Source organism: Argopecten irradians, chromosome 12 (genome assembly GCF_041381155.1).
Source record: "Argopecten irradians isolate NY chromosome 12, Ai_NY, whole genome shotgun sequence".
Classification (NCBI taxonomy): domain Eukaryota; kingdom Metazoa; phylum Mollusca; class Bivalvia; order Pectinida; family Pectinidae; genus Argopecten; species Argopecten irradians.
The window spans coordinates 32,699,778-32,822,997 of record NC_091145.1 but is presented as its reverse complement, the minus strand read 5'-3'; the positions used below and the strand labels follow the sequence as shown (position 1 = coordinate 32,822,997).

The window sequence follows — 123,220 nt, the reverse complement described above, 5'->3', positions numbered from 1 at the left end:
AGAAGTCATTTTGAATCAATGACATTATCAACTACCATCCCTTTGATTACATCATGTTACGAAATAGAGACGCCGTGGACTTTGAAGTTTCACTCTAGGCAAGTGGTAATATCCGTTATCAAAAATTAATAAATTTCTTCTAAAGCCTTTATATGAGATGATTGTATGGATGTGAGAGTGAACATCTTGAGTGGAAAAAAATATTATGTGAAAATAATATAATTCCACATGGTAGTGCAATTTTCAGTTTGTTTCGTAGCTGAATTTCGCATATGGAGATATTTTAACAACATTTCAATCCCGATATGAATTTAGGGACAATAGTCGACTTGTCATATTGACTCCATATACCCTGGACTCCATACTTAAACACAAAACCAGCTACCTGTGAAACAGATAACAGATAAGCATTTTCACTAGGCTAACTTAGCTATGTTAACAGTATACGATCAATAGTTCAACTGGCACACATCCAGACGTATTTTTGAGATATACACTATAATGTTCGGTAACGGAACATTCATGGCTATATAAAACAGTTGTTTACATCACGATGGGTAGACGGTGTTTCCTAATGGGATTTACAGTTTGTACATTGTATGTACTGTTCATTTGTATATCATACTCACCTGACAGGTACGTATTGAGTTCAGTATTCAAAAAATATAACAAATAATGATAAAATTGAAATAGGATATTTCTCTTTTTGTGAATATTTCTCTTAGTGGCTTTTTCATACGTTTTTATAATGTTACAAATGAAGAGAATAATGTTCCATTAAACCCTACTTAAAAGACTGCATAATTCAGTCGAGATGGATATAATTGCCCGCTTCATTAGAGGGTCACAGACCATAGTGTCACCCAGAAGTTGGCCTAGGGCGACCATGATATTCCGATGGGCGACACTAGGCACTGTCATCCTGTAATGCAGGTAGTATTTATTTAATTACACCAAGAGTTGTAAAAACAAAACTAGTTTTCAAGTATTTGCATTATATTGAATCATGTTACTAACAATAATCATTCTTAAGTATATCCTTGCTGTCACATGCATTTGTTAAAATCTTAAAGTTGTCGTAATTCTTACTGAATTATGCATGGCTTCTTCCCGTCGTCTGTTTTCAGCCTAACAACGACACGTACATGTAGGCGTATGTAACCGCCTCACTTTGAAGCACATTAGAATTAGTAGATAAACACTAAGTATTTAATCAGTGTAGTCACCATGTACCCTGTACTTCATGGAAGGAGGGTAAGGAGTGCATAGGAAACACAATTAGTATGCATTGCATTGGATGACGGCACTTAAAGGGCCACTACCTTTCCGGAGCAAAATTTATAGGTTTCTTAAAAACATTAATAAAAAAAGAAAATATATATCGATGGCTTAAGATGAGGTTACAACACCAAACATATGCAAGATTTCCTGTCTAATGTACGATAACAGTGGAAATTCATTTCGCTGTTTTGCCGTCTGGCGCAGTGATAGTCAACTACCGCGCGGCATTTAGGACGACGGCGGGAAACATAAAACGACCCGCGTTATGAAAATTAACATTTTATTTATTCTAATTAAACAGTTCTGAAGGTGGTGATAAGTGTGCTAGTAAACGTATAGTTAATAACTTCTGCGACTCTACAAAATTATTGATCTCGTTTCACATTTCTATTTTAAAAATTAAAAGCCGTTTCGGAAAGGTAGTGGCCCTTTAATATTGTCTTTTGTTTCAGTATTTTATAAATTCTGTAGAGGTGTCTTCGTCCATCAACGTTTCATTGTTTTGGGACATATTGAATATTCTATTTTTACATTTCTTTATTCAAAAATTTCGATTTCAGTTGACTCTTTAAAAACATATTAAAATAATGTTATGGAAAGAATATCTTTGGAAACATGAGACGGTACATAAGAATACATTTACCAAGCTGTATCTGTACACGCAAGGTAGAATTTGAGGACCACATCCTGTTCCGTTACATTATATACTATTATATTCTTCATTATATATAATGCACTGCCTTGAATAAATGGAATAAAACACAATAAGATAGAAAGAAAGAGTTAGGTATTTCAAGAAATGAAGGACTGTATATGGTGTGTCCCTATTAATTATATTAATTAGTATATTAACACTGTTCGATTTGACATATTTAGTACATTCCTAATTTAATCATTAAGATTGTTCTCTAATTTTGAAGTTTCAGTTGCCATGGTTACCACTCGAAATACGTATAGTTTGACCATGCTTTGCTACGTTTTTGTTTAAGAAAGCATAGAACACATCCTTGAACAAACTTTCTTTCTCCTAAAAATGTATTGGAAGTGTATACATTTTCTCAATAAATATTTAAAAAGTTTGTTCAAGAATGCACTCTTAAGTTTCGCAGACAAAAAATTGAAAACAAAATGACCAAAATTGTCCAAATTTCCACAAACGTCTGTGGTTCATTCATCTAAGTCTATATATTATTACCGCACGTTTCGATGTATTCGCTTAATAAGTGAACACATGCATTCTTTTTTGTATCAAAAGAGTTTCCTTTCCGTTAATGAATTAAGAAAATCATAATAGTTGGAGAATTTATGTCTGACCGAAATGGGTTCTGCTTTAAGAGAGTTTTGTCAAAAATATCTTAACTTATTTTCGTCATATTGCTTCTGTATTAGCCGGTGAATCAAAACAGACTGATCCGAAATAAAGCCTTGGCGCTATGACCTATATGGAATAAGTCCTGATTGCACATGCATCATATATACTCGCTTAAAGATGCTCCACCGCTGACAAATGGTATTTTTTCACTATCAAAAACAGGAGCAGACGATTTTGTATTTTCTTCAGTTAAAAAAGTTACTTACTTTACACCATTACCACCATTGAAAAGTTTGAGCTTCTAATTTTACTTCAAATTAAAAATATGAAAAATAATTAAATGCATCCCGAAAAAATTCCGTGGCACTATATCTTATATAGAATGAAGTAATGATTTCGCATGCACCAAAGCAAAATAAATTATTTTATGTTATTTTTTTGTGTTAATTTGGCATATATATACATGATTAAACACCAATTATTGTTCAAATGATGAATAGCATTTATGCTCTGTCGGCGGTGGAGCATCTTTAAGTACCTCAAAAGTAAAAGGGCAAAATGAGTAAGTAGTAGGTTAGTACCTATTATGCAATAACTATGGTCATTGCTCAACCAACCAAGGAAAATACAAACACTTGTGTTTGCAGAGAATGAGTTCAGAAATACAAGGATCCATCTTTAATTAAAGTGTCAATAAATCTCTTTAAGATGCTCCATCGCCGACAGAGCATAAATGCTATTCATCATTTGAACAATAATTGGTGTTTAATCATGTATATATATGCCAAATTAACACAAAAAAATAACATAAAATAATTTATTTTGCTTTGGTGCTTGCGCAATCATTACTTCATTCTATATAAGATATAGTGCCACGGAATTTTTAATTGAAGTAAAATTAAAGCTCAAATGCATTTAATTATTTTTCATTAATTTTTAATTGAAGTAAAATTACAAGCTCAAACTTTTCAATGTTGGGAATGGTGTAAAGTAAGTAACTTTTTTAACTGAAGAAAATACAAAATCGTCTGCTCCTGTAAATATTCTCTAAATATTTACTACATCCTTTATACAATTGGTATGATTGTTGTGTATCGTTGTAGCTGTGGTAGCTATGGTAATCGTCCTTAAGTGCACGGAACATAAACAATTTAGCAATATTGACATTTTATATTCATTTTCTAAATAAATATTAAGATTGATTTAGATTATGTTATTGTTTCATAGTCGAACACAAGATTTCTATATTAAAAACGTCCAAAAAAAACCCAAACCCCACATTATCCTAATTTGTGTATATTTTTGTTCTATATGGGAACTGAAGCTTTAAGATTAGGAAATTACCATTTTATTTGAATCGATGATGTACTAAAGATTCATTTAAAAAAAGGTTTTAAAAAGGATGGATTCAGGGACCAAAAATGAAAATATGTTAAGGATTATGTTTGTAATAATATTTTTAAAAGCCAACTATCAAAATCAAGGCGGGAAAGAAATGTTTTATAACATCTACTAATATGACATTTAATATCGCACCTATGTTGAATTATTGCTGTTGTGGTTTTTTTGTTAGAATCGGTTGGTTGATTTCCATTCTCATTACGTAGGAATACCTTGTCAACCTTGGTTGCATAGCGAACAGCTGAATAATTCATAACGGTAGTCAGGGGAAAACTAGCTAGTGCAGAGAATAGATGATAGATATTACAAAAACAATTGGTGCATGTAGTTTTTTGATAACGAAAAGAAGGGTATGAATTGCAATATAATGTACAACGTTACAATGTGAATAACTACAATTACCAATAAAATACATGCAATTAAACCGACTAATTGAATTAAATTAATGAATTAAAGTACCGTACATGTCATAGATAGTGTACACTGCAACTGTTAGATGTGACGTAGGTGGGCGACAATTTCGGCATGCTATCTTTTCTTTAGTAATATACATGTATTGAAAACTATCAGGGTTCATGGGTAGAGCTGTGAAAATCATTCAAATTGACAAGCATGCATGTACGATGCCTAATAAACATTAGTTACAACACAGGATTTATGCACTGTAAAAGTCTTTTTTATGTCTTATGATGTGTAACGAAGCTGCGGCGCGCTTCGTTGCTACATGTATATTTTCCGGAAATTATATTAACCGAGACTTTGGCGAGACTTTGCTGGGTACGAGACCTAGAGACTGCGCAGAGACTTTCAGTTTTCTAGCGGGCCTTGAGAGGTGAGGGTCGTTTTTGAATCCTATGTAATTTTTATATATTTATCGCCAATCCTTTCCCTAATTTGCTGTTATCATATTATATGGAAAAGCATTATCATTACTAAGTGTGTATTATTCGCTGTCAGTCGATATTTTTGCTATATTTTTGAGTTTGAAAGCCTCCTGTATTGAGTTTCGGGGTTAACCGTTAAGGAGATATTTTGTGAATCTTCGCTGGAGAACGGTGTTTGTGAAATATTTAATTGGAGGTTAAACTATCGATAATCGGCTCGGTGTGTAGCGCCACGTGCTCGGTGTTTAATTGATGGGTAGGAGTTAATTATGATAGCGGAAATATGAGAATATTAGTAGCAAAACTGTCCATTACACACTACTTCCCACTGAGCCACGTTGTTATTGACTTTACATATGTTAAACGTTAATAACGAAACTAGTGTAGGCGTTTCACATTGGTACTGGTGAGAGTAAATCGAGGCTTTACAAGCCCGTGTAAACACTTTAACTGCAGAGATAGGGGCTCATGGGGGAAGTCGTGCAACTGGACATGGGGGAAGGATGGGCGGCAGTGTCACTGGGGAGGCCATTCTTTCAGGGGGACCCCATGGAAATTTGATGTGCTTCCTCGAGGGCGAGCCCTGAGTTAGTTAAACCAATTGTTACACCGGAATCGTACAATGGCCAGGGTAGCTATCGCGACTGGTTCACGCATTTGATACTTGTAGGAGTATTAATTCGCTGGACGGAACAGCAAACATGTCAGTTTCTAGCTGTGAAATTAAAGAGGTCTCCATATGAGGGGTAGGATTATGATACCGTCACGACAGCCCTTAAGGAGAGATTTGACCCAGATAGGGACACGGGAGTTTTTTGGGCACAGTTACGGGGTCGAACACGAAAGAAGGGTGAATCGCTTGCTGATTTGGCCGGCCATAGCCAACGGTAAACATGTAGGGCTTATCCTGATGTCGATTCCTCGGCAAGGGGCACGATAGAAATACATTTCATTGATGTGTTAGACAATAAGGAAATTCAAAAACAATTAAGGCGGAATAAGCCAAGCACACTTGGGGAAGCTGTACGAATGGCTCTGGACGAAGAGAGCTTTGACAAATTAGAGGGCCTGGTCAAAACAGCAAATAACCCTGTGGGTAGCCTAACCGAAAATAATCCGGCGCCTGAATCAGAATCTGAGTTATGTAAGTTAGAGAAAAGGATAGCAGAATTAAAGCAGTTGCTCCGTAAACATTGAATGGTTAAGACGTAAGGAAATTCTCCTGCCCCCGTTCCCCATCCATATCCGGTTCACGGCCAAATTTCTGGGGGTCCCCAGTTTCAGATGTAGTGGGTGGGGACATGTTCAGAGAGATTGTCCTTTAAACTAACCAAGGCTAGGATGATGGCCCCATCTTGGCCAAAGGACGCGGAGGCCCATCAAGTGGTTATGTTCATAACTGCAAGGTTTGGGGGACTTGATTCAAATATTACTGGTCCGCTAGGCGATGTACGGTTTTTAGTCGAAACCGGCTTAGATACTACAACCATAGATATACAAACCTTTGAGCGATTGTTTGACGGTAATGTGCCGGATTTAGAGCCCGTAGGCCGTGCTTTCCTCACTGCGAACGGTGATACGTATATAACGTAGGCCGTGCTTTCCTAGCTGCGAACGGTGATAGACTAAATATAGCAGGCTGTTGTACTTTATTAATTACTAAAGGTGAGGAGGCGTACCCTCACCCTGTTCTTATAGGTGAGACCTCTGAAGAGGGGTTTGCTAGGTGTGGACATCCTGTCAAAATACAGGGCAAATATTAATGCCTTTGATAGAACTGTAACTTTCGGTGTTTTACAGAAGGTTACTACCCTGGGGTCACTGAGGGTATTGTAGAGCCCAGGTCTCTCTGTGTAACTGATACTGAGTATCCAGAGTTTGTTCTAGCTAAGACTTTAGTACAATGTGATTCTCATAAAAAGCTCCCTATTCGGATAATGAATCCTGGGGATGAAGCTGTGGTCATTCAGAGGGGTTCTCTGGTCATAGGGTTGTTACACCCGATAGCCTTTAGTGTGACTGGCGTGGATAAGGGGGATAACTCTGATCAAGATCCGTTATTGGAAACGTTGATGAGGATAAGCGGGAAACTATAGCCAGATTTCTTAGGGAAAACAGAGAGGTTTTCATGAAGGCCAGTAAAAAGTTAGGTCGTTGTGATAGATATCTTCATGACGTAGATACCGGTGATGCACTTCCTATTAAACAAAGAGGATAAAGGCTTCCGATACATAAGCGCGAGGAGGTTGATAGGCAGGTTCGTCATGTGATATCAGAGGGGATCATAGAGCTGTCGGATAGCCCCTGGGCTTCGCCCATAGTGTTAGTTCAACGTGATGGGTCCATGCGATTTTGCATTGATTACCGAAAATTGAACTTGGTAACTCGGAAGGACGCGTACTCTCTGCCGCGCATAGACGATAGTTTTGACGCATTGAACGGGTCATCGTATTTCACAACACTAGATTTAGCCTCAGGCTATTGGCAATTAGGGTTGGCGGAGCAGACGAAAGAGAAAACCGCGTTTACTACGGGCTGTAATGTGGGCTTTTTTCATTTTAATGTATTTCCCATTTGGCCTCTGTAACGCCCCCGCATCCTTTGAGCGCTTGATAGAGAGGTATGTTTGGTTTACCTGGATGATATCATTGTGTACTCCAGTACTTTTGAGCATCATTTAGATAGGTTACAGCAGGTATTGGAATGTTTACATAAGGCAGGTTTACGCTTAAAGCCGCAGAAATGTAGACTATTTAGGACTGAGGTATTGACGGATCGCCAGCTGTCAATCAAACCGCACGTGACTTTGTATTTTGTATTGTGTATGCTACGATGTTTGCTCCGACATTGAAAAGAAACACGTGCGTTTGTGAGCACGAGACATGGCTATATTACGCCTGGCGATCGGTCAATTGTACCTCGGGTTCCTGGTTTGTGCCGGGGCGTAAAGTCTGACCCCGAGAAGGTCAATAAAGTGAGAAATTGGCCAGTCCCTTCCAATGTGACCGAGGTGAGGAGTTTCTTAGGCCTCTGTTCGTACTACAGAAAGTTTGTGAAAGGTTTCTGTGACATACATGTAGCTGTCCCATTATTTGACCTTACTAAGAAACATGCAAAGTTTAGTTAGGGTGCGGAGTGTCAGGAGTCATTTGATAGGTTAAAACAGACCTTGTGTGAGGCTGCTATCCTAGCTTATCCCGATTTTGATAAACCATTCCTTCTAGATAATGATGCTAGTAAACACATGCAATAGAACACTAGTAGCAATACTTCGCTCCTACGTCAGTCTAGATCAGTCAGATTGGGACTTAAGGTTGCCTATGGTAGCCATGGCTTATCGTTCCAGTGTCCAGGAAACGACTGGGTATACCCCTATCCGACTTATGCTAGATGGGGAGGTTAATATCCCTCTAACTCTAATGGCTGAGCCCCCTCCACATAGTCCAATGGCCCCCCATGAGTTTGTTGAGAGGTTAAGGTGAGATAGTAATAGAGCTTTTGAGACTGTTCAGATCCATGTTCGTCAGCAACAGTATAAACAGAAAATCTATTACGATAGGAAGGTACATGGCGAGGCTTTGAGAGAGGGGGATCAGGTGTGGTTACATACGAATAGGGGAAAAAGGGGGTTAAGTCCCAAACTCATAAGTGGCTGGAGGGGTCCTTTCCTCATTAAGAGATAGCTGTCCGATCTCAATTATGTCATTGTAAAGCCTGGTAGCAGGAACCAACAGGTGGTACACTTTAGCCGTTTAAAACCCTATTATGAAAGGAATGGGGGGACCCAGAGCCCCTATAGAGTTATCCTCACGCAGTTTTAGGGAGCGGTATTGGGATAGATGTCGGTGCTAGTAATGACGAGTGCATAGAACCCTTAGGGGACTGCAGTCTCCCTTAGGATGATGAGAGGGGGGGGTCTGAAGAACTGTCCCAGGGTACAAAGGATGAGTGGAATTCAGAAGCTGGTAACCCCTTGGAGCTAGAAATAGAGGGGTATTATGGGGACCTACCAACCCCATTACCAGGGCAGCGCCGTAGGCGACCTCCTGATTGGATGAGGTCAGGTGCTTATGATCTTACTTAGCATTGAAAAATACAACTTTCTGTAATTGGGATATTGGGAGAGTTATTATTGTTTAATAGTATTGATATTACAGATTCATGGGACTAACATTTGTGTTGTTCAACTTGTTTTTTCATTTCTGCTGTATACTGGTGCCCCTGACCGTGAGGGAGGAACCAAGGAAGAAGACCCAGGCCCCTGTGTCATTGCTGGTGCACAACGTCAAAGCGGTTTGGGGAAACACATGTGGCCCTGCCTTGACCCAGACGCCCTTATTGATATTCCAGAAGTACAAAGTGTGATATAAAGTGCCCGGATGAACTTTGATGTGACAAGTATCGGGACATTGGGGTGTTGCTTTTGGCCATTGTAACAATAACCCCGTTCTTGATTCCAGGGAATTTTACTGTTAAAGAAGGAGAACATTGTAGTTTGGGCCCGATCGGTCAGGGTAATTACCCAAACCGCGCAGCACAGGGGTCTGGAGGACACCGTGTCGACCCATGAATATCCCTTCCCCCAGGGAGCATCAGAACTTTAATGGATAATTTTTCATTATTTCAATTATGTAAGGTGGTGTCTAACTTTGCACAGTGGAAAGTGTAACGCGTGCAAATGTATATGTTAGGGGTAATTGATGTCCATTTCACAATAACAATTATTATTGTCTCACCATTGTAATACTCGACAACATTTTTCTAATATACATTTATTGTAAAAGTAAAGCAAGGGTGCCTGTTACAATTTTTTAGCACCCATTTCTGCGCTGAAATGCTCCAGTCTGCTCCGAGGTCACTTGGTCTTGTACATACGTCAGGTGGTAGTACAATATATATACGAGACGTCTGTAGTTGATTGCTAGGGCTGTAAAACAAGTATACAAAGAAAAAAATACAAAAGAAAAAGAATGAAAATCAACCATGCCCTAAGCTATATTATCACTACTAAACAGATGTGATCGATGTACTCGTGGAGAAAATAAGTGATATTACATGTGAGCCGAGTATTGAACTTTGCTAGCCACCATCTACTGCCTTTACCAAGGGCGCATAACTCATGTGACTCTCTGAGCTGTCTGGGGGTTTCATAGCTTGTCTCTGACAAAACTACATTTGATACAGCAGAGATTGGTTTATAGTGGATGTGGTGGTACAGAATAAAGATGTTGTAATGATTAGTTATCTGAAAAACATCGGAGAAATCAAAGATAAGGAAATATTGCTTGTGTAATTGATTGCAAATGGAAGTTCGTGAATTTGCACAGGATCTCTTGATGAAATATAATGCTTTTGTTGTTTTAACCTTTGATGCATTAGCATTGTGGTTAATTAGCATAAATATTAATATAACATCTTAGGGATAATTAATCAGTGATACATGTACATGCTCCATACTTGTGATGTGATACAATTGTGTACTGGCATTTGGATGATTGATTGTTATTTTTTTATTTCTAATTCCACATCAGTATATTTGTTATATAGGGAGTTTGGTTTTGGTGCTTTGTTAAGCTGGGCGCCACTTATAGCTATATGAGGATACACATGGATTGATACATCTTTATTCATCGAAGATTGGAAGATGGTTATGCTACGTTTGTTCTATACTACATGTTTGTACATGAGCAGAGGTCACCTGTAGCCTAGTAGTAGTCGCCATCTTTCGTAATACATTTTTTGTATATCTACAGTAGAGACTGTTCTTTATTCGAAAAAAAACTTTAACTTTTCAATATGAATCCAACTATTTAGGAGAGTATAAATACAATCACCTCGATAACAGACCCTAGAGTGATTAACGAAGTGGTCACCCAACTAATGAACAATGACCTTCTCAAGGACACCCTAATGGCGAAACTTGGTATCACTGATCTTATGAACCAAATCGCATCATTAGAAAGTAGACTCGACGATCGTGAGCAATATTCTAGACGTGATTGTCTCAAGTTTATAGGAATTCCCGAATGTAATGGAGAGAATACGGATTCACTTATCATCGGGGCATGTAATGAACAGTTAGGTGTCATGATGACTAAAAACTATATTAGCCGCTCCCACAGGGTTGGTCCAAAATCTGATAAATATCCAAGGGATATTATTGTTCGTTTTCTGTCATTAACGAAGCCTTTACAAAGCAAAGAGCTGAGGTATTTTCAAAGGCAAAATTCCTAAAACAGTCGGGTCACATATCTGGTTCTTGGACTAATGATGGGAGGATAGTTATAAGACACCCAAGTGGGGACAAAGCTCAGATAACCAGGTTCAGTGAACTCGCATCATATCCCGACCCCCCTATCAAACCCCAGCGTCGTGATTTCAAAGTTCGTACATTGGAAGCCCACAAAGGTACCCCTGGACAACGCCGATCCAAGCCACGGCCTCCTGATAAGTCATCAGCAACACTCCTGACGTCCAACTCATTCAGTGTATTATCTGATGCATGAAGTCTACGATAAATCCTAACTCTTTCTGCTGATGACTACTCTAAAGTAACGTGACATATAATGTTCACTGTAGATTACTTAGTAGAACCTATATAGTAAAACATAAACACGACTATGCTTGTATTCTTTTGGTACCTAATCTACATTTAAATGTGCAGTGTATCACCCCTTGTACAAATTGTCTTCTTTATTGAGTATATATTGTTGATATAAATCACAAGTAAATTTGTTTACTACTGTATATCAAAACCAATATCTCCGTTAGCGTTTTTAATTAATATTGATTTAGAAATGTATTAGCTTGTATTAGAACTTGGATACATCTATGTATCTTTAATAATCTACATATATTGGACACAGGGACCAATTATTATTGTTTACTCGACAACATATAACTATTTATTATTAATATAAATCATCATTGAAATCGGTGATTTCTAATGTATAACCAAAAACCTTATTTTGTAATCACTGGGTAATATCCGTCCTGAGATCAGAAAATGGATTTGTACTCACCCTTCATCGTACGAGAAATTCAGATTCCAAATCTTAGTGTTTTACTAAAGGTCATAAATATACATGTAGATATAAGTTACGTCTAAAACGAGTTTCACAAAAAGTCGTAACTTTATAACGTTCAGTGCTATATATACACACATGTACTTTGAAGTACAGGTGAAATTAAAAGTAACCTACTTCACAATGATTTGAATACCATGCATGTTTTCGTCCTTAGAGAACCAAGACTTTTCTGATGAGCAATCGATATTTAAAGACTTAACTCGGTCACATATTTGAATTTAACGCAAAGAACGTGGGAGGTTTGTGTTGTTGTTGAAAACAACTGAACCTTTTTCATCAAATTACTAAATCCGCAAGTCATTACTTCAAACAATATACACTTTGATATACAAATAGTAGATTGAAAGTCCGTGGTACAGAACGCGAATTTCTCCTGGATGCATTTTACATGAATCAACTCAGGTTTGGTCAACGTCAAAATCATTTCGCCATAAAGAAATATTTGTTTGGTATGTAAATCCTGTCTTTTTATTTTCTCTGTTTCAGCTTTAAAATTTAAATACAATACCCGAGGGTAACACTTTTAGTACACATCGTAGTGATTAATTCTTTGCCATGCAACGCTCGAAAGTAAAATATATGTACTATACAATAACATATTTACATGTTTTTGACGTAACGGCGTGCTAATCACCTATATAGCTAAGCCTAGATATAATGGATGGCAATCACTAATAAAATGGGCAAAGCTATGTGATATTTTTCGTTTTTTAATACTATGTTAAAGGCCCACTATCTTTCCGAAATAAAAAATAAGATTTCTTTTAAAACAATACTAACATAAGAAAATATATATCGATGGCCTTAATTTGAGGTTACAACATCAAATAAAAGCAAGATTTCCTGCGTAATCTATGTTACTTAGCAGTGCAGATTCATTTCGCTGTTTTGCTGTCTGACGCAGTTATATTAAACTATAACGCGCAGTGATATTAGGACGGCGCGGGAAACATAATAAGACACGCCTTATGAAATATATCAAATTATATTAAAAACAATATTAATTTTAATCAAATTATTTTGAAGGTGATAATAAACATGGTATTAACGGTTAGCTAATAACTATTGCGACTCTACAGTACAAACTTATAACAATTTAGTTTTACATTCCCATTTTATTCCCAAATTAAATGCCGTTTCAGAAAGATAAAACGAGAACACATTCAGTTTGTGGTGTATAACTTTCCACATCAACGCGTCGAGTCAAGACAAGAGATCGGGTTTCGATGACCAATACAGTAAACACATGGTATGGTAAACCCCAATTCTGGACCGCGTGGCTTTAGATTGGATTCAGTATGGTGTATTAAGAAGGGCTGGCCCTTTTTAAATTTGGAGGGAAAATAGGAATGTTCAACTAAAAACAATACTACATATCAGGTACGTGTATCCAATGGTAAAATTGCTAAATAGCTGCAATTTAATCCTCTTTACAAAGATTACTTTTTATATTGTTCCACTTCCTCCTGGTAAAATATAGCAAAATCATCAAATCCACGAAATCATTTTATTTATTTCAAAGACTTTGGCTAGTTTTCAAAAACATCATTTACTAATCACCTTTTAATCTTGATCGTGTGTTGTTATATATTGAAATAAATTACTAAGCAGTCAATATTACACACCATAATCATCCCGTATAGTACTCCAGTAAAATAGTTATTAAATCAAAATGTATTTCTCAAATTTAATACACTGTAGAAAATAGTTTATTGTATGTATTATTCAACAAGACTTTCTCTAAAACCAATTGACGTAAGTGGTGTGTTGTATGACTCAATAGATTCTTTGTTTCGAAGGTAACCGAACAAGGATACCAGGTATCACAAATGTGGCAGTGATCATGAACAACTGATAAGAATAGATTGGTAAGTGTATCATTTAAAAGTATTATATTTAAAGCCACACTATACGAATCTATAAATAACAAGTCAAGTTAGATTCGACTCCGATATTGTTAGTATTTGTAGATGTAGTTGAAATTAAGTTATAAGAGATATATCTAATTTAAAAATGATTTCTTTATAACTTTGGTACAACAATTGTTGAAAATCGATACTTGTAAACATGCCTTCATGTTAAATTGGATACCATGGATGTTACGATTATTGCCAAACGGAAAGTTCATGACCCGTCTTCGGAAGAGAGTTCGGACAGACGTTACATATAGTTACGGTAGTCTTATGACGTTATCGGCAACGACGTTATAATGTCGGCTAACTTCGACTTGTTTGATCAATGGGACCCACCTAGCGATGTTCAATATTTGATTTTTATTAAAAGTTTCCGAATCATTATCGCTCATCCTGACTTCGATTTAGTCCTGTATTTGCATGATTTGCAACAGCATTTTTTTCAACATTCTTCGAAATCATGAAAAAATAAGACAGACACGGATATTGGGACTTAAAAAAACTCTTCCTAAAATAAAAAAAATTCCTAACAAAAATATCTTTAAACTTTATGTTATTGATCCAATTTTCTCAACAGAATTTAAATACTAGATTGTATTAATGTTGTGTTATTGTTAACAGGCCTACAATAATGATGTAATACAGATGTAATGATATCTCGATCACCTCATACATGTATATAACATCACAAATAAACAGACATGTAACGTTATAATTAGTGGCAGTTCACGTTAACGACTAGCGGGGGGAAAACGCTATAATCTGATATACACATAACATTAAATCAATGACTAAGGATAAGTTTATGATATCCATGGATACATTATAAAGGACCCCCAGACCGGCGAAACCTTCGAGTGGCCGTACATTAATTAAGCGGCAATAATAATACCTCTGAGATTAGGGGGTCATAAACCTAAACACTGTCATAGACAGACACAGCTCGTTCAGTCGGCGACTGGGCACCGCCTTCATGTCCCACAAGAAAGCATTGCCAAACACGTACACGTATAAATCTACATGCTTTCGTTGAAAGCTACGTTGTCGTGTTTGCCATAAGAAATACCTAATCTAGATGAGTTGTTTTTCTTCCAAATATCAAGATAGCTATTATTTTATTAAAATGTCACATGCAAAGACACAATTTAATATACAATAAAAAAAAATAAAAAAACTTGTAACAGCGGTTATCGATGATATGCCAACATATTAACAATCATAAATATTATAAGATTGATCAATTATCGCTGGTGTTATTTTCTTTATTTAGCCCATGTTTACATCAGCGACAGTATGAACAGGCCGGGGTATACATAATCTATACATTAAAATGCAATATCAAGTGATAGCAAAAACAAATTGAAGAAATAAAAACGTATTTATATGTTAAAAAACCTCATCTACAATGTACGTCCTTGCTTTCATCAATAGTTGAAATACCTTTTAAATTTTTAATTTTCAAAGATAGATGGATTTCATATCGTTAGTTTTTGATGATATTCTAATAAATCGACTTTAATATTTAAAGTCAGATGAGCAGCGAACCTTTACATAAAGAAATGAAAACTTTTGTAAAATGCCAGCATATTATCATCTCAAAAATTGTATAAAAAATGAAAGAATAGAAAAAGAGAAAAACAGAAATAGAATTATTATGTAAAAGCCACATGAAGATATTCCAGACTGTACAGGTAAATATAGAGAATGAATTGACGACGATGTCCAGTATTTATAAACTGCCCCCAATATGACACATGCGCCATCTTGTAAAATTTAACAAATGTCCGTGACCTGTACAATATCTGAGGCCACCTTTAATGAAAATACGTCGAACTCTTCATTGTTAGCAAAACCAAAGACCTATTGTAACCAAGATTTAAAGAAAACAATCTCTAAATCAGATTGTAATTCTGTCTGGCAGAAAGAAAGATGACACTTTCTATCAGTTACTGGTATCTTTATTGGGAGCGTTTGTCATATTTGAAGAAGCTTTGGGTGCGTAGTGACAGTATCTAAGGGGCGGAGCTTATCGGCAGCTATCTGATTTACATTTATGTATTAAATCGTTATCAGGGACTGGTCCAGCGTGTAGTCCCCTAGACTGACCAACAGTTTCTTGATAGAATATTGAAAACAACACTGAAATTTGGCTTCTCTACTACATGTCTGATTCTAGAGACTGGTCAAATCCGGATTGAGTTTGTAATTTGATACACCAGGATCAGTAGGAGAATTAGTCTCGTCATTAGATCCCTCATTAACACTGGCTAGCCATATTGTTTTCTGATGGTATGGTGTAATAACCACTCACTAACGTTACTGACCACATTTTAGGAGTAAACTTATAGGTCACAACTAATCTATCTTATATCATAGTCGAGTCAAGTTAGTGAACATTAGCCTAACTTATAAATAATTGCGATAAAAGATGTGTTTTATGTGGTTATGGTTGAGGGGGGTGTCTGATTATGTCAAAGTCCACTCCGGTGTGCCCCAGGGATCGGTCCTCGGACCTAGTTTATTTCTTTACTACATAAACGACATCCCTGTCGGCCTAAACTCCACCATCCGTCTGTTTTGCAGACGATACTATTGCCTACTTAGTTGTCAAGTCTGACAGTGATGCTGAAACTTTACAGCAAGACTTGGACAAACTCTCGCTTTGGGAAAAAACATGGAAGATGTCCTCCCACCCAAGCAAGTGTAACGTTTTGTCTGTACACAGAGCGAAAACTCCAATCAAACGTAATTACATTCTTCATGGACACACATTAGAACACGTAGATCAAGCCAGGTACCTGGGCATAACAATACGATCAAACCTTAAATTGGACTCACACATAAAAAAACATCACTACAAAAGCCAATTCCACACTGGGCTTCTTACGAAGAAACATCAAAATAGGTTCAGCATCAGTTAAGTCCCAGGCATACAAATCACTAGTCCGTCCATCCCTAGAATGTGCCTGTACAGTATGGGACCCTTACACCAAGGAAAACACAGAAAAAAATGAAATAGTACAACGTAGGGCTGCACCAAGGACGTATATATCTCACTTATAAATCCTTGGCTGCACGTTATGTATTAAACAAGAACATCTACACACATAGAACATCTAGTGTAACTGATATACTGAAAGATCTTAAATGGCGTCCTCTTGCTGAAAGACGCAGAGAGTCCAGGCTCATCATGATGTACAAAATAGTTAAAAAAAAAACCTCATTCCAGCAAACAGGCAATCCAGGCAAGCTCACCAACAATTATTCCAACTTGCACACCGTAAAACCCAGGTCAGAAAACAATCATTCTTCCCTAGGACAATATCTGAATGGAATAAGATCCCAGCACATATCATATCGTCCTGCTCTACTCCTGAACAATTCAAGTCTGCTCTCCTGTCAGTATATACCCAATATTAAAATAAACATATCATTATCTACTGACTGTACCGGAATCAACTCAAATCCCATATCTACATTGTATCTCTCTCATGACATTATCTTCAATTTGTTGAAGTTGGTCATTACCAATTAGAAGAAGTATGTAACTTTTATATATAACCTAATAGTTACCTTTTCTATGTTTGGTTGTTATTTAATTATATCCACCCAAGGAAAGAATTTATATATGCTTTGCCTATTATTCGATTCTTTTGAAATACCGTTGTACACACTGTATGTGTGTTCAATGAACCATCACGTATGTGGTGTATAGAATCTCAATCAATGACCACGCCGTTTTCCACTAGCATGCGTGATATGTAGTATGGTGTTAAGACCACTCAACCTATACTATACGCCATAAGACTTATGTGTTTATCTGAGACAAGAAAAGCTGGATATATCTGAAATTGGTCCGGCTGTATTTATCGGAGACAAAAAGGGCTATCTTTATCTGAGACAGGTCGGACTGTATTTATGTGAGACAAGGGAGCCGTATTTATTTGTGATAGGTCGGACTGTATTCATCTGAGACAAAGGAGGAGACAGGTCTGACTGTATTACAGTTGTTTACATTAAGATGAGTAGACGGTGTTTCCTAATGGGATTTACTGTTTGTACATTGTATGTACTGTTTATTTGTATATCACTTGCACCTGACAGGTACGTATCAAATTTGATATTAAAACGACGTAAATTATAATGTTAATACTGAAATACGATTTTTTGTCCCCTTTCGTGAATATTTCTCTGAATGCAAAACGCTATAAATGTACTTAAAACATTGTATCGTGGGTAAACTCTCTGTATTACATTGTACCGTGGGTAAACACTGTGTATTACATTGTATCGTGGGTAAACACTGTATTACATTGTATCGTAGGTAAACACTATGGATTTCATAGTATGTCATCAGTGTATACTCACGAATGGGCGGAGCTTAAGAGGGAGGAAGCCTTTGCTGAATTGTCCTTTGTATCAGTGTTTTATACAGTTTTAGAAGTTTTTTCCGTCCATCAATGTTCCATTGGATTCGAGTTTTCAGAGCAACAGTTAATCAAGATTCTATATTTACATTTTTTATCATTAGAATTAATCGAAATTCCGATTCGCATTAACTCGTTGCATACATACTAAAGTTGTATGGTATGTGACTTGTTGTATTTTGCTCATAGAAAAAGTATTTAGTGTGTTCTACATAATTTACTCTGCCTCATTAAGTTAATTGTTAATTGAATTGTTGGGGTGTTATTTATAAGTAGCTTTTTGTGCCTAAACGAAAGTCTACTTAATGTTTAATTGCATCTAGCACGTGCATGCTACAATAAAATAGAAATATAAACTACTTGTAAACCACCTTAATCTGATTGTGTACAGCCAGTATAGCAATGGTTCATTTACAATAGAAATGGATTGTTAGTTCACAGACACAGATTGTATTAGCAATGTTGGGGGATTCCGTTATTACGCTCTGTTGGTGCCAAAGTCCCACACGTGAGTAAACATCTCTTTGTATAACCTTTGAGCCATGGTTCGCTTGTCAACTGATAGTAGGGGATTTAAACATTAATAGTAATGATACAATGAAAGCTCTGTCCTTCAATTTGAACCATTCTATTAGACATTTTTCATTCGGGGTCTTCCCCGAACACCAACTCTGGGTAGGGTGGGGTGTTTTCTTGGGATTAAGGTGTGTTGATAGGGAGTTATAGTCTATCTCAGAATTGTTCTCAGTGCAAGATCACAGGTAAATCTCAGGTAACCCAACTGGTGTGTTCTCCATTTGCCCACTTTTTAGAGAACAAAGAAAAGTGTTGGTACAGGAGAACAATGGAAAACCAATTATAGTCAGTTCCATATTAATTTTTACCTGTGCTTACCTGTGTTCGTTTACCTGAGTTACCTATAGTTTTTCAAAAGCGGGGAAATAGAGAGATACCAATATACATGCATGTATACAGTACAGTACTATATAATACTTTGTGTATTTTTACAGACAAATATAAATAATATTTTAGAAAAAAGTTTTTTTTAACAAACTTTTACAATTTCAAAAATAATTAAAAACAAATATGTGATATTTAGTAATACACATATTCCACTATCATTATTATAAAGACTTTGTCAAGACAATAATGCTTGTAATATATATACCATGTTGGCATGTGCACTTATGTAGCTACAGATCGATATAGAGAATGTATCACAGGATACTGATTAACTCTATAGGATGATACATGTAACAATATACATGTAGATACAATGTATATTGAACTTGTATCTAATTAATTATACCATATACAGTTGTATACCATATATATCAAACTGTACTGATGTCCCGAAATTCCAATTCTACAGTGACAGTCTATATATATATTTGTATATATATTTGGTATGTTAGACAATGAGAAAATCAAGATATTTTTCATCAAGAGTGATATTTTTTGTAAAATTCCAGATGGTCGCTAAAATATCACACCTGATATAATTACTAAATATAATAAATTAAATATACGTTTTAGTCAATATGTAATATTTGGATTCATTGAGATATCTTTTATTTTAAATGTTACACTGTAATAGCGAAAGTGTAACCCGAAAAACTTGCATTTGCATTTGAATTTGCATGATTTGACAAGCAATTTGGTCGTGTATATATACATGTGTATTGTGTAATGCGCATCCCTCTTATCACACCATAAAAACCTAAGTATTTCTACAGAATATAGACTTCTGCAGATTGAAAATTGTTTGAGGGAATGTGAATGTTATTGAGATAATTGTTTAGCTAGTGATAGTTCGAACACCGATTTTTTTTTGTAATAGATCATATTTCGGATAGTTCGAACATGTCAAATTATGAACGTAAAAGTACGATTTTTGTCGGCAAATTGGCTCAACCGCATTCCTAAAAATGACGATATATTGCAGTATAAATATTTCAGTAGAATTGTCACAAAGGTGATTTCTAATTAAAAGAGGCGTAAACATAAACTGTATGAATACATAATTATTACCATATTTTTTTGTAAATATGTTGAATGTGGATTTTTCTGATAGATGCCACTAATTTTACACGTGTATGTACGTACCTCAATAAATGTAGCTGATATCCAAGAAGGTCTATTTGTTATTGAACTACAACTAGCAAGTATAGTTATCATTAATGTGTTTATATGTACATGTATTTCAATGTAATTGTATGTACACATATATATATATATGTTTGTCAAAAAGAGAGAAAGGAATTTTGAAGTTAGGACCAAATATTATTTTATTCGTTTGATGTGTTAATTATTAATTTATATATTATTATTATTATTACAAGCTAACCGATATTTACATAATATATAATTCATTTTCGCAATTTTCAGCCATGTGGACATGACGTATATAGCAATTATTTTACATGATGAATAATTTGCGTGCCCCTGTGCTTGGGCTGAGGTGACAAATATTACATTTCACGGTCCCGGAATAGCAGTTGGGATGGGTTGTTTTTATCTTGTACACACGTTCCTTCCACATATTCATAATTCTAAATATAATTGTCGAAGACAGATATATCTGGATCAAATTATCGATGAAAAGTTACATAAAACATATGTATAAGACCACGATTGAGTGCATTGTGGGTAGCGATAGGCCTAGGACGTCTCCTTGCAGTCGGTACATGGAATTTTCAAATGATTTATTTTAATGTCCAGGAGACAGGAGTCATCTCGTCTTTCCGTGTCGACACCAAAATAAAACTAACAGGCCTATTCAAGGATACGTCCTTGGTCTACTGTAAGATACTGACCGTGTATATATTCGATGTAAATCCTCAGATATATAATTATTTATTTTGTAGTAATAGCTACATGTACATGTAGCACTCGCCAGATTTTGTGAATAGTTTGAATAGGCACGTTTGCATGATATATTAAAAAAAAATTGCTGCCGGTGGTGAGAATCGAAAGATCAGAAGATCTGCACGTTTACACTAAGCCAGATTTCTACTTTTTTATATACAGTGATTTTATTTATAAGAAGCGGATAACATTGTTATTTTAATCACCTATCTTTAATAGCAAATAATTGATGATGTATGATTTAGTAATTGCTAATACTAGGAAAAAAAATGTAAATGTAATGTGCATGTAGCTGTTGTTTCTACATGAAGAAAAATGAAAAAAAAAAATGATAATAACACATTGATCACAAATCACAAAGTTTTTTGTTGGTCTTTAATATACCCGGTATACGAAAATTTTTTGTTTTTTTGTTGAAATGCTCGAACGTCGGTGAAGAACCCTCTGAGAGGAATGAGTTAGATTTCGCCGAGACGAAGCACAGGCTCGTGTTACGTTGCTACGGAGAAAACGACAGTTTTTATTTTATACCATGGAATTGTACAATACTACAATACTATCTTTTATAGATTATATCTTTCGATCAGGCCTACTACGTATGCATCGTAAATTTCTACTAAGTTGCATGAAAAATCACGATAGCTGCAGGTACCGGTAGGCCTATACAATGCACAGTCGATGTCGGGAACAGATCCGATTTGATGCATTCAACTCAAATATAAAAAAATGAATGCTATTGCCGAAACTTTTTGGACTAAAGATAGTTGATGTGAATGTTGAAGTCTTCAAAGATCGCTTCTTTTTTAATGAATAAGAAAAAAAACCACCCAAAAATCACGGTAGCTGCTTGCAACCCAGTACCGCGGTTTCATCGGTTTTCGACGGCGAAAGACCAAAATGGATTTTTTACACACAATGTTAAACATATTCAATTCAAATCATTAATTATATGTTTCAGAAACATGTTAAGTACGTAGCCTAGGCCTATTGTTTCTTTTTGGTCAAAGTGACGTTTAAATAATGAAATGTTTCAAGATAAAGTAACACTATTATTTTAAACTATGTTATGATGTATATGTGTGCAAACTGCCACCATAATACCACAAATGAATGCTTATTCCTTCAAAACGTCAGCTTGCAAGGTCGAATCACCCGGATGGACTAAAAAGTGACGGCATTGGAATGTTCGGGATCAAATCGTCAAATTTAGAAATGGTAATCAGAATAAAGAAATTATACATTTATTTACTCACATCGCAATATTTTCCTATCGAAATTGTTACAGGAAATTCTTATTACCTGGTATCGAGTTATATGCCTGATTAATCTCGATATTAGTGCTGAAAATATCTGGTTTATTGATATTGTTCCGCTACTTTTGTGGAGTTTGAATTCGCAAATTCGAAGGGCGTCAGAACGCTTGTTTTCAACCGGAATCAACACCGTAGTGATAAAGACCTTCCAAGAGAATTTTTGCATCGGGGGAACAGGGCCATAAAAAGTTGATTTTCTCAAAAAGTCAGAAAAATAAAATACATTAATTTTGCTGGAACACTAAAAAAATCATTCTGATTTTGGAACAGTTGGAATTATGAAGATACCTCTAACAGTATTTTTATTATTATTAGTATTGTGTTCCAGCTAGGTCGGGTTAGCAGGGCGCGGCGCCCTGCCCTTAATTCCCAGCGCCCTGCCCTTTTTCCTAACGCCCTGCCCCTTTTCCCATCGCCCCGTCCCTTTTCCCATCGCCCTGTCCCTTTTTCGATTTCCCCATACTGTCCCGGTATCGTCGGCTCAAATTCGGGACTTAGCAAGTCTAGCTAACACAACTTCCTGCTTCCTGTTTGCTCGCGCACATCATTGATGTCTTCAACTTCCGACTCACAATAAACAAATTTACAATGTTTTTATCTCGCCAAGAACTCGACAAATCGGCAAAGAAATGTCACGATCTTTTGGGGATGTTCAGGTATGTAGTTATATGCAATTTTCGTCATGTATTTTGATACATTTTTGCCTCATTTGCTTCAAAATCGGCGTAGCATTTTCGCGTGTCGGCTTTTCTTTGATGTGCAAAAAGTAAATAAATTCACAAAATAAGAAGCTTTATCGACCAAGAAGCGAGATTTTAAAGTGACAATTATTATTCTATGCCACCGATAACACTTTGGAATTGATATTTTGCGTAATTTATTTTGTAATTATACATTTTCTGGTAGTGCGAGCTGTGAGGCATGGCTTCGTTAAATCCAGGCACAAATCATCAAAATACACGGAGTTATTTCAGTCATCGAATTCCTCATTTAATCCTATACATTTATTCAAACTTAATTTTGAACAAAAAGTATTACTATAAGCCGTATTTTTCGTTCACTGCGTATAAAATACTTATTTATTTCATGACCAGTAGGCCTATCTTAAACGTTAATTCGCGTCAGAGACATGCAATTTCAAATAATTAACATTGAGAATAAAACTTGAATAATGGTCCAATTGTTTAATATTTTTGTTTTCTTTTTAATTTGTAGAGTTTTGTCTACTCCATAGATGACAAATCTGATGCTGAGGACTAGTACTCCTGATGTCCAGCGCTAGCTTCACTTATGATTTATGAACACCTCACAACCAGCCTTATTTTATTGTTCGTCAGTGATTTAGTATATGTGTGACACATTTCCTTACACATACTTTTATCAAAGAACTCTTTTGAAGTCAATTACAATTGTTGTCAACTACTTAATTTGGACATGCAACTTTGTTACAATATATATATATATATAATTTTTAATTTTAATTCATTAACTTCTTGATATCATGGATGAAAGTGTGTTTGTTTAATATTGATAACTTGTAATGTCTGAGAGATGTGTAGGTATGTCTACTGAGTGCATGGTGAGATTACAGGGAGCTGTATATGCGGATACATTGTTTTCAAAATTTACTTGTTGTTAAATAAATTTAATTTAATTGAAAGAATTTTGTTTCTTCTCTTTTCATTCTGTAAATCCATTCAAGCTCATGGATAGAACTAAATTCTGAAACAAAATGGTAAACACATGATCACTTAAAGACAAATTGTGGCATTTTATAATACTTATTTGGTTAATGTTACTTGATGCGAGACTGAATGGACTTTGTAAATGTATGGAAGATGTTTCTTGAAGTAAGACTTAAGGAATCAGCAGAGAGTACAGAGACAAATACAGAACTGAAATAAAGCAGATATTGTGGCATCCTGTACATGTTAATCCAAATAAAAATTAAACGAATCATTATCAAAACAGTCAACATTTTCTTTCTATGTCTCAGACATTTTGGAGAATTCACAAAACACTCCCAAAGTCTTCTTGATGCCATAATATAGGTAATGATATTATAATCATTGATGATTATGATGCAATGATATACATATTGTACAGTTGTTTCTGATATTAGCTGTACTATGTCGTATATAAAATGCCCTAAAAATTTTATGTCGCGAAAAAAAATGCCCTTTTTTCGCCCAGCGCCCTGCCCTTTTCAAATCCTAGCTGGAACACTGATATGTATTATGTAAGTTAATTACATATAGTTTATTAGTATACAAAAACAAGAACATAACTGACTTCACAAAAAGGGTATCAAATTAAAAGATTTTTCCATGTGATATTATTTCCATACATGTTATACTTAAATGATACCCATATGGAATAAGTACAGTTCGTATCAGAGGTAAATCCAGAGTAACTTCCCTGAAATAGACTATAATCCTTGTCACAACATTCTGCTAATTATCAGATTATAAAAAGTGGGCAAATGGAGATACAGCCCATCAACTCACCTGGAAGGTGATCAGCAAATTAGTAACCGTTAATTATTGTCAAGATGCTGCAGAATGGTAGTATATAAAACAGAGGCATACTTCAGAAAAAAAATATACTTGCCATGATATTTGATTTGAACGTTAAATCATCAACTTGACTTGTATTTGTAAGCTTTATTGTCTGAGTCTTAAGCTATTCATTTTTGTGCTATTTCTCAGCGTTATAAGTGTAAATATTTAATAGAAATACTACTCTAGATCATTTACTTCTGGTAGATCGTTTATATAGATTAAAAATAACATATGTCCGAGTACCCTCCCCTGAGAGATTCCGCTAGTAACAATTGTCCAGTTGAGTGTTCACCGTCAAGTACAACCCTTTGTTTTCTGTCATATACAAAGTCTTTTTCCGTAATTGAAGATTACCAGTGATTCCATATATAGCTTTCCAATTTCTTAAGTAGCCTTTTGTGAGGGACGGAGTCGAAAGCTTTTTGAAAGTCTAAATTCAAGACAACAGTCCAGTTGTCTATGACATCTATAAGTTGTGTGACACATGAGTGCATTTCCTAAATCCATGTTGGTGTTTGATAAAAAGACGATTTGCTTCCATATGATTGACGAGTTGATTCCTTATGATTTTCTTCATGACTTTACAGGTTACTGATGTCAGGCTATTAGGGTGATAGTTTTGGTTTTTTGTTGTTGTCCTTTTTATGGATGGCTGTAACATTGGCTTTATTCTATTTTTCTGATAGTTGATGTAGCTCAATTGATTTTTGGAATAGATGTGTTCCGGGCCTTCTGTACTAGATGTTTTTAGCTGTAGCAGCAGGTGTTTTTTTTTATTTCGGTCTCCTCTATAATTATAGTCGTCAAATTTTCTGGTACATGTATATGCCTTGCTGCAATTTCAGGAATGTGGTTGCATGGTGTCCTCTATTGTAAAACCACTTGTGAGAAATTCATTTAGTTGATCAGCTTTATTATTATTGTCTGTTATTATGTTACCTTGATCATCAAGTTTTCTATTGTGTCTTCGGTTTTGGTCTTTGTTGTACATATCACCAAAATGATCTAGGATCTGTTTTGATGTTTTCTGCTAGTTACTTTTCATATTCGACCTTAGATTTTCTAACCGCTGTATTTGATATTTTCTTTGCTTCGTGGTATTGTCTTCTGTTCCGATCTTCTGTCTGTTGTGGATATATTTTTTCCAGCGTTCCTTTTCCTGTTTGATTGCAATACGGACACTTTTGGTCATCCATGAAGTTCGAAATTTTTGATGAGATATTTACACACCGGTACGTTTTCTTTTATATCTTTATTGATTATGTCGGTAAATTTTCCCCAAACTTCATCCACAGAGTTACTACTATTAGTGTCCCTTATTATTTGTTCTATGTTTGATCTGATATGATGGTAGTGTCCTTTGTTGTAGTTGTATCTTGCGGCTTTCACTATTGATTCTCCATACAGTTTCAGGTCGAAGGATATGTTGGCATGGCCGCTGTTGCGAAGAGGTGCTTTGATTTCCAGGTTATTGACCATGTTGATTCCGTTGATAAAGAGTAAATCTAGTATCGCTGGTTCTTCATTTTCACGTATTCTCGTTGGCTTTAAGATGTGCTGATTAAGAAAGTTATCTTTTACAATATCAAGGAATTTGAATGATGGATGGTTTTCGTTGCTATTTGTAGCTTCCTTAGAAAAGATGATGTTTTTGATATTGGATCTCCAACACTCAAAATATGTGTATAATTGTGATTTCTGAAGTGTTCTACAGTGAACATCTTCTCTATATCTGAGATTGAGTTGGCACATTGGGACTTCTGTAGATATATTGCAAAATTAGCCAGTCTGTCTTGTAGAGTTGAATTTCCACAGCTGTATACTCAAACCTATAGGCGGGGATGTTATATTCTAGTAGTTGTAGGTTACAATAAATTCTGTATTTTGGTAGCATTTCAGATATGGCAATGATGTTGTAGTTTCATATTTCTGTAAGTGTTTTCAGTTCTCCTTTCTCGTTAAGTAGGCTGTCTACTTTTAAAGTTTTTTTCAAAAAAAGTCTCTTGTTTAAAAGACACCGTATTTAAAATTTGTTTAAAATTGATAAAATCTTCCTCAATATACCGGGTTTGTCAGGTTTATGGAATCTTCTTCAGAGTAAGTAGCGCTTACTTGTAGTAACCCAGATTTGGGAACAGGCCACCCCCTATTCCCGTTTTGCGTCTTTCTTTCCTGTCTATCTATAATAGTAACATTGTTAAAATCATCACTATAGATTCTTGTTGGTTCATCGCTGTTACTGTACTCTGACGTCCGGATGGGATTGATATCGGCGCTTGCAGATATGGTTGTTGATGGTTGTGAAGCAGCTGTGGTTGGTTTGTTTTCCTTAATTTGATAGCTTTCCGTTGTTAAGGTGTTAAATTCTTCACCAAGATAGGGGTTTTCACATGCCTAGGGGCTTGTTTTGGATTGTTTCGTGCATTGCCCAGAATGTTTTTCTTTGTTGTTTGCTATCCATAACGATTTTAGAGGCCTTGGCTTTTTTTTTTACTTTCGATCTTCTAGCCGTATTGCATTTTTAACAGGCAAACCGTTGACTCAAATAGCAGCACAGAGCACTTTAAACAATACGACATCATCTCCCACTTTTCTTCACTGGTGATACGTGTGGATTCACTCATGTTGAATACGATGATGTTTGACGCCCTACTCTTTTGGTCTTCTGTTTCTCTAACTTCTGCTCTTACCGTTTCAGCCATGTTTTTTGTTTACTGACAGATATTCCTTTTTACAGGTATTTATATTTTTCGGTGAACGAGTTGATGATTTGTAAATAACTTTTATTTTTCTTCCTTCGGTGATTTTTAAACTCAGGATTTCTTGAAAAACGGAATGGAATTTGATAACAAGAAAAAGTCACACCAAGCGGAACTGGAAGTAGCAATAAAGTCATGTAGCATTCCGAAAACCACAGTTATGTCAAATCAGACCAATTATGTTTTAGAAGCATACGTTGCCACTGATATCAGAAATAAATAGATGGGTATTAAAAATGCTTAAAATAAATGGTAATAAGAAATTGTCAAGTAACTGCTTTGAAGAGATATAGAAGCGTCTTTGAAAGGTACTTCATTAAAACAGGTATATACTTTTGTAGCCATCAGCCATACATGCGAGGATATCTCGACTGAATATAATCGCAGAATATGTAACAAAAGAAACAAACTAAAATCGACAAAAATAGCTATTACATTTATTTGACGCATTTTACTTTCCTACCAACTAGGGAATAGGTAAGAAATATCAGTGTCAACGAAAATATAAATAATTGAACTCTGTTAAACACATCAAAGCTATGCGGTTGAACTTTTCTCTTCATCGTTTCCTACATTTGCAGGTTAGGATTTTTTATTACTGCAATATGATTAATCATTGTTATTGCTTTGTGTCTTTCAGCCGTTTCAAGTTCTTGGAGGTTAATGTTACCAAAGGTATGAGAAGAACATCCGATGAAGTAAACGTTCGATTGGATAGAGAGGAAGGCACCTTTGTTTTTAAATCAGTCCCGTTTTCATATGAGAGGTATTTCACTATCAAGGATGTTAATGATACTAAAACCATAGCTACTGCTGCTTATTCAAAAATATCTGTGGCCCTGAATCGATCAAGTTACCCACTAGGAAAGTTTATTCGTGTAAGAATCGAACTGTATGACGGGCACGGTAAGCACCTTTCTATAGGAGGGGATATTCTCAGGATCTGGATGACAGGTGTATCCCAGAATGCAAACGTGAATGGTTACGTCACAGATCACGGTAACGGGTCATACACAGGTCACGTGATGGCATTATGGACTGGTAAAAGTATTATCAAAACAACGATTGCAAATACTAAACAACAAATTGCAATTGTGCAGGGTTACATTGAGAAAAATGGACAGGTGTACGCCATGCTTGGAGGATTCGGAAAACAAGATAAGAAAGTAGAGAAGAACGACATGCAGTGTAAAGCCGGATGTGTATGGATTGACAGATATGTGTAACTTAACTAAGGCAAACTATGACAATGAGTTGTACTGTGGGAGACCCACCAACCCTAATCTCACCTGTACAGACTGGATAACAATGCACGATGTGGTAACGAAGTTGATCGATAAAAACCAAGTCAAATTTGTCAGGTAAATAAACCATATATATAATATATGTTACAAATTACAGAAAGCAATTTATTTTTTGATATGTATTGAAGAACGCCAAGTCACGTGTTTCAAATCCAATGTAGAAATAATCATCGTTTTTGTAAAACAATAATTTCTGGACGGTGGCTAATTTTATTCGAAAACTCAGAAAATTAATGGCTGCATTTACACAAGCAATATATCGGGTAACCTGATAAAATCTTGACATAAAATTGACCTGATATTTATGAAAACTTAAGACAACTCTTCATACGAATTCGGGTAAAAATCTTCATTTCAGTTATTTTCAGAACAATTTCATATGACATCTTAGTTCTTTTCAGGTAAATGTGACCTGGAAATTTGTAGTTACAGATTTCTTGTATCTGAATAACTTACAAAGATAAAATTTCTTTCATCTTCTAATCTGTACATAGTTTAAAGTTATTTTACAAATGCGTTTCTACGAAAGCATTCTACCAAGATATCGATACCTAACCGACGCTAAGAGCTATTCAAGTGCCTGGGCCTACGTTGCTTTAATTGATTCTGAATTTCTGAAAAGAAACACTGTGCTATATATGATTGAAAATCTGTCCTTATGCAGGTCATTCCTTCACAAGCGGCTTCGGAATATCGTCGTAAACATCAGTGGAGGTTAGTATTTACAGATAACCTTTCTATATACGTTCCAAGGGAAAATGGTCTCTATAACCAGGTGTTTTTATGCACAAGTCAGATGGTGTTATAAATGACCATTTGGAACCATAACAAAGTGGTCTTATTTACCAGGAGGTGGCCGTTACGAAATGTTTTACTGTACACTATAGACATGTATAATGTCATTCGTTTGTATGGAATGTAGTTCAAACAGGCCTGTATGTTAGTCCAACATTTATGTCATAGTTCAAACACGGAACATTGATTATTAATACTATGAAAACCCTTTAGTGTGATTGTCCATGGTCTGCCAAAACATTAGCGTCATTATTCAAAAGACCCATTGATTGTTTGACTAATTACCGTATAAACGACAAACACATCAATTGGTCGGATGCATGACCTTCATCATTATATTAATGCACGTCCTGTGATGGCGTTAGGTGAAATGAAAACAAAACAAAAACACACACAGCAGAAATATAAATGAATAAAAGTTTGTAGCGTTTCTCCAAAATGTGATAGCACTTAAGGCTATGACGAGACGCTATTGTATATCGTAAGTCCGTGATGGAAGGTGACTACGGCAGGGAAAACTAGAAAACATCACTTTAAAATTCACATAATTTATTCACATAAACATCCACGTAATATAGTTCACAATAAATCCACTAGGAACACATACACTGGTACACTGTTTCACTTAAGTTCACTGCTAGGTGATATCCATAATTGCGAAGTATTCAGTACATCCCAAATGCAAGTATCATTCCCATAGTCACAAACACACTAAGAATGATAGAGTAATCCGTATATATCACATCACTGATACATGTAGGAAATATCCGTACAGTACATCCCAAGTATAAATCCAATAGTCACAAACACACTAAGTGTAGTAAAGTAATCCGAATTAAAATAACTGATCCTGAGATGCGTGGAGTAAGTCCCAAAATTTCATGTAATCTCCCTTTTCTTCACGTGCACCCCCTTTTATACCACTTTCATACTATGATCTAATTGGCTAAAACCTCGCTCCTTCCATATTCATTCTCACGTTCATTGGCTGAATCTTAATATGATTACGTATTTCTACCTACTTCCATCCCCCCTCCCAACCTAACTCTAATTGGCTGGCCGGAGTGACCACTACCTAAATTTAGCTCTCTGTTACTATTAATACGAACACCTTACGCAACCTGTCCATCAAACTGGACCCTAATACACAGCCCTAGTCGTAAACAACTCCTTATATGGAAAACGGAATGCGGTGCCCTAGCTCCCTACGTATACGTAACGACCCCAGATGGGCACGTGCGCGTGGCCACCTGGCCCCTAACTGTCCTATGTATGTATATATACACTATACAGACTGCATATATATAAACTAAAACTATGAACTAAATAGTATAAAACTCTTATTTTAACAATACAAATAAACTTTAACTTTAACAACTAATAAAAACTAAGCGTGACATAAATTTCCACGCTACACTACCCCCCAACTTTTCAAGTTTTGTCCCCGACAAAAGTTAAGGTACTATAACTGAATTACAGTTAAACAATGGTATAAAATAATGAAATCAGATACTGCAAACATGAAAATTTACGCGAAGAGTAATCTTCGCCAACTGCACAAAGGATATATATCGCGCGCTATATCCGGTGTACATAAATATTAGAAACCAATTCCGCGCGCAATATCCGGTGTACATTCTGTGATACTATATAGACGTCCACGCGTATTCGTTGAGAAAATACCAGCTTCGCGACAATTTAACACGTTTTCCGCGCAATGAAACGTGCGCGAATATATCCACGTTCACAGTCACTGAACTATTTATATTTATGATGAAAGAAACATGTCATACAGTCAACTCTGATTCACATAATTATTTCAACAATAATGATCAACATGAAATAGAAGATCAACATAATAAATCCAACAAGAGAAAATGTCACATTTGGAATGAAGTAATCCACTCATGGGAATGAACACATATACTTCACTTAAAATTTAAAAGTCAATCGTTCACGAAAGTAACCTTTTACGGATATCGTACCGATAATCCGGACACACTTCAAGTCTCTGCTCACAGATAATCCATATGTCACATTGTACACTTGAAATAAGTGTTGACATATATTGTTCACTACACAAATTATAAATCCACGTAGAATCACTTTTAAAATACAGTTGGGAGCAAACTAAACTTGGTATCTAGTGCACTTTGTAGTGCACATGTAGTGAACAACGTAGTGTACTAGACTAAACATTGTAGTGCACTAGAGTGCACTATGATGTGAACTCCAGTTCACTACAGTGTTAACTCTAGTGCACTACAATGTTAACTCTAGTGCACTACAATGTTAACTCTAGTGCACTTGGTACGTAGTGCACTTCAGTTTTACAGTACGAGTGCTTGATACACACATGTTCCAGTATAACCTTACAAATACAAGTATATTCAAATTTGTGGTATAACTTATATTCATTTTGAAATAAATAAATGAATGAATTTTCCGGATACCATATGGAACCTTATACAATTACTAACATTGAATTGTAATATGCCATATTACAATTCAATGTTAGTAATTGTATAAGGTATTATGGAGGATGAAATTACAGTAATCCCAACAGTGTGCATGGACAATTAAAATTGTCAATTAAATAACTTGTATTTTTAGATACAGTGTTCATGAAGCTACATTTGTTCTAGCTAGATTATAGGTTTTACCAGAAATTTATACAATATATTATCTAAATATCTGATTTTACACGTTCATTCACGTAATCACATCCTTTTCTTGGACTAGTATGTATGATGGTCGTATGTATAACTGAGCCAGCATGTTAGTTAAATTTCAGGTAAAACAATTCATGTCCAGAGGGCAGAATAAGTGTCAGAGTGGCGAAATACACATACAATATACATATAGCTAGGTAGATTTGGGGTGGGGCTGGGGTATACACATGTACATGTAGTATAAATTTAACTATACAGTATATAATTAATAAACCCCTCTCCATCTCCTCAAAAAATATAAATAAAATAAAAACAAGATAAAAAACAATGTGAATACATTATCTTCATTTGGGGAAAAAACAGTATTATAACAATTTATAATTCTCAATTGAAAGAATAGGCGTATTTTGATAAAAAGTAGCTGTAAGTTTATTATTAGTATTATTATTATATGAAACAAAACCACATGGGGTCAAGTAGACAGTTAAGACTTTACTAAACTAATCAGGTACAGAGGCTGTCACAGCATGCTATATATATATATATCTATTGAATTGAATGCTATAATGGACCCCCTGGGGTTAAAGAAAATAGGTATACCTTACCTGTGACGCCTGACTGATCATCTCAGGTAAGGTGTCACCTCAAGTGGTGGGATGGGGAAATAGGGAGAAAAGGGCCCTAGGCCTAGTGACCATAACGACAGACCTGTGTGCCAAGAGTTTACAGTATACAAGTCATTTATGTATGCGGGTACAGTGTATACCTGTATCCCCATGTACAATGTACAGTACATGTATATCAGTGTATGTGACAGACTTTTGTACCAATTACACATCAATTAAATATGATAACAATTAAATAATTAATATGTTCATGTATGTAGTTATAGAAATCCTTGATATGTATATGATAAAAATATTGTATTTTATGTGTATGTGTAAACACTGAAAGACAACATGAATTAAATGCGACACTCCACATTATTTTAATGTACATGCAAGTCGATGATCATCACTTTTAGTTAATAATCTTTTCATAAATGTACACAACTTTTGCTGCTTAATTTTGATATAGATTTCATATGTTTATACATAAATATACGGTATATAGAAATAAATCAAAATTTAATATATCAATCAAAATATATTTCAAATATTATGGTGTAATATTACATGTGTAGAAATATATGTTTAAACAGAAGTAAGGATTTGATTTAAATAATTAGACTCATCAACGTGGTCCGTTTATCATATGGAATGATTTCGCAAATTTGATTGACTGATCGTCCCAATTGCACAGCTGTTAATTATAAATAACCATATAAATTTCTTGCTAGAATTAATTAACAGAGTCAGAGACATATAAAATCTATATTTGTATGTCTCTGACAGAGTTATTTGGATACAAAGGAAGCTAATAATAAGAACTTTTTAAGAAATTTCAACTTAATTTTTTTCAGTTAAATTGTTGACTCTTGACAAAATGCAAAGTTCTGTAACTTTTCAAAAATCAAAACTCATAGGGCACCTGTTCACCTGTATTTTCAGGAATCAAATTTTTGTGTTAAATTGAACTGGCTTCATAAGTAATTACAGGATTAGGCGAGGGGCAGTCATGCTCATGACAAGACAGGTGACCCCACCCCAGTTATACATTAAAAGATATACAAATGAGTTATAATCGTATAATTGCCCCAGGAATTTATTATCCTTTCTTAAGTGCCAGGCCTGGAGCCTGGCCAGTACAGGTAAAATTCACCAAGCGACTTATGAGGGTATAATAAAAGTGTAATAGCCAAAACTGCTAAATGTAAAAAATCTGACATTCTAAATGTGAAATAAAATTATATATAGCTGTTAATTTCTAGAATGACAAAAACAAAGATATATGATTCAAATAAATAAATAATAAAATCGAATAAAAAAATTCAATAAATACATGAAATAAATTAAAATAAATATAGCTATTTATATCTAGAATACCTAATATTTGATCTGAGTAATAAATGTAGCTATTAGTAAATTTAATATAACAAGTATAAAATATTTTATCCTAATAAAGAAATAAATTCATTTATTTTCTGAAAAAAAATATCTAAAGAAAAGATGCATGTGGTCAAGCCATATTGCAGCTTACGGTATAGTCTTTACTTTAATATTAAAACTCATATTAGGCTAAATTACTCAGATGAAACCCATATATAATAATGCACACCAATAAAAGTAACCATTTTATTTAATAAATTAATTATTTACATATATATACTCACTTAGTTATGCTACTTTTTAAATACAGAGTACATTTGGTAATTCATCTGAAATAATTAAAAGATATTTAAAACCATTCAATGAAATATATACATGAACAATTTGTACATGTACAACTTATGCAATAAGTAGGAGTATCAGGCTCATTTATCTTGTGCACTACGATGTGAACTCTAGTGCACTACAGTGTTAACTCTAGTGCACTACAGTGTTAACTCTAGTGCACTATGTTGTTAACTCTAGTGCACTACAATGTGAACTCTAGTGCACTACGATGTTAACTCCAGTGCACTAGCTAGTGAACCGGAGTTAACTTTATTTGTGCACTCCAGTGCACTTCACTACCAAGTTTAGCTTGCTCCCAACTGTAAGTGTCACGTAAGTATCATCCACGTTAAAGGAATGTCACATTTTTAATAATCCACAGAATTGTTCATCACTTGGATATCTTAGTGTCACTTATATATATCCACGTAAAATGAATATCTCACATAATAATCCACCGGATTAGTTAAGTTCATCACTGATATCTTAGTGTCACATATATAAATCCACGTACAGTAATGTGTCACATATTTATTCACAAAATTGTTCATCACTGATATCTAAGTGTCACATATATAAATCCACATAAAGTAATGTGTCACATATTAATTCACAGAATTGTTCATCACTGATATCTAAGTGTCACATGTAACTTTGCGCGAAAGTCTATTATTTCAAAATTTCAAAGTTCTTCAGAGTCATCTGGAACGGCCACCACACATTAGGTCATCATCAGCAAAACAGGTAATTTCAAAATGTTCATCGTAGCCCAGCCTTGTTCCGGTACTGCGACAGGCATGGTACAAGTACGTGTACACACACAACGTACAGGTACTTCTTCCGGTTCGTCCATTTTATTTCAACAAAAATTGGGTTTCTAAGGTTAGCGCTCTGGATGGATCACCACCACAACATTATCTTTGGAATCAGCCCATGTTCATGTGTCTCCTGGGTACTGGTTGTAACAGGTTCCAGGTCACTCTTGGGACATCACAGCTCATACAGCATGTAGTTTCTTGCCTCGGTGTTCAGCATAAATCCCCCGTGTGGACGTCTGGATTTCCAAAAGTTGAAGTTAACCATTTCTTCACATCACCAAAAGTTTCTGTTGTCTACCACCAAACTTTACATTGCTTGGTATGACTATGTAGACACTTCGCTATTAATGCGAAGTTTTCACCAACTTCCTGACATATGGTTCTGGATCGGTTTCTGATGATTACATCTTCAGCGTTGCCTCTGTTCTTGAAGAATCAGTCCGGACGCCATCCTGGACACCACATGTCACAGGAACGTCACTTGTCTGCAGAACAAGTGACACTTTTTTTATAGGCCTTCAACTTCAAATCGGCACCGTCAGGTATCTTCATGCATGACTGCCATCAATACAAGTTGTCCATCTTCTGACTGAAATTCCTCTCGTACACAATAACACAGTCCAGATAAAACACTGCAATGTTCCACTGTAATCCACTCAGCGTTTTCTCAATAATTCTGGAGAAAGTGATCCGGGCGTTGACTAAACAAAACACCATCACTATAACATTGGTACAATCCACCTAGTGGAATAACGAAGGCGATCTTCCATCTATCGTCTTCACTGAAAGGCATTTGATGATAATCCATTTGTAGATCCACAGATAAACACAACACAACTTTAATATCGCACACAAGTTGACGTCTTTACGAATAATATACACAAAATGGGGTTTCCTCACAACGACGTTTTTAAGTCGACAACACTGTCCGGCAACCGTCCCAATTAAAATACAATATACTCTCCGATTCCCTCTATCAATCATTGTGGTTTATTGCATGGCTATAATCCCTCGTCCAATACTTCACACTTGTCGAGGTATTCTCTCCATAGTGCTTCCTTAAACAGCACGTGATCCATTGGCTTGATAGACTGTCTTAATAACAATAGTTCCCGAATGATAAATTTTGATAAAATCACTATCACAAACAACGTGTTTACATCGACTGTCTCACACAAGGAAAGGTCAGGCTCCAATACAGGACGATCCTCATAGCACCGCTATAGAGATCTTTGGATATAAAAGTACGTCTCCGGTGTCAACTTTCCAGTCCACCATATTGCGCACTTCCGTAGCTAAATCACACATTATTACATCACACATTACTCTGGTTTCGAGTAAGTCGTACTCTTCTTCCTGTTTGCAGTTTCCCGCGGAAGAAATGATTTCACAAAACTCTGTGTCTGTATCCCTCTTAGTAGCACATATTGCTGGGTAATGTCTTAACTCCGTTCCTCGCCTGTATTAGTCCTCCATTCCCGCGCGGCCGACGCGCACGCATGGCCTTCTGCTCCAGCAGGGACACACTTGACGGAATTTCGTGTACATATTATATCGCTTCATCTTGGCTGTTTGACGACATTAATTCACTATCGTCCACTAATACCTGGGACATATTTGTCACTATGTCTACTATCACGGGATTCTGAATCGAATTCACTATCACAGAAAACGTGATACACAACCAGAACACTTGAGTTCCAAACACTTTAAACTCTTTTATGAAGCACGGGATAATATGGTTTGGGTATCTATGGTACATTATACCCACAGAACTTGCCAAATACAGCAACACAATAATCCATCTTAGAATGAATCCCTCATATTGATGTTCCGACTTGCGTTGATTCGCTGTCCGTGAACTCGACGCACAAATATCACAATTTACTGTAGTCCCTAGTCCAACACTCGGAGTAGAGGTCACTGATGATATTTCAACATCCGAATCACGGAATGTCCGAGGTGAATAATAAAGCACATCAGCACTCATCACTTCACTCTGGTCGAAATTATAATTGAAATTCCGACGCACAGGCGGAAGAAAAGTGAGCCCTCGCTGAAATGGTCTCCTCGATGTTTCCGAAATATCCATTATCACAAAAAGTCACAGATATAAAATCCAAAAAGTTCAGTAAAGTAACATTTCCACTGCCGTAATCATGGTAACTTCCATCCCACCGCTGCCACCATTTGTGGCGTTTCTCCAAAATATGATAGCACTTAGGCTATATGACGATCGTGAGACGCTATTGTATATCGTAAGTCCGTGATGGAAGGTGACTACGGCAGGGAAAACTAGAAAACGTCACTTTAAAATTCACATAATTTATTCACATAAACATCCACGTAATATAGTTCACAATAAATCCACTAGGAACACACACACTGGTACACTGTTTCACTTAAGTTCACTGTTAGGTGATATCCATAATTGCGAAGTATTCAGTACATCCCAAATGCAAGTATCATTCCCATAGTCACAAACACACTAAGAATGATAGAGTAATCCGTATATATCACATCACTGATACATGTAGGAAATATCCGTACAGTACATCCCAAGTATAAATCCCATAGTCACAAACACACTAAGTGTAGTAAAGTAATCCGAATTAAAATAACTGATCCTGAGATGCGTGGAGTAAGTCCCAAAATTTCATGTAATCTCCCTTTTCTTTGATTGGGTACGTGCACGTGCACCCCCTTTTATACCACTTTCATACTATGATCTAATTGGCTAAAACCTCGCTCCTTCCATATCCATTCTCACGTTCATTGGCTGAATCTTAATATGATTACGTATTTCTACCTACTTCCATCCCCCCTCCCAACCTAACTCTAATTGGCTGGCCGGAGTGACCACTACCTAAATTTAGCTCTCTGTTACTATTAATACGAACACCTTACGCAACCTGTCCATCAAACTGGACCCTAATACACTGCCCTAGTCGTAAACAACTCCTTATATGGAAAACGGAATGCGGTGCCCTAGCTCCCTACGTATACGTAACGACCCCAGATGGGCACGTGCGCGTGGCCACCTGGCCCCTAACTGTCCTATGTATGTATATATATACTATACAGACTGCATATATATAAACTAAAACTATGAACTAAATAGTATAAAACTCTTATTTTAACAATACAAATAAACTTTAACTTTAACAACTAATAAAAATTAAGCGTGACATAAATTTCCACGCTACACTTACTCACAATATAGGAACTTAAAGCTTGACCTGGATTGTTGTACCATGCAGACTGAGCAGCCAAAATTGTACAAAACCAACGGCCGGCCATGACAGCTGTGCTCTCATCATCTTAGATGATAGATTTTAGCATCATGAACCTATACTTTTAAAAATGATAAAAAAGTGCCCATCATTATATATTATAAAGGGTTTATTTTAACGCATTTCATTTTAGCGCAAATGCGGAAAACGCAAATCTTAATATATATTACCGATGGCCTAATTTCGAAAATACAAAATTCAACGCTGTTCGCAAATATTGCCAGAATATATCTACCGCTTACATGAGTAATTTTACAGTAGTATTGGGAAGTTTTGTTATGCTAATACAGTGTGTGACTGTAATCTTGATGCCCATTTATGATCATGCGTCGTTTTGATTACGCATCTCCGTTTACTGCGCAGTTTCTGATTCAGTTGCAGAAGGTTACAACACGTTACATGATTGTATTCATTAAAGACGAACATGTGATTTTTCTACCTGATGTAGTTTATCAAGACCAACAGGAACAAAACATCACGCAGAACCGAGAATGACTTGTAAGATAATTCAAATTTGTATTGTAATGGTGACTTTGTTTGAATTAGCTTAACATTCTATTAACGGTGTTACCTCCCTTGTTTGCAGTGTGTCACGTGTTTTGCTTACTTGTGTGTTTTAGAGACTACGGTATAAGTATTTCGTATCCCCATAAATATTTAACAATAACATTGTCCTTTCCCACATTATTTCCAACAAAAATATCTTAAACATTAAACCTTTTTAGAAAAGTCATAATCATTTTAATACTGTAAACCATGTGTGTAATAATGCTTACGACGAAATGATTTCTCTGATCCCCAGGAAGTTCACGAGTTTTTTGGCATTATTTTATCAAGGATTTTTTATATACATGTAATATATATGTAATTGGTTTGAGTCTAAAGTTTCAAGGTCAAGGTTTCTCTCTCTCTCGCTTATTTTCCCAATTGTAAACGAACACTTTTCTATCCGACCCTGCCATTATACCACTGAGACCTCTAGCAATAGGAAACATGAATAGAGCATAGATTATATATGAGAAGATAGCAGAGCGCAGTAAGCTGTGACCAGTCGGAACGAAAACAATGGACAAGTTTACAGATATTTAGATTCATCAACCTGCATTTGTCAAACATTTATGAAGCAAAATAAAGGAATATGTATGGTTTTGGCCCTTTTTGGCCCCACAATCGATCGATATTTTAAACGAAGAATTGAACAAATAAAACTATTGCATTTCGTACATACCTGAGTTAATTGTAATAAACGTTTTCTAATTTCGCAGCTTTAATTTGTCATGGTAACCATCCCAAATATGCATAAATTCAGTGCATTTTAATTTTGTAGTTTTTTCCCTCTTTCTTGAAAATTTCTTCCAAGAAACAATTATTCGGAATATGCAGGTACCTTAGACACGTCTTTAGGAGAAATATAAAGTTTGTTCAAGGATGCCCTCTATGGTTTCTAGATAAAAAAAAACCCTCGGCAGCACAAAATGGTTAAAATTGACTAAATTACCATATTTTCATGTATTTGCATATTTAGGATAGTTACCATAGCAACTACAGCTGTAATGATACAGAACTATCATACTTATTATATCATACTATTATACAGCTGTAATGATACAGAACTATCATACTTATTATATCATACTATTATACAGCTGTAATGATACAGAACTATCATACCTATTATATCATACTATTATACAGCTGTAATGATACAGAACTATCATACCTATTATATCATACTATTATACAGCTGTAATGATACAGAACTATAATACTTATTATATCATACTATTATACAGCTGTAATGATACAGAACTATCATACCTATTATATCATACTATTATACAGCTGTAATGATACAGAACTATCATACCTATTATATCATACTATTATACAGCTGTAATGATACAGAACTATCATACCTATTATATCATACTATTATACAGCTGTAATGATACAGAACTATAATACCCATTATATCATACTATTATATAGCTGTAATGATACAGAACTATCATACCTATTATATCATACTATTATACAGCTGTAATGATACAGAACTATCATACCTATTATATCATACTATTATACAGCTTAATGATACAGAACTAATACCCATTATATCATACTATTATATAGCTGTATGATACAGAACGTCATACCTATTATATCATACTATTATACAGCTGTAATGATACAGAACTATCATACCTATTATATCATACTATTATACAGCTGTAATGATACAGAACTATCATACTTATTATATCATACTATTATACAGCTGTAATGATACAGAACTATAATACCTATTATATCATACTATTATACAGCTGTAATGATACAGAACTATCATACTTATTATATCATACTATTATACAGCTGTAATGATACAGAACTATCATACTTATTATATCATACTATTATATAGCTGTAATGATACAGAACTATCATACCTATTATATCATACTATCATACACATATTGTACTCGATATTTGATTTTCAACAATTTAATTACTAAATAACAGGTTTGAAAATTTAATGGATTTGAGGGCCAAAAAGCGCCCAAAACCATATAGTTCTTTATCTTTTTATTTTATATGCTTTCAGATAACGACGTTGTCCCAGTTCCCGACAAACCATGCCATAAAAGGTCAAGTGCCGAAACCTGGAATGAGGAATCACCTACAGGGTTTTACTATCATACAAAATGGCGGCGTTGTGCTTGTAATAATTCAATAACACTTTCTCGGAAAACATTCGTGGACTTCCTCCAAAATCACCACCTTCTGTTTTTAGGCGACTCAAATATACTGTCATGGTATTGGAGAATTCAACGAAACATGATCAATGCGAAGGTCACTACAGATGGAAAATATTTGAAAATGGCTGAACAAAGGGATCTTAATATCACAATGAAGTGGGCCTCTCACGAAATTCCATATTATAGTGCAGAAGGCAAATACCTTCGAAAGGATATAAAATGCAATGCTTGGCATTTAGATCAAATTCCGCAGGGTAAAAATAGTGTTGTCGTTATTCACTACACATACCATGTGATCAGAATCATGCCTAAAGTATTTCGTGCGCATGTGCGAAGTCTAAAACACGGGTTAAAAAGGTTATTTGAGCGCAACTCAAAAGCAAAAGTGTTTATAAAAGGACCACATTCTTCAAATACTTCAAGTTTGATATTCTTGGCAGTCGATTACAACAGAAAAGTTATAGAACAAATCTTATATGAGGAACTGCGAGAGCTACACAATAAGGTTGTGTATTTGGATGGATGGGATTTAACGACAGGCATGGAAAATGTTGATCTTCATCCAAAAGAGAACACAGTAAACGATATGGTTGATGATTTCATGGGACATTTGTGTGGAAGATAGTACATATTTACAAAATGTTGTGATTTTAACACCCACGTGGGTTGACTGAGAATTCTGGAAATAGAATGCATAGTAATTAGAAGACCAAGATCATCAATGATATTCCGGGGGTTACTATCACTGTCCTTATATGCAGCCCCATGATCAATACTCCAGTGATTACTTTCGCTATAGTTATGTCCATCCACATCTTCGATACTCCAGTGGTTACTATCACTATCGTCATATCCACCATTGGACTATCTTAAAGTATAAATGGAGGCAACAAAAGACGCCTGTAATGTGATCCTCCGATGTACATAAACAATCGAATAGCAATACACTGTGATTGACTGTGGCGTCGAAGTTAGACGTTGCTCTCTTTATACTCTTCAAAGGAAGCTATTGCATGCCTGTGATTTGTCAGTTTTTCTCTCCTAAACTGCCTCCAGTGTTACTATAAGATATCCCAGGGGTTTATATTACGTCAGTGATATTAACCTCTGGAGTATGTTGAGGATGAACCAAGAGTTAAATAATAAAGGATAACACCGATTACTAAAAGCCTAATGCGAGGTATAATACCAATGGCATCAATGTATATGGTGGTACAGATGGCATTGTACCACAGCATGTTAAAAGAGCAAGTGGCTTGCTATTTGATTAATCGACATTGACATGAAGTGCGTTATGATTAAGGTCCTAAATGACCATTGTTAAGATTAAGATTACAATGTTGTTACAGAATTACATAATATCCGTGAACTCTTTGCGTTAAAGTACGGCACATCATTTTCAGTAATGTCCAGGTTATATGACTATATTATGTTTGGTCTGTTTTGAGGATTAGCAATTGTATAGACATTATTCATTATCATATATCATATATAGGCGATCCGTCATTTACTAACGTGTAATGATTTAATTGTGGTAGGGTAATTAATTAAGTTACTAACTAGTTTATGTAATTAGTATTAGTGTTTTTATGTATAGTTATAAGTTAAGCTGTACCCCTGAACTACATGTATGTGTTGTCCCAGTACTGTCTTTGTGCCACTGTCTTGATTACCTTTATACCTGTATATCACCTGTAATGAGATAGTGCATGGATGGATGAGCACATTCTTTGATAATAGGTGTGGGTAGGTACCAGTCAGGTGACTTACCTGGCTGGTCAGCTGATTGTTTTTTATTGATTTTATTGGTTTATAGATATAATAATGTGTGTTTTTATTCCAAAATTCTATCTTTGGAGAACTTTCCTTTGTCTGTGGGCAGTTTACAGGGAGAGTTTAATGAGAGCAGGTGTGTTTTGGTCTCTCAGAGATTTTGTGGAATTAGGATTTATCTATTCTTCTACTTCTGTGAGTCTTCTTTTTCTATTTCTTGCTAATATTGTATATCCTGTGTAATGTTCATAAAGTAAATTATTTATATTTATTTGCCTTATTTTGGTAAAATTATCAGAATGTATTAAACTATTTTTGAATAAGTTAAATTGACTTGAAAGTGTAAAAGCATACATTTGTAAGTATGTATTTGAATTTAAGAGTAATTGTCTATTTATATAGACAATTTGATATAAAGTAATATGTATATATTGATATCTTTTATAACCGTCAAAGAGATGGATATTTTATTAGTTTAGACCTTTTTGTGATATTATGTATTTTATTCATGAAAAGGACCCCGAGTCGAAAGATATAAACAATGTAACAAAGATTGAAGCCTAATTGAGTCGGCCAGGTGCATATTTATATAATGTGTATGTCTTTGTATTTGTATTAGAATATGATGTTAGTAAATGCATTGATAGTGTTATATGTTGTAGAGTCTAAGTGGGTAGATTATGTCCCCTTAGACTAGAGTAATTTATTGTATAGTTGTAAAGGGGCGAATTGTCTTCCCCTGATATTATATGGTATAGAGGAGACAGATTGTCTCCCCTTATTTTAGATTATAGAGGGAACAGATTGTCTCCCCTTGTATTTATTATAGATAGCAGAGGCTATATCTATTAGTGTAAAGTCTAATTTATAATAGTTGTTCTAGAGTTTATAAATAGATTAACTTATTTATATATTGTGAATCTGATTTTGATACACTTTAGACTACACAGGCATCTTGTATGTATGTATGATTAATATGAATGTTATGTTATTATGTATTATTGAAATGTGAACTTATACTTAATGAGTCTTGTTTTATCTTGTTACAGACTCTACACTAATACGCTTCTACGATTATACGCTTATACGCATGTACACTTGTACATATATAGAGACAATAAAGCATCATGACTTAGAAGATGGAGTGTGTCATTGTTCTCTAACCACATATCATCTGGGACGTAACCCAACCCAGCAACATAATAATAATTAGAAAATGTTAACATAACTTAATCTACACTTTCTTATTTTAATAAAATTCAAAACATAATAATGATCACGGTATCCCATTGTCATACATGTATATGTTTCACATTAGCATACAGAACAACAGAACGATACATTGTAGTATCTGTACTACAAAATTCATTTTCCTCATTAATGCGAACGATAGAGCGATAACAATGTAAAAAACAACGATACAGCATTATTCCTTTGTCGTATCGCGCTATCGTTCCATGGTACCGATCAGTCACTCATTTACAAAATACGTTCATTCCCTTTTCGGCAGCCTTGTTGTCGCTATCATCTCTTTTCTCCTTCGAACATCCATCTTAGTATTTTTGGTTACCATGCTAAGAGTTTGATACTGCCACCCAACTTTACATGATTCCCTCCCCCCCTTTTTTTTTTACAAAAATAGCATAAGACAGTACACGGTATCATAATTTCCTAAGTCGTGTTATCGGGACACGGTAGGAAGAACAAGGTTAGATAGGAAGAGAGGAAAAGATAAGATCCAAAGTTGAGTTACGATGATGTACCGGGATAGCAGGTTCAGTTCTAACGCCCTACCTACAGAAAACCGAAACTTGAATGTAAACGACAGAGTGATCAAACATACGATTATGTTAAAGAATGACTTCAGTAAATAGATTTAAGTCCTCTTTAAATACAATACATGAGGAGACATTGAATCATGGCTTTGTTTATTTCAACAGATCTAGGTTCAATAATAAAGCCACTTGTTGACGCATACTTTTGATGAGGTCCTTGTAAGTTTTGACAATATATGAAATGGAGAGATAGAACGAAAACTCTGTTATAACAGAGTTTTCGTTCTAGAACGAAATGTTAACACTGCTAAATAAACCTTAGTCCACTAAACCTGCCTATATTATTAGGCATTTTTTTCATTTTTTGCCTAATATATATTAGGCCAAAAAATTTAAAAAGCCAAATAATATAGGCAGGTTGATCGGACTAAATAAACCTATCAACCTGCTTATTTTTGCTATTTGAGTAATAAGGAAACCCAACGATACTTTATGCTGAAATTTTGAATGTAAAAAGCTAATCTCGGCGTGATCCATCGATTGAAATAATCACCTTAGATGTGAAAATTCAAAATGACGAGATATTTTGGTGTAAAACCCCCAAAACCGGCATTTTGACCGCTGATTACGGTTTAATTCGTCCTAGTAAGTTAACTTGTAAAGCTGACGTGCTAGAAAGCTATATACATTGTATAAAATGTCCTTGTAATTCTGAACAGTATTTCTAACTTTTGGAAATGTTATTTACAACGGCTACAGTACAGTTTGTTTGTTTGATTAATTAACGACCTATTAAATGGCCATGTAAGGACGGCACTACAGTACAGTCTTGACTAATGGTGGTATTTTGCAGAATATCGGTAAATTTCCACAACAGACGAGATATTTCGGGGTTCCGGGCGCCTTCCTTCGAAGTTACTCTGAACGCTTTGACCGGCAAATGTACCATTTAAAAATGAGCGATATTTATGAATTTTTCTGTAAAAGTGACTAAACATAATAAAATGTGTAAATAATCTATGCATTAATCATCGCATTTTTGTTACAAAATGCGCTCAAAAAGTGCAACAGTGAAATGAATCTGTTAGTAGTGTCTCGATCGCACAAAATCAAGCCGCACACTATTGCGCCACCTACATTTAAGCAATAAACTGTTACTAGATTGGACATACAGTTGATATGAAGCCCATCCGGAAGGAAGATAAATAGAATGGCGCCCGTTAGGGCGCCATGAATATTTATCTTTCGGACGGATGGGCTTCATATCAACTGTATATCCAATCTGGTAACAGTTTATTACTTATATTTCCGTTACGATTATTAAAATTGAACACTATACATGTATATCCTTTGAATTTTCCCGCTTGCGCTTGTGTTGACGTCAACAAGTTTATTAAATGGAACAGCCATATCATCAGCTTCTGAATATAGTTCAACACAAAACGGTTTGAAACAAGCGAACAAATGAAAATTATGCGATGATATTTTTAATACATGCTACTTTGTAAACATGATAATACTATTAGATTTCATAGACCACGCAACTTTAAAACTACTTTTAAAATTATTTGACCGTTATGTATAGGCGTAAGTATATATTGTATACACTGTCCATGACGCGGCGGAAACGTTAAAATATTCATACGCTTGACCAGATTGGAGTTCATAGCGTGATATTGCCCATCTGGTTTAACATAGATCAAACGGGAGACTGAAAGTAGAATGGAAATATATATGTATATGAGGATTGTGTATTGGTTGTATCCGGTTGAGTGAAAAACGTTGAAGCCGCCTTAATGTTCAAGCTAAATACGGCAATATCAGGTAAATATTTGTGCACTTGTTAAAGACATCAATAACATTATTGGTGGATGTTAGTATTATACGATAGATTTGATTGTTTTTAGGCCTGCAAATATACTAGTCTGGCTGTTTATGATCATCATCGCGAGTGACTGATAACAGTGATACTGTCAACAGAACCAAAGATGCTCCACCGCTGAAAAATGGTATTTTTTCACTATCAAAAACAGGAGCAGGATTTAGTATTTTTCTTCAGTTACAAAAGTTACTTACTTAACACCATTACCACTATTGAAAAGTTAGAACTTCTGATTTTACTTAAAGTTTTAAATATGAAAAATAATTAATTGCATTCCCAAAAAATTCCGTGACACTATATCCTATATGGAATGAAGAACTGATTGCGCATGCACCAAAGGCGAAACAAACTATTTCATATTATATTTTGTGTTAATTAGGCATATATATATACACGATTAAACACCAATTATTGTTCAAATAATGAATATCATTTATGCTCTGTCGGCGGTGGAGAACCTTTAACAGCACGTAAACTGACAATTGTACTGCCTTTGAGGCAGATGCCATTTTAATATATGTATCTTCTAATATATTGTTTGATTATATGATTAAATTGCTAGTAGTTAAACCATAAAGTAATGCAGGTCGTTTCAGTACTGAGCACATGTAAAAGTAGTTTCGTTACAAAGTCGTTTCGGTACCCTAAAATGCACATGCCGAAATGACTTTCAGAAGGTATCAAAACGATTTTAGTAATTTGAATATTGGACAACTAAAGAAAACAGACCAGAAAAAATGGTAAAAATGTAGTTAGACAATGGATATGATCAGCATTATTAGATATATTTGTATGCACTGCAATTTTACAAAACACATAATAATTTAGCTTTAGTTAAATTACAGACTGGGTGGGGGAGGTCAATAATGTTAACAATGAAGATTCATTTCACAATTTTGCTTTGTTGTGTATAGTGATAGTCAGCTACACATGTACTGCGTGTTAATTAGGATGTCTATAGGAATCATCAGGTTGACCCGCGTTATAAAAATTAGCATACAATAGTATTTAAGCATTAAACTATCTTCCTATGACATCTATGGTTTATATAGATGCCAGAGCTTTGCAGATAATCTTCATAATGCGCACTAGCGTATTATTTACATTATCAACTCATTTTGGGGTCCCTGCATTAACACTGTTTAAGCTAGACCAGTAAAATCGTTAATCAACGACGATTTAATCCACAAGATGGAACAGCAATTTTGACGGTGATTAGTTAACCTCATCACGTCAACATTTGTGACGGTCACGTTTTGGGTGTCAGTTATACTTCACTTTGCCTCGGTTAGTTTATATAGTAGAAGTGACAAGTAAATGTAAATATAATATCACACTGATTTGTTCAGTCATGTCATATTCGGTCATGTCATAAATTTTGTAAGACGAATAATATTGTGATGTCGCATATATTAATGACGTTGAGATATGACAGCACCTTCCTCTTCCTTTAAATCTTTATTTAAACTGACTTACGTGATGACGTCACGTCAGACTATTGACTATGACGTCATAATCACAATGAGAATTCACGACATCCTCGGAGCCGCGATAAGTTATTAGATAATATTTCCATCTATGCCAGAAATGTTCGATAAAATGTTGCTTTATTGAAAATCGTTTTAAAAGTTGATCATGGTAAACGTCCTCAGTAGTTTCATCCTTATTAGAACTGCTCTCATCTGGATACGGTAGTCCTTTAAGCTTTCTCCCATACAAAAATGTGATGGACAGAGTGGATCTGGATGACGTTGACATATGATGAAATGTATGTTAATGGTTGGTCGTTCAAAATAGCCTCAATCTCTGTAGTTATTATTGATAAGACTTCCATCGTCACATTTGCGCGTCCGAGTACATGTACTTTCTTTGATGCAATCCTTGGTTATCCCAATCAGTCTTTCCCAATATCCACCATACCACGGTGCTCGCTTAGGTATAAATTTCTATACAGTTCCTGCTTAACAAAGTGCGTCAGTTACGGAAACAGACTGACATAATCGTCGAATATTCTCCGCCGCAGAAACGAATGCAGTAGCATTATCAGACATCATAATTTTTGGTAAGGACTTTCGACTGATAAATCGGCGAAAAGCTCGAAGAAACAATTCTTCGGTTAAGGTAGGTCCATACTTTTGAAAACCGCGCCAATTCATATGACGCTATACCGGAAGTTGCGGAGGTTGTTTTGAATTCCAGAATGGTTTCCGATACGCCACGACATCCCACTTGGATATTTTTTCAATAGGTGAAAATTGTTTACATATAATGTTGAATGTTTAAAATCATTAAATAAATCAAATAAAAGCAGTGAAGTGAAGTGAAAATTATATGCTATCTCTGAGGTTTTTGCGTTCCCTGTCGTAAATGGGAATGGATTTTCAAACACCGGAAGTGCCGTTCGTCGCTATAAATGATAAGAGGGGACCCGGCTGGACCGAAATTCCGGAATTCTAAAAAAATCGCATACGGATTTCCTTTAAACACAAAATTTGGAGAAAATCATAAAAACAAACAGACATAAACCAGATATACTATCACATAAACATATGAACTGATGTGGAATGTTTTTTTGCGGCATGATTTTCAAAAAATAGTCAAATATGACCCATCTTAGCACTAGATGAAATGGGGGTAGGGTTGTGAGTTACAAACTTCAAGCTTACAAAATTGTGAAATTTTGATGGAGGACCCCATGTTTTTATATGATATTTGAAAAACATATTATCTTGGGCATATCATATACAAATATTGTGAAATTGACATGGGTTTTCATTTCCTTTTTGGCCTATTCATTGATTTTTTTACGGGCGAAAATATGACAAAACATGGTTATTACGTATAGAAACGTCCTGGAAAATAACAAAAATTAGTTAGCATTTGAAAAAATACAAGATTTTTGTATATTGTTCTATCGTTAGAAATTTAGGACAAAAAATCAACAGGATCGAGACTACATTCACCCTAATATTACAGAAAACATAATTTTATGAATTTTTCTATTTTCGGCCAGCAAATTTGCATGGATAGTATATTTTAAGCTCAAATATCTTAAAAAGTAGTTCGAGAACACCCTTTTATCTTTACAGATTTGAAATCTACATAAAAAATGCAAGAAAATAAGACCTGTAAGAAAAAAATGACATGGGTTTTCACAAAAGTATGGAGCTACCTTAATTCATGTACTTTCTCTAAATGGACCGCTCTTGTATTCGCGCACGTAAAAAGGCAAATGTGCATCTTAATTTGTTGATTTCACGTGTGGTTCTCCTGTAAAGTCAACTCCAGTAAATGAGAAGGGTTCACTGTCCAGCATCCAATATTTTGGTAAAGGAGGTGGAGCTGGAGCCAAATATGGTTTCCCAGATACTTTTTTTTTTTTACATGAAACGCAAAACAGACCTAACTATCTGTCGAGCTGCAGGGATCCATACTCTTTACCTTAATAGTGACAACTGTTCCTGTACCAGCATGGCAGTTTCTTTGGTGAGTGGCTTGTATGAGGAGATGTGTGAAATTGTGTTTCCCTGGTAACAACAACGGGAATTTTGCGTCTGTAGGAATTGGTGCGTTGTCAATACGCCCTCCACAACGTAGCATGTTTTCATGATCTATGTAAAGCTTGAGCTGTCGAATCAAATGGTGTTGGGTCCACGATCGCAAACATTCCAGTTCCGTAGAATATATGTTGTATTGGATGTCGCGAATCCACATGTTTGCGGCTCGCTGAAGCTCTCCTGCTGTCAGTTTCCCTTGATTCCTGTCCTCCCTTATACGTAAGTTGTTAACAAATCGGATGACATATGCTGTGACGCGTAAAAGTTTCTGATATGAATTAAATCTTTCTTTATGGACTATGTCCGTTACGTTGCCCGTGGGTTCCATTCCTTTGTCCTTTGTTGTTTCAGAACAACTCTTATTCCCAGTGTTCGCAATGGCTGACAACACAGTTGTGTCGCATTCTTTCCATACAGGCCAACTATGGGATAGGGTTATCAAAGGTGGTCCATGAAACCATAGAGTGTTGTCTTGAAATTCTTTAGCAGATATGCCCTTGGTTTGTAAGTCTGACGGATTAGAATGCGTAGGAACATATCGCCAGTGTTTGGATCCAGTTAAATCGTTCATTTCTTTCCTTCTGTTTTTTTATGAATTTGTTTTGTTGTTTCTCAAACGATGTATGACTATTTGACTGTCACTCCAATATACAACACGTTCAAGTTCTAATTCATCCAGTTAATGTCGCCCCAAGCGAGCTCCTAATACTGCAGCCATCAACTCTAGTTGTGGTAATGTCATTCCCTTCATAGGAGCAACTCGACTCTTGGCCATTAAGAAAGATGCTTCAGTATAATTGACAACGTATGCGCAAGCTCCATATGCTTTCTGACTTGCGTCTACGAAGACGTGCAATGTAGAATCCTTTATCCTATTATCGGAATCGACAAAATACTTCCTGGGAATCGAAGTTTTCGCGGTAACGAGTGTTTTATCTACCAAAATATCTATCCATGAAGTTTTGACTTCTTCTGATAGTTTTTCATCCCATGAGAGTCCATCTTTCCAAAGTTTCTGCATCAGTAATTTTGCGCGAATGGTAACTGGTCCAAGTATGCCTAATGGTTTAAAAATTGATGCTGACTGTTTCAAAACTTTTTGTGGCTAACAGGTTGTGAATATCCGCTCTTTCTTTATCGGCGAAAGCGATACTGTCCGACACCGGATTCCATCTCATTCCAAGTATCTTAACAACATTGTCGGTGTCATGAACATTCTCCTTCTCGTCTGCCTTCCGTAAGTCTTTACTGTTTGATGACCAGGACCTTAGATTGAATCCAGCTTGTCTCAGCAAATCTCTTGAATCGCGGAAGTATTGTAAAGCTTCCTGTTCAGTGACCACGGATGAAAGTATGTTATCTACATATATATTTCTTTGTAGATCATTGGACAATTCTGTCTGACTGTCGTTGAGATGTTTCAGAAGTGTTTAAAATGAATGGAGAACACGTGGCGCAGAAGAGAACCGCTTTGAATATGTATGTTATCAATGGACTATTGGGGTCTGATGGATCATGAAGCCAGAACAATCTTGTCTCATCTCTGTCTCCTTCATCAAGGTGAACGTTAAGGAATGCCTTTTCAATGTCTGTAGATATTCCATATTTCTTCACTCGAAATCTCGCGATGATTTTTGTAATGTCATTAAGTTTAGGAGGAGTGGACAGTAGTATAGACAGTCGTTTAAACTTGGAGAGTCTGAATCCTGATGGCAACTGCAATCGTAAACGATCCTGCTTGGCATATATAGTTTTTTTTCACAGGGTGGTGTGGTATGTCATGTATTTTGTCCCCTGATTTGATGTTGTCATTTGAAACTTTCTCTATCAATTCTCTCTTTTCTTGGTCCATACATCTTCAATAGGTTTGGTTCCCGTGCGAGTCGTTTAACGACATTAATCGTTCTATTTCTTGTGACAAATTCATTTGTCGGAAGTTCTTGGTGGTCCTCACGCCAGGGCAACTTAGCAGTATATGTGTCGTTCCTGAAGGATATGGAAGTATTCTGATATTCTTCCATCGAACTCATAGAAATAGTAGAGGTGTCTGGTGTATCCTTTACTCCAAGAGATTCATTTTCCCAAAGCTTTTATAAGTCAACTTCCTCTGATTTTTGTTTTATCAAAATGTTCATGATCGCAGTATTCATGAATCCCATCGAAGATGCAACAGTTGTTGAGTTTTTGTGTGTGATGATTGGACCGAATAACAAATATCCTTATTTGGACTTGACAGCTGTCGGTCCACTCCCACGAATCACTTTGTCCTGTACTATTGGCCAATAGTAGTCTGCTCCAATTAGGAGGTTTATGGTGTACTTTCCATGATGTGTCACTGGGTGAGCTAGCTGTAGTCCTCGTAAATAAGGCAATTTTGCAGCGTTTTTCATTTCTATTGGCGCGGCTATCTTTGGTAAGATCACTACCTCTATCGGTATTCTCTCTCCACTGATGTATATGCGTGCTGCGTGCAGTTTTTAGATGACGTATCTGACTTTCACTCCCCCCAAAAGCAGCTATTTTCATGCTAATAGTTCCTGTAGTTTCGACATTTAGTTCTATCCCTCCGATACATGAACTTTAGGATTCGACGATTGCGGAATCTGGTCATTAGATATATACTAGTGTGATGTCTTTTCCCGCATTTTTTTTTTTTTTTACACTTTATTTGGAATGACAGTTACTCACTTTATGTGACCCAAAACAGTTGAAACAAACGTTCTTGGTCTTCACAATGTCTATACGTGCTTTGTAATCGGTGATGTTTGTACATTGGTTAGGTGAGTGCATCTCCCGGCAAAACAAACACAGCTTTCTAGAATTGGCGCTTGTATTCGGTATACCTTGTCTTACCTTTTGTCCTCTTGTTGTCTGAAAGTCCGGTGACAAAAGTTGCCGTAGGCATAATTTCCGTTTCTGTTTTTTCGGGCTTCCAAAATGCATATTTCCTTACCAACAGCCTCGCGCAAGGATTTCCCAATTATCGCCTCCATTATCTCTACTGGCAAGCGACCATCCATCGCATGTGTACTTGTATGATCAAAGATGAATTGAGACAATTTTTTGTGGAAATCAGCATGGTAGTGTCTTCTCTCAGAAGAAGGCTTTATTAGCTAAATTTGCGTGGAAATCGTACAAATACAGATGCGATAGCGAGAATTGTTACTCGGCGAGAACTGGTCACCTGCCAGTAGTGATATTCTGTCTTACGTTGGGCGGTAGTTTGTTCTTGATTATTGGTATAAGAAAAGACCCAAATGATTCCCCACACTGTCCTAAAGACTCTAAACCTCTGATACTACATGTATGACTCCATCTTATTGTGAAATGATCTGAGACTACTTGCGTTAAATCGCGGGCAGGAATATTTATCAAATGTTCCATGTATGCGTTTGTAACTTTGTGGGTCTGTCCAAACCTTTTCAAGAGAATGTCTATAGCTTGTAAGTAGCTATTGTTCGTGATATAAAGACCTTCAATGCACTGTGACGCTTGGCCATGTAATTGCGCTTTTAGATAAATAAATAGTTTAATGTCTGTCAAACAAGTATTGAAATGAATCGTTGACTGGAACGGTTCCCAGAATGCTTTCCACTGTAGTATATCCCCATCAGTACACATTTTGAACTTCTTCTCAAGGTCTACCAGTGCAATTTTAAGCTGAATCTTACATGAAATTATCTGACATGGTCAAGACCAAGTGCTGTTATTTTTTGGGTCAATCCAAAATCCAAGATGGCCGCCGCAGCCGACATTTTGAAAACACATTTTGAAGTTCTCAAGTTCTTAAAATGCAATTTAGCTGAAACTTGAATGAAATGATCCTGACATAGTCCCGACAAAGTGTTGTTATTTTTATGGGTCAATCAGAAATCCAAGATGGCTGCCACAGTCGTCACCTTGAAAACACATTTCAAACTTCTTCTAAAGTTACACTAGTGAAATTTGGCTGAAACTTGCCTTAAAAATGATCTTGATATGATCTTGACAAAGAGTCAAAATTGACATCTCTGGTTGATCCCAAATAGAAGATGCCTACCATGACACCATATCTAATTAATTTCCAATATGACTTTTGCCAAGGAAGTCAGATGACCGTTTAGGCCCTTGGGCCTCTTGTTCACTTTTTTAAAATTAACTTCCTTTGTTGCTGTTTTTTATAGAATAATCAATCAAAATGTTTCTTTAAGGTTGATTGCCAGTATATATTATATAATGAACTACCAAGGTAGTATTTTAATCATATTTAAATAAATGACCTTGATCTTCATTCAAGTTAAAGTCATTTTTGTCATAACTTGGCGAACATTTTGACATGCTATTTTGTCTCAGGTAATCATCAAAAACCATGGTTTGATGAATTTAGCTGTGAAAATGTGACCGTGTGTATTCATTTCACAGCAATATGAACATACAGTGTTAATATGGTGTTGTAAACTTAAAACTATGTACACTGTATGGTAAGAGTAGGTATTCTAATTCTCAAAATGTCGGTAATTTACGGTGGTGAATAACATATTAAAAGCTCTTCTTCATTCATAAATATGGATGTTACGGCACATATACTTTTAAGGAACTTTCTTATGTGAAATCGTAAGGAATTCGTTAATTAAATGTTCGTGAAACTGGACTCCGATTAGGCTAAATGCAGTATACATTGTACTAGTATACATTGGACAGGTGTAGTGTAGACAGGTTTAGTAGACTAAACCAGTCGGGGTTCGATCTCCGGCACGGTCATGAAAAGGTCAGGGGTCACCTATCCGATCACGTGAGTTCACTCAAAACGGCCTGAATGTTCAAATTACAATTTGAAAATGCATGATTACAAAGCTGATTATCAGTAATATTGATTATAACTAATATTCATTCTTAGCATCTTTATTTCACCTTTCATATGATATTTGGTACAAACGTGGTGAGGCATATTTTTGAAGTTGCATTTTAATTAAGCACCAAATATACCAGTTAAATAATCGGGTCATACATATCATGTACTTTCCGAATTTGATATTGGTACACACATAACAGGGAACAAATGTAAAGATTGCTTGTGCAAATCTTAAGAATAACAAAAAATAAAATATCTGAAATGAAAGTTACATATGTAGCCTCTAATCTATTTTCAAAAACTACTTCTCATTTTAATAGTTAGACTGTTGATAAGTTATAGTATATTAGTATATTAAGACTAAATGAATTTGTACAAACAAAATGTACCAAAACTGAATATTACTGAACTAGGTACATGTAATGTGATTGATGGAAATACGAATTTATATATTAGAGAAATCTTAACCTATGTCTACACGAACATGTAATATTAAAAACCCATGCCATTAAAAATTGAAATACTCAATGCAGTTCGAATACATCAAAAATTCAGATAATATGTACATTATTATTGAACATTATAGGCTGGAATCATAACAGACATGCAATAGAAAACATCGAATTTGCACTGCTGATCAACCCGTGGAATTCAATTAATTTAGTACTCAATGTTGCAAGTTCAAATTGCAATTCAAAGCATAATCAGTAACTAACATAATGAAGTATTCCATTAAGTTATCTACCTAGCCTAATGAAACGTAAAATAAAGCAGTCCTATTTAATTCATTGTTAAGTTAGGTTTATACCTCTATAAAATAAATACATGACATGATAGAATCCCTGAACAAAACCTTGTGTCTAAGGATTGAGTAAAGGCGATGATGTATAGGAATAAAGTCCCAAGTAGCAAACAAGACTTACATGTATTTTATCACATAATTATTTGAAACAAAGTCTTGACGAAGTGATTGAGCTCACATCTCAAAAGACTTGAATTAAATAGAATAAATTTCAGTTCTTTTTCCCTCTGAATAATGATTGTTTCTAAAGAAAAGGTTTGAAACTCTTTTGAAACAAAAATTCTTGATGATGTAACTGATCTCTTTTCTAAACATAATACCCAAAAGATCTAAAACAAACCATTTGATTTAAACAATACAAATGTTACTTCTACCCCCTCCCTCTGGATGGCGCTTGTATCAAAAGATTTGAAACTCTTGAAACAAAAAGCCTTGGTGAAGTAATTGAGCTCTTATCTTAACTCAATATCTGAAAGGAAAGACTTAGAACAAACTATTTGAAACAAAAAGTCTTGGTGAAATTATTGAGCTCTTCTTTCAACACAAAATCGTAAAGTTCTAAAGTAAGAGTTGAAAGAAAAAGTTGAGATATAGTTGTTAAGCTCTTCTCTAAGCAAAATTGCTGAAGGATCTAGTACATGTAGATTCAAACAGCACTACTGAATACAGAGTTACAGAGTTATTTCACATCACCAATGAACCAGAACCTTGATCTGAAGATGATGATTTGCCCAATATCACAGAAGGCACAACCAGCCACCTAGGGTCGAACAAGGGAGTGTGACATCTGGCATAATGGTAAGTCCACTGTTGCTTAGATCCAGTATTGTTTTATCAGTAACCATGGAAACAGTTCAGCCTTTTATCACAGCTATTGGACGCAGTTTTATACATTTTTGACTAATACCAGCTCGATGGCCTGTAAACATATAGAAATATATAAAACTAGAAATATGTCTGTATATATGTTAAGTGCTCGCTAACTAATTCCTCGGCAACAGGTGTACGTAGCACTTTCGTTCATTATCCTTGTGACTATTGCAAGGAGATGGTTTGCGCCCTTGGTGTACTGTAATAAATACTTTCCTTCACTTCATCAGAACTTTAAATGTGAAAATACTTTGAACTTTGTTAAATGTGTTTATTATCATATTGATATTGATACGATAGACTTGTTTTGCTGTTCAAAATAATTGTCTGCTAGAACACTGTCCAATCTCTGTGCACGTGGTTACTTACCTGTGTCATGCTTGAACATCTTTCTGGAGTACATTAGAACTAGACCTCAGACACTCAGACTGATATTTTATAATGATTTTTTTTTTATCTGTTTCTCATACGCAAGGCTTTTAGAAATATTTATTAGAACTGTAGCAAATACGGTCTGTTGTCACAGGGTTTAGTAAGCGATAATGCAACGTACACCTAGGACCATAGGATGATGCGAAATAAATTAAATGTGTGGCCGGTACTAAAAGTTATCCGTTTCGTCACTTTCTTTTATTGACTATATAAACCTGATTTGCATTGTATTGTTCCAAAAGTTTCCAAAGTCAATCAGATGCTTAGAAAATCGTGACCGATGCAAGAGTTCGTATGATACGCCGCTTGAAGTTTACACAAAGGTAGCAGTGTAGAGCAGATTTGAAAATTTCAGCAAAATAATGTGTAGGCTTTAATTATGTACACACAGCTTTTTAACCTGAAATAACACCTATATAAAAGTATATATATTTTTAATCTACACAACATTTGCAATTGTCATGCAGAGTTCATTTTTGGACAGGTCTGCTTTTTGTTGTTTTGTGAGTATGTAAAAACCATGGTTACCAAATTTTACTCATACTGCGGCTATCAATTTCTGCTGCTACAGAATTGAGTTTCTCCATCTTAGACGCACATTCGGATACCCTCTAAACCATTAATCTTGAACCCATTTTGTTGAATTTCTTTATGCAAATATATAAAGTCTCTTGATTGAATTAACCAATTTTAGGACATGAACATTTTAATTTTTTTTATGCATGTATTAAAACAGGGGCTTTCTGCTTAGTGAAAATCTCACCCATGGCCATTCGGTCTAACTTTACACTGCTACCTTATAACAAATGCGTTTAGCACTGTGTAATGTCACTGTTCATAATCTATAGTAGAATATCGCTGACAAGTATATCTCATAGTATATGTTTTTGAAATGTTGGTAACACTAAATCACAACGAAATCGGTATAAGACACTGATTTCCTGTATCTCGTGCGCAGTTGGAATCTGCGCATAGCGGATGTACACAGACTCTACACCCAACAAGGAAAATAATAGTACGAGTACACTCGCACTAAAAATAAAACATACAATTTTTTGAATGTGCTTATGGCATTCAAATGGATGTCAATATCATAAGAAAATATGATAAGTGACAAGTTAACATGTATATTGCAAAACTTTCATGTAAATCACTCATTTTTTGAACTGGATGCTGCAAAGGTATAGTACACGTTTATAATTTACAACAAATCCATGGTTATTACGTAGAACTTTTCATTCCTAGACAAGGTTCATATAAGTTGTTGTATGTAGTCTGTTTATTGATTGTCCTTATAATGAAGTCATTTCGTTGGTCCACAGAAGTTCATTATAACCATTACACAACATATTGTTGTGGTAGAACTAAGTTAGATTTAAACAGGACTCAAACAAACGAGTTGTTATACTTACATGTATCAACGACATCTGTAACATTTTTGTAAGATTCTGGTGCCTAGAGGAAAATAAAAGAATAATCACACATCAAACAAACATTGATAAACACACTGTCATTTCATGTCATCAAAGTTTTACATAGTTACCATATAAACATATGCATGCATGAAACTGCAATGTTTAAAAGATAAACGTGAAATAAATGTTGTTTCCGAAAGCACAGCTAGCTAGGGATCAAAGACATCATGAAAACGTCATTTAAGAAAGAGATCGTCAACAGTTTTGAGTAAGTAACAGGAGCCTATCTCATATACGTCAAAGGGAAAAGCGATAACATAACTCTTTTATTATCAAAATTCACCATATCTGTTGGTCGTAAATGCAATGAGCACAAATAGAAACAATGAAATCCTACATATGAAATTTAAGAGTCCTCTTGAATCAGTAGTTTCAACAAAATGCAACTCAAAATCAATTTTGGAGGATCTTTCACTTTTACTTGACAGCTCTCACCTCTTCCATGACGAGTTTCGGTGAAGCAACGCGGATACTGATTCCTTTCTCCTCCAAGGCATTCAGGACATCAGTGTAATCTAAGTTACGTCTGGACTTTGCACGAGATAATGCTCGACCCTTTACAAATAAAGTAAAGATCCAATCAGAGTTAAGAAATAATTGGCGATGGCAAATCAAAAATGAGTATTGCATATATGAGAGATGGCTTATCAAACATGAGCATTGCATATTAGTAATGACCAATCAAAAATTAGCATTGCATATTAGTAATGACCAATCAAAAATAACATTGCATATGAAAAATGACCAATCAAAAATAAGCATTGCATATTAGTGATGGCCAATCAAAACTGAGCATTGCGTAATAGAGATGGTGTATCAAAAATGGTGAAATGTAGACATTTGTATTTGTGAGATCTTATCAAAATTGAACATTGCATTACCGATGGTTTATCAAAAATGAGTATTACTTATTTTCTTGGGTCTACTTCAAATAATCGCCTTCAGTATATAACTGAACTGCCTAACCATATAATATGAATAAACAAGACTAAAATAATCATTTAGAAAAACTTCTTTTTGTCTCAAAATGTAATGTTTCTTTCATTGAGTATGTACTTACTGCACCGTGACATGTCGTTCCAAACGTCTCACCCATTCCCTGCTCAGTACCTGTCAGTACATAGCTACAAGTCCCCATGGTGCCTCCTATCAATACGGGCTGGCCCGTCAACTGAAATATATACATCACTCTTCTGTAGTTACACTATCAAACTAAATATCATCTATAGTATCCTTCTTTGACAAGAGGGTTATGCTTACCAAAGTATGTCATATTTCAGTAAAACATATTTTAATAACCTATTTTAATATGTTATTTATCATTTATGTTCAACAGATTGCTATTTTATGCAGAAAAATAAAGGCATTTCGAAAAGAATTACCGCAATTTTTTGTGAGAAGGATAAGTCAAAAGAGTTTTTGCAACTAAACTACAACTAATCATAAATATCATATCACATTCTGATTTAATCTATCAGAGTTATTTCCCTTCATTTCATCGTGAGTGAAACAAAGGGAAGTAACTCTGATATATCAGAATGTACTAGTACTTCCTTTACATAAGACTTTACCTGATAGTCGACAGGAATAAGAGGATGATGAGGAGGAAAGGCACGCGTTGAACCCTTCCTGTGGACAAGTAGTGACCTCTGTTTTCCCTCCACGAAGTGTTCCTCCACCTTCGCAATGTTGTGTGACACGTCATATATCACATGCATATCGAGATCATCAGGGGATGAGTTGAACATTTTTGAGAAAGCCTAAAATTAGAAAGGAAAGAACTGATTAGGCAGATAAATATGCCTTTTTCTTACAATTAGATTAATAATATTACCTAAGTATTGTGTTTTCGTTCCTCAAACGATCACTGGAGACCCATGGTTGTTTGTGTTACGCTATGCTACATGTACTCTAGTGTAGCATGGAGCAATCAAACGTGGGTCTCTGAAGATGTCTATAATCATGAAATTTCAAAGATAAAAACATTTTTATATACTAGACAGATTTAAGTTTTTTTCATCTCACTTCAGTATCTAAAAGATCCTCCTTAAGTTGAATTCAGCACTACTTGTATCAAGTAAATAGAGTATCTTTAATATAAAATTTTAGAAGATCTAATACTTTAATTTCATTTGAACGTTTTCCAAGGATATTTTAAAAGCGTCACATTCATTGACAATACTTGAACTATTGGATAACATTAATATGCCACAACTCAATCTTTTTTATTTCATTTCAAAATATTCTATTGATAATACAATAAATATATACAAAACTATAATATAGAACATAAATATAATAAAGTACAATGTATTAACAATTGGATTAGATAACAGGCAAAGCCTATACAAATCCTTTCCAATGTCCGGAAATGACAAAAATAAATATTTTTTATAAATAAATATAATAAAGGTGAAGAAAAAAAAGGTTTATAACTTAATATAATAGAACTGAGGGAAAAATAAATATGCAAAATAAATATGTAATAGAAAACCCAAGCGGGTCAAAGAAGAGTAATATATACAAAAGAAAATACTAGCAGAATAAATAGTACAAAGTAAATAACAGTAATTCAAGTAATATATAAAAGTTAACATATAATTCAGAAAAGAAAGAGAACATGAAGCTAGCTTAGAGCTGGTGTACGAAATATATAAACCATCTGTTTTATTGTAAAAGTAAGAAAAATTACAGGAATTTATGCCAAATTGGTACCTCATTGAGTTACCTAAATTAGTTATATGCATCATTCTTTTTCATAGACATGAAGAATGTCCTTCCATTTTGTTATTGAGAATAATGCTTGAATAACTTTGAAATTATAAGGCTCAAACAGATTTTTTAATCTAATTTCTTATTCTATAAAATTGTGAGTAATTTTAAATATTTTAACAAATAGGCTTGTTAACATCCTGCAAATGAAAAGAAACAAAGATAATGTCAACATAGATCTGATATCAGGCTATTTCATGGTTAAATTTACCTGTCTAGAGAGAAAAGTCATACTAGAGCGATTAACCCAGGCGTAGTTAGCAGCGCCCGCCATTCCTTTCAAATAATCCTGTCCTTCTTGCGAGTTAATCCGAGCGCAGGCCAACTGTCGATCATTTACATCTATCTTGTCTCTTTTCATGGCTTTCTCCATGGCAACTAGGGCATCTGTTATGGGGACGTTAATCAAAATGGAGAAATCAAGCATTTTGAGTAACTCATTAATTCCTTTTCATTCTTAGTTAATACTATAGAGAATAAAACATTCTACTTACTAAACATTAACCAATTGTTAACCACCTACATGACTTTGTATAACCAATTATTTACCACCTACATGACTTTGTACAACCAATCGTTTACCACCTACATGACTTTGTATAACCACTCGTTTACCACCTACATGACTTTGTATAACCAATCGTTTACCACCTACATGATAACCATTTTACACAAGACTTTGTATAACCACTCGTTACCACCTACATGCTTTGTATAACCACTCACTCGTTTACCACCCATCGTTCACTACGACATGACAACCACTTTGACTTTGTACATACACCACTCGTTTACCACATCTACATGACTTTTGTATAACCACTCATTTACCACCTACATGACTTTGTATAACCACTCGTTACCATCTACATGACTCATTATAACCACTCGTTTACCACCTACATGACTTGTCTAATCAATTGTTTACCACCTATATGACTTTGTATAACCGATCATTTATCACCTACATGACTTTTATGTAACCAATCATTTACCACCTACATGACTTTGTATAACCAATCATTTACCACCTATATGACTCATTATAACCAATCGTTTACCACCTACATGACTTTTAGAAAACCGATCGTTAACCACTTATATGCCTTTGTAAAACCAATCGTTTACCACCTACATGACTTTGTATAACCAATCATTTACCATCATACCCAATTGTTTACCACCTACATGACTCATTATAACCAATTGTTTACCACCTACCTGTGGCCACCTGATGCCCTAGTCCTCGACTCCCACAGTGGATCATCATACATACTTGGCCTTTACATTCTATCCCCATTTTCTTGGCAGCATGTTCATTGAAAATTTCATCGACTACCTGTATTTCAGCATAATGATTTCCAGCTCCTAGTGTTCCAAGCTGTATGTAGAAACCATTATATGGGTAAGGGATTTATCTGTCATTAAGTGTGATAAGAATGTTTTTTTCTGAAGTTCAATACAAGATATTCTTTAAGAAATTAATTTTCCATAGCAAAGCAATTGTGTTGCTATTTTTATATACATTTAAATTCAAAAGTTAGCAAGCTTTAACATGTTTTCTACCAATATTGTATTAGTTTTTGTCTGATAGAAATAAGGCCAAGATTAACAAGTATTTGTCAACATATTCAAATAGAGTATAGATAGTCACATTACCTGAGGGAGGCCCCTTTTCTTGGCCCTGGCACTGACTTTGTTGGGATCTGCCTGAAGCATACGTCCATATTCCTCACAATGTTCCTTGTCCTCTGCCCATGCATACCCTGTAAACCAATATGGTTCTGGATCATAAGACCAACACATATCTTTCTAGCTGTGGGTTGACATGTTTTCCTTTCATCAATATATGAAGAGTATTTTAGGATCACCTGCTTTACCAAGTGTGTTCCAATTCTCCATGCACTTAGACTTAGGTGTTCAGCTTGACCACTCAAGGACCTATACATTCATATCAACATGAACCAAAGTTTCTATAAATTGCTTTAAAGATGCTCCACCGCTGACAGAGCATTAATGATATTCATCATTTGAACAATAATTGGTATTTAATCGTGTATATATATGCCTAATTGACACAAAAATAACATAAGATAATTTATTACGCCTTTGGTGCATGCACAATCATTACTTCATTCCATATAAAATAGAGTGACACAATTTTTTCGGGATGCAATTATTCATTTTTCATAGTTTTAACTTGAAGTAAAATTAAAAGCTCAAACTTTTTAATGGTGGCAATGATGTAAAGTAAGTAACTTTTGTATCCGATGACAAATACTAAATCGTCTGCTCTTGTTTTTGATAGTGAAAAAATACCATTTGTCAGCAGTGGAGCATCTTTAAAATTACTGTAAAAATAGAAATTTCTAAGGACATATATAATCCCTGCTTTAATAATCTGATTAAGATGCATTAAGACAGAAAGTGATGTAACCCATACAGAATAGGATGCTACATGTATCAAATTACAGTTGTCTCCTTTGTGGGAAAGTATTCATTGTGAAGTCACAATCCAAAACCTATGTGCAAAAGCATAATGAACATACTTTACAACAAATTTAAGGTTATAACGTGAACTTTGTATTCACCAAAAAGTTCATATAATGTAATATGTGTAAAATGAACTATGTTAATCATACCGGGGGTAAAATAATTTGTTGGTCCCCAGAGGTTCGTTAAAGTCGTGTTTTCTTTATAAAAATATCTAAATACACATTTAGGCTTTTCATGAAAAAATGTGATAAAGGTGTTAGATAAGGAATATAACTGCATGAGACATAGCAGCATGTAGTACAAGCTCATCAAATGTAAAGTCTTCAGTTCTTTAAATGTCAAACAAATCTTAAATAGTGAATACATAATTAGCATTAATTTCTATACCTTCTCTTAATGACCAGTCCATCCCCATTTCCAAAGCTTCCTCCAAGTTCCTGAATCAAATTAGGAATCAAAAAGCTAGGCATCAGGCTATCAATTTTCAGGATTCAGTAACATAGAAGTCTCCATATGGTTAGCTGCAATATTGTAGCTTAAAAGACTTTTAGACAGAAAATGGTGTCGTCTTAAGAACTACAATTGGTGCCTATTTTACTGTTAATGGAGCAAAGTAATGATCATACAAACCATTATTAAAAACGTTTGTATGCATTTTATAATAGTACTTGTTTTATATCGCTTATATTACCTACAAGGCATTAAAACTAAACCGTATAAAATATCAAATTCGTAGCGAGACAGTAGTTTTCTTTACATACCAGTGTACACAATAAAGGTCTTTCCGTAGAAAATTTATACAAGTCTACAAATGGTGGACTCAATGTCTGGTGAGCAGTATGGTAGATATTAAGAAGGGTTGTTATGTTTGTTTTAAACAAAATGATATATAAATGCATGTATACGCATAAAATAATTGGAAACCTAGAAAAAAATGGTGCCAAAGTGATTTTCGGAGGCAGTGCTCCACTAGGACACATAGGGACCATTCTGTACAAGGCCGAAAGATATTGTAGTCCGGGTGCATATATTCATTCTACATACTGGTGTACAAGTCTTATAATGAACAAAAATGTAAGAAACAAAAATTAGTAAAAAGAATATTTGAGTACATTGCATAATTAACAATTAGGTTCGAGGTCCTAGATTTGATCCCCTGTACAGACTAAATAATAATGGACATCTTACTGAGCTGTCATAGGAATGATTCCTTTAGAGCCTACACCCACTGGGATGTGGTCAAAGATACACTGAGCCAGCTGTTCCTTGACCGGCTGGACATCCTTCTCCATCAGGTTTGTCCGCAGCAACCGGACCCCACAATTGATGTCAAAACCTACACCACCAGGGGAGACAACTGCTTCTGGATTTCCCATGTCAAAGGCTGCCATATTACCTTCATTTAAAAGAATAACAATATTTAAATTCTTCATCAAATTTTCACTCACATATTTTTTTAATAAATATTTGAAGGGTACATATCTCTGAATAAAGACACCTACCATATTCACTGTAATTAGCGCCCAGGACCATTAAACAAGAGCTCCCAGAGGGATCTTGGCGCCCACCAAGAATGATCTATGTTTGACAATGGAAAGAGGGATCTTTTCCCTGCTTTTCAAACTTTTTCAAACACACTACATATAAAATTTGAGACAGATCGCTATAGTACTTTCTAAGAAATAGTGGTAACAAACTTCAACAATGAAATCGAAGATGGCGGCCGGTTGGCCATCTTGTTTACCAATCAGTCCTGAAAGGCATTATGCATAAGTCCTAAAAGGTACTATGCACAACTAGGGCCCCAGGGGATCCTTCATATGAAATTTGAGATAGATCCCTTCTGCACTTTTTGAGAAATAGCGGTAACAAACTTTAACTATCAAAATCCAAGATGGTCACCTGTCCGCCATCTTGTTCACCGATTGGTCTCAAAATGCAATATACACAACAAGGGTCCTAAGGGAACCTGTATATGAAATTTGAGAAAGATCCCTTCTGCACTTTTTGAGAAATAGCGGTAACAAACTTTAACTATCAAAATCCAAGATGGCCGCCTGTCGGCCATCTTGTTCACTGATCGGTCCCAAAATGCAATATGCACAACTAGGGTCCTAGGGGAACCTACATATGAAATTTGAGAAAGATCCCTTCTGCACTTTTTGAGAAATAGCGGTAACATACTTTAACTATCAAAATCCAAGATGGCCGTCTGTCGGCCATCTTGTTCACTGATCGGTCCCAAAATGCAATATGCACAACTAGGGTCCTAGGGGAACCTGTATATGAAATTTCAGAAAGATCCCTTCAACACTTTTTGAGAAATAGCGGTAACAAACTTTAACTATCAAAATCCAAGATGGCCGCCTGTCGGCCATCTTTTTTGACCGATCGGTCCCAAAATGCAATATGCACAACTAGGGTCCTAGGGAAACCTACATATGAAATTTGAGAAAGATCCCTTCAGTACTTTTTGAGAAATAGTGGTAACAAGAATTGTTAAAGGACGGACGGAAGGACGGACAGATGACGGACCACGGACGAAAGGCGATTTGAATAGCCCACCATCTGATGATCAGATGGTGGGCTAAAAAAATGTAACAAAAGGGGAAGTTTATTAGTGAGCATAAATGTAAGTTGTGGATGATAAAAAACAAGCCTTTTAAAGTGAATAGTCGGGGGAAAGAAAATCAGTCTAAAATGCGTTCATTGGCCTTCCAAAAGTTCTCACGTATTAATAGGACGGTCAAGTTCTGCTTACGTTTCCCAGTTCTGACCATTAAAGTAAAGAAAATTTGAAAGCATTGAAAGCGAGGCTACATGGAAATGTAACCACAGACATAGTGAGCCGGGAGGATGTTTTAGAATTCCCATACTTTAAATTAATTTCTTCGTACGCAGACAGATTTTGACGAGAGATTTTATTTTTCTATTTCATAAGAAATAATTCTGGATACATTCACACCATTTTTACCAACTTTAGCCATCCTTGCCTGACTGTTCACTTTAACCTATCAGTTGCATTATTATATGTCATGACATATACAACTTTCAACTCCTTGTCAAGAAAAGGGCAAGGGCGCTTATAGGGGGAGGGGTGCAAATTACCGTGAATATGGTACTTAATAATGTCAATTTCCAAGGATCCCAAATATTAAATTTCAATGCACTTTGCTTTGTATTTATAGACTGCTTGGCTACATAGACCATTTGTGTTGGTCCCTTGGGTGATCTTTATACACAGGTTTGACTGTACACTGAAAAACAAGAGATCCCAGAGGGATCTTGGTGCCCACCAAAGAATGATCTATGTCTGACAATGGAAAGAGGAATCTTTTCAAACTTTTTCAAACATACTACAAATAAAATTAGAGACAGATTGTTTCAGTACTTTTTGAGCAGTAACAAGCTTCAACGATGAAATCCAAGATGGCGCCTGATGATGGTGGGCTAAAAATCAGTATTGAGTTAATTTAAACAACAATATTAGTAGAATAAAATCAATAAAATATTGCTAGTAAATTAAAGATGCTCCACCGCTGACAGACCATAATTGATATTCGTCATTTGAACAATAATTGGTGTTTAATCTTGTATATTATGTATGTCTAATTAACACAAAAAATAATATTAAATAATCTATTATGCTTTTGGCAAATGCGCAATCAGTACTTCATTCAGTTATAGGACATAGTGCCACAGAATATTTTCGGGATGCAATTAATCATTTTTTATATTTTTAACTAAGTAAAATTAGAAGCTCAAACTCTTCAATGGTAGTAAAGAAAGTAATTTTGGTAACTTAAGAAAAATACTAGGTAGTCTGTTCCTGGTTTTGATAGTGAAAAAATACTATTTGTCAGCAGTGGAGCATCTTTAAGGAGATGAAATATTTCTGAGGCAAACGTTATTGCTAATGTATAGTTGCTATTAGGTAATAACTATAATATCAAGAGAAATATGAAAAATTCAAATTTGAGTTAACAGCACTCATTACATATAAATATACATAGAAAAGTGTGTTCATTACAGCTAAAATCTTCATTAATATTATGAATGTGAGATCGTCTTACCTATAGCAAACCCATAGCCAGAGTGCACATCAGGAAGACCTATCGATTTCTGGAAGAAGAACAAATAAATACCCCTCGGTAATTTTAAATTGCAAAAAATTGTTTCTACATGCAAGACTTGCATTTCTTCATAAAAGTTTAAAAGATGATAAATAAAAGTAGAGAAGCATCTTGGATTTCTTCATGAAATTTGAGTAATAATACATAGAAGTGGTGCAATTTGCATTTCTTTATAAAATCCAAGATAAAAATTCTAGATGTATCTGGCATTTTTATATGAAACTTAAAGGATATTAGATAAGAGATGAGTACATTTAATATCCATGAAAGGATATTTACCCCTATAATTCCAGGCAAAGCAGCTACATTTCCAATCTGTTTCATTCCAGGGAGGAACCCTCCATAACCTTGTGAACGACATGATTGCTTCAGTTCATCAAACATCAGTTTTTCTAAGCATTCATTGGCATAAAAGATCCCTTCCACCTGAATATATAAAAAAAACAATTATCAGTTACGAGTCATATACACTTCACAGATTTGCAGGGATCGATACTAGCAGGAGTCCTGTGGCCCGGGGCCACAAGAAAAATGGAAGGGCCACTAAGCCATTCTTGATCCATGGTCCGTTGGACCACCTAAAATATTCATGATATTATTACCTCTTTCAATCGTTTTTCTAATTCACCATTCCAAGTTGATAGTTTTTTGTAATATTGACCGATGCCGTAAATCGTAGTATCGGAACTCTCTAACGGATGGAGAGTAAAAATATGTCCTTTATGCCAATAAACGGCCATGAAGACAATGATATTATGTATTTGTGCTTTTTTTATTACATGTTGGAAGGACCACCTGAAATTCAGAAGGACCACTAGAAAACAAAAGTTGGTGGTCCAGCTGACCACCTCATAAAATAAGTTACTATTTAACCCTGATTTGAAACATTACAAAATCTTATGATACAAAACAAATCATTAAAATGTACGGTATCTTATTTGATTGCCTAATCCTCAAAATTATAAATGTTCTTGCAAGACATGGATGAATCCATACAAACATATAGAAAGGCAATAACATACACGTATATACACAGTTTTCAGTAATAGCCAGAGACAAAATATATACTGTATATGCTGTATCTATAACAAAAGGATACTTAAAGCTGACAATGCAAGTTAAAAACATGCATTTGAAATTAAAAAAAATATATTAACGAAATATTTTTCCAAAAATTGTTTCTGAGACATCCCCTAGTTATGACAGTGTGGTATCTAAGGAAGTGGCAGCCATTTTTCTTTTGCTCTGCTTAGTAACCTTCACTGGCCAACCCCCTATATAAAGCACGGGACACTTGACACACATGTCTGTGTCATTCTAAACATGTCTTGTCTCAGATACACATGCCCTGATATTGCAAATAACAATGTCAAATTGAAAATAAACACTGCACTCACCTGACAACATTTCATTGAAGTAATAGATGAATGTGTTGTCAGCTATATCCCAACATATGTCCAATACGAACTAATAAAACACTTCAATATACACCAAGTTTTAAACGTACATGTACATCGACACATGTGTGTCCTTGATAGTTGTCACTCGTTCGGGTCAGGTACGTAGTCACGTGTACATAGTCAGTTGAGTGCATCAAGTACGATGATACATGTGGAAATATGTGGCCGGATTATTGTTTGGATTTCTATTCACTTGCGTTGGTTGTTTTTTTTTTAGAAACATCTAAATGACAACTTAGAGCAGTTGACATGTTTTCTTGCTAAAAAAAAGTCCCCTATAGTTTTACAGGTGAGGGTTTTGTTTACCTATTTGTAGGTGATATATACTGTGGACTGCTAGGTGTATAGGTACATGAATGAGCGCACGTGTGTCGATTCACGCGCTTTATATAGGGGTCGGTGAGTCGTCGGAATGTAAAACAAAAATGGCTGTTCTCAACCGGGAAATGTCTCATCAACGATTCTTGAACAACGAGTATAATTTTAATAATTTTAACTTTCATTGTCAGCTTTAAGCACCATAAGAAAATACAAAAAACTGTATCTATGCGTTCTTTGTGCAATACCTTACCTTCATATTAGGTACAAAGCCTTTCTTTATGCGCCATGCGTTAGCACCAATTTTTTCCAGATACCCAAGTTCCTCTTGGTATGTTCTCACAACCATTCTGTGATAAAAAAAGGTTCAAGTATGCTTTAATTACATTAAAATATAAATCTAAACGACATTTAGATCACAACATTCAGTATTAGTAAAGACCAGGTGATTCTTATGATTTTTTTTCATTATCAACATTGACAACAATAAAACATGTACAGGTATGTAGTTTACGACCTGTTCATGTGAAGAAGATGAAGGAATCCTTCTTACACTGCAGAACCAGGTCCATCCAAATATTATCATTCAACCTCTAATTTCTTTCAAATACATGTACATTTGATTTGGACTCCTGCCCCTGATAATGTACCTTTAAATTGGCTGTACATTGCTATTTTGGTCAAATACTATTAAGCAGGTTGGGGACACTCCCATATATGCAGGATAGTCCTGTATATTTGAGTAACAGTCCTGTATTTGAGGGATCATTTTATTATACACAAATGCTGGATTCTATGAAATGAAAACTGATAAAGTTGTTTTAAACAGTGTTATCGAAAAAGGGAATCATAATTTTTGAATGGCATCATCACTAATACAACTTTCCACGTAATTACTCAAATAAAAACATATTTCATTATCTAAATGTTTGTAAAAGTCACAAACAAAATCACCTCTATTGCTTACTATGTGGCTAAAAAAAGAACACAGGTAAAAGTCAATCAACCCTGACATTTGCACTAAATTTCCCTGATGGCTATACACTGTAGTCTATGGAGATCACCTAAATTGTCACTTTATGACAAAGTGAGATAATAGAATTCAATAGTTCATACACAAAAACATATAACATAAAGTCTGGCTATACACTGTAGTCTATGGATAGCACCTCAATTGTCACTTTATGACAAACTGAGATAATAGAATTCAATAGTTCATACACAAAAATATATAACATAAAGTCTTCAATCAGTTATATGTCTATCTGAAAGTTAATTATGACGTCCTTTTTTGATAGAAATTTTTAAAACAACTTTATCCATTTTCATTTCAAGGAATCCTTCATTTGTGTAACAAAATTATCCCTCAAATACAGGACTGTTAATCAAATGCAGGACTATCCTGCATATATGGGAGTGTCCCAAACCCAACCTGTAAAGGACATTGTATTGGTCGATCTTTCAAATCTTTTATTTCTGAGTTACAGAAACTAGCCTACCACCTCTGATGAAATCATTGAAAAAATGCCATATATACAAATAGCTTAAGTGCATACAGAATAGTGAGAATACACACCGATAGTTTTTAAAATAACACTGTCATTTTCTATAAAGTTTAGCACCAACAAATGTGTTACCGACTATGTCGGCGTCTACTCCAACAATGTTAGAGGTATAGCACGACGAGACACTTTTGGAACATTACCTCGTGTCTAACCTCTAACTTCCGATAGGCCATTTACCCGATGCTGTGGGTAACATTTTTAAAGTTTGGATTGTGACAATATAAAACGTTTAAATCGTCATCAATGTCAAATACCTACATCTTTTTCATAAATCAACAAGTATTTTGACAAAACCAGCCGTAAAATCCATCTAAAACAAATATTTACATCTCCTAAGGTAAACTTTCATGACCCAGACAAAACTTCATGATGAAAGCGATCCGGCCGGTAAATAGAAAATATGAATAGCAAAGTCCCAAAAACGCTTGATCTGCCTTTACTTTTACTTTCATTCAGCCCGCTTGAATTCACGTTCCGTTTTTTGCAGTAACCAGCCGACATATTTAAAACTAGGTCAAAATGTTACGGAGGGGATTCATCATATCAAGGACGTATATGAGAATGATAAGTCACACTGGACTTTTTGGAATAACAACCCAGGAGCTTTTGTGTTTGTGCACTGACCGTGACGTTGGGCGACGGCTGATTTTCCTTTGATATCCGCCGGCGCAGCCTTTGATGTAACGGGTGCGAGGGTTACCGTCTTACTTTCTGAAGCGGGACCGTCATTTCAAGAGCTGTCATATTTTTTTAATGAAAATTTAAGACGCACCTTCTAAATCTTCCATTCTTAAAGCAAGTAATATACGCTGTGAAATTCAATAAACTTTACATTGGTGTTTCGTTTGACTCGATAAGGCAAGTATTTGTTGAGATAAACGTTTTTTTCCCGGTTCATAGGCGTCTCGCGTGGTGTTTAGTAATGTAAAGAGACAGTCACGAATCCTTCTCACTTATAAATCCTTGATCTCCTTGATATATCTAATTCGCTAAAATACTATTTTATGAGGCCTCAAGTTATGGTTTTCCTAGATAAATGGGATAATTAATACCTAAACTTTAAGTACACATCAAAGTTATCACTGTTAGAGCAAGAAATAGTGATATTATTGAACTTTTCCTTCCGCTTTCATCTGACGTCGGAAGCTGCATCAAAGAAATATGCCTTCGGAAATGAGAGTCGACAGTCAGCAAAATAACGTCCGATAAAAAAACGGCTGACCAGTCGACTCTCATGTTATGGGAGTAGTCGGCGACATGCTGTATCTGGATGTACATATCATGTACACCAGAAGGTATTCATGTGTCCATATTCTACATTTTGCCTATATTCATCATTTAGAACACAAACTACGTTTACTATGATTTATGTGACGTCAATAATAGTGGGACTTGTACTTTACTTTTGACATGACATGTGCAACATGGCCTCCATTACAAATTTTACGACGCAGAAATTGTGTTTACTTGATAAAAATAGGATGTGCTAAAGTTTCAATAAATATACAACAGTTCCATCGAGACCATATACATATATTTACCTGTATGACAAAGTGTATTTATCAGCAAGTCGGTGAAATTTTTACTGTGTAAGCATAATACTTCGTCGTGCAATCCACAACCGGAAGTACAATGCTGTTGTGTAAAATGATAGTCGTAAAACGAAATACGGATCCTGAATAAAGAAAACAGGAATTCAACATAAAAAAAAAGAGTTTTATTTCTATGAACATCAAGACGATTAAAATCAATGCATATCTATTTTGTATGATTATGAAATTATCCAAAAGTTAAATATTCTTATTTTTTGTAGCTTTCATTTAGCATCATGAATTCAATTTTTAGTCAGGTTGACTTTTTTTTTTACTGAATCATAATTTTTTAGAGAGAACTTGTATAAAAGCTTATAGTGTAACGATTGGTACATTTTCTCACTTCAGATGGCTCATTGGAAATTATTAAAATCCTACCTTAACATACAAATATAAACGATATACATCTTTGCAATATTGTGGAATGGATACTGCGTACATCTTTTTAATCCCGAGACCGATGCCACGTGTATATTATTTCTGGAAAATATGTAATCCAAAAACGATAGACTGAAAGATAGAGACAAGACAAATTATTTTTCAAACTGTTTAAAATCTACAAAAAATAAAACAACAATATAATATTATAATTATATACGTTTTGTATTTATATATAGTCTGTTCAAAAAATGACGACGATTGGTCTCCTTGACTTATACCAGAGGTGCATGTACATGTACATGTATTTCAAAATTATGTTGTTTCAGATTATATTTGCAATAGCCGAGGAGAGGGAAATATGTAATAAAAAGCTTATACATGTAGTAGTAATGCAACTAGAATTTCAACTCAACTCTGATTTCTTAAAAGAGAAAAATGGACGTAGGACGATTTTTCAATCCCAATTTTCTCTCTAACTATATTTTAAAATTCATCACTAAAGTTGCACCATGTATACATGCAATGATGTAAATAATGAAATAGAGATAATAGTAAATATCTTCGTGTATTTTCAAGGGTATCCATTGAAAGACATTTGAAGGTTTCCCTCAGTCACCCCCTTCCTAAGACGGGAACACAGATCATGGCAATATGCATGTCATCATAACTTAATGGTACCACAGATATCAGCGGGCCATTGAATCACCTTATCATACATCTGTAGATGTTGTTTTCTAAAACTGTATTATAATTGAAATTTTCCATGATTGAAATATACCGTGAAAGATACTATTCTCTGTGTTATGGACAATTTGATTTCTAACACCCCATTATATGTTTGTTTGTTTGTTTGACTAAACTAACGTCCTATTAATAACAGCCAGGGTCATGTAACGACTGCTTCCCATCTGTGTGTGTGTGTATTGCGTGTATGAAGTGCATGATGTGTGTTTTGGGAGACTGCGGTATACCATTGTTTTGTCCCCTTGCAATAGTGGAACTTTTGCCCTATAAGGGAGTGCTCAACCGAAGGCCAAACATTTGGCGATGTCAATACTTTAGGAAGAAGAAAGTCAGTAAGGATGGAAGAAGAGAAAAGATAATACCCCATTCAGTCGCCTTTTACAATCATGCAATAGGTGCAGCAAGTACAAACCTAATGCTCTACCTGCAGGCCTGTTTATTATATGTATTTCCTGCATATACCGGTTAGGTATGAGAAACTTGTCATATGGAATAATATCAGGTGAGGAATATACATCCAGTGACATTGACCTTCAGATAGTGACGGACGATCCTATTACTTAGTCACATCATTGGTATAGGTTGTCTGGTATTTACGACAATTTCCCAACCTTGAAATTACGACTTATTCAGGTTATCTTATCTTCTCCATTGTAAGGCACCGGACCTTACATGACCTATGTTTTCAAAACAACCTGGACCCTTCAGTTGCCCACTTTGGAGAAAATAAGATCGGGTCAATATTTTATTGTCGACCGTTTAGAAAAAAAGTTAACGGGTAGGAAAGTAAAAAGGAAATTGATTGAAATATGAAACTTTCTGTGCGTGTACGCGGTGATTGGTTCGCCGTACCATGTAAAGGGAATGAAAAAGTAAATTGGCTTGGTGAAGAAAGCTTGCGTCGTTACTACAAAGCTAAGTGCAATAGCGGCCATGCTGATGAGACTGTGATTGAGGTCCGTAAAGCTAAGGGAGGAGCCATTCTAGACCCCGACGACGCCATTCGGGATGTTTTGGACGACAGTGACTTTGTTACAGTTGGTAGGTTATACAAACAGTATTATTGTAAGGTTTTAAATTGATTTTATTCCAAGAGAAATAGATAGATAGATGATAGGTTTGGTAAAAATCATATTCAACCCCATGTAGAGTTTATTAATTACCGAATTCTGATTGAGATCCCTAAACGCAAATACATCTAAAATAGTCTGTGGACACTTTTCCAATATATATTAAAATAACACTTATACTCAAATCCGTAAGATCTTTCCTAGTTTTTTGTTATGTACATGTTTGTCGGTTGATTATAAAGATCGGCAGCTTTATTTTTAACCGTTAATATTTACAGTATTGGAGAGTGATATGTCCAGTCCAGCCACAGGTCCTGCTGAACCCGTATATGTGGAAGAGAAAATGTATCCTTTATAGCGACCGTTTATATTACATCAAGATTATCGGAAAAAAATAATGTAAAAAAATGATGAAATATTGGGCTAGACGTAATTCAATGGAAATTATTGTTAAATTTTCGAGACGATCTGCTCCTTTATTCAGAAACAAAATGAACCAACTAAACTACATACGTGTATTAATTTAAGGATAATAATATGCAATTTTGTTTGTACTCTCTGTGTCTTGATAAGGGCCTGATCACCTGTAAAGATTGACAATATTTTTGTCTTTTGCCCACACTTACTTATTTGCCCCATATTTACCACTTGATGTAATTTGTATCCTACAGATATGCGTTTGTCAGGATCCTGTGCTATCTGGAATACAACTATTGATATTACTTATTTGACCCGTTTTATTGATAGGAATGGGTCATCGAATCTATACTCGCATGCAACAACTCTGGTCAAGTTAGTTATCTTATGGGTCAAATAAGTAATATCAACAGTAATTTCCAGGTTCTGTTGGATACTAAATACTTAAAATAGTAAACAAGGGATAAAGAAATAGTTCCAACCGTGTAGACAACATAAATTGTCGAGTTTTTTTCAAGAAATAAATCCAATTTGCCAAGACACACATAGCACAAACGCGTTCACATATAAAGACATATAATCAAAAATAGAGACTACAGGAAGATAAAGAGTCTATCTTTATTTTTCTTCTTCTGTTTCTAGAATATAACCTCCGATCACTTGATTTGTTGCTCTTCTGCCTTTGGAAGCTCCCATCTATCAGATGGAAGATCTTCTGAATAGACTTGTCTTCTTAGAAGAGTCCGAAGAGCGCAAATCGAGCTGGACTCCGATGAAACAAATATTACAATGAAGTAAAACGCAATTATATATTTGTTTCATTTGTCTTCTTATTTTATAATCATTATTGGAAGCATCATTATAAAATAGCATATGAAGCTCTACCGTTGTCTCCTTTACAAAGATCTAGACCAAAGGAAAGCGTACAGGCCGCTAAGGAGGTATTGTATATTATTAAAATCACATTTCTAAAAAAAACATAGTGATCAAGTTTGTGGCACTTATTATCTCAAACAAGAAATATCAAACTTTTATGTGAAGATTTTTGAAAGAAAAGATGGCATGTTTTCGGAAATGTGCAACATTTCTATTCTATAACACTGTTTGATTTGCCTCCATGAAATATTTTTCCAACGCTGTAGCCAAAGGCTTAACGTTCCCTTAAAATCGATAGGAAACGCACACAACATTTAATAATTGGAGAAAATGGAACATATTTCCATTTCAGTAGCATGTTATGTTTTAAGCGAGATGAAGTAGAACTACGAAACTGCTCATGCTCATCTTGCTGTCTGTAGGTTATGTCTCTGGATGGTAACAGTCTTTCAACAGATGACTTGGTTCGCTTGGGAAAAGGTTACTACAGAATAAAGGTAAGAAAACATGCATATTTGACAGTACTGAGAATAAATTGTTTTTTAGTTTTCAATTAAACTAATTTATTGATATTTATATATATGTTTATAAGTTTGATTTATTAAAGATGCTCGGATCCACCGCTGACAAATAGTATTTTTTCACTATCAAAAACAGAAGCAGACGATTGAGTATATTTCTTCAGTTACAAAAGTTACTTACTTTACGCTATTACCACTTTTGAAAATTTTGAGCTTCTAATTTTACTTCAAGTTAAAAATATAAAGAATAATTAATTGCATCCCGAAAAAATTCCGTGGCACTATATCCTATATGGAATGAAGTACTGATTACGCACGCACTAAATGCAAAATAAATTATTTTATGTTATTATTTGCGTTAATTAAACTTTATACATACACGATTAAACTCCAATTACTGTTCAAATGATGACTATCGTTTATGCTCTGTCGGCGGTGGAGCATCTTTAAGATTAAACAGTGTAACTTTTCCTTGTAAAGTTGGTGCTCGTAGTTTTCCATGAGGTATGAACTGGCTCCATTTTGATATTTTAGCTGACAGTGGAGTCTGAACACAAAGTCAATAAAGCCAGGAAACTATTGGAGGATATCATTACCAGTAACAAAGGTTAGTTAAGCATTAAACAGCTTAGCTTTGCAGACAAACTGAGATGACTGTCTGCAAAGTCCTGGCATCTATATAGACCATAGATGTCATAGGAAAATACATAAATGCTTATATTTACATAATCAACTCATGTTAGGGTCTCTGCATTAACATCGTTTAAGCTAGATCAGGAAAACCCTTTATCAACGACGATTTAATCCACAAGATGCAACAGCCATTTTGACGGTGATCAGTTGACGTCACCACGTCAATATTAGTGACGTCATAATAGTCACGTTTTGGGTGTCAGTTATACCGTCATATATTTCACTTTGCTGAATTACTAATGAACGGTATAGAGTATATGTATTTTTGCACGTTTTTATCTCGTTAAATAGTTGTATACGGTATCACCACTGGATTTGGAAAATTCGCCCGGACAACGATAGAAAAATCCAAATTAATGTAAGTACAATGCAAAACATGTCTACATGTAGCTAAGGCGAGTTTTGTGATCATGTCAGTAAAGAAGGATTTGTATCAAATAGTTTTATTTGAGAAAATACAATCTAATTGTCATTTTGTATGTAATGCATATACAATGTACTTTCATATAGAAACTTAAGTTATATAATATTTATCTTATATTGTAGAGAGCTTCAGGAAAATCTCATTCGATCTCATGCCGCTGGTAAGTTTGATCTAATTTGAATCTTAAAAGTAAACAGTGATACGGCATGTTTATGTTTCAATTTTCCATTGAATTACATTTACCACGTTTGTGAAAGATTTATCAGACGGAATTTAGTGAGTCAGCAACTTGTTTCTTCTTGTGTTGTTTTATTCAATATCAATACATACGTTTCTCTCTGAAATATTATTGCATTGATAAAACCACGACATTAATAATACTAGATCTAGTAACACAATAAATCACTACTTTTGAAACCTCACTACCTTTCACATCTATAACACACATACTCATTGTAGGATTTATCGTTTATCATTCATATTGCACACATTTTGCCTCTAAAATATATTTCCGTTAGCACAGAAATGAAATGACATGTAACAGTTATACATTTTAAATGTACTTACTTGCTTCCTAAGGCGTTGGTCCACCACTTTCCCCGGAGAGAACTAGAATGGTCCTAGCTCTGAGGATTAACGTGTTAGCGAAGGGTTTTAGCGGAATTTCCATGGACACTCTTCAGAAATATATAGCAGCATTCAATGGTATGATAGACTTAAGTAAATTAGCTTAAGAATATTGTTTTTAATGTAAGCAACATCTACGTCTTTTTCATTTTGTTTTTTGTTTTTATTTTTATTTTCATTTTGGATGACTTCTAGTGTATTTCATTATCTTATCTGCAAAGCAAGTAAAAATTATGTAATCTAAAAATAACTGCTTAATGCATTAACGGAAGCGTGAAATAACCTTATCATACTATGGAAGGAAAACTGGAATGACCCCATCAGTCCCATGTACGTAGGCAGATGAATCTATTTTTTTCAAGTCCGATCTGAATCCTAAAATTAAATGTGTAACGCATTAATTAATCACAACCTGTAACACGAACGTTATACGTTATGCATGGTATTGGTGAAATGTAGTGTTGTACTTAACTCATTTACTCCTGAAGACAATTTACACTAAATCAAAGACTAGACTATATATAGATAGTCCATAATGAAATTGCAGGGTTGATTTAGTAAACCATATACATGACGCTTGGTTGCAGCTTCCTGTTTGCCGTATGTTCCCGAAAAGGGGACCGTGGGTGCTAGTGGCGACCTTGCCCCTTTGTCCCATCTCGCCCTGGGCATGATGGGAGAGGGCAAGATGTGGAGTCCAAATAGTGGCTGGGCGGATGCCAAATATGTAAGTTTATGTAGTGTATGTTTCAAACTTTTCTATTACAATACCATTTATTAATAATATTTAATTTAGACTTACAACGATCAATACATATTATATATTGCAATGAACAAGAAATCAATTGGAAAGAGTAACAAATGTCGCACACACCTTGTGTAAATATATTTATATTTATGAATAGATGATTGAATAAATACTTTTCTCTGCAGGTTTTAGAATCCAATGGATTAGAACCGATAAAACTAGGACCGAAAGAGGTAAGCAAAAGCGGAGTTTATTATTTTTATGTCATTATAAGATTCAAGTCAATAATATAAAAGCTCTTAATTTCCATAAACAATTGAATCTTTTAATACTAAGTTCAATCTGCCAAAGATGCAGTTCTGTTTCAGTCCAAGATCTGTTTCTAATTTCTTGAAAATGAACTACATTAAGTAAATTGCGTTTGATATTGTCAACCAACATTCTTTCGCGTGTGATTAATTTCGCGAATTTTGCGATCAATATTAATTTGTGAAAGTTTTTTTCGGCGAATTGATATCTTCCATAATTCTTGCTCAATAAAATTCAATGATATATCCATTAAATTATAAACCCGCAGAACTTTATCTCCGAGAAAATGGTTTGAAACGCAATCCGCGAAATTTTGTAGCCACGAAAGGAAGTTGGTTTATAATATTCTGAACAACCTGTTTCGTTAAGAAAAATCACGTTATATCATATGTTTTTCTTCTTATTCTCGATTTTGACATCGAATACACAATATTTTGCCATAGGGTAAATACAATGTAATTTTTTACATTTAAAGGGCATTGCATTGATCAATGGCACCCAACTCATAGCAGGATTAGGTTCTGAAGGTAAGTTAACACAATGGAATTTAACAGTACCAGATTTGACGAGTTTTGAGGTTCAAAGAAAATTTGATTTTTAAAAAACATTTTAACATTAAATAAATGGCGGTTTATTTTATATACAATTGTTTAAATAAAATGAACTCAATACATCGTACACTTGATCACGCTGGGACGTAATCTGTTTTCCTTGATGTGTGATATTGTAACAATTAGTTGTATTACTGTTAAACTTTAATGCTAAAATGCAGTTAGTCGGTACTTATTCTCCTTTCGTATTTGCAAATGCTAAAATTGTTAATCATTTTATTTAAAGCGGTTGAAAGGGCGGAGGCTATCGCTCGGCAGGCAGATATCGTAGCGGCCTTCACCTTGGATGTACTTAAAGGAACAACTAGGGCATTCGATAGTAGTAAGCTACATTGTATAAGTACAAAAATAGAAAATAAGATAAAGTGTTCAAACCTACGTGTAGCAAGGGGACTTGACTTATATAGGTTTATTTTATAACTGTTGATATTATTGCTTATATGATTAACTATACATGAGTATTATGAAATTCAAGATTGTTCTCTTATTTTTATTGAATGCGTGAAAAATTACAGTTAAAACGCATTCTAAGTTAAACGCACCGACAAAATAACGGATAAGAAATTTCTTTATACATTACACATCTAACACTAATACTCATAGTATCTTGGTACTTGTTATCGTTTTGAGATGATGTTGAGATTACATATAATGTTCATTGAGAAAGACTTATATTCATATTTTGATGTAGTTGTTGAATATACCCTATTATCCATATGTTATTTACAAACACTCATAATTGTATTTTGTTTTGTAGATATACAAGATGTACGGCCACACAAAGGTCAGATTAAAGTCGCAAGAAGATTGCGATCGCTGCTTCACTCTGAAACTCATCCCTCAGAGATTGCAGGTATTGATAATAATTGAAAACTATTTTCTATATAGAAATGGACTGACAGCATAATTTATTTGCATACTCGGTATGTATATTGCTTTTGTGAGGATCGCAAGTTGATCCCATATGTGTTTTGTATTATGTCACCTTAAAGTTTTCAATTTCCTTTGTGGATACGACGGTTTTAAGATAGTAAAATAATGCCAATTTGGGCAATTCTCGGGCAATTGTGACATTGTAAGTCCCACCAAGATACGACGTCACAATTATTGGAAAGTGGGACAAATCGTTCTAAAACGACGCCATTTTCAATATTTCAACGACCACATTAAAGTGTAGTAATTATTTTGATACTCTCCATATGACGTATAATTTTTAATGCTCCATTTCAGCAAGTCATAGATTCTGTGACAAAGTACAAGATGCTTATACTCTTCGATGTTGCCCTCAGGTAAGTATTAAATTTTACCTCTTTACTTTCTTACATACATGATGTTTTAAAGAAACATGCAAACGCGAAAAAACCTATTTAAATTTTTCTGTCCTTCGACCTTTCGTCATAGATATATGTTAATTTGGAAATGTTAGACAAATTATTATTTTTGAGAACTCGTTTTACAAACATTTTTGTGAAAAACGACGTAGCATTATTCTTGCATTCTTGTAATAACCAATTATTGTTGAAATTATGTTTTTAACAATAACTTAAGTATATGTTCGGTCTTTTACACTCAAATTTGATGTTTATGAAGAAGACTTACAAAATTTTCATAGTGGACCAACTCCAGGCGTCGTACGTTTTCATATTTTCAGGTTCATGGAATAGTAAACGACACAATAGATTTTGTAAAGGGGATACTAACAACGGAGATCAACAGTGCTACCGATAATCCTGTATCCTTTTTGTGGCTAACTGTCATCATATGCTTTCAAAATGATGATAATTTATGATAATTTCATATACAAGAGTTTGGTTTTATGTTTTGAATCGCATTCGTATTAATATCATTTTGCATCAACATGTTCCTTAAATCTTCAAAAGATGGTTTTTGCAGACATCAATGAAATTATTTCTGGAGGGAATTTCCATGGCGAATATCCGGCAAAGGTTTGACTTTTATATAATACACTGTATATTACTGATCAGGTTCAATAACGTACATTTATTGTAGTAAGGACTTCATTTTTGTACAGGTTCAATAACGTACATTTATTGTAGTAAGGACTTCATTTTTGTCCACGATACAATGCTAATGTAAGTTGACTTTCAATATTTTTGTTTCATTTCGTCTTAGAATGAGCTTAACGTTGCTTTATGTTGTTACTCTATTATCATATTCTATCAAGTATTGTATTTTCGTGTTTCAGGCTCTTGATTATCTTGCTATTGGTATTCATGAATTAGCCAATATGAGTGAAAGGCGAACTGAGAGGCTTGTTAATCCAGGTAATTATTTTAAAGATAGAATACAGTTAAAACACGTTTATAACGAACATGCTTAAAACGAAGTCGTAGATATAACTTTATAATGCCCATTCCCCGTCAAGTTTGATATAATATTTATACGTGTATAACGAACTTAGCTTATAACGAAGTATTTTTTCGTTCTTTCCAGAGGCTCGTTATAACTGTGTTTTTCCAGTAAAAAAGACATTATTTCCATGCGTATTTCTATCTCAAAATATAGGACTGATATACATGTATGTTTTTTAACAATTTCTAACGCATATAAATTCAGTTTGATTAACGAAGAACAATTAAAATGGTCTATTTTCTAAAAGTGTCAATTTTTATGTCTAGTTTGATGTATTGAAAGCTAAAACGAAACCAGATTGATGATGTATGATCTACTTTAGAAATTGGTAATACGCTGTATTTGATAATTTGCACGACTTTTGATGGTTATTTTTAGCTTATAGTGAGTTACCAGCGTTCTTGACCCCCGACGGTGGACTTAATTCGGGCTTCATGATTGCTCATTGTACTGCTGCTGCCTTGGGTAAAGTTAAATTGCACATTTATCTTTGATTTGATACAGAAATCATGTACTACCCTTCATGGTACCATAAGACGAAAAGTTCACAGATAACATAAATCATATAACAGTCTTCGCGTGTCTATCAATGCCTCATAATAACATGTATTGGGTATATGATTCCATCTGAAGCATCAAATGCTCTTTGTTCTCTTCTTTATATTATGTTAAGGTACATTGTATCTTACGTACATACGGTTTGTGCGAGACCTGATTTCGAGTTTATTAACTAATGCACTACCTTTAACTGTTCTTAATAAAAAAAAAAGTAAACAAAACTAAGATAATATATTCGTACCATGGTTAGTGTCACATTTACTTTCAGATATCTATATTGTATATACCAAGACATGTTTTAACCGCTAATCTAAAAGATCAAAGTGTAGTGCTTTCCGGGAAAGTGTCTTCATTATGTATACTAACACACTCCACCCGGTCACATTATACTGACAACGAGCGAACCAGTCGTCCCACTCCCTGTACGCTGAGCGCTAAGCAGGAGCAGAAACTACCACTTTTATAGTTGCTTGGTGTCTTCGGCGGCATGCTTCAGTGATATAGCACTATAAAAAGGGCAACAGTTCCACTATACAAGAAGACACAACATAAATATACCGCAGTTTCCCAAAAACACGCACCTCGCACAACATACACGCAACACGCCGCATACATGGGAGGCCGTCCTTAAATGACCATAACTGTTAATAGGACGTTAATTAATCAAACAAACAAACAAAGTGTATAACAAGTCATGTTTTAACCATCAGTCTCTGAGAACAAGGTGCTATGCCACCCGGCGTCTGTCGACTCCCTGACGACGAGTGCTGGTACTGAGGATCATGTGTCCATGGGAGGATTCGCCGCGAGGAAGTGTCTACGTGTAGTAGAACACGTCGAGCAAGGTAGAAAACATTCAGATGATGTGATAAACGAAATAAATAACTATCCATTAACATTGAAATAAAACACGTATATGGATTAAATTAAGTACTATAAAAATTATTCACTGTCATTTATGTTAAAATAAATTTTATGTACGGTTTTCATTGCATTTGATATGCTGCTATATTTTTCTTCTAGTACTTGCAATAGAATTGTTAGCAGCATGTCAGGCAATCGAGTTTCTACGTCCACTAAAGTCGACTCCACCTTTGGAGGAAGTGTACACGTTAGTGCGAAGTAAGGTTGGGTAAGTTTATACAATAATCAACATCTGCGTATATATGAAGACACCATTTATTTTAATTCGTTCACCGTTCGATAATTTTATAATTGCAACTCAATAGACATCGCTGAAATTATCTGTTAAAACATAATCCAAATAGACAATTACAAAAGTCGAAACTTGCAGGCGCATGCCATTTCATGTTTGTTTGCATTTATTCGCACCTCGTAAAGAGTTTTTATTTCAACAAATTTCATTGACCTACAGTTGTAATAAGTTTATAGGATTAAATAAAATGTTAAGCCTGTACATATTCTCTCGTTAAAAACTTCAATATAGACCATGGAACAAAGATCGCTACATGACACCGGACATCGAGGCTGTGACCAAGATGTTACAAGAAGAACAGGTAATTCTACGTACCAACACAATAGACTAATGATAAGTCATATGGCAATAAAGTCTGTGTTAACAATAAAGATCTTTAAGTGAACATATGAGTCAATGAATTCAATGTAGTTACATCAATTTTAATAAAAACCAATAAAAAAATATATAATTGGTTGATACATTATAATATTTCATAAATATGCTAACTTGCATTATAAATATTTTTTAGTTATTTTGCTAGCGTTATTCAGCCTTCAATCAATAGTTTAGATAGAAATATAGAACTTACAATATTTCAATCATTGGCAACGAGCGGTGTATACTTCAAGGTTTTATCATGAAGATGATGTATTTTTGTCACATGGTTAACTGATACTTGAGTAAACACCAACTATGTGTTTTCTTTACGCAGGTTTGGAGAAAAGCCAAGCCAATGATGGACAACTACCATTCTCTTCAGTCTATTGAGACAAGAGTTTTCTCCCCTACTGCTAGTGGCCCGGATGTTCCTCCGTTGAAAAGGAGAAAGACGTCGAGTATGTCTAGACGTTAGTTACAACAACGTGCAGCAAGCATTACATGACTCATGTCATTTCTCATATGCTTTCATTACACTTTACTATATATATATTGACTGATAACTTGTCTCATTTTTTAATGCGATTTGAGTGACCAAACCTTATGGGAATGAAATGTACGTATGCATGGTTTAAAAGATATATATTTTAATTGTGTGTAATGCGAGCTGTCATATGATACATTCAAAACTATCAAAGTTCTGAAAAGATTTGGAAATATTTTACTTTGTGGGCTATTGTTGTTGTTGTTATTATTAGTTTTGGCCGTTTTATGCGATCCATACGAGATATAGATTTTTCTGTGTTGATAACAATATGATTATAATTACACTGTAGGTAATGTGGGATGAATGAGAATGGTAAGTGTATTTCGACAAAATGTGAGGAAAAGGGGTAATGCTTTTAACGTTTGAATGTTCCACAGATTTTTTATATACAAGATTGCATTAGCATGTATAATTTCAATAATATTTTGCTTTTATATCAACATTGATTTACTTCATCCGCAATCCCTTTTATTCCATATACAACCTACTGAATGATTAAACTTGTTATAAGCAATGCTATCTTGCTAATCTTTTGTTTTTTAAGGTTCGCATATTTTATCTATCTAAATGATTGATCTATTGATCTATGTTTTGTTGGAAACGTGTGAAACATTACTGAAGTAAATTTCAGAAGCAATATCGTATTAAATACTGATGAATATATGGACTATTTGCTAGCATTACAACTGAGGTTTAATTCGCTAGTAATATAGGAACTCGTTAATAATACACACACACACACACACACACACACACACACACACACACACACACATATATATATATAAAACTTGGACAATTGGACTTTGAAGACATTAAACATTTTCATTGATACATTTAAAACAATGAGTTTCACGACATGAATTGTGATAAATGGGAAAAATGAAAAACAACGACCAATATGTCTGTCTTCTGAAAAAAACGAAAAGAGGTTCGTGGCATCAAAAATTGTAATGACGTACAATTTAATGTTTTTCTATAATCAAATTATGGCTTTTCAATTACTTAATCACAAATAAAAATAAAATCCACCATTGTTCAACCAAGAACGCTATCCTTAATAAGTATCACATTTGGACCGACATCACATGCTCCAGAGATTCATAGCCATGTGGAAAGGATCTTATTTTCAATCCTTCTCAGACCTAAACAAAATGAAAATCTGTTTCAACTGAAGTGTGAGAGGCGTATAATTTATTGCGTGTATACTGTTATTTTATTATTATGGATCAATACCGAAAATTATCATATGTCTAATGGAAAAGTTAATTTTCAAAACTAGAAACTTTTACTTTCCTTATATGAATACTATGTATGAAATATATTAAAATTTTATTTGAAATTCGTGATCGAAATTATCTACAATTCTGAACCAAATGTCACATTCGATTCCTAGGTATATATTTACGTCATTGTCGAATATAAAAGAATCTACCTTCAGCCAGTCGATCTTTCTGCACGGAGAAAGTGATCCGAAACCATCCTGGATAAGGCGAAAACATCTCTTTTCCAGGACAAATATACAGACCGCCTTTAAGTAGTCTTTCAAATAAGGCTAACTCTTCTTCATATGTCTTTTTAGGAAGGAACTACGCAATGAAATAAAGATAAATATACTTGTAACCAATATTGCACAATAGAGAATGCTACAAAGCTGGGTAATGATATTATAGTCCAGCGGATTCGTGAAAAAAATGTACACATTTTGATAAAAGCATGGAACTTGGCACAAATATACTAAAGCATATAGGAAACAAAATAAGGACCCGGACCACCTCAGACTTTTTCAAAATATAGAAATGGCGGCCATTTTCCAAGATGGCCGCCGATTTATAAGAAAAAAATCTTCATCTCATATTCATGAATATTTATATGTTGGATATATTTAGTGTTATTTTTACTAAAGCTTTTCAGCACTTTAAAATAGGTAATAAAACATTGCTTTTAATTCCCATTAGTTGAATTATAATATTATGGCATTATAAAAGACATTTTCCAGTATGGTCACCAATTTTTGAGAAAAATTAACTTTGTCATAACATAATGCTTTTAATACCCATTAGATGACTCATGGCATTATAAAAGACATTTTCGAAGATGGCCGTCAATTTATAAGGAATAAGGAAACATCATTATATCATTTGTAATTGAGAATATGTGTGTTGTACCTTGACACATTTGGTATTAATTTTACTGATGGACATACGCATTTATTTAAGCATAAAAATAATTCTTTTATTCGTCTTAGGTTAACATGGCAGTCTCTTATAGATATTTTCCAAAATGGCCACTAGTTTATAAAAAAATAATCTGAAACGGAAGTTATATATATATATATATTAAACGCTAATATCCTTTATATATATATATATACTAAAGGTTAATATCCAGAACTTAGGAATAGATATTTGCAAAACTTTGGAAGTGAGATTTACATGAAAGATATGAATGATAAATGTGTTCAATATATTTCAATCTTTTAACTAGCTGTAACATCTGACATTGACTTCAAGATTAACATAGTATTATAAATGTTGTGATGGGTAGTAACAATCATTTCAAGATGCCCATTGGGTCGAGATTACAAGGTTAGAGTTTTATTGCATATGTTATGGAATGCTGCATGCCATATCAATATTGGATTATAAGTATTGTTTTTGGTATGGGCAAATATTTAAAGGTAAAAAGTAGATTTTTTAGAATTCATGGGGTCAATCTGTACTTTACTTTTCCTCTACAACTGACATTGATTTCTGTTTTGGTATACGCTATAGGGTCTTAAGATTACATTAAATGTTGTTCTGGATATGGGCAATCATTTTAGAGATTACACATATTATTTTTAGATTTTCATGAGCAAAATTGTACATGTAATGCGTGATTAAACTCTTTAAAGTCTTCAAAGGCTGAGCTTTGTACTGATCTCTGAGAACCTCTTGCAATCACATTTTAAAGACTTCGTCAAGACTTAGAGGCCTCTGTCAAAGTTGTCTAATGGGGGTACCCATCAAGTTCTCGTCAGTCTGTTATATCCCACACGTAACGCAGGATGTACATTGATTTTCTTATCTAGAAGTTTTTCTATGTAATGAACAGATTTAACCACTATAAATCTCTTTTAAACCATTATGCAAATGTAACAAGCCGTTCAATTAGAGGCATCTTTGGCTCCATAGCTTCTAATTTTAACTCGGGACACACATAGCTGAGCGTGCGGCCGAAATTCTACCACACTCCCCATTCAATGGTTTGTAAAGTTCCAGGCAATATAAATAAATCCACACTATGCGGTGTAACAATCCACAAATAAAGTCACAATAGTTTTCCCAATATACTCTAATATGGCATTGTACAATTCTTGATATGTCTAATTACAGGTCTCACTATAGTTCTGATTAGCCTTGGATAGCTGGAGTATATATAGCTAAACCCTAATTAAACCCTAATTCAAGAATATTGGAGAACTTTCTTCTTCTAGAAATACCTAACTAAAAATAGACAAACAGAACTTTCTGGAAATAGATCATTCTAGATCCCTACTTATTATCAACATAATTTACAAACATGTATGTTAAAACATGATAATATTCTAGAAAGTTCTATAACCTAGATTAATTATATGACCTAGGATGTATTGATGATATAGCTATAGGAGTTATCTCCCTTATCTAATAACTACATGTATTTAGTGCCATACGTAACACACACATACCCCCCCCCCCCCCCTCCCTTAAAGAAAAGAAAGTTTTCTTGAAAAGGAAACTACTTGAAATATCAAGTAACATTTAAATCCTTGATAAAGCATCAGCAAAGATATTATTTTTTCCTTTTATATGTTTGATGTCAAGATTGTACTCTTGCTAAGTCAGACTCCACCTGAGAATTCTTTGATTTTTGTTTTTCATTTACCAAATGAAAGTCAAAGGGTCGTGGTCGGTGAAGAACAACACAGGCACAACTGTAGTGCAAAGATACACATGAAATGGTTCAAGGCCAAAATCAATGCTAAACATTCTTTCTCAATGGTGGAATGATTTCTCTAATGTTTGTCAAAAAGTTTGAGAAATAACAAATTGGATGGTCAATTTGTTCAGAACCTTCTTGCATCAAATGAGCACCAACACCTACATCGCTGGCATGAACAAACGGTTTAAACTGTTATTAAAATCTCTAAAAGCTGTAAGAACTGGCGAGGTTGATAATATGGCTTTCAATTTCTCAAAGGCAGACTTACATTCGTCTGACCAGACAAAGACATTTTTCTTTAACAAAGCAGTAAGTGGAGCTGCTATAACAGAGAAATTCTGACAAAATTTTCTGTAGTATGCAGCCATACCAAGAAATTTCATCAGCTCTCTCCTGCTTCCAGGAGTTGGAAAATCTATAATTGCTTCTACTTTGGCCTGAACAGGTTTTACCAGTCATTGTCCTAAATAATCAACAGTTACATGACAAAATTCACATTTCAGTAAGTTTACAGTCAATTTCATGGTAGTGAGTCAATCCTTGGAATTGGATAAGAGTCTGTTTTATTGACAGAGTTTACTTTTCTGAAGTCAGTACATAACCGGTATGTCTTGTCTGGCTTTGGCACCAGAACACCATAGCTGTTAAAAGGACGTTAATAAATCAAACAAACAAACAAAGCACCAGAACACATGGGGAGTTCCATTCACTTTTACTTGGTTCAGTGATAACATGGTCCAACATGTATTGAATTTCTTTCATTAAATGTTCTTCTTTCAAAGGATTGACACGGTAAGGATGTTGCTTGACAGGTGGCGCATCGCCCACATCCACGTCGTGATATATAGCATCTGTTTCGCGGAAACGAATGTTTATAATCAAATATCAGATATTCCAGTTCATTTCGTTCTCTTTCCGATAGATTACATAGTTTCTTGCCCAAGTTTGCGAGCACATCTGAGTTCCGTAAGTTAACACCACAGTCTAAACTTACATCTTGTACACCACCATCTTAGTCTAATTTACAAATGTTTGCGGTACTTTACAAATGAGTTGCGCTTTGACAGAATCAAATAGAAACGCTATTTTGTGATAAACGTGATGAAACATTCGGTATATAAGCATCAAAAACGTCAGGAAATCGCATGTTTACAATGATTGTTACGCTTCGATTTTTAAATCGCCACTAACGCCTACTTCATAGCAGTAATACAACCATAAAACGTAATGATGGATCTAGAGGAATGGATGTGCGTGTTCGTTTTCAATTTCTCTCAAAATCTAGCCATGCTATGGAAAAATCGGCTCCTTATTTCTGCAGAAACATCACTTGCAACCGACACCAACGTTTTCGTTCTGATCGGCCGCCATCTTGAAGTGTCCACTCCAGATCGGGTACACCACAGTGAAAATAATGTCCAAAATATCTAGCTTGCAAAGGCTGCCCCGGTATTGGTAATAGAGTCAAAATTTTGTCACCTAGATCAAATCTTCTTGCACGGGCATCTTTATCATACCATGTTTTCATTTTGGTTTGAGTAACGGCCAAATTTTCTTTTACCAATTCACATGCCCTTGTCAACCTTTGCTTAAAGTTAGACACATACTCTAAGAGATTCACTCTAGAATCTTCGTCCAAAATTTTGTCTTTTTTCGAAATTTTTCGAAGAATTACGTACAGTGTGTCCAAACACATGTTCAAAAGGACTGAAACCAAGAGATTCTTGTACAGATTCTCTAACGCCAAACAACAACAAGTGTATACCTTCGTCCCAATCTCTATTGTTTTCAAAACAATAAGATCTCATCATATTCTTCAATGTCTGATGAAAACGGTCAAAAGCACCCCGAGTCTCTGGATGATAAGCACTAGACTTATATTGCTTATTCTGGAGCTTGTACATGACATGTTGAAAATTACCAGACAAAAAATTCGAACCTTAGTCGGATTGGACAGCTTTTGGAAGACCTACCAGTGTAAAGAATTTAACCGAATCTTGACGATATTATTGGCCTTCATATTTCTGAGTGGAATGGATTCAGGAAAGCGTGTGGAAGCACACATAATTTTAAATGATACTCATTCCCAGACTTAGTTTTGGTTAGAGAACCTACACAGACTATAATGATTCTACTAAATGGTTCCTCAAATGCTGGAATAGGGTACAAAGGTGCAACAGATTAGGTTTCCCTACCAACTGACAAGACCTACAAAAATCCGCCACATCCTGTTTCAACTTTGGCCAAAAGAAGTGATCTAAGATCCTGTTATAAGTCTTGGTCACACCTAGATGCCCTACCATAGGTACGACAAACTCAGAATACCTTGCCTATACCTACAACCTGTGGGACAACTATTTGATTGACAATCTTCCAGTCTTCCTCGGGAGACACATTCCGGGGGGACGTCACTTGCGCATCAACACACCTGACCTACGAAAGACTGGACTTTCTCAGCCTCTTCCTCACTCAAAGCCCGATTACACAATAAGGATATTTCAGGATCTTTTTCCTGTTCTACTATAAGCTCCTCTTTAGACAAAAATTATTTACTCATCATGTCAGACAAAGACGTACCCTTGTTTGGAACACTTCTATCGCTATCAACGTGTACAGGATTGCTCAAAAGATCACACTTGCCCCCAACATCCTCTGTATCATGCAAGAATTTCTAATGTACCTATCATTTACTCCCTTAAGGTAATGCTAATTATTACTAGGTATTTTTAATGAGCCTTATAGATGAATATATAATGTAAATGCATTTGCTATAATATCAATTGCTATATATATCTTCACTCTTAAGTTTCTTATCTTAGATTTTTTTTACTGAAAGATGCTGCCTAAGATTCATTAAACTGCAAATGGGCAAACGGGTCGTTCCATTCACTTTATGCTGTGTGATCAGCAGGAGCAGAAGAATCGTTTTTATTGACTATTATTGAATCGTCAAATGGCACCAATATGTCGCACGGATAAAGAGAAATCAATAGATAGTGTAATCTTAAGAAAAGATACAACATATATTAGGAAGTTTGATTCCCAAAGTGATCATGAAAAATAATCATCACATGCTCTTATGATATGAAAGGTTGCATTACTTATCTACACAGTAGGTAGTGAGAGTTTTTTTTTTAATTTTTATTATGAATTGAATTAACTATTTACATATCATAAATTAATTCTAATACTCCTGTATTAAGTAATATGTACGGCGGCCATATTGGAAAATGGTCGATATGACGTCATAGGCTATTTTTAGAAATGGCCTAGACTCTAAAAAGTTGTTTTGTAGTTGTATTCTTGATGTCAAATCAAATTTAACATATTTAAATCTTAAATGAATTTTGATAACTATAACTTGATGCTAAGATACGCGATAAGTAAAATGTATGTGGCGGACATATTGGAAAATGGCCGCCATGACGTCATAGGCTATTTTTAGAAATAGTCCAGATCCTTAAAAGTTTCCTTTGGTTGTATTTTTGATGTCAAATCAAATTTATAGGGACAATTCAGTGAGGTTTATTCTGTTACATAACCACGAAGCAAAATATGACATAAATGTATTGTTCTACATTTCTTATGAAGCATATAACAAGAAATATTGACAAATGTTACGACGTTGGTAAGTTTTTTGATTGATACCGTTGATATTCCAAATCGTTGATCAATACGTTTAAGCATTTAAAACATGTACGCTGTACCCATACCTGTACCAAAGTCACGCGCGTTCAACAAATACAATAACCAACCACTGATGAGTTGATGAAATTATTTTTAGACAAGACCATGCATCTAACAAGGTAATCACACTACTGTACGAGCGATATGAGTAGTTCTAGGCAAAAATTCCTTACTACACTGGCAAGGGCCAGGGTTCGGCATACAAGACATCCGACCAAAATGTGTAATGGCGGACAGTAAGCGAGTTAAATACATCACATACATTTCACTACAGTGGGCTTTTCTAGCGTATCACAGTAAAACCAACTAATCTAATTTCAATTAGAACTGGTTTGTTTCCGAAATATGTCCAAATTTTAATGTACTCTTAGACTGAAATTTACCTTTAACATATTTAAATCTTAAATGAATTTTGACAACTATGACTCGATGCTGTTGGAATGTACTGTAATAAGTTATATGTGTGACGGCCATATTGGAAAATGGCCGCCATGACATCATTATTAGATTATTTTTGGAAATGGCCCGGGTCCGAAAAAGTTTCCTTTGGATATATTATTGATGTCAAATCAAATTAATTATATTTAATCTTAATGAATTTTGATAACTATAACTTGATGCGAAGATATGCGATAAGTAAGATGTATGTTGCGGCCATATTAGAAAATGGCCGTTATGACATCATAGGGTATTTTTGGAAATGGCCCATATCCTAAAAAGTTACCTTTGGTTGTATTTTTTATGTCAAATCAAATTTATTATTTTTCAATCTAGAATAATTTTTGATAATTATGACTTGATCTTTAGGAATATAATAACTAATATGTGTGGCGGCCATATTGGAAAATGTGCCAAATTTCGTGCTTTTATCAAAAAGTACATAATTTGACCAAATTCCTGTACAAATCCGCTGGACTATTAAGTAATGTTACATTTGTAGTATATAGACCTGTGTTTGTTTGACTCCAACTAATGTCTTTTTAGGAAGGAACTACGATAGAAAATAAAGATAAATATACGTGTGTGCATGACAAATTATGTTATGTTTACATAACACTGAGGTGTTATCCACAGGTACAAGATATATAACTTTAACATTTCCATCTGCAAAGATGACGTGCCTTCCGGTCTATCAGAGTTACTTCCCTTCGTTTTACTCTGTCATGGAAAGAAACGAAGGGAAGTAATTCTAATATTTAAGAATGGGTGCCGAGGAATCGATACTCAAAAGAGTTGTCAACAAGCAATGCTTTGGTATATTTTAAACAGTAACACCATTTGTATCATGTTTGTAGATAGCTAAATATCAAATTTGTGTCATTTGATCATATCATGAAAATTGCCGTAACGACCACCCTTTATAAAGTCATATCACAATAAAGGGTGTTTATAGCGTAAAAACTACATGGTTTTGTGATAAGGTTATTCTATAGACTGGTTTGACTCTATATCCAATACTAACAGAACATCCATATGGTTGATACAGTCTATATCTATTGAATCATTATTACACATACAAACCTTGGTAAGGTTTACCCAAATGAATCCACCTGCTGAGCCGCAGTAGAAAGGTATACTATGTCTTTTCAACCAACCACGTATAAACTCTAGATTTTCCTGTAAACGCTTTCGATAGGTTGGCAGGTATACTCTGTCAAGCCACTCTAAGCAGAAAAAATATCAGAATGAATGACATAAAAAATCAACATTTAAGTTACTTAATTGTAGATTTTTTTTCACACACGTCGTCTTATATCAAAATATATAAATTACCTTTATGGCAATAATAGGATATCCTTTAAAAACATAATTTTAATTAATGCTATAACAAAATAAAATAAATCACGAGATTTTAATAAACCCACATTATCGGTCACAAAATATAATTTATAATGGTAATGAACTAAGATGTAGTATTTATCGGGAAAAAACAAATCCTTGCTTTCATACCAGTGTCAGAAATAATGGCGTTTAACATAATTTGAGTAGGTGCTGAGATTGTGCCATACGCTGATGATTTTCTGAGGTGATTTATTAACCGGGCGTTCTTGCTGTATAGCATCCCACATCTGAAGCCCGACAGAGACAGATCCTGTCGAAAAACAATACGCATGGTAAACGACATCCTCGATATTCAAGTGGTTACTATTTATATTGTCATATCCACCCCTGGATTATGCCATTGCAACACTGAATGCTCTGTGTGAGACAACAGATAAAACAGGTAGATTGGTACTTTAATCAAAATAATCGAATAACGGTATACTGTATGACTTTGGAATTCAGAGACACTCTATGTAAATCTTCAAAGATCGTCTCTGTAGGCCTATCATTGCTGAATTTTTCTTCCTAAAATGCCATCAGTTTTGCTGCTATGACATTGTCCAGTGGTGGATATAACGACAGTGATAGTAACCCATGTCGAGGATGAGTAAACGGTAATACATTGTAATCAATTATTTTGATATCCATTTACTACACTGAATGATTACATTCTAGCGTAACCACCAAAACTGTGTGGTAGTAATTTATAAAGTATTTTAAGGGAAAAATATTGTATGGAAATAGACAGCTTTTATCGATTATCAATTTGATGTAAAACATTATCGGCAGTACTGTAGAAGAAATGTTAGTAATTGTTTCAGAACATATACAATAAATATTACCTCTTATTGGAATACGTTATTGAGAAAATGCCGTGACCACTTTACCTTGCTGAATCCCCACATGAAATGTGTCCGACTTGGATCCGGTATATCACACTGGAGGACACTGGTAAATTTCGTTTTTTCGTGACATGACAGGGCGAAGATTTCGTCCACTAAGATATGGATTTTCTTTCTAAATATAAGTTTATAATGAATGTTGTTTGTTTATATTTGTGACTTTTACATGAATTTCGTTTTTGGGGAAAAAAAAACCACCATTTAATGGCTATACATACAAGGACGTTCGTGGTTGTCAAAATATATGTGTATGACGTCTTCAAAGATCCGAAGGATACTATCTACATACTGCATGTAGTACACTCAACTCTTCAAGGAAGCTGCTGTGGATGCTTTTAAAGTTTATAAATATATGCTTGAATTCATTAACACAAACAAAACAAATATCAAACGTAAAATATTATACACATGTATTACGTTATAAATGCCTTTAAATATTAAGCACAGATGCCTAAGGTGGAGAGCAATATCAAATTTAAGGCACCTGACTGTGGAACGATATAAGACGTTATTTAGACATTGCAATCATGTGATTATATTGATTGATAGTCAAGTTAAAGGACGCCTAAGGTGTACTTGGTCTTCAAATAACTGTTATACAGAATACCTGGCACAGAACTTCAGCAGAGTGCCCACTTCTTGTTTGCTGTAAACCTTCCCTGTGGGGTTCTGAGGATTGCACAATATTAGTCCTCTTACATTGTGGCCCTGTAAGATTATTAAAGTTTTATAAAAGTTACAAAACGAAGCATTTTAGAAGCATTCCGATTGTATCTCAAAATATTATTATTATGTCTTTGCATATTGCAGAGTTGCCTGCCCTTGCGGGTATGTATTAATTGTGACGCCATTATTTTCTGCGTCGTTTTCTCTGAAAGTAAAACGTTACGCTCGCACATACATTACATGACAATCGATACCTACCCACAAGAGCCGATAACCCTGTAATATGCATATACAGATTATCTATAGATAACAAGAATTATGTAACAAACATTTGAAATAATTATATGTAATACGTTTTCCATGAAAATGCGCTCGCCTTGTAAATTTGTAAAACAAGAAAACTATTACCAATTTTTAACTCAAATGATATATTTATTATAAGATGTAGCTGACCAACCTCATCTATAGCTTTGCGGTAATATTTTTCAATGACGTTAAGATGGAATTCGGCCGCATCTCCTTTATCACGCTCCTGTAAGAAAATTACATAGTCTCGTGATATTATGTGAATATAATATGAAAGACATCATCGATACTCCAGGGGTTACTATCACTGACGATCTATCCATTCATGGACTATCTTATAATAGAACTGGAGACGACAAAAGAAGACACGGGTAATCTGATATTTGATGTACATCAAAGGAATGGTAATACGATACATTGTGGTTGACTGTGTTGATTTAAAGTTGTTCGTCGCTCTCTCAGTCTTCAAAGTCTCTGCAGGGCTGTGATGGCCAGTGCTATTCTCCTAAACTGCCTCCACTTCTACTATGAAGATAGCCAAGGGTTAGTAACAACATCAGTGATTGTAACTCCTGAACTATCGGGTATGCATGAATTTGTAGTCAACTTTACACATAAGTAATAAGTAGTATTCAATAAAAGTATAGCTGGAAAAAACACACACAAATATATATATTCTCCAGCAGCAAATATTATGTGTCAGTGAAGTTAAGCTTCTGCGAATCTTAAACATGGACCTTCAATTTTGAACTAATATCGTGACTCATTTTCTAATCCGCTAATACTCCAATTACTGTTTTCGTTTACCATATATTTTAACATATACAAAAGGTACTTGACATGTTAAAACGCTATTATTGTTATGCTATCTTATGTACTTTTGCTATCTAATACCTCAAACATTGGAACTTCGTAGAAACGGACTCCGGCTACATCTTCTATGTCGTTACGGAAACGGCCGAATGAGGGCGTAACGCATAGAATGGTGTCTAGGAAGGGATAGAAATAATCAAAACATTACTTATTCATTTCAGTTTTTAAAACACGATTAAAAATATAATTGAAAACGTTATCCAACATAATATCACGAATACGATGTCATCATTATGATGTATCAGAGTTACTTCCCTTTTTCACTCTGTCAGTAAGGAGTGAAATGAAGAAAATAATTCCAAAAGATCAGAATGAGATGTTTTCAAAAAGGCCATGTATCTAATTGGAAACAATTCGAATAAAACTGTGTTAAAGTTCACAGGTATTAAAGTAAATATGTTCATAGTATGAAATTCCACAATGACCAAAATTCTAAAATATGTTTGCATCAATAAACAATCTGATTGAAATTACAATTCTATAAGTACTTCCCGATATAAGCACACGAATATATTGTGCTCGATTTATCAAAATTAGGAAATTATTTATAACTAGTAGGCCATGGGCTAGGAGGGTCCCACATGCAATCCCCCTCCCCCCCCAAAAAAAAAACACCTCTCGAATTTCATTAAAATTTGAAAAATAGTCATAACATTGACATTTTCAACCGAAGTAGACAAATGAGGTATCAAAATGACCACAATTGAACAACAAATACATATCAGGACCAAAAAATTCAATATATGTAGTGATTTCTACGAAGGAAATGAAAAAAATCTTATTTTAAGCTCAAAAATGGTGTTGTTCAATTGTGGTCATTTTGATACCTTATTTGTCTACTTCGGTTAAAAATGTCAATGTTATGACTATTTTTCAATTTTTAGTGAAATTCGACATGGCGGCCATCTTTATGACGTCATAACCGGAAGTTCATCCCAACTTATGCAATGTTAACATTTTGATTTGTGATCAGTGGGTCATAAGGGTTCAGTAAAAATATGGTTCGGAGGTTTATGGGGGGATGCATGTGGAACCCTTCTAGCCCATGGCCTATAGTATCTTGATAATATTACGTTTTGCGATTATATAACCTTTGAACTTCAACTACGTTTTCCCATGTAATTTAATTTCCTCTTCTTATATGTACGAGGTAAATGTTTCAAGTCCAAGTAAGGCTATGAATTCGAAATGCTAGAAATAAGCATATGACCTACCACCTTCATCACCGATCGCTAATGCTGCAGCATTGAGAATACCTGTAACACCATCTTGTAGAACAATCTGAAAACGACAGCCACACTACCTCATTACATTGTATGCATATAACATCTTCTCGTTATGCAATTTGATTTCATTCTCAATAATCAGAAAGAGCTTTCAATATGTTAATGCTTATAAAATATCATTCATGTTTGTCCATGTCTTTGAATGATTTTCACAAAGAAAGACACCTACTAGTTGCATCAATAGAGGTATACATTAGTATCCGTAATCTGTTTTAATGTAAAGAAATAAAATACATGTAGTAGCATTTGTTATTACTTTTTGTTCGTGGTTTGCTTTGGAAGTAAAAATATTTACATATAAGTACTTAAATATTTAAGTAAAACCAATTATCATAACAATGAAACAGGTGTATACATCAGTATAATGACAACTTGACCGTTCATCAACTTTTCATCTTAAGTCAAAAATAAATTAAAAATAATTGAAGACAAAAATCGTTAACCTCCTGTGGATCAAGTGGCTTCGGTAAATCCAACTTCCTTGCTAAAAACGTTCCTATGTTTCGACGCAGACTATAATAAAAATGAATAAAATTAGACTCAATGTGATTTACAGTAAAATGTTTATTTAAAGTTGTATTTCTTGCAATTTTCACCATCACAAACTCTCATAAAACATACAATGTGTGAATGTGGATGCTTATATATGATGGTTCAGATCCATCAAAGCACCAAAATACTATTGACATAGCGGTAAATGTGGCATGAAATATCACACGTTTTGAAAGATCCACCAGTCAACGCCATGTTTCAAACTATCGGGTAATATCGGAAAAACCGAGTTGCATCACGGGACCGACATCGGCGATACCCGTAAAGATAGGAATCTCTAATATTTCAATTTATTTGTTGAATAATTTTGCGAATGCGGACTATACAAAAGTCGGTAAATATCGAAAGTTTAAAACTTAGGGAGACGGAGAAAAACATCTTTAAGCGATGTAGGGAGACGGAGAAAAACATCTTTAAGCGATGTACAAATTTTCTTGTTATTTCGCGAGATAGCTAGAACACGAATTCAAATGTTACTCGAATAATCGTAAAATCAAAAACATGTATGTGAATACACGATTTTTTTATATCAGTCCTTGATCGGGAATTTGTGTAATGGCAATTAATAACGAAGACGAGAAAAATTGTATACGCGAAGATAAAGTGCTTTACATCTTAAAGGACTACATAGTGTTTCAATACATTATTGTGGAGAATTCAGTACTTTTGATGCTACATATAAATTTGAAAACGTGAAATAACAATTAATAGTAATATAAGATGGCGTCTGACTTACAATTCGAATCCCGAAAAGTTGCAATAGTATAATGACATTTTATCTGCAATTAAAGGTGCTAATTCTCCAATCTGCAATTCAAAAGAAAATTGGTTTGGGGCCCGAAACATTTTATGTAAATATGATATAATGTTTAACATAATGCATTCGTGTTTTAAAGTTAATCAATTAAAGGCAATCACAAGCAATGTGGCGTTTTCCACATTACTGACTGATAAGCCGTTTGGTGTGCAGTTTGACCTATTAAATAAACGAAGTAATAAATTAGTGTTCAATATTTGAAAACAGACAAAGTAAACAAAAAATACTCCTATGAAAAAAACCCAATCAAAAAACGATTACTTATATATAGAGTTTCATACAAGAGTGACTATGTGGAATTTTATCAAACGAGTTAAATAATTCGATATGCCACGTGCCTTTACGCGAGTGGTATATCAGATTATTTAACGAATATGATAAATTTCATATCACATAGTCACGAGTGTAAGATTCTAAAAACTTTTAAGTTTCGTCTCTATATAAAACAAAAGTAATCTAGCTCAAATGTGACGTTTCCGTCTACTTAGACAATCATGCGACGTCATATATAGATTATGACATCAAGAATACCTGTGACGTCACAATAGTGTTATTGCACGTGTCTTACAATATTTATGACATAAACTGATACTTGGTATACTGCCTAAAAGATTGGTGTGTTCTCAAAGTTTTTGAAGTGTTTGTTCAATCGGTGACTATAACTTCAAGCAGTTCTACCTATTAGAACGATAACGAACCCTTGTCTATCGCTTATCTGATGACATCACATCTAACCCTCATTTAGCATCTGGATAAGCAGTCTTAACCTATATATAGTCGACAGAAGTCAAAACATTACGTAATAAAACAAAAAATGACATTTGCTCTTTTGGGAAATCAAAAATATCATTATCACTATGTCAACGATAAGCTTTAAAACTAATATAAAATAACTAAACATTAGGTAAACTGTTAAACTTGTAAGTCGATACAAAATGAGAAATAAATAGATAATGACATATCGATCAATTCACTGCAAAGGAATTTTGTGATTTTTTAAGTACGATGAACTTTATAATAATATACGAGCGGAATGTATTTTGATATATCAGAGTTACTTCCCTTCGTTTCACTCCGTCAGCACTGACGGAGTAAAACAAAGGCAAGTAACTCTGTTAAATCAAAAGGAACAGAAAAAAGCAGGAAAATGGACTTGACCGGATATTCAACTTTGATAGAAGAAAAAACCCTAATCTAAAGCAGTTTTTATACGTGGGAAACATGAAGAGCAACATGCCAAAAAGTATATTATTTACCTTTTTAATCCATAAGTCTTCGCACGTTTTGTTCTCCACCGTTCCAAGGTTGACTATGCCCTAGAACCCAGTGTTGGAATAAACACCTGTTACCTGTTGTTTCATTATTGGTATCATCACAAATATAATGCAAGCATAACAAATGATACATACATAATGTATTTAAATTTACTGTGCGGTAAAATGGGTACACATGATCAAACAGAGGCAACATGCAGTGGTCTTCAACCTTATTTTAGATTTTTTTTACATTATCATCTGTAATTGTAAAGTGTTTTGTTCAACAGGTACTCATCTAAACGTACACATAGTATTAGAAACAAGGATTTTTACATTTCTTTCAAGCGGCATGCTGGTTTATCAACACTTTTTGGTAGGTTTCCGAAGAAATATCAACAGGTAAAATATTTGAGCAGTTATGGCATATACAACTATAATATGGTACACATATTTCTATTGGTTAGATCTATCAGATTATCATCGAAAGAAGTAGGTCTTATTGCTTAAATAACATGATCATACATATAATAGTTCCCTGAAAAATAAAACTTACGTAATTGAGGTCAAAACGTCAACATGCAAATAATGTTTATCAAAATAAATTGATTAAGCTAATACTTAACTTACCTTCGGATTATCTATCGGGTTGTAGGCATTTCCAAGTGCTTGAAGAAGGTAACTCCCTAGAAAATCTGTGGTCTCCAATGCTCTGTCAGCACGTTTAGACAACATACCCGCCATATTGTTAGGTAAACTCTATCTTATGTGATGGTACTTACATACGCAGAATTCTGGTTTTAATAATATCCTTATCTGGGAAATGTGCAGATCTCTTGCATGCACTTTAATCGTACATTCCTGGCGTACTGTGTATGATGATGTCAGAATGATAAATACCAGGATGAAAGTTCACGAATTAGGCGGATATAACCGGTGATTTTGTTTTACGTTATCATGACGTAAGTGTTATCGTGCTAATCAATACTCATATGACTCATTTTTTGGACATTATCTTTGATATTGAGATCGGTTAAAAACCTCAATGTTTGTATATATCACTTATGTATTTGTAACAGGAGTGGAGAAATTAATTGGCTAGACCGGCGCTCGAACCTGGGACCTCTGAACAATAGTTCGACCCAGTTCAATCCCCTTACATTATTTTTTTTTTATAATTAATAATAGATGAAGATATTTATTTTGCTAAAATACGGTAAGTCTGTTTTGCAGTGATTCAATTCTCTTCATTTTCCATGGTCATAAAGGGCCCTTGCTTGATTTATTTGATAAATCTGTCTAAAGACTTATTTATTTTGCATTAAGAGAAGAACGAATAAGTGAATAAATCTTTTTTGTAAGCAAAGGGTATTATTTACTGACGAAATACAAAAGGAAAGTAGACTTATTATTTTCAACCGAAATGTATTGAAATAATAATACTATCGGACCTTTCGTATAGAGATTTTAGTAAAATGTTTCTATTGCATTTGGAGTTTGTATTTATGCCAATATCTGCTGAATTATCAATGAATATTTATGTCAACAAAATAGAATAAAATACATCAAAAACTAAATTAGCAAACGCATATGCTAAGGGAAATAACTCTTAATATCTACATATCAGTGGTTTATTATACATACTTTTACAAAATAGCCGTAATCAAAAATAATAACGTTATCCATTAATAAAAATCATTGACCTATTCTTATTGTTTAGTTAATTGTAAAAGTGATCATTCACTTCAAATAAATCATGTTAAAGCTACCTTTTAGGTTGTAGAGTCTACCGCATTCAAAACAAATTTATCGACTTTCGCTTTCATGTTTTTTTTTTTTTTTTTTTTTTTTTTTTTGCTTTTACTACATCCGATTTTTCTAATTGACTGGGGAAAAACATTTATTTTATTTTTGTCATTAATTCTTGCTTTGTATGGCTCAACTACCTAATCAAAGTGTTTCGCAGTAATCGGTTCAACACTCAAAAAAGTTAGAGGTCACCACAATGTCCTTCATACACATTACAGTGTATACATACCAAATTCTATTCAAATTAGTTTTATTGTTTTTTATTATATGCAATACTACATATTTTCGAAACACCGCAAAAGAACACACATAAAGGTGCGCCATGTTGACACTTTCCTATTTAAATATACATTTACTGTCGTCTGTGCCGTCACAGGGACCACAAGGAACCTAGCAGGGAGAGATTGCTGCGGGTAATGTACATGTTTTTCGAATCTCAAAAGCAGTATTAAATGTAGGCTTTAAAGGTATTTTAATCTTAATATATTTCATGATAAATAAATAATAATATAATATATATGATAAATTTAAAGAAAAATCCTTACGGACGAAATCTATAAGAATAAGAAATAAAAACAATAACGACTGACTATATATATATATATATATAATATATTGCCTATACCGTCATAAAGTGATCCGAAAAAGGTGTAGTTTCACAAAATTCAATTGGAATATTATCAAATGGCCTGCACGGTCGGTTTGTCTATTATCAAACTAAGAGAATCCCTTCTATCTTTGGTATACTTTAAACTTACTTATGCTGGCGTAATCAGATTTTAGCGCAACACTGAAGCGCTATGGTGAATTCCCCTAATTACAGTAGTTGTTCTATTACTACAGAAAAGGCACAATCCTATCATAATGGGAAGTTTCCACTACAAAATGCACTTTAATATGATTACAACGAAAATATGTACGTTCTCAGTATTCGTGTACGTTCACAGTATTTATTTTATCTATCATATTCATATTCTTCGACAAAAACTTGCTTTTGTTTCATTATTCATGGTTTCGATTAAATTTTCCCAATCGCAATGTTGTATGAATACAATTCTTCAGTTAGCACAAAATAATTTATTTATATATCTGGTGATTAAGTGAACAAAACCGATTTAGAGAAAACATGCGTGGTTGTGATATAATTTTAGCAAAAATATAGTTGTGGGACAGGAAAATAAAGAAAAAACTTATTAAAATGATGAGTGATTAGTGCCGAATGCCAAACACAAGCCCTCCTACACAAGAAATAGTAATGACATAAATATAAATAATGTATTAAATTAACATTTCATTTATTTCAAAATGTAAACCAACTAAGGAAAAAAATAAAACAAATAAAAGCAAAACAAAATGTAACACTACAGATATGTGGATGGTGAGAAAAGGACCACGTGTGTTAAGTGTCAACATGATGTGATTTGTCTCGAGTAGAGGGAATGTACGGCTAACTAGTGTGTCAGAGGTTGACATGTGGAATATATAAGGGTTCCACAATATAGCTAGACAAATACTCCTCACCAAACCAACATGGCGGACTCGTTGTCCAAGCGTGCTATCAGAGCACTGAATATACCTGAGTTTTTAGTCCACTATCTCCTGGAGGTATCTGCTAATGCATATCATCCTGCAGATAATCCAAATGTAAGTATATGATAATTAAAAAAATAAATAAATCTTATAATTAAAAGAGGTCATGGTTATTTGGTACAATAAACGTAACACACACTAATTACTTAAATAAAAAACATAAAAGGTACAATTTTGCATAATTTGCCAAAACTCATGTACATTTCTTACACAAATTAGTGCAATTGCAAGGCGCATAGTGAAAAAACGAACCTTGGTAATATGAAATACAGTTTAAAACTATAAATCATAGCATTATATACCTTATATCTTCTTGAAGAAACACACAATGGATATCTCCATTTTAAGAATATAAACTTTGCACTTCACATTTTAATTTAAAGGGCAAAATCAACCTCGGTACAATAGAAAATAAGACATGTGAAGACATTTGGCTGAAGAAGGTGAGTAAAATCTTTTATGACATGGATTTTTATACTAGTTCCATCAACCTTGATGATCCAGGGGTTACTATCACTATCGTAACATCCACTTCTAGAATATGTCATATCAAACTGAAGGTAGTTCAAGAGAAAAATCACAGGTCTGAGAACCTTCCTTTGAAGATTTTCAGAGAGTGATGTTCAACTTAAAACAATGCAGTGCACTGTCCTTTGATTCATTTGATGTACATCAAAACATCAAAGGACCAGACCACATGCTCATCCGTTGTCGCTGACGTTTTGCTATGACATATTCGCTGGGTAGATAAAACAATAGTGATAATAATCCCTGGAGTATCGAGGATGTAGTAAGATAGTGGTATAAATCAATATCATACTTTCAATGTATTGCCGTAATAGTGTATCATGAAACAACGTGTAATAAAGTAATTGTAACCATTCTAATCATGATGCTCAGTAACGCCTGCCTTAAAGGCCCACTACCTTTCCGGAGCAATTTTAAGGTTTCTTAAAACCAATGATAACATACGAAATTATATATCGATGGCCTAAGATGAGATAATAATACCTAAAAAATGCAAGATTTCTTGTTTAATATATGATAACTGTGGCGATTCATTTCGCTATTTTGACCTCTGGCGCAGTTATATTCAACTACCACGCGGTATTTAGGACGACGGCTGGAAACATAAGACGACCCGCGTAATTAAAATTAACATTTTATTTATTTTAAATGATATTTTCAGAAGATGATGATGAGTGTAGTATCAACGGTAAGTTAATAACTTTTGAGACTCTACAAAATTATCAATCTCGTTTTACATTCCCATTTAAAAATAGAATAAAAGCTGTTTCGGAAAGGTAGTAGGCCTTTGATAACCGCTTTTGTATAAAGACTACATGCTTAATTAGACTACATTTATAGGATCCCAAAATTACGAACATCAACACAATTCAACCATTAAAGGACTGCTAGGATCATTTTTCATTTGTCTCTCGGGTGGTCTTTATAGACCGGTGTGACTGCATATTAACCATTAAGGTATCATTAAATAACGATAAAATATCCGAAGGTTTGAGTTTGTACTGTTTTACATATACATATATTAAAGATAAAGAAAGGAAGAAAATCGTTAATTAAAATACATATCAATGTGTATCGTCATTATTGAAGGTTGAAGAGTTGACTCCTTTGATTGCGGACAAATCTTCACTGTATTATTATAACTTCACAGGTTTTGCCACGTGAGTATACACTTTATATATAACGCTTTAAACATATATAAGAATGATGACAATATTTTTTTCTCATCGATTAATCTATTTTAGGTTTTCAAATCAGCCGTTTGTAGTAAAGTTATAAAGGCTTCTATCTCATGGTGCTATATATATATTTGTAATTTAATTGATATTAGTCTTTTTCATTGTAGGACAAAAAGCTACCGAAAATTCACTTAAATTAACTCCAAATCCAACAACCACTCGTTGTGCAAACCTCATGTACATATATCAAATAAATTATTATTCTAGCGTTTAATTTGTTTTTGTTGATGCAGCCTCCGTCAAAATATTGGCAAGTTTTTGGGAACCAAGTTAAACCTACCGGAGCCTCTGGATCCAGGAAAGGTAATTTATGTTTCTACCATTGTTATCTACGTTTTATGTCGCTTACTGTTTTGCTGAGTGTTTACCTGTTTTCCTTCTATAAGTAGTCATCCGTTAATATGTGGGTCGCAAACTTGATATCAATTTACAACAAGGGGACACTTGACACGTGTAAAATATGGCAATTGTTAATTGTTATGTCGGATTTTCTCAACCGAACGACCTTACCCTATGTGTTATGTCGCTACCTTTCACTTTATCATATTTGTTTTACAGATAGTCCTCCTCGACGGTGTGACAGCTGTTCTAAATGCAGTGGCTCTAGCAATCGCGGATGAAGGTGGTAGGTAATGAATACCTAAAAAAAGACAATGACATAATATCCGGAGGATTATATTGTGATAATATCATTTCAAAGTTTATCTTCAATACGGGTAAAAGAAGTATGCTATTCTAAAATTTACCAATAATGGATATTAACCGATGCACGTGTTGTCTACCAAGACGCAAACAAAATCTTACATGCAAGAATGACGTTTTCTTCATTTATCATAAAATACTATTAAATAAATGAAGTCGATTTAAAACAATGGTTGATTTAAAGTTATATGTGCCGTAACTGGGCGATAATCTTGACATGCTATTTTTTTATCATTAATTTATCAAAAACCATAAGGTTTGATGAATAAAGCTGTAAAAATCATTCAAATGGCTTCAGATGACTTATAAACCTTAGTTATAACACAGAAATTTTGTACTGTAAAATTGTTGTTGTTATGCCTTAAATATGATTAAATGAAAACATAACTGTAGAAGTCACTTTACAATTACTAAAAACATTGTAAAAATGTGTAATGAAATTTTAGACCACATTTTGGCTTCATGGTCTCACCGTTTGTACTCATTTCACTTTACTATTGATGTAAATAAATGATTTTTTGGCAGTACTGCCAAGAATCATTTTCAGCTCTTATTTGCACATGTAAAATTAAAACCTATGCATTGAAAGTACTGTAATGTTCAAAAAATTGGTATTTTTGGTGATTAATAACATATTAAAAGCTCATCTTGATTGGTGAGTATGAAAAATACGGCACATATAACTTTAATTAAGTTAAGGATTGTTAAAGTTTATGATATTTTGTTTTGTAAATAGTATAATGGTTCAAATGGTTCTCAAACTTATTGATAAATTATCATTCTTAATTATTATCAATTATTTTGACAACAGTGTAAGTAATGACTTCCATATGGTATTTAATAATTAGTTTTCGATACAGATACAATACTCTGTCCAATACCGACTTATGGGCGATTCATGAACGATATAGAAGAAGTTGCTGGGACACGTTTCTACCAAGTACCAATGTTTAAGGTACTCGTTTAATATGAAGCAGTAAAGGCTGGCCAACCTAATCCTATCACAATCAAACAGAATACTGCAAATACAATCTGTAATATTTATTTCACGCTCATGTCAAGACAAAGTCTTTGTCTAATCATACAATGTAAAAAAACTTTTTCCGCAGCGCATGAATTGAACGCTTTCGGTATGTCATTCTTTGTAACGATTTTATTAAGCCACTTAGAACTTATTTAGGACTTTATTTGCGATCCATTTGACGACAGTTGTTTAATGGTTTAATGATATAACACTAGTCATCAGTGTTTTGTGTGGTTAATACTGATACAGGTGTATGTACATCACATGTATATGTTTTGCGATATTCTCACTTTTTTCAATATTACCGTACCTGTCCCAGGAATGTGAGAATGGAGGCGCAGCTGACTTCCAGCTTAGTGTCATTGAGGAGTATTATAATAAAGCCGTTGACGAGGTAATTATATATGTTTACATGTTATATTTACTTACGTTAAGTCATTGATGCATTCAAATGCTTGTGAACGTTACTATTTTCTTATTAATTCTGGAACAAAATGATAAATTAAAACAAACGTTTTGAATTAAAATTATATTTCTATGCCATCCTGCCATCCCCGGGACCAGACGGAGTACACCCACGACTTCTCAAGGAATTGGCAAATACAATTGCATTGCCATTTACAATACTATATAATCAGTCTATAGAAATGGGAATGGTACCAACTGGATGGAAAAAGGCGCATGTATGTGCAATCTACAAAAAAGGGAACCATTCACTCGCTGGAAATTACAGGCCCGCCAGTCTTACGTCAGTTGTGAGCAAAATAATAGAAACGCTTGTTCGGCAACACTTGGTAAATCATATGAAAGCCAACTCCTTGTTCAGTAACAAGCAATACAGTTTGTTTATCAGGAGGTTCTAGACCAATGGACCAGAGCACTAGATAATGGAAATTCTATTGATTGCACTTATACCTATTTTCAGAAAGCGTTTGATACCGTACCAGACAAAAGATTACTTAAAAAACTAAAAGCATATGGAATACATCTCATTGTCGTTAAATGGATAGAGGACTTCTTAAACGATAGGAAGCAGCGAGTTGTAATTAACGGAAAAAATTCGGCTTGGAGACCCGTCACATCTGGAGATCCACAAGGGTCTGTTATAGGTCCGATATTGTTTGTTGTATACATAAATGACCTCCCGGATACTCTGCACTCTGAGATATACCTGTTCGCGGATGACACAAAAATATTCAGAGTTATCACTGAAAAAAAATGAATTGAAATTGCATCCTGGGAAATGTGTACACATGCACTTAGGAAGGACAAGTGTTAACGATTGCACGTACTACCTTGCTGATATAACTCTAAGGAAATCACAAGTGGAAAAAGACTTAGAAGTAATGATCGATAGCAGTCTCGAATTCGAAAACCATATATTTGAAAAAATCAAAAGAGCAAATATGATGATGGCAATAATAAGAAGAGCATTTATAAATTTGGACAAAGAAACCTTTCTATTATTATATAAATTATTAGTGAGAACTCATCTTGATTTCGCATGTGCTATCTGGATTCCGTACAAAGCGAAATACATCGAAAAAAATCAAAGGAGTACAAAGAAGGGCAACAAAGCTGGTCGCTGAAATTAAAAACCTTACATACATAGACAGACTAAAATATCTACATTTACCAACACTAGCGTTCAGGAGACAGCGAGGAGATATGATAGAAATTTACAAAATAACCAACGGAATGTACGATCGTGAAGCTACGGGATTTTTGATGATGTGGAAAGATGTTTCGACGCGGTCCGGAAATAGAGGAAATTCTTTTAAAGTAAACCCTCAACAATGTAACACTGTACAAAGAAAAAACAGTTTTTCACTACGTACTGCAGTGGTGTGGAACAACTTACCACAGAGTGTTGTTTGTGCTAAGAACTTAAATTGTTTTAAAAATGAAGTGGATAGACATTGGAAAAATATCGATCTATATTATGATTTCAAGGCCAATTGACAACCTGAGGTGATATTACAATCAATAACTGCATTCATAAAGTATGTACAGAATTTGAGCCTGGTGTAGAGGATATATTATCCTATACCAGAAATCCGCCATTAAATGCTATATGTATTAAAGCACTGTGTGTCATTACCAGTAAGATTCGGGTTCAAAATGAATACAAAAACACAATTTTTATTAGTGTTATTCGAAATGTGAAATTATTGTAAAATGATATGTAATCATAAATTGCACCAATAGTAATTATGAAAAGAGTCGTGCTTTCTTTCTGGTGCAGGGCCGTACTGTGAAAGGTGTAATAATTTGTAATCCTCAAAATCCATTAGGGAAAGTATACAGCAAAGAAGATATATGCAATCTACTGGACTTTTGTGCAAGGTATAGTTTGAATTATTTCCCTTTAAATATATCAAACTTGCAAAATTACTAAATCGATCATTTTGCTTTGATTTCAAAGGTAATAAAGTGTAGACATTCTTATTTTCTGTAATGACTGTTGGCATATGTATAAATTAACAATGTACAGAAAGAGGAAAATAATTATGAAGTTCATACAAATGCTCTATACCTCACATGTCCATTAAAGTTAATCCATATAAATGCTTTGTTCAAGAAAGAAGATCCACGCCGTTATAGATGAGATCTATGCTTTGTCATGTTACGACAAACCGACATTTACCAGTGTACTACAGTGTGATATTCCTGACCCAAGTCGCGTCCACTTCCTGTGGGGATTCAGTAAGGTAAGATATCCATACTGATACAAAATCCACTTACTGTGGAGATTTAGTAAGGTAAGCTAGCCATATTGCCACCATATCCACTTCCAGTGGAGATTCAGTGAGCTTAGCCATATTGACACCATATCCACTTCCTGTTGAGATTCAGTAAGATAAGATAGCCATATTGACACCATATCCGCTTCCTGTGGAGATTCAGTAAGGTAGGAAAGCCATATTGACACCATATCCACTTCCTGTTGAGATTCAGTAAGTTAAGATAGCCATATTATTTGGAAAACCCGTCCTGTAAATCAACTTACTTTCGCGATTTTAGCGATCAAGATAAATTCGCGAAAGTTTTTCTTCCTGAGTTTTTATTTTCTTTTAAGTAATTAATGATACTTTAATTCGTAAGAAATAATCCCCGCGTTTGAAACGGAAATTGTGAAATGAACAAATCACGAACTGTTATGTTTACTTTCTGTGTGGTTGTGATAAGGTCACATGATCATTGCTTTCACCTCCTCTTGGGGGTTCGGTTTTATTAAATCATGTATCTGTCATTCATGTTGCTTTGGGACTTCTTTCGTAATATATCTGATCACATGAGTGTTGGTACTGCTAGGTTTACACTATGTTCCCGGCGACCACGGTAGCCCCGTTTGCCCGGAACGTGGTGCGCCGTGGAATTTTGGCTATTTTTGTCTCTGTATTCAAGTTGAGCTAGGTCTTGTAACGTTTTGCCACGGTCTTTTACGGATTACGTGGTAGACCGTGGATATAGGGGAAAGTGCTGTTCCCGGAGGTTAAAGGTACACTACGGCTTTAGCACGGTCTATCAAGGATACCACTACGTTCTCTCTAGGCCTGTTACGATCTGAAGAGGTCTGCTACGTTTTACACGTTTTGATCAAACTCCGATACGTTTTTCACGGTCCGCGAAGGCTTACTAGGGATGAAAGTCTGATGCCGGGCTTTTTTGGAGCAAATGAAACAATACTTATTGCCGAAAATGTCATTTCAAACACGTTTTGATTACAAAATTATAATTATCATAGCCAAGTGTTTCTACGCAAATATTTTTTTTCTGAAATGGTTCTCACTTAATCTGCCTTTTGCAATAATAGCTTTGGTATAATATGATGCTTTAAATGTGTTTGATAATGACTATTTCTATTTATTAATACAAATTACTCCATGAAGTAGAAAATATGTACCGGGCCAGGCAATCATATATTGCTTGCAACGCAAGACCGTAATAAGACGCAACACGCCGTATCACGTCGGGCTTTCAACCGCTACAAGCCGTGATGTGCCTTGACAGAACGCATCGAAATGGCTATCTTCCACCTTGGCTTGCCGTCAAAGCCTTGACAAACCTGGACAAAACGGCACAAAACGTGCAGCCAATCTGCATCAACCGTGATAAAACGTGGAAAAAACTCAACAGAACGCCAAAAAACTTGAAATCACCGTGAAATTCCGGGGAACGTGCTTGCTGCCCGTTCCACCACGGACCGTCTGGACGTTTTGTTACGGCCTCGTACGCACTGTTAGGTTTTGTTACGTCAATCCCGTTTTATTACGTCATGTGGCGTTCACCATCAGTACCGTTACTACCGTGGCAAATTTTTTGACAGTTTAAAAATCTGGCACGGCATCCACGGTATTCACGGCCGCTTACGTTTGTCTATCACGTCCTTCTGCGCTGTCTCACGTTGTCTCGCGGTCACCACGTTTTGTCCACGGTGGTCTGAAACGGGGCTGCCGTGGCCGCCGGGAACATAGTGTAAACCTAGCAGTAACCTTTCTAATAATATATGTTGGCGCTTTGTCATCAGTAATCAAGGAGTAAACTTCATTGTGTTGAATATATTATTATCAAGGAATGTATTTGTGGTAGTAGGTAGCTATGTAATCAAAGGTTAGTATTTGATCATTAATATATATTTCATCAGAATATGTATTGTGTTTTTCTAGTGGAGTTTCGTCGTGTGTCATATTGGCTTTCGTTATTGTTTATCACCAACAGGATCTATCGCTGTCAGGCTTCCGGTGTGGGATGATTTACAGTAGAAACACTAAACTTATCGACTACATTAAAAAAGTGTCCTACTTCTGCTCAGTTCCTGCCCCCGTTCAAATTATCTTAAATGCCATTATTTCAGATACAGGTAGGCACACTTTGTAAGCATTTTTATAATAACAATGGCCTTCCACTGTTGTCCACATGTGTATTGCTTAATGCAACAACAAGAAGCAGAATATTTTAGATAATTTAATGAAATAATGAATAAACATGTTTTTCAAGCATCTGTCAGAGAGTTGTCAATGACATTCTGACCTACCTTCAATGAGACAACATGCACACTAATGTATACGATAAATTATATTCTTTCATACCTACACGTGTAATACTGGCTGGTCTAGGGCAATACACTCATGTCGCCTGAGGCTGTATTGCATGGCTACCCTTGCAATGTAGCCTCGTGACGTCACGGCGTCAACAAAATCTCTATTTCCTCTTTAAAATTTTAATATTTTTTTCACAAAATTGACTGGTTTTACTATAAAAGATGCAAGCAACGGAATTTGTGTTGAAAATATCACGTAATTTTTCATGTATGGAAATTGACTTCCAGTCGTGGATTTCTTCGAATTTATTTCAAAATGGCGGGATATTATAGTTGTAAAATTGCCGTAAAACGTCGTGTTATGAAAGAAAAATACTCTTTCATAAGTGGATATGAAGGATAGGGATATTCTACCCTCGGGATCACAAAATGTTGCAAAACCCTCGGCAAGCCTCGGGTTTTACTACATTTTGTGACCCTCGGGTAGAATATCCCTATCCTTCATATCCACATATGAAAGAGTCTTATATTACTTAATGAAACGATTCCATATCCAGAATGGCTGGACACTGTGTACTTCCCGGCACATCGACAGCGTCAGCGAGAAAACTTCGAAATCGCATGTGCTGGATTAGACAGGATAGGGATACCATTCTATCGGGGAACCGCTGGAAGCTATATCTGGATGAATTTAACGAAGGTTTGTAAAAACCTCTTGACAAGTAAATGATGCTTGGTGTAAATTATGTCATTTAAAATGCGTTCTTTGTATCATTTACCAATGAAGTGTTTAATTATACATAGCAATAGTAATGCCTTAACTAACATCTGAGAAAACATTTCCGTTTAGTTTTATCTGTAGAGGGCGGACTAGTATGTTTGTCCATACCTTATATCCCTACTGTACTGCTGAGCTTTGCTACAACAAAACTTTGTTTTAACCTTGAAGTCCCGATTGAATCAACACTACGTTTACTCCCGCTTATGTTACAGTACATGTCAGCGCATGCTACATTGACGATAAATATTGAAAATATCACTTTTTGTAGTTTTTGCCAAAGAAGACTGATGAAGAAGAACTAGCGTTGTTCCATAAATTACTCAATGGCGGTGTGTATCTGTGCCCTGGAAAAGAAATGTTCTCCCCATTCCCTGGCTGGTTTCGTCTGACATTTACTACGTACAAAGAACACGTGATTGAAGGTTAGTTACAACGAGAGTATATTCTTTTAACGTTCCAAATAAAAACAATATATTAATGATAAGACCTTGCGTAATTGTCCTCAGCTTTCATTACCATATTCATAATTTATTCTTTAAATTCCGTTGATGATATACGTTTTGCGTTAATACCAAATGAATTTAGTAACTCATGTTCTCCAATGTAGTTTTATGTAGTTTGTATTAAGACATATGTGCCTAATATGTGTATCAGGTGTATCAAGTAATGGAGTAGGAAAATTAACAGTATAAAATGTATTTGGATAACGAAAATAATAATTTACAAAACATCAATACGTGGATATGAATTGCATTGGTTTGATAGCATGTTTAATTTCATCTGCTTGCAAAATATATATTTTTAGGTTTAAAGAGAATGGAAAATGTCCTGGCCAACTGTTCGCTCACAGGAGAGTGATAAGGAACATATCCATATACTTAAGAATAAGAAGAACTAGAACACAGAATACGATCCTTTCCATAGTATTCCCAAGGAACGGCATTGTTGAGAGAACAATCGGCTGTCGCCATTATCATTATGCACGACAAACTTTATTATGACAACAAAATGAAGGTAACGATCAGATACCGATTAATACGCTCAACAACGAAGTGAACCATGCAAAGCAACGAGTGTTTGATCTAGTTAATGCGTTGTGAAGTCATTTAAGCATTAAACGTCTTTCAGTTGGCATTCATAGGCAATATGAATGCCAACTGGTAAGAGTCAAATTCCATGAAGCGCGCTATGAATGCCAACTGAAAGATGTTCAATGCTTATATTTACATTTGGTTACAATGTTATGTTGACATACCAAGGGATTTTGAATCTATAATGAATTAATCATTCGTTATTGTCAAGGATGGAACAGCCATTTGAACAGCCGTTTTCCATGGTCGCTGGCACAACAATTGTGACGTCACAATGATAACGACGTCATAAAAAGCCATTGAAGTTTATTGTCTATATGACTGCTAACTGCGCTTAGTGAGGTTACATAGTGGGACTGCAGTGACAATATGAATATTTCTCTACGTGATCAACTATAGAAAATTTCAATTTAATTCTTTTTCTATGCGATTTTGTTAAAGTCATTGATACAGCTATTGGAATATACCGAGTAAATGTTGGTATTTCCGGTGGTTTTTATTTTGTACTAAAGATCTTGGTGTTTTACATATGCGATTTAACCTTAGCTGTAGAATTAAAATATTTTCACAGTAATTTTACATTCATAATTAAATGATCTTATTAAAAATGTTGCAAATATCACTGCATTGCTTTCCACTGAAAGACATTTCTGGTTTAGACCATGTAAAATATAAAACATGAATAAATCTTGTAGACAATCACTGAGGAAAACAATACTGAAACAAAAAGTGTAACGATAATAAAAATGACTTTGGAGTCGTATCGTGCAGATGATAACACATATATATATAGTATAACCCCTCTAACTCGAACTCGCATTCCTAGGACATACCCTACTCGTCAAACTGGTCGCATGGTTCCGACCGTGACCCTGTATATTTCATGTAACGAAACTCCGTTTGGCTCGAACCGCTATTCCTCGAATACCCTTTATTCATCGAACCACCGGTGTTTAACCCTTTTGATTTTTGTAATATACAGCGTTTCAAAATGTACCTTTTCATCTATCTCGATCCAATATTAATATAAGAACGGTTAACATCCCTTTTATAAATAATGGAAATACTATTTAGCACAAAAGTTCTGAGCTTAATCTCTGACGACTCAAATACCCCGAATTCCTCGAACTATTTACCGGGTTCGAATCATAGGGGTTCTACAGATTGAGTGATGGAGAAACGACACACAATTGTCATGTAGAAATGTATGCGTATAGGATCATTCTAGCGTAACCACCAAATCTGTGTGGTAGTAATTTATAAAGCATTTTAAGGGAAAAATATTGTATGGAAATTTATAGCTTTTATCGATTATCAATTAGATGTTAAAATTAATCAGATGCAATACTGTAGAAGAAATGTTAGGAATTGTTTCAGAACATATACGATTAATATTTCTTCTTATTGGAATACGGTATTGAGAAAATGACGTAAACACTTTACATTGCTGAATCCCCACATGAAGTGTGTCCGACTTGGATCCGGTATATCACACTGGAGGACACTGGTAAATTTCGTTTTATCGTGACATGATAGGGCTAAGATTTCGTCCACCAAGATATGAATTCGGAACCACCAGGCGAAAGTGAAGTGCCAAACTGAGGAAAAAGCAGCAGCGCACAGATATGCCATCTGATGAGACGCAGGAGGTTCCCAGCCAGGGTTTACACCAAAATGCTGAGGACCTCTCCGCTGCTGTGCCGTCACAGCGAGACACCGCGAGTTCACTTGAGGGAGAAGATGGTCGAGGGACTAAAGCAGATGAACCTACAGTCGAAAGGAGGAGAATGGTGAAGTGGCCTCGTATAAACAACAAGGACACATGGAAACAACTAGACGATGACTAGGATACGATGCTGGAGACAACACTGCAAGGTGGAGTGGAGAGAAAGATAAAATCCTTATAACAATTGTGAACACGGAATGTGAAAGATTTGCAAACTGAGACGGGAGCTGAGATGTTTAAGGGATCGGTTCAGAAGGTCGAACATCACGGAGAGGATCGGTTTGCAACAGCTGCGAGACGACATCAGGAAGCAACTGAAATTCCTTCGGAACTCTGGGAACACCAGGATAAAGAGGTGAGAGGCAGCGAAGAAGAGGGCTGCATTTGTAGAAAACCCCTACAAATTCTCGTCGGCACGTCTCGGGGGAAAGAGATCGGGGAAGCTAGAGGCCAATAGACAAGAGACTGAAGAACACCTGCAGGAGACGCATTCTGATGCAGATAGGAACTCGCCGCTTGGAGAGTGTTCCAGAATCCCTTCTTCTGAAGAACTATTAATTCCACTCGATACGAAGGAACCAACTTGGAAGGACATCACAGAAGTGTTCAGGAAGGCACGGGCGGCATCAGCACTTTTAAATGTCATATGGAGGAAAGACAAGATACCGAATAGTTGGCAAAGAGCCGAGCATATATTTATTACGAAAGAGAAGGATTCTAAGAACATCGCTCAATTCAGGACGATTTCTTTACTCAGTTTGGAGGGGAAGATCTCTTTGCTATACTCGCCAGACGGATGACAACATACATGACGGCAAATGAATACATTGACTCATCTGTGCAGAAAGAGGGATACCAGGATTCCCGGGATGTGTGGAACACACGGGTGCCATCACCCAGCTCATCAGGTAAGCTAAGATCAAGCACGGAAATCTCACTGTCATCTGGCTGGACCTCGCCTTTGCCTATAGATCAATACCACACCAGTTGATCCATGATACGTTGCAGTACTACCACATCCCGGACCACGTCAAGGGGGATAATCAGGAGCTATTTTAGCAACATCAAGCTCCGATTCACAGTGGGAGATATGACCACAGCGTAGCAGGCTGTTCGTGATTGAGATGAACTTGATTATCAAGGCAGCAAACAGAGAAAGTAAAGGCCCGAGGACGTCATCGGGTATTCGACTACCACCAAACAGAGGCTTCATGGATAATCTGACAGTGACTACAACAACACTTGGCCAGGCCCGGTGGATACTAACTGCACTGGAGGAGACTGTTGAATGAAATTCAAACCCAGGAAATCACCAAGCTTAATCACCAAGAGAGACAGGGTCACGGAGTGGTTCTCGATACTTATTCAGGTCGAAGAGATTCCCTCAATCGTCAACAACCCAATCAAGTGTCTGGGAAAGTGGTTTGATGCTAGCCTAAATGACTCTTAATAACATCAGGAGGCTGCAAGGACTGGTGAAAGAAGGACTAAGAGCGATCAACAAGGCAGGACTTCCAGGGAAATTCAAGGCGTGGCTCTTCCAGTACGGACTTCTACCTCATCTGACGTGGCTGCTCACATTGTATGAGATTACCACAACGACAGTAGAGGCACTTGAAAGAACCATCTGCAAGTTCCTGCGTAGATGGCTAGGAGAACCCCCAAACTTCACGAGCGTTGGCCTGTACAGCTCATCAGCCAAACTACAGCTCCCCATTTCATCACTGGTTGATGAGTTCAAGGTGTATAAGGCAAGACAGGTGATGACTGTGAAGGACTCAAAAGACAATAAGATCAGAATGGTCAGCAAGCAACGCAGTAGAAGCAGCTGAGAGCCGTCTGACACTCAAGACATCGTTGATACAACGTGCGTAGGACGTGTACAACGCTGGTGGACATCAGATAAAGCCGGCAAGAGAAAGATGGTATAGGACAACATCAGGAAAATGGAGGAGGAAATCAGGAAGGCCAAAATGGTGGAGATGGGAGCCCTGGGAGCATGGGCAAGGTTGGGAAGTACAGACAGAAGACTGTCTTGGTCGGACATCTGGCGTATGGAACCTTGCCGACTCCGCTTCCTGCTGAGGTCAGTTTATGACCTGCTTCCCTTACCTACTAACCTCCATAGATGGGGATTGACTGAGACTCCAGACTGTCCATTGTGCAACCGTTTAGGGAACCTTGCGCATGTACTATCAGGATGCAATGTCGCTCTTACGCAAGAACGCTACAGATGGCGCCAAGACAAGGTGCTAAGGGAACTGGCTAACATCCTGGAGGGGCAGAGGATTAAGAAGCGGAAGCCTGCTAAGGATTGTACATCAACTTTGTACATGGCAGGGAGGCAGGACACACTTCTTCAACTGTTCAGCAGGGGGTATTCTTGACGGCGCACAGAACTGGGAGATGAGAGTCGATCTAGACAGGAGACTTGTATTCCTCGACATCACAAAATCTGCGTTCAGATATCCTCATATTGTCAACGAAGGGAAAGAAGATGGTCATGATGGAATTGACAGTTCCATGGGAAGAAAGATGTGAGGAGGCATTTGAGCGAAAGAAGGGGATTTATGAAGAATTGGCATGAAAAATCAGGGCCCTAGGGTGGATTGTTTGGGTCTTCCTAGTGGAGATGGGATGCAGGGTGATCGGGTGGTGTAAAGCTTAAGCCGCTCGCCTTTCACCTAGCCGGCCGGGGTTCGATCCCCGACACGGACGTGAAAAGGTCAGGGGTCACCTGCCTGATCACGTGGGTTTTCTCCGGGCACTCCGGTTTCTTCCACACTAAGACCCCTCGCGCGCTTACATCCGGGCCATCGAGAGTGATTTACATAAGTTGTATAACTAGTTTCTCAATCGATGTAAAATAAAGTGTATATATATATTGGATGCAGAGGATTTCTTGCACATTTAACATGGAGAATGTTTGCAGCACAGGGTGTGAAGGGCAGAGACAGGAAAGCAGCAGTGGACCGACTGTCAACAACAGCAGAGATGTCGTCCAGCTGGTTGTGGGGGAGACGACAAGACACGAGCTGGAAGCTATCCACAGACGGGGTAGTGATTTGGCAAATCACTGTCGACTCGCCATCTTGAGGACGTTCCATTATAGGAATCGAAACGTTCAGGGAGAGGTGGACCTGGCTTATGACGTTTGTGGGATCCTGGGATTGCATTTAGGTAATGTAAAAAACATGAAAAACTTAGTTGGTATGTGAAATCCCCGAAATTGAAGAGGCGTGTTGAGTGTTTGACATTCAGTACATTTATTTTTGAAAACCTGTGTTACTATGCAACCTCCCTCTAAGTCAAAGTGTACAAAAATTGACGAATTTCCCTTAGTCGGACATGATCGAGAACATTGCAAACGAAAAATGTCTATTCGCTACACTGAAAATGACATAAACAAACATTAGGTGAAAACAAACATACATATGAAGTAACTTATATTGTTTGGCAGAGTACATTGTGTACGTAGGCCTACGTGTCATGTAAAACTGCGGTGCATATCTAATAATGTTGATCATATCAATTGTCAGACGTCCGGATTTATAAGGTTTGTCCTCTATAGTTGTCACTTAGGCCTAAATTTAGTTTACGGTTATCCCTTGCCTGACATTGTCGCATGGACGTGTCACTTTCCCTTTGATCTCACCACGTACGTATGCTGGTATGCTCGGTGCTATTTTTTGACTGCAAATGAAACCAGCTGACAAAAAATTAAACTTGTCATCTGATAACTGGTATAGTTTTACTAGGCTATACATGTACTAGTAGTTAATAGGATATAGCAAATTAATCATATGATCATGCAATGTGAGAAACGTATTCAAACGGCATCTGTCTGTACAACAGACTGTCACTTTACGAGTTGTAGGCTAGCCTAACCCTGGACTCATGAAGTCGCTGTCGTGAGTAAGTGCATATTACAGAACATCATTCATTGGGTATGTCATTATTTCTTAATATTTACAGTTTGCACTGACATGGACTCAATAACCATGCTTTCTGGTATTATCATTATCAGTGTATAATGATAGTACAATACGTGCGGTGATTCTATTGTTACAGGAAGAGTCGCTGGCGTAGCAACGTGGGGTCATGACCCCACTTTTGTTGGGAACATATCAATGACTCGATTCCAATCAGCTGTTTAATCGAATTTGTTGACGATAACGGGAGAGGAAAAAATATGGATGTTTTAATAAAAAATATACAACTGTTGCGAGAATAAATTATATTTATTTACGTGAAAAACTGTAAATATAAGGGATAGATTTATATTTTGTTGAGGGTATGAGGGCATAATGATAGTGGAGCACGTGTGAATTATGAATTTACACGGGCTCCATTATCATTATACCCTCATAACCTCAACAAAGTATTAATCTATTCCTTAATGAAATGAAGTATGTAGCCTTTATAACACAAAAATTGTTTTTTATCATTACTGTGAAATACATTGATTTTCAAATGACTGCTTTCGATCATTTGCAGCACTATAATAAACGTGTTAATGTCTAATAAATATTAATTAATTTACCTTCTAATACTACTTTTAAATCACCTTTCAAATGTATATAATGTAAAGAAAAATGAAAATCACAATCTGAATACATGTATACTTTGTATACAGCAAGTGATGAAAAAAATACAATCGTTATGTGAAAGCAAGATCAACTGTTGGAGTTGCATATATTTTTATTTACATTATTGGTTCAATCTTCATTACCAATTACATAAATATTATAGCTGGCTTTATTTAATGTGTTCAATACCAGGTTAAAAAATTGATTAATATTATTATGTATATTTCTTATTTATAGAATTGTCTCGTAATTTGTTTGTAAAACACCAAGGACATAACGTAAAAGATATTAGATGCAATAGGAACGGACATTTAGATTCAGCTTAACCCTATTTCTCTACTGATTTATCTATGAACTATATCATGCAGCTAAATATGTCGATCCTTGCATTTTTAGTTGATCACTTCAACAACAAGAACGATAACTCTTTTTGAGTTGCAATCTCTTGAATCGTTTCCCATGAGCAAAAACTGTCAATATTGAACAGGCCCTTTCAGTCATTGCTAGTACACATATTGTAAAAGTTTTTCATAATTATTAAATGACCGTTATTACAAAAGTCGGATTAATACTTTATTTATGTATAATATTACTATCGGGAATAGTGCATCTAGCTGATCATTGGTCAGCTGAGAACGACGGCCACACTGACTTCTTATAGTCTGTTATTTTGTCCGGAATTCGGACCCGAAGCATGCATTGATCACTTACTGTCGTGACCTGGCAGTCATAAACGGTCGGAACTGACCAGCTGACAATATGTAGGCCACGTCTAATTGAAGGTTATCGGATGACCATCTCTTAAGTGAAGTGTACTTTAAGTAAAATAATGGCGGCATTGTCAACATGCGTATATAACTCCATTAAACTACGACCTCAATTGGTGTTGTAGTAGCAGTCATTAATGTGGAATACTCACTAAATGAATTATTTTCCATTGATACAATTTGAAATATAAAAGTGAATAGTTGCATTCGAATTACATACGGGACTAG

At 35.0% G+C, this 123,220-nt stretch overlaps 5 protein-coding genes and 1 pseudogene across 11 annotated transcripts; 3 read left to right on the top strand and 3 right to left on the bottom strand.

Annotated features, from left to right (window-relative positions):
- The first annotated feature begins 13,204 nt into the window (after positions 1-13,204).
- Positions 13,205-44,971, top strand: LOC138304640 (NXPE family member 4-like). 5 transcript variants are annotated; one of them, XM_069244814.1, is made up of 5 exons: positions 13,205-13,346; positions 13,766-13,834; positions 28,448-29,168; positions 29,776-29,825; positions 41,610-44,971. In XM_069244814.1, the coding sequence occupies exons 3-5, from the start codon at positions 29,026-29,028 to the stop codon at positions 42,386-42,388; spliced, it is 972 nt and encodes a 323-aa protein (XP_069100915.1). In that variant the 5' UTR covers positions 13,205-13,346; positions 13,766-13,834; positions 28,448-29,025; the 3' UTR covers positions 42,389-44,971. The 5 variants fall into 5 exon arrangements, 3 of the variants coding, with proteins under 3 accessions (XP_069100915.1, XP_069100916.1, XP_069100914.1); XR_011205613.1 differs by lacking the exons at positions 13,205-13,346; positions 13,766-13,834 and adding exons at positions 17,575-17,983; positions 39,453-39,502; XR_011205614.1 differs by lacking the exons at positions 13,205-13,346; positions 13,766-13,834 and adding exons at positions 17,575-17,983; positions 39,380-39,502.
- Positions 44,972-49,759: 4,788 nt separating this feature from the next.
- On the bottom strand, positions 49,760-55,431 carry LOC138305065 (uncharacterized; annotated as a pseudogene).
- A 184-nt stretch (positions 55,432-55,615) lies between these two features.
- On the bottom strand, positions 55,616-73,599 carry LOC138304639 (RNA-splicing ligase RtcB homolog). Its single transcript, XM_069244812.1, has 14 exons — positions 73,446-73,599; positions 70,593-70,689; positions 68,841-68,987; positions 68,502-68,550; positions 65,617-65,824; positions 64,816-64,865; positions 63,592-63,698; positions 63,154-63,313; positions 62,144-62,319; positions 60,732-60,920; positions 60,221-60,331; positions 59,596-59,715; positions 59,098-59,140; positions 55,616-57,302 (listed from the first exon to the last, which is right to left on the bottom strand). The coding sequence occupies exons 2-14, from the start codon at positions 70,686-70,688 to the stop codon at positions 57,238-57,240; spliced, it is 1,521 nt and encodes a 506-aa protein (XP_069100913.1). The 5' UTR covers position 70,689; positions 73,446-73,599; the 3' UTR covers positions 55,616-57,237.
- A 1,666-nt stretch (positions 73,600-75,265) lies between these two features.
- On the top strand, positions 75,266-86,487 carry LOC138304638 (histidine ammonia-lyase-like). Its single transcript, XM_069244810.1, has 22 exons — positions 75,266-75,662; positions 75,970-76,036; positions 77,019-77,049; positions 77,407-77,481; positions 78,040-78,112; positions 78,490-78,556; positions 78,745-78,782; positions 79,202-79,327; positions 79,837-79,976; positions 80,183-80,230; positions 80,782-80,833; positions 81,144-81,239; positions 81,675-81,770; positions 82,148-82,206; positions 82,569-82,649; positions 82,798-82,863; positions 83,124-83,202; positions 83,669-83,755; positions 84,559-84,693; positions 84,872-84,980; positions 85,296-85,365; positions 85,759-86,487. Exons 1-22 carry the CDS (start codon positions 75,431-75,433, stop codon positions 85,897-85,899), a joined length of 1,968 nt encoding a protein of 655 aa, XP_069100911.1. The 5' UTR covers positions 75,266-75,430; the 3' UTR covers positions 85,900-86,487.
- Positions 86,488-86,857: 370 nt separating this feature from the next.
- Positions 86,858-103,255, bottom strand: LOC138304637 (1-aminocyclopropane-1-carboxylate synthase-like protein 1). 2 transcript variants are annotated; one of them, XM_069244808.1, is made up of 13 exons: positions 102,734-103,254; positions 102,107-102,166; positions 100,770-100,840; positions 99,925-99,994; positions 99,410-99,476; positions 98,217-98,311; positions 97,474-97,548; positions 96,958-97,058; positions 96,336-96,465; positions 95,575-95,716; positions 95,146-95,288; positions 87,407-87,560; positions 86,858-87,116 (listed from the first exon to the last, which is right to left on the bottom strand). In XM_069244808.1, exons 1-13 carry the CDS (start codon positions 102,845-102,847, stop codon positions 87,073-87,075), a joined length of 1,266 nt encoding a protein of 421 aa, XP_069100909.1. In that variant the 5' UTR covers positions 102,848-103,254; the 3' UTR covers positions 86,858-87,072. The 2 variants fall into 2 exon arrangements, with proteins under 2 accessions (XP_069100909.1, XP_069100910.1); XM_069244809.1 differs by lacking the exons at positions 99,925-99,994; positions 100,770-100,840 and having other exon boundaries at positions 102,734-103,255.
- Positions 103,256-103,484: 229 nt separating this feature from the next.
- LOC138304635 (probable inactive 1-aminocyclopropane-1-carboxylate synthase-like protein 2) lies at positions 103,485-116,819 on the top strand. Of its 2 annotated transcripts, XM_069244806.1 has the most exons (14): positions 103,485-104,325; positions 105,280-105,556; positions 105,886-105,945; positions 107,120-107,190; positions 107,502-107,571; positions 107,827-107,893; positions 108,831-108,925; positions 109,314-109,388; positions 111,240-111,340; positions 111,576-111,705; positions 113,717-113,858; positions 114,596-114,738; positions 115,088-115,241; positions 115,625-116,819. In XM_069244806.1, the coding sequence occupies exons 2-14, from the start codon at positions 105,443-105,445 to the stop codon at positions 115,675-115,677; spliced, it is 1,275 nt and encodes a 424-aa protein (XP_069100907.1). In that variant the 5' UTR covers positions 103,485-104,325; positions 105,280-105,442; the 3' UTR covers positions 115,678-116,819. The 2 variants fall into 2 exon arrangements, with proteins under 2 accessions (XP_069100907.1, XP_069100908.1); XM_069244807.1 differs by lacking the exon at positions 103,485-104,325 and having other exon boundaries at positions 105,242-105,556.
- Positions 116,820-123,220: the final 6,401 nt, after the last annotated feature.

What these genes read in the sequence shown, in the direction of transcription:
- LOC138304638 (XM_069244810.1), top strand. Translation starts at nt 75,431, where the DNA reads ATGAAACTTTCTGTGCGTGTACGCGGTGATTGGTTCGCCGTACCATGT. An exon ending in CATTCGATCTCATGCCGCTG is followed by an intron (nt 78,783 to 79,201) that starts GTAAGTTTGATC and finishes TTGCTTCCTAAG; the next exon opens with GCGTTGGTCCACCACTTTCC. An exon ending in TGAGAGGCTTGTTAATCCAG is followed by an intron (nt 83,203 to 83,668) that starts GTAATTATTTTA and finishes GGTTATTTTTAG; the next exon opens with CTTATAGTGAGTTACCAGCG.
- LOC138304639 (XM_069244812.1), bottom strand. Translation starts at nt 70,688, where the DNA reads ATGGTTGTGAGAACATACCAAGAGGAACTTGGGTATCTGGAAAAAATT. An exon ending in TGGCTATGGGTTTGCTATAG is followed by an intron (nt 65,825 to 68,501) that starts GTAAGACGATCT and finishes TTTTAAATGAAG; the next exon opens with GTAATATGGCAGCCTTTGAC. An exon ending in TTATTCCTGTCGACTATCAG is followed by an intron (nt 60,332 to 60,731) that starts GTAAAGTCTTAT and finishes TATATATTTCAG; the next exon opens with TTGACGGGCCAGCCCGTATT.
- LOC138304635 (XM_069244806.1), top strand. Translation starts at nt 105,443, where the DNA reads ATGGCGGACTCGTTGTCCAAGCGTGCTATCAGAGCACTGAATATACCT. An exon ending in AGCAATCGCGGATGAAGGTG is followed by an intron (nt 107,894 to 108,830) that starts GTAGGTAATGAA and finishes TTTTCGATACAG; the next exon opens with ATACAATACTCTGTCCAATA. An exon ending in TGCCATTATTTCAGATACAG is followed by an intron (nt 113,859 to 114,595) that starts GTAGGCACACTT and finishes TTCCATATCCAG; the next exon opens with AATGGCTGGACACTGTGTAC.
- LOC138304640 (XM_069244814.1), top strand. Translation starts at nt 29,026, where the DNA reads ATGTGTAACTTAACTAAGGCAAACTATGACAATGAGTTGTACTGTGGG. An exon ending in AACCAAGTCAAATTTGTCAG is followed by an intron (nt 29,169 to 29,775) that starts GTAAATAAACCA and finishes GTCCTTATGCAG; the next exon opens with GTCATTCCTTCACAAGCGGC. An exon ending in CGTCGTAAACATCAGTGGAG is followed by an intron (nt 29,826 to 41,609) that starts GTTAGTATTTAC and finishes ATATGCTTTCAG; the next exon opens with ATAACGACGTTGTCCCAGTT.
- LOC138304637 (XM_069244808.1), bottom strand. Translation starts at nt 102,847, where the DNA reads ATGGCGGGTATGTTGTCTAAACGTGCTGACAGAGCATTGGAGACCACA. An exon ending in AACTTTTCGGGATTCGAATT is followed by an intron (nt 99,995 to 100,769) that starts GTAAGTCAGACG and finishes TTTTTATTATAG; the next exon opens with TCTGCGTCGAAACATAGGAA. An exon ending in GAAAGATCGACTGGCTGAAG is followed by an intron (nt 87,117 to 87,406) that starts GTAGATTCTTTT and finishes CATTTTGTTTAG; the next exon opens with GTCTGAGAAGGATTGAAAAT.